This window comes from Spinacia oleracea, chromosome 3 (genome assembly GCF_020520425.1).
Source record: "Spinacia oleracea cultivar Varoflay chromosome 3, BTI_SOV_V1, whole genome shotgun sequence".
In the NCBI taxonomy this organism is placed as follows: Eukaryota; Viridiplantae; Streptophyta; class Magnoliopsida; order Caryophyllales; family Amaranthaceae; genus Spinacia; species Spinacia oleracea.
Genome location: NC_079489.1, coordinates 2,712,690 through 2,854,671, shown reverse-complemented (window position 1 = coordinate 2,854,671; position 141,982 = coordinate 2,712,690). Strand labels below are relative to the sequence as shown.

General features: G+C 36.6%; 13 protein-coding genes and 2 long non-coding RNA genes across 20 annotated transcripts; 5 read left to right on the top strand and 10 right to left on the bottom strand.

Moving 5' to 3' along the window:
- Positions 1-2,042: 2,042 nt before the first annotated feature.
- Positions 2,043-7,746, bottom strand: LOC110784158 (eukaryotic translation initiation factor 3 subunit C). The gene is made up of 4 exons (XM_021988585.2): positions 7,529-7,746; positions 6,390-6,457; positions 4,509-6,302; positions 2,043-3,193 (listed from the first exon to the last, which is right to left on the bottom strand). The coding sequence occupies exons 2-4, from the start codon at positions 6,411-6,413 to the stop codon at positions 2,255-2,257; spliced, it is 2,757 nt and encodes a 918-aa protein (XP_021844277.1). The 5' UTR covers positions 6,414-6,457; positions 7,529-7,746; the 3' UTR covers positions 2,043-2,254.
- Positions 7,747-15,167: 7,421 nt separating this feature from the next.
- Positions 15,168-28,059, bottom strand: LOC110784194 (receptor-like protein EIX1). Its single transcript, XM_056841243.1, has 2 exons — positions 27,864-28,059; positions 15,168-17,608 (listed from the first exon to the last, which is right to left on the bottom strand). Exons 1-2 carry the CDS (start codon positions 28,057-28,059, stop codon positions 15,168-15,170), a joined length of 2,637 nt encoding a protein of 878 aa, XP_056697221.1.
- A 4,749-nt stretch (positions 28,060-32,808) lies between these two features.
- On the bottom strand, positions 32,809-39,977 carry LOC110784160 (receptor-like protein EIX2). 4 transcript variants are annotated; one of them, XR_002532265.2, is made up of 6 exons: positions 39,653-39,977; positions 39,456-39,498; positions 39,292-39,347; positions 33,843-33,978; positions 33,383-33,466; positions 32,809-33,245 (listed from the first exon to the last, which is right to left on the bottom strand). XR_002532265.2 is itself a non-coding variant. In XM_021988587.2 (4 exons), the coding sequence occupies exon 4, from the start codon at positions 36,679-36,681 to the stop codon at positions 34,279-34,281; it is 2,403 nt and encodes an 800-aa protein (XP_021844279.2). In that variant the 5' UTR covers positions 36,682-36,874; positions 39,292-39,347; positions 39,456-39,533; positions 39,653-39,976; the 3' UTR covers positions 34,067-34,278. The 4 variants fall into 4 exon arrangements, 3 of the variants coding, with proteins under 3 accessions (XP_021844279.2, XP_021844278.2, XP_056694306.1); XM_021988587.2 differs by lacking the exons at positions 32,809-33,245; positions 33,383-33,466; positions 33,843-33,978 and adding an exon at positions 34,067-36,874 and having other exon boundaries at positions 39,456-39,533; positions 39,653-39,976; XM_021988586.2 differs by lacking the exons at positions 32,809-33,245; positions 33,383-33,466; positions 33,843-33,978 and adding an exon at positions 34,067-36,874 and having other exon boundaries at positions 39,653-39,976.
- Positions 39,978-42,760: 2,783 nt separating this feature from the next.
- LOC110784078 (uncharacterized) lies at positions 42,761-44,590 on the top strand. The gene is made up of 2 exons (XR_002532258.2): positions 42,761-43,022; positions 44,165-44,590. It is a non-coding gene; the product is annotated as an uncharacterized lncRNA (long non-coding RNA).
- Positions 44,591-44,830: 240 nt separating this feature from the next.
- On the bottom strand, positions 44,831-48,797 carry LOC110784162 (probable prolyl 4-hydroxylase 12). The gene is made up of 7 exons (XM_021988591.2): positions 48,506-48,797; positions 47,793-47,891; positions 47,564-47,621; positions 47,067-47,153; positions 46,924-46,981; positions 46,652-46,824; positions 44,831-45,645 (listed from the first exon to the last, which is right to left on the bottom strand). Exons 1-7 carry the CDS (start codon positions 48,574-48,576, stop codon positions 45,283-45,285), a joined length of 909 nt encoding a protein of 302 aa, XP_021844283.1. The 5' UTR covers positions 48,577-48,797; the 3' UTR covers positions 44,831-45,282.
- A 1,724-nt stretch (positions 48,798-50,521) lies between these two features.
- Positions 50,522-55,931, bottom strand: LOC110784163 (uncharacterized). Of its 2 annotated transcripts, none has more exons than XM_021988592.2 (6): positions 55,756-55,931; positions 54,433-55,234; positions 53,374-53,432; positions 53,077-53,205; positions 52,475-52,610; positions 50,522-51,261 (listed from the first exon to the last, which is right to left on the bottom strand). In XM_021988592.2, exons 2-6 carry the CDS (start codon positions 55,135-55,137, stop codon positions 50,932-50,934), a joined length of 1,359 nt encoding a protein of 452 aa, XP_021844284.2. In that variant the 5' UTR covers positions 55,138-55,234; positions 55,756-55,931; the 3' UTR covers positions 50,522-50,931. The 2 variants fall into 2 exon arrangements, with proteins under 2 accessions (XP_021844284.2, XP_021844285.2); XM_021988593.2 differs by having other exon boundaries at positions 54,433-55,143.
- A 677-nt stretch (positions 55,932-56,608) lies between these two features.
- Positions 56,609-64,810, bottom strand: LOC110784164 (uncharacterized). Of its 2 annotated transcripts, none has more exons than XM_021988595.2 (10): positions 64,251-64,810; positions 63,391-63,477; positions 62,445-63,187; positions 60,634-60,722; positions 60,441-60,544; positions 60,228-60,327; positions 59,146-59,221; positions 58,940-59,054; positions 58,016-58,547; positions 56,609-57,376 (listed from the first exon to the last, which is right to left on the bottom strand). In XM_021988595.2, exons 1-10 carry the CDS (start codon positions 64,576-64,578, stop codon positions 56,911-56,913), a joined length of 2,640 nt encoding a protein of 879 aa, XP_021844287.1. In that variant the 5' UTR covers positions 64,579-64,810; the 3' UTR covers positions 56,609-56,910. The 2 variants fall into 2 exon arrangements, with proteins under 2 accessions (XP_021844287.1, XP_021844288.1); XM_021988596.2 differs by having other exon boundaries at positions 63,391-63,488; positions 64,251-64,390.
- A 1,342-nt stretch (positions 64,811-66,152) lies between these two features.
- Positions 66,153-77,237, bottom strand: LOC110784165 (cleavage and polyadenylation specificity factor subunit 2). The gene is made up of 18 exons (XM_021988597.2): positions 76,935-77,237; positions 74,703-74,871; positions 74,017-74,113; positions 73,531-73,657; positions 73,317-73,432; positions 72,779-72,873; positions 72,538-72,689; positions 72,205-72,262; positions 72,018-72,125; positions 71,383-71,629; positions 70,997-71,178; positions 69,809-69,901; positions 69,193-69,291; positions 68,925-69,056; positions 68,798-68,842; positions 67,551-67,721; positions 67,380-67,454; positions 66,153-66,458 (listed from the first exon to the last, which is right to left on the bottom strand). The coding sequence occupies exons 1-18, from the start codon at positions 77,081-77,083 to the stop codon at positions 66,357-66,359; spliced, it is 2,217 nt and encodes a 738-aa protein (XP_021844289.1). The 5' UTR covers positions 77,084-77,237; the 3' UTR covers positions 66,153-66,356.
- A 1,664-nt stretch (positions 77,238-78,901) lies between these two features.
- On the top strand, positions 78,902-82,220 carry LOC110784166 ((+)-borneol dehydrogenase 2). The gene is made up of 2 exons (XM_021988598.2): positions 78,902-79,060; positions 81,210-82,220. The coding sequence occupies exons 1-2, from the start codon at positions 78,999-79,001 to the stop codon at positions 82,006-82,008; spliced, it is 861 nt and encodes a 286-aa protein (XP_021844290.2). The 5' UTR covers positions 78,902-78,998; the 3' UTR covers positions 82,009-82,220.
- A 126-nt stretch (positions 82,221-82,346) lies between these two features.
- LOC110784079 ((+)-borneol dehydrogenase 2-like) lies at positions 82,347-86,652 on the top strand. The gene is made up of 3 exons (XM_021988478.2): positions 82,347-83,819; positions 84,623-84,894; positions 85,961-86,652. The coding sequence occupies exons 1-3, from the start codon at positions 83,755-83,757 to the stop codon at positions 86,488-86,490; spliced, it is 867 nt and encodes a 288-aa protein (XP_021844170.1). The 5' UTR covers positions 82,347-83,754; the 3' UTR covers positions 86,491-86,652.
- A 738-nt stretch (positions 86,653-87,390) lies between these two features.
- On the bottom strand, positions 87,391-92,228 carry LOC110784196 (caffeic acid 3-O-methyltransferase-like). Its single transcript, XM_056841242.1, has 3 exons — positions 91,709-92,228; positions 89,496-89,560; positions 87,391-87,894 (listed from the first exon to the last, which is right to left on the bottom strand). Exons 1-3 carry the CDS (start codon positions 92,121-92,123, stop codon positions 87,589-87,591), a joined length of 786 nt encoding a protein of 261 aa, XP_056697220.1. The 5' UTR covers positions 92,124-92,228; the 3' UTR covers positions 87,391-87,588.
- A 967-nt stretch (positions 92,229-93,195) lies between these two features.
- LOC110784167 (signal peptide peptidase-like 1) lies at positions 93,196-98,119 on the bottom strand. Its single transcript, XM_021988599.2, has 4 exons — positions 97,983-98,119; positions 95,850-96,790; positions 94,465-94,665; positions 93,196-93,486 (listed from the first exon to the last, which is right to left on the bottom strand). Exons 2-4 carry the CDS (start codon positions 96,645-96,647, stop codon positions 93,370-93,372), a joined length of 1,116 nt encoding a protein of 371 aa, XP_021844291.1. The 5' UTR covers positions 96,648-96,790; positions 97,983-98,119; the 3' UTR covers positions 93,196-93,369.
- A 3,648-nt stretch (positions 98,120-101,767) lies between these two features.
- LOC110784170 (pectin acetylesterase 9-like) lies at positions 101,768-114,003 on the top strand. The gene is made up of 11 exons (XM_021988602.2): positions 101,768-102,100; positions 102,290-102,372; positions 106,233-106,362; positions 111,069-111,148; positions 111,399-111,485; positions 111,628-111,752; positions 112,239-112,356; positions 112,446-112,523; positions 112,604-112,709; positions 112,910-113,058; positions 113,681-114,003. Exons 1-11 carry the CDS (start codon positions 101,947-101,949, stop codon positions 113,837-113,839), a joined length of 1,269 nt encoding a protein of 422 aa, XP_021844294.1. The 5' UTR covers positions 101,768-101,946; the 3' UTR covers positions 113,840-114,003.
- On the bottom strand, positions 110,979-112,337 carry LOC130469263 (uncharacterized). The gene is made up of 2 exons (XR_008929693.1): positions 112,197-112,337; positions 110,979-111,211 (listed from the first exon to the last, which is right to left on the bottom strand). It is a non-coding gene; the product is annotated as an uncharacterized lncRNA (long non-coding RNA).
- A 7,633-nt stretch (positions 114,004-121,636) lies between the features above and the next one.
- LOC110784168 (pectin acetylesterase 9) lies at positions 121,637-132,679 on the top strand. Its single transcript, XM_021988601.2, has 11 exons — positions 121,637-121,982; positions 122,174-122,256; positions 125,983-126,112; positions 129,765-129,844; positions 130,206-130,292; positions 130,513-130,637; positions 130,958-131,075; positions 131,165-131,242; positions 131,321-131,426; positions 131,582-131,730; positions 132,362-132,679. Exons 1-11 carry the CDS (start codon positions 121,829-121,831, stop codon positions 132,518-132,520), a joined length of 1,269 nt encoding a protein of 422 aa, XP_021844293.1. The 5' UTR covers positions 121,637-121,828; the 3' UTR covers positions 132,521-132,679.
- The last annotated feature ends 9,303 nt before the right edge of the window (positions 132,680-141,982 follow it).

Here is a 141,982-nt window from a genome sequence, read left to right as displayed (position 1 = left end):
AATAGGTTAAATTGAGTGAAATTAGATTTAGGCATGAAAACACGGACCGATACGTTTCGTCATTTTACTTGAGGTCGATTAAAGGTGATATTGGGTTTAGGGAGTGCATGTCCACACCTTTTTCCAAATTTGGGGCCCTGCCTGTCGCGCAATCATGTGTAGGATCGATCAATCCACGTTATATTCGGGTGATGAGTCATTCAGTTTTGGTACAATTCTGATTGGAGCAAATGTATTGGTCCGGGTTATATTTGGGTGATTACTAATGATCTAATGGTTTTGATTCCCCTGAAGTCCTGGATGATAAATGTAAAAATATATTCCGATCATTATTAATAAAACGCACACGAAGTGCATAAAGTAATCGGTATACGCTCCTCTCTTTTTTAGGAAATATTTGATTCTATTTGTTTTTAGTATAACTTGATTTACTTCCCTTGTTAGTTGTTACCTTCAAATCATGATTCTGTTATCCATATCTAATTAATACCCTAGTTTTCATTACTATCTTAATTACTCAATACAGAACACATTTTTTGGAAAATGTTTGGATGACCCTAAGGGTTAGCAACCTTTAGGATACATATAACATAAAATAATACTCCGTATATAAATATAATTAATTAGAGAGAAAAAAAAATGTTTTAAAGTAAAGTTTTAATGTATTTATAACCAATTAAAATTAAACATTTAAATAATTATCAATCTTTAGAGTCACTTTATCATTGTCTACAAATTTTCACCAAACTCATACGCCAATACTTTCTCCGGCCAATCGGCCATCATCCTATAATTAGAAGAGCAAATTTTATGCGCTTGGGTGCATGGCCATGCAAGGTTATTTCTTTGCTCATTTGAGAGGAGTGCACAAATGTTCAGAAATTGAGTAAAAAAATTACTTTTAACCACAAAATCGGCATGAAGGTGTGTTCGGCAGTAGCGTTTGAGGTAGCGGGTAGCGTTTTGATTTAGTCTAAGACGATACTTGTACAATATGTGAGTGTTTGGCAAGGTAACAGTTTAGGTAGCGTTTATCGGTAGAGGTAGCGTCACTTTATCATTGTCAAACGTTTGAGGTAACAGGTAGCTTTTGACAAATTTATAATAAAGTTTTAAAAAATATTCTACCTTTTATTTTATTTTAGAATATCAACTGCTACTTTTACCCAACACACATTCAATTATCCGCTACTTTGACAGCTAACCGTTACCCGCTACCCGCTACTCAATCGCTAACCGCTATCCACTACCGCTGATTTTGCCGAACAGGTCGATGACATAAGAATATATTGAGTATTTGCAAAACATTGCATTTAGGGAAAACTACTTCTTTCAATGGTGTAAGTTGGTCTTAACCCCGTAAGAGTTTATTAGGCAGGGCGTTTTTAGAAAAATGCGGGCGTCAAATAAAAACCCTCAAAAAAAAAAACATGTACTACGTATTTCCTTAGAGGGAAACGTTACAATAATCCATATTTTTAAAACTTTCTTAGATGATGAACGTTATAGCTCCAAATGACAGGGAACGAATTCTCCAAATGAGTAACAAAAGTAGTTAACGTCCCCATACCAACAAAGATGGGTGGCCCAACCCAACCCGGCACGGATAAATCCCGATCCAGCCCAGGCAAGAAAAAAGCATAGTCCAGCACAAACACGAAGTCGTGAGCCACATTTTTTTGAAAAATTCCCGTTACAACTGACAAAGCACACTAAATTTAATAAAATTATACTAAAGCACAACAACCGGCGCGACCCAATCCAACAAGATACAGAATGTGATGGGCATCAGCCGGGCTCACTTAGGCCCACAACCCATGGACTCAGCCCGAAGCCCAACACGTAGGTAGAGCACTTCACACTTCACAGGCACTACAACATCCCCATAGTCCCATACCAACGATATCTCATGTACGAGGAATGCCACTTTCAAACCATAGCCCGAGATGGGCAAATCGAGTCTTACGACGCGTTGCAGTTAACCACACAAACTGCTCAATTATACAGCTTGTTACGAACCCAATACAGGAAAACACAAGATCTGAATCTAAGTGTCCAATAATTAAGACAAAATCCAACATCATAATGTAGAACAAAATACGGCGTTCAAAAAACTCGCAAAGCTTATAAAAGTTATAACTAATTTCAATTAGTTTAAGTAATAACCAAAACTTCTACCAAGAAAACAACTTAACTTACTTTTGAGTACCTTTGGGGGGCAAAATTGTTCAGATAACTTGTGTATTATTATAGATCAACGGGCCCCACGATTAAGGCTGACCATACGGGCAGAAGAATCATTGTGTTGTCCACGGGCACGTCCATAAGAGCCGCCACCGCCGCCTCCTCCTCTCGAATGACCACCATACCCACCACCGGAAAACTGTCCAGGATTCATACTCTTCCCACCATACCCAGAACGGCCACCTGACCTTCCTTGGTTATATGAATTATCGTGCCACCTTCCACCACCACCACCACCACCGGTGGAGGTTACTTGAGCATAATCCGGCCCGTCTCTCCTCCTGAGAGGCAAACCATCCAACGAACCACCACCCAACTTAGCTTCCATAGCTCGCTCGTTATTCTCAGCAAAGAAAGACAGCTTCTCGGTCAATTGGAAAGCAAGAGCCTGCAATCTAGTGTGCTCAACCTCATGGAAGATGATGCACTGTGTAGGCTGATCCCACGAAGCACGTAGCTCCTCATTAACCATCATCTTGCTCACAATGCTGTGTATCTCGGGATCAGAGAGCTCAAACATCTTAGACAGCTGATCAACACTAAGAGAACTGTAGGAAACCGCGTAAGTAAACAGGTATGTTCTTAAAGCGGCTTCTTTGATCTTGGATTTCAGCATTTCAAAAACACTCTCCTTGTTTTTCAGAAGCTTCCACACGTCCAAGGATGTGATGACATCATAGGCCTTTTGAAAGTCTCCTTGAGTGAGTCCTCTGGTGGCAGCCATGGCATGATCCCGGACGTTTTCGGGTGGGCCCCGCAGTGTTTGCCTCTCACTAGCTTCTAGAAGTCTCCGGAACGTCTTGCTTATGATCCTGCGCTGTGAATCAAAGGTGTTGGCAGCCATATAGGGAACCTCTAACAGCATGGCACAGGTCAGATGAACTGCTTCCAAGAGTTCCAAATTGATGTGCATGTGGTATGGCATCTGCTGTCTTCTTTCTTTCATTTCCTGATATAAAAAAAAAAAAAAAAAAAAAAAAAGAGTAAAATCACCAGTAAGGTTCATAAACGAGTAAAGATGGTAAACATATGTTAATTCAGAGTGATGTAAACCCTAAAAAAACCATGAATGCAGACACATAAAAGTAGTTTAAACCCCTGCATATTAGCCAAGTGAATACAAGTTACAATTATGAAAATAATGCTTAAATGACAAGAACTCAAAGTGTTGAAAAACCATGATCAGAAACACTCAAAAATAATTTAAACCCCAGTAGCCCGGTATCTACAAACTATTTTTGTGCTCAAATTCAAATAGGTATTATGACATCTTGGAGGCTCAAATTCACCATATCAGATTTTTTTTAAAAAAATTCGTGGGGTAAAACACCACATCTGGTTTGGTGTCCTCCATGGATGATTGATGAAGAAACAAGGGAGAAAGAGAAATAAAAAGTAAGAAAAATTCTCGGTTGAAGACTTGAAGTACCGGTGATAATAGTAATTGAAGTAAGGAAAGAGAAAGTATTGAAGAAGATGAAGAGGCTGACAAAAGTTTCTTTTTTTATTGATTTCTTTGAGTGAAAAGTTACAGCTGTTTTGTTTTATATTTATTTCTAAAAGTTACAGCTGTTTTGTTACTTATGTCTTTGAGTTACACCTGTTATTTACAAGATGATTTTTCTTTATTTACTGGACCAGTGAGGCAGTGAACCCTTACCTTTTATTAATTTTTTAGTATTTTTTTTTATTAACCTTGAACTATTATATTTAGGCATGGATGTTTAATTTCGTTAAATTCTTGGTTTTTTTTTTTTTTTTTGCCAAATGCATGCCGTACCCGTTCTTTGAAATTTTAATTTTGCATTTTTCTGTCCCCATACCTGTCCCCATTCTCGTTTCCGTGCAACATAACACAAGAAGGTCTGATGAGTTAGATTTAACAAAATGAGTTCCATAAGTACACTGAGGAAGGTTATATAAAACAGTATACCAAACGTCAAACCCAACAAGAACTAATTTACCAAATTTCATTGAGACAGATCTAGACATCAAACTGAATAAGTGAATGCAGTGAATATGGTAATAAAGTACTCCTAACAAAAAATCCTATCAGAAAGGTCAACACTTTGCTAAAAATGTTACAGAAATATCAAATCAACCACTGCATACAGGAGGGATTACGGATAACAGTCGCACATATGTACAAACAAACTGAATCAGTGAATGCAGTGAATATGGTAATAAAGTACTCCTAACAAACAAAAATCTATATCAGAAAGGTAAAAACTTTGCTAAAAATGTTACAGAAAGATCAAACATACCTGTTCAGGAGTCTTCTCATGGTAACGACTTTGAGAGAAACCTTGTGCAAGTAGCTCTCTCACCCTTCCAGCTGAATATAATTCAGAAAGGCAACTGTGTCCTTCAGAAGTCAGACCAATCCTAAAAGCACAGAGACCAAGCTGAGCCATAGCTCTATTGAATAATATCTGGGTTGATATATCCATATGTTGAATTGTGTCTTGTAAATGGCTCATCAGCAACAAGTCACGAGCAATTGGAAATTCATCCATAATGGCATGGTGGTAAATATCACATAGCATAGCACGAGCTTTTGTTCTCTCATCTCCAAATTGGTAAATGAGAGAAACTAAGCTATCCATCAATGCCCTGCAACGCTCTGGAAATGTAGATTTCCGGGGCACGAGCTCAGGAGTTACTACAAACAAAGGCGGCCCCCTACCTAGACCAGCATCCTTGAATTCCTCACCTGCAGCTTCATCATTTCCCTCTTCTGATTGTTCAGCCAGTTTCCTCATTGCATCATAAACTTCTTGAGGCTTATAGTATACGAATTCAACACGTTTCAGGGCTATCTTTGAAGCGGCCTTCAGGTTTCCACTCTTCTCCAAGTACTCTTGCACGTTTTGTGCAAGGACCAAAAACAAAGGCTCATCCCTAAGTCTTTCAACGAACTCACGCGTATAAGGATCAATACACTGCAAACTCTTGAAAAACTCAACATCTATCCTCTCAAGAAAGGCTACCAAGTTTCCCCATACTCGAATGGTACCCTTATGGTCAGGACCCTTTTGGGTTTCATTTTCTTCAGGTTCAACTGAATCATCCACCAGAATGTTCGGATACTGAGTGAGAATATCAAGTATAACAAACATATTCTGAACACATTTCTTCCACACATTAATTGGCATGTGTCCACTGAGACTAGGATTAATATCAAACTGGGCAGAAACAACACTGAAAAGGATTTCCAACTTCTGAGCCGGTGTCTTTGCAATCCTAGTCAAGAAGGTGAGCCGCTCAACAAGCTCGACTTTTCCAGTTCCCTTCTTACCACGACCAGCAACAATTTCTTTGACTTTCTTGTCAACTGTATCCCACGTGATCTCACTAGGGTTTTTCAATAATTTAATATCTATAAGCCTGTTGTTTTTCCCTGGAGTCTGCCAACCACCAATATTCTCAACATCATCCTCAACATCATCCCCCTCCCCTTTGTCATCCTCCTTATCAGTGTCTTCATCTTCACCCTCAGACTCAGTAAACTCAGTACCAGACGAATCATCCCCTTCGTCCTTTTCATCTTCAGACTCAGGATTCTCCCTGAATTTGGTGATCATATCTTCATATTGCTTATTGTTCTTCTTTAGATTCTGCTTCATTTTATTCAGTGCTTTTGCATTACTGGTGCTCATCTTTTTCTTAGCCTCCTTATTTGACAATGTCTCATTCAGAAAATCCTCCAACAATACAAGGGCCTTTATATAGACGTTGGGAACCTTACCAGTCTCTGCAACACGCATAACTTTTTCAAGTTGTTTATTGATCTTATCATAGCTCTCTTGTAGGCTTACCCAGTCATTGATCTTAATAGCATTCTTCATCTGCTCAACAGTAGCAGTCATCTCCTGGAAACGCTTATCCTTACCAGGAATAATAACTCGCTTGTGGTCGTCTGAATCGTCACTGTCATTACCATTATCCTCTTTATACCTGTCACCAGGTCCATATTTAGCTTTAGCACCAGCTTCATCAGCAACAGGCTCATCAACGTCATCATAATCACTCTCCTCCTCCTCGGTGTCACTGTTACCCTGCAGAAAAGGAAAAGACAAAGCCAAGTTTTACTTGATGGACTGTAAATTGAATGAATATTGAGTTTACATTGGTCGAATACAAACCTGGTCCCAAAAACGTGAACTCATATTTCTTCTTGAAGACTATTTCAACAACTTCGACTTTTCTCAATCTAAAAAGCAAAGGAAACGGAAGGTCAGTTTAAGAAGTCAACTCAATAACTATGAGCAGAAACTTTGCAAAATCATACAAGTCACAAGGAAACATCAGATGATTCAATTCCCGAAAATTCAGATACATAACCATAAAAGATCATCAGACACGTACAAAACAAAGGAAAAAGAATAACTCAGAAACTAACCACAACCTTCATCTTCCATATTCGCATCATCAAGACACTAGCAATTACGACTGCTCGCTAAATCGACTAAATACAAATTAAAGAAACTAGGGTATGTGTTTTCCTGTAACTACAAATTAGTCAATAGACTATGGCCAAAAGAGGAAGATAACCAAAGCAAATACCATAAGATATTCCTAGTGACATCTGATTCGCAACACCCAAAACTTACATAAACACTAAACAAACTGCTAAACCCCACAAATAACTTCTCATGATTTCGACAGACTAATCCAGAAATAACTATTATCGTTCTACACCCTTTCCCCCTTAACTCAGCTCGCCGACAACAGAATCTGAAGGTGAATAAATGATTGCAATATGAAAGATAAAGAGACATTGGGGTACGAAGCACGAACTCATCAGCCACAAACCTTCCCAATTTCCACAAAATCACTCACTAAATCAAGTAGAAACCAACTTTTTACCTATGGTCTAGTGTTCAATTGCACTAATTCTGCAGAAAACAGAAAATCTTCTCACTTTTAATCCCACAAAAGCATTAAATCAACAAATACACAACAATCAGGCAAAAAATACTACCAAAGCAATTCAGATTCTAGTCCACGAGTCACGTTAGGGTTATTTTAGGGCGGTTTAACCTAATTTCAGCGTGAACCCAAAGCTAATTGATTTAACCCATCATCCAAAAATCAAAACACCGAAAAATTACATATAAAGATCAAAACTTTACAGATTAAACAACAGCACAAACAATCTACGACTGTAAATAAACTTAAAAATTGAAAATTAGAGCAGAAACAGATAGCAAAAACGAGATTTGAAACCCAGAAAGAACAATTAGAGAAAAAGAGTGAAACCCTAGAATTGAAGAGTGGTTACCGGAAAAGGCAGACGGCGAAGAAAAGTGGCGGTGTTTGAATGGATCTGCGATTGAGGAAGCGACGAACAGAAAGGCAGAGGGGGTAATAGGCGTTGGGAGTGAGGAGAGAGAAAGAGTGAGACCCTAAGATAGAGGAAGAGGAGGCAGCTAAAAGGTGAAGGAGGGTTCGGATTTGGAGAATTGGGGTTTAGGGAGACGATAGTCCGATACTGGATTGTAATTGGATAGCCCAAAACAAAATTTTAAATATATATTTTTTTTAGAAAAAAAAATTACTTCCTTGCCATAAATATTTTTCCATATTTTTACCGTTCTCAAAGGATCTCTTTATTTCAATTTATTTTACTTTATTTTGACTTATTTAAGTAAAATAACTTTTTTTCAAATAATTTAATACACAAATAATTTTTTTTTCAACAAGTAAAGCTCTATTTTGCATTTCTGCTCGAATTATTTATATTTATTTCAGAAAAAATAAGTTAAGATAAGTTCGCCAGTTCAGTTAATTTCAGAAAAAGAAAAAAAAAATCTGTACATTTTCACACATAAATAAGTTTATTTCATACAAAAGATTTTTTTACAGATAAAATAACTTCAGATAAGTTAAGCTAAATTCAGATAATTGAGATAAGTTAAGCTAAATTCAGATAATTGAGATAAGTTAAGATAATATAAGTTCAAACAAAACAAGTCAAATAACGCAACCTAAATTTAAACGAATTTAGTTAAGTTCAACTAAGTTAATTTCCTCTCTTCTCTCTCCTCTCACCGCTTTCTATGTCGCTTCAATTTCAACCACCACCTTATCATCGCCAGCGAGGAGTATATGTGTTGGTTCTCTAATTGCTCTTTTTTAGTTTCTTTAAGTGTTTTTTAAGCTACATCGTCATAGTTCTTGTTGTATTCTTCAATCGTCATAGTTCTTGTTGTATTTGTCTGTTTGGTCAGGGTGTTGGCCCTCTCTTGTGTGGCGGAGGGAAACTAGTATGGTTATAATCCTAAGGTTGTTGTTTATGGTGTTTCCTTAGGAGGTTATTTGATGGACGTTCTGGTTAATAGGTTTAGTGTGAGGAAGAGATTTTCGTCTGCATACAGAGTTACTGTCCTTGTGGTTTCTTTTGTTAGTTAATTTGTTGGTGATGATAATGTTTGTCATAGCTGTTAATCTGTGTCTTGAAGGAGGCTTCCCATCTTTAATGTTTGGGGTCAACAAAGCCTTCCAATTTCTTGTTATCTCCACGGTGGAGTTTTGAGAAGAGAACCTGCATTCAATTGCAAGACTTCTCATGGTAGAGTCACCAAGTAAAGTTTCTATGTCAGTAGTGTTCCAAGACTTCTCGATTGTCGTTTTGTATCTCGATCTCTAGGAGTGCAGTGGTGTCATATGTCGGTTGTTCAATTAGGGTGTATTCTTTGTCAGGGGTTTTCTTCACTTCTCATCATCTTCCATCTTCAAGGTGCTTCAAGGTTTATGCAATGTTAAGGTCCATATGCGCGCAATGTCAAGGTCCATTTACCAGTGTCATAGTTCCAACATCGACATTCTTACACTTTCCTGCAATGAGTGTGACTTATGGGTTCAACGGTTGATGTGTGTCTCACTTGGTTTTCCAGGCTCCGAGCCACTGTCTCAATGCATTCTATGAAGGAAATAATGCCCTTGGTCCAAGTATGCATTCTATGTTAAGTCTAATAAATGCGGTTCAGTATTAATTGACAAGTTAATAATTCAGTGAGATCAAGTGAGCTGAATGCCTAGCTAGAGGCCGCTTCAGTTCAAGTGGAATTAATGATATTAATCCACAGCTTACTCTTGACTGAACCCGTAGGGTCACACAAATAGTACGTGAACGGATCAAGTATCTAATGGCATTAGATACTCTATCTATGAATATTCGGAACCGACGGATCTTGGTTTCAGTGGGAGCTAAGATCGTCACAGGCAAGAAATGAATACTCCGGAAACGATGATATTGCCGGAAACGGAAATATGGATCGTATCGGAAATATAAATATTATCCAAGTCGTAGATGTTGCCGGAAACGGAAACATGGTACGTATCGGAAAATATTATCGGAAATGGAAATATTGCCAGAATCGGAAATATTGCCGGAAACGGAAATATTGTCAGAATCGGAAATATTACCGGAATCGGAAAATAATTCCGGAAACGGAAATATTAAATATTTGTTCGAAACGGAAATTAATTCCGGAATCGGAAATATTAAATATTGTTCGTATCGGAAATGAATTCCGGAATCGGAAAATTTAATCGGAAGCGCATCGTACGAATAAGCATCGGACGAGGCCTGCCGGACGAGGCCCAGCACGAAGCCAGGCCATCGCCCAGCAAGCCAAGCGCGCCGCACAAACAGCAAGGCCAGGCCCAGCAGGCTGCGCGCAGCGCGCACAGCGCGCACAGCGCGCACAGCGCGCGCAGCGCGCAGCGCGCGCGGACGCTGAGTGGGCTGCTGCTCGCGCGCACGCATGAGGCCCATCGTGGCTGTCGTGCGTGTGTGTGCAAGTGTTTGTGTTCGTGCACGTTTCCTAAAACATGCAGAGTTCGGTTAATGATTAAATTCCTAATTCTATTTGATAAATTAATTAAATTAGAGTTCTTGTAGGATTCTAGGTTTGATTAATTTGTATCTGAATAGGATTTCGATTCCCTTTCCATACCGCTATAAATATGAGGCTAGGGCTCACAATTTATAACACAAGTTTCAAAGTATTCAAAGTGAGTTTTTGAGAGAAAAATTCAGTCACACATTTGCCTATAAAGTGCCGAAAATAATAGTACCTTAAGGGCGATTCTAGTTGGTCAATCTTAAGGCGGATCCGGACGTGCTGTGGACTATCTACGGAGGGACGACACTTGGAGTCCTAAAGACTTGTTCTTGTTCGGTTCGGGCGCAACTAGGGAAGGTACGCAACAAAGAGTATGCATCTATTCTATGCTAAATGATTATGTGTAAATAATATGTTTTCCTGGGTTTATGGTTTTTCCGCATGATTTATGAATTGTCATATGTATCATAACCTAACATTCTAGTCTCCTTGTCCCGTTGATTGCCTATGTTTGTCTGTTTTTATTTAGTGCTATAGGGTAATAGGGGTGTTCCCTAGTTGTATTTTATTTTCTCTTAGTATATAGGTTGTAATTTGATCTTCGATAAACGTACTCTTTGTCAAAAAAATAAAAATACAAAAATAATTACAACACTTTCGCAAAGCGGACAATTATCTTCTAGTGGCAAGTGCAATAATTTATTATTGAAATTACAATTTCGCGCTATTTTTTTTTCTTTACTTTTGTTTAACCTACTACACTGTGGAGATCAAAAGGTCAAAATTCCATTGTTTTCTCATTTACTTAATCCTCGTACCCGTATCTATGTTGCAACTATTCTTTGTTGGAGAATGGAGGAAACATGTATGATGTGATATCCTCTATTTAAATAAGTTGACATAAGTACTTATAAGCGAAAATCGGATTAATAGAACACATTCTTATTTTGTTTGAATTTTGTTAAACTTGCGTGTCACAATTATTACAAAGTATGTTTGAACTGATTTTGTCGAATTAACTCAAAATAAGCTAAATAGTATAAATTTTAAAACGAAATATAAAAACCCTCTTATACACATAACAACTTGCTATTGATGGAATAACTTTTTTTTCCCTTAGGAAAAGTTTGTCCTTTCTTTATGGTAATCTTTTATAGAGGACCTCATTCATATGGGCTAAATTTGAAAGCATCACAAAATTACAAGATACATCAAACCCCATAACATTTAAGGTGCACCCGATAACTCAGGTATACATACGTCCGTATACCTCTCATACTTTCTCCTCACATAACATTATCCCCTACGCGTGTATATCATCACGTCGGGAGAAAATGTAGAAGAGACTACCAATGAGCAAAAGAAGTATCTTTAGATGCATGGATGCGCGGTACACCCAGTTACACTAAATAACTTTTAATCAACCCCACCGTATGTTGGACTTTTTTAGACTTTTAGTTATAGAATCTGATTCTCCAAGAAAAGAAATGGATGGGAAATATTTAGACAGCTTTGATTCACCACACTCAATCCGAATAATAAGATTCCAAAGCTCACACTTGAAGAAGACTCTTTGAACATATATAACACATATGCATAGAGTAGTTCACATAAATGTTTGGAAAAACTTGTATGATTTTGTAACTATATTACGTATTTACGTCTATGTATTCGTCGTTAACGATCTTAAAAGCACGTACTCCTAAATATTTCATGCACCCAGATACACGATGCACCCAAGAGTATATTTATATCCATTAATGATCCTCATCACATTTTTTTCCCTCACATATCAATTTTTCAAGTATCTCACACGAAATACTTATTTTATCCCGTGAAAATGTGTCACGAATACAAAATATCACAATAAACCAAATTTTGGATGAATTCATTTTCAATTAATACCTTTTCATTTAAATTTGAGAATAAAAAAGGGTTGATCAACCCTGAAACCAATCAATACACAAATAAATAAATAATTTCCCAACCACAAAAATAACAAATATAATTTCTTTAACATAATTAAATTGACACTTCTAATTTTCCTACTGCACAACATTAAGTTCTAACAACTAACAAGTGTTATACAAAGAACAAAACAAAGAGCACCGTACGAACCGAAAATTATGCGATATTCTATAATAAGTATAGAGAACGCCTAGAGAAGTAACTCAACGCCACATCAGCAATGTTATTGTTGTGGTATCACCATACTAGAATCCACTAGTGGTAGATGTGATCAAAATTCGGGCCGGGTCGGGCTTCAACACAAAAATTCATGTCCAAACCCATAAATTTTGTGCGGGTTTTGCGGGCTGAATCAGGCTTCGATCCGAGCATGGATTTTGATCTAAAATATGAAACCAGCGCATTTTCGGGCCGGGTCGGACCAACGGGCCGGGCTAGTTGATCAGGTCTGTCTAGTAGTAGTGAGAATACCAAAGGGGTCGGAACCAGTGAGAACCAACAGTAGAATGATAAGAGATCATGAGTAGAAGCAAAACCAACACCAAAGCAACACCCCAAGGAGAACCCCCAACACGGTGGAACGAGTCGTGCTCGGGCTTAGGAATCCGAACCCAATACCAACCCCGGGCCGAAGAAGACGGGTCGTTCGGGTTATAATTGGTACGCATGACGAAGAAGATCAAAGCAGGAAGAACAAAAAAGATTAGCTTCAAACTAAAGAAAGCACGATGAAGGGATTCTTTGTAAGGGAAATAAGTAGACAAGTAAAGGTAAAATACAACGATACCAAACAAAGAAATTAATGGCAAAGGAGGAGAGTTTAAGGAAGACATAGTACGACTTCTCCAACTTGGTTTCAACTCAATTGGAATACTACTACTACTACTAATATTATCATTATTATTATTATTATTATTATTATTATTATTTATTATTATTATTCTGTATTGTTTCAACTTCCATTTATTTGTGGTTTGATTTGATCGAATGTGGGGAAAAAGAGGTATATGCACTGGCAAAATTAAAGTTTATGTTGATGTGTATTTTATTTTATTTTATATTCAAAGTTTTTGCTTTTTATTTTGGTATAAATTCTTTCAATCTGGGTTTTTTTAATTTGATTCTATCCTTTAACCGCTTTGTGATTTTTTTTGGCACATATTATGGTTTACAACTTGTTCAAGAATTGATGCCCAAATACATGTAGAATTGACACATATTTTGTGTTTTTTGTTCGTGTGTGTATATGTAGATTCTTGGTCTTGTCTTTTATTAGCCCTGATTGAAAATTTGAAAGTTATTGAACCGATCGGACTTAATTGATTGTTACTTTACTAAATTAATTTATAGACTTGATTAAAACGTGATTGTTTTGTAACTTATCTAAACTTAGACTTAATACTTATTTTTTGGGTGTTGTTATTTAAAATGAATATTTTTTCCATATTTTTACCGTTCTCTAAAGATATATTTGTTTCAATTATTTACAGCAAAAATAAGTTTTTTAAAACAATTTAATACACAAATATATTCTTTTTCTTTTTCCAGCAAAAGTAAGGATATCAGGATATGTTCTGCTTGATTTACTTTTACTTATTATTTCAGAAAAAAAAAAGTTAAGTTCAATTAACTTTTACTTTCACCGGTTCAGTTAAGTTAAGATAAATTCACTGAACTGTCACGAGGATAGTGTCATTGCGTGAGAGCAAGAATGGTGTTGCAGACTCGTACCAAATGTACCGATAATCTCTGTAAGAAAGACATCCAAGGCACAACCTACTTGAAAAACTGCAAGTAGCATACCTTTGTACAATGAGGTCAATATTGCAGATTGAAGAGTTCATCCATGCAGCATACATTCTGGTAGTGAGGAAACACCTTTTGTCCTGAAAAATTTGAGATTTATGTTAGTAGAAAGAAACCTATAAATCAACTTACACCAAAATTATATCCTGAAAGCTAAGACTGAATACTTTAACAAAGTTCGGCCTGATATCCAAAATTTAACTTCATGTTTTTAATCGTGACATCCACTATTTTCACTAGTGGAAACGAAGGAAAACCAGAAATTCTAATTAACATGATGTCTGTAGAAAGGAAAACCAAGTACTAAACAAAATATTATAGCAGCTGAAGCTCAAAGATACTGATAAATGACAGTAGTTGGCCTCTTTAAGTTACACTTGTTTTATAATGTTTAAGCTGCAAAGTAAATTAAGAAACCACAGCCAGAAATCCTTGAGCAAAGGCAACCTCACCTGTACAAAAGTTATCCCACAACTTACTCGGGAAACTAACCTATAAATTTTGCACATAAAAAAAGATCATAAAAGAGTACAAGGCCTTACCAAAACTGAAAATGTCGCTGCAAAGAAGTGAATGCAGAAGCACAAACACCCTGATATTCATTTTCTTTGAGTAGATTCAGTAATAAACCCATCAACTGTGTGAAAGCACTCTGACATAAAATATTTTCAAACCAGATTCCGGAGGGAAAACTCTTTGATATCACCAACCAGAGAAGGATTATACCATAAGGTGTATCATGAATACTTGGTACTATAAGATATGATGATAAGATGATTCAATCAATTGAACAGAGATGGAAGTAATCAAATTATAATTGACAAAAAATTACACTAAAGACTGACGTAGTTGGCACCTGGCAGCAGTAGCATGCAAGAGCGCCAGAGCGGAGTGAACAAAAGGGATCCAACGGCATGTTGCTATCTAACCTCTATATTCGTAGTTGTCTAACCTCTGACAAAGAAGATTCCACTTCAATCGCTTATGGTCCCTGCCAGTTAGAAATAGCTCATAAGCAACTGGAACCACCACAGCGTAACAGAGAACAGAGGAAGTACAATTTAATTAGGTTTTAAAAGAAGAGAATTTCGCAGCTATTTATATCGGAGTGCTGCATCCCCGTAAAATATACTTCATTAATACAGAAAAAAGAAAATACAAAGGTAGCATATTTGGTGTACAATAGCAAAGAAAAACCAAGTTTGATAAATATCATACAAACGGCCTTGCTTATTCTTGAGCCTAGCCATCCTAACGACAATGGCCACATACAACAAATATATCACACAAACAACCTTATTTATTCTTGAGCTTGGCCATCCTGACAACAATAGCCACATACAACCAGTCTTGTGCATCTTCAACACGCCTAAAGAAAGTATACCTCCAACTCTTTTTCAGCAGTAAAGTTCCAACAACACACCAAAACCCGGTAGCAAATCCTGACATCACAACCAGGTAGAACCACATTGTCTCATGCTTGTCCTCACTTTCTTCATCTTCGTTATTTTGGTCTCCCGATGAACCATTTGGTGAGTCATTATTGCTTTGGCATTTCTTGGAAAGTGGGTATCCACAAAGATGTGGATTATCTATGTACGAAGAGTTGGTGAATGTTTGCAACTGCCTTCCAGTTGGGATTGGACCAGAAAGATTGTTGTATGATAAGTCAAGGAATCCCAACGGATATATTACACCCATGCTTGTCGGGATTGTGCCCTGGAGTTTATTCCTTGATAAATCGAGAGATTCCAAGGATTGCAAACCACCTATACTCGCAGGGATATGTCCTGATAATTGATTGTATGATAAGTTGAGACCAAGCAGAGAAGAGAGATTTGTGATCTCCTCGGGAATGCTACCAATTAGTTTGTTGCATGAAAGGTCTATGTTCACCATGTACCCCAAGGTGCTTGTATATTCACACTCAATTCCTTTGATAACCTCATTGACATTGTTCTTGTCACTAAAGTCAAGAAGATAATTTATAGACTCATTACGCGAATTCATCTCTGTGAGGTTGCTCAGACAGGAAGGAATGCTTCCAGTTAAATAATTATGGCCAAGGTCTAAGACTTGAAGCCTAGACAATGAGCACAACTGTCCAGGGATAAAACCTTTGAGTTTATTATTTCTCAGCCGAAGTATTCGCAAGCCTGGAATATTTATTCCAGTAATGAATGTTGGTATCTCACCTGAGAGATTATTTTCGCCAACATCCAAAATATCCAGACCTGAGAGGTTAGCTAAGCAAGAAGGGACCTGTCCACTCAACATATTGTCATTTAAGTGCAGATATGAAAGGTTACTATTGAAGCAAGGAATATCTCCTGAGAGCTTGTTGAATGAAAGACTTACAAAGTGAAGGTTGTAAAGGTCACGTAAACAATGTGGTATTGTCCCTGATATCCTATTCCTTTGAAGGTCTAGAAGATGCAAGGATGTAAAATGACACATAGAATTTGGGATTGAACCATTTATCTTGTTATTAGATAGGATGAGTGTACCCAGATTAGGCATTTCATGATATAAATATTCAAGAAATTGCCCTGAAATAAAATTATTAGAGAGATTTATTATATCAGCATGATAATTGACCGTATTTCTACCTCTCGTATTAGTCAGATATTGGCAAGATAATGAATTATTATAGAGATACAAACTTACAAAGTTTCCGGGAAAGGTCGGACATCCAGTAATTTGGTTGTCAGAAAGATCCACGAAAGTAAGTGATTGCATCTTATGGAACCATTTTGGCAATGCACCATGAATTCCAGCATCAGACAATCTCAAATAAGTCAGACTCTTTTGTGTTTTGAGCCACAGAGGGAATGGACCATTGATCATGCAGGTGCTGGCAGTGAATAATTGAAGTTGGAAGGGAGGCACCCAATCAGAAGATATCTTAAGACTTAGGAAGGTTTTATTAATATCCAGATATGTCAAGTTATGTAGATTGCGTACAAGGTTCCAAAAATCTCCTCCTTCAACACTAGTGAAAGCAGCTTCTCCTAAGCCCAAGTGTACAAGGCCTTTAAGTTCACCCAGCCAAAGTGGGATTTCCGGTCCAAAATTAGTTCTAAAAAGGTCAAGGGATTCAAGGGAGGTCAAGTTTTGTATAAAAGATGGAATTTCTCCCTCCAAATTATTATAACTGAGATCTAATATACGGATAGATGGTGGATGTGAAGCACTTGATGAATTCTTCAAGTGATGACGGCTTACTAGGCTACAGTTAGACAAATCCAAGAATCTTAAAAAAGGAAGTGGCCCAATAAGTGAATCTAACCAGTTATTGACCTGACTTAAATCCGTACCTCTTAAATTTAGGTGACGCAATTGCCGAAGATTCGAAGCCCATTTCAAACTATCTGTAAATAAGTTGGTTTCGTATGATTTTAGATCGAGGACTTGCAAGTTAGTGAGATTACCAAGCTCGTTAGGAACTTTTCCAGAAAAGGAACAATATGAGAGGTTGAGATACCTAAGTTGGTTCATTGAACCTATGAATTGTGGGATCTTGCTAAAATTGAAGTAGTTGGCGCTTACATCAAGATACTCAAGATGTTTCAACTCTAACAAATATACCAAAGACGACTCCATCTTTCTAGCTTCAAACAAGTTATCGTTGCCAGCGTAATCATCGCGCTCTATGTAATTTGCATGGAGACGGAGTTCGGAGACGTGGCCGGTAGTAGGATTACACTTAACCCTACTCCAGCTGCAGCAATCCTCACCTTCCCAAGAAGATGAAACAAGTTTGTCAAGGAAGGTAACACTGCTCTTGAAGTCGAGCAGTGCCTTCCTTTCGCCTTCCTTTCAGCAGGGTAGTGATAACTCTTATTTTCCCCCTCTTAGTCTCTCTCCTAATCCACCTCATCATCACTCTTAATAAGAGTTAGGTACCAAAAAATACAAGAAATACACTAACTCTTATACATCAACTCTTAGATAACTTTATCATATTTTTAATTTTATTTTTGTAATAAAAATGCCAAAAGGCAAACACAATACCAATCAACATTCCACCTCACCCCCTCTTAATTTCTAAGAGCTACCTCTTATTTAGAGGATGTCACCATCAATCTCTAAATAAGAGTGGGCTAAGAGCTACCCCAATTTTATTAAGAGCTAACTCTAAAACTTTCTCTCTCCTTAAGAGTGGGCTAAGAGTCCCTTAATATTGATGCTTTAGAGCATCAATTATAAGGGTCACTCTTATTTACCCACTCTTAATCTCTCTCTTCATCCACCTCATCACCATCTCTTAATAAGAGTTATCTATCAAAAACCCCAAGAAATAACTATCTCTTATTTACTCCCTCTTAAACACCTTTTACATGTATTTATTTTTATTTTTTTTAACAAAAAGTCCAAAACAAGTATAATATTTTCACAATAATCCACCTCACCCCCCTCTTATTTCTAAGAGTTACCTCTTATTTAGAGGATGTCTTAATCAACCTCTAAATAAGAAGTAGCTAAGAGTTAGCTCTTTTTTGTTAAGAGCTAACTCTTAAAATTTCCCTCTCTTTAAGAGTGGGCTAAGAGTGCACTATAATTGATGCTCTTACACCCCAACTTCAGCAAGTGGCTGTTGTTGGTGTACGTGCTGCAACTACCCAGCTCGCTTTATAGTTTCCGTAAACAAAACAAAGAGGAGAATAGTAAGCAGACAATTGATTTGGAAATTCCCCATTTCCGGGTAAGCTTTGTTTTCAGTTTGGAGATGTTTTGTGTGAGTTGCAAAATGATACTACCCTTAATCTGACTTTATAGCCATTCAATGTTCAATCATTTTAAAATGTTTTGACTTTTATATACTACTACAGTATTTTATTCAAGCAAAAATTGAGGAAATTTTGGAAGTCAAGCAAAAATGTGACAAGCCTGCAAGCCAAGGAAATAACTTCTCCAAGTCCAACCAAGCAATGAACGTTAGCATGTCAAAGTCTATTGAATTATACAGCTCCTAATCAGACTTTATGTCTAATAAACCTCTCACTCTCACAGTGGGGTCGGGGGGAGAAAGAACATTTTTTTTTAATATGCCTAATAAATCTTTTTCGTGGTAGCTCTTGTAAGTTTAGGATTATTTTGATAAGATAATATTTAGGCAAGGCCCCACAGAGGAGACCTTGACTTGGAATAATCAAAGGTTTTAATTTGAATAACTTGTGCATGTTTGCTAATCTTTTGAGAAATTAGACAACAAACATATATAGGCTGAAAAGATAGAAAAATCTGTGTGCGACACACATGTATAACGTCCAAAGAGTTTCTTCGTATCAATCACGGAGTAGAAATTTTAAGTCTACTCCACACCCACTTGACAATTACATGTACCTTGCTAATGGGTTCATGGATTAGATGTAAAGATAAAATATGGATGTGTAAAGATAGACTTGGACTCCAAATATATGTAGTTTTTCTAGATAGCCTAGTCTCTACTCTCTATAAGTCATTTTAGAGAAGGTACCAAAGCTTCCAAATTAACAGACCAAATCAATCAGTCAGGCATAGTGAAGCATTGTGATAATGAAGCAGAAGAGGGAACTCGGGAAACTTACTGCGTTATTAGTACTCCTCCATCATCAGGAATATCCTATGAAACGCTGTCGTTTGAAATTGAACTGGCAAGAATTTCAATTGAATCCAACAAACAATAATTATTACGAATTTTGAAATTAAAGATCGTAATGTAGAAATACTAATTACCAAATGAAGAATTGAGATTACTTGATCTGCGGAATAGTATGTTCTTCATCTACTCTTTGTTTTTCTGCGTCGATAAAACGATAATCAAAATCAGAAACCCTAGAAATATCTTCTTAACAAAAAATAAAAAATAAACCGAGTTTACTTGATTGATATAAGCTCAATTAGCAAATTTAAGCAGAAAAATATGATCAATTAGTGTAATCCAAGGGGAATTTGTTTACCGTTTCTGAATTACTTCTTCTTCAAGTCTTCAACGCCATTAAAATGCACCTAATGTGGTGATATCAACTCCAATGAAGCCCTCAATTTTCCATCGCAAAGACTAATCGACACTTTTGGTTGCCTTACACAGGTGATCGGAGGTTAAATTAAGATGTACATTTCAGATTTTAATCAGCATTTTCATGAAATCGGAGAGAGAATTTAGACAATTTCATGTAATTGGAGTGAGAATTTAGATGTTTATCCGTAATCTAGGGTTAGGATTTGACCGGAATTCCAAGATTGAAATAAGAGAGACGTATTAGAGTTGTGATCATAAGTTTAACGACGGCGACGATGACTGTTTTTAGTGTTTAGGCGGCGAATGTTTGGCGGTAAAATAGACGGCAAGTGGGAATGAGATTTTAAAAAATAGAAGAGCATAATTGAACTATTGGAATACTAGGTGAAATAATTATATCGTTAGTCGTACCTCGTACGTACCATCTTGGAAAATCGTCTCCAATTCTTGCCGAAGCTTTGACACTTCGTAACGGTCTTTTGTTAGCCATTAAAGGTGATAACTAATTAATTATTAATTTTTTACACGAGAAAGCATTGTGTCCTTAGAAGATTAGATTGCTAATGGATTATTAATTTTTTACACGAGAAAGCATTGTGTCCTTAGAAAATTTGATTGCTAATGGATTATTAATTTTTTACACGAGAAAGCATTGTGTCCTTAGAAGATTCGATTGCTAATGGATAATGTCAAGCATCTATTGAATCAATTTGAGGAAGTTTCCTCTCATCACATATATCTAGAAGTTAACTGCGCGGCAGATTATGTTGCATCCGTAGGTCATCACATTCCGACACACCAAGATATTAATCCTTATATAGACAATGAATTTCTTGTTTTATTTCTTTAGATAAGTCAGACTACAATATTTATAGAAAACTATCCTAATTTTTGTGTACTTTTCCTTTAAAAAAACAAAGTTGATTTATTGGAGTAATAGGTGAAATCATTTTGATGGAAAAATTATTACAACTTGATTGAAACAAAGGGTATAAGTGTATAACCAAAGGTCTACCAATAAGGCTATCATGTTCGACTTAATTAAAAAAAGCTAAAGTAATTTCAGATAATACTTCGTATAAAGTAAGAGATTTCAGATAATTTCACAAACAAATACATTAATTTAGACAATAAGTTTTGTTTGGGCTCCCAATTGATTCTCAATTGGGCCACTAAGTCCAAAGCCCAATGGCTCTAAACAAACAGCATCAAACCTACCAATGGCTAGTCAGCCATCCATCAAGGCCCAAGGCCCAAAAGCAATAAATGACCTATGGGCATTTATTATGCAAACACTATAAATAGACCGCCAAGGCTCACACCTCAAGGTACGTCCAATTTATCGCCTTAAGACTACTCTTCTAGAGAACTTCTCTCTAGAATCCGAGCATCGTTCTTACTTAGGCATCGGAGGGGCTTTCCTCGGAAACACCCCCGAGGCTAGTGACTTTGCTCTTGTGCAGGTGAATTCGGACTCTACCCATTCAAACAAGCAAGATCTTCAACACATACAAAAGGGCCTTCATTCGAAGCCCATTGTTTCCATATTTACAACACCGGAACAATTTGGCGCCGTCTGTGGGGAAGAACACTTCAAAGCCTTTGAAAGACATCAACCACCTCTTTCCGCGAAAATGGTTAATGATGTTGTTAACAACAATGACGACGATATGATGGTGCGGTCAGATTCAGAATCTGACCAAGAGGAGCACCCTCAATCGATGGCGAGGTCACAGCCAAGCAGAGCTACGACCGCCACAAACGCAGGACCTCCGATTCCAACTAGGGAAGAGCTCACTGCGGCCATGACCATCATGCAAAACTTCCTCTTCAATGAGAAGCAGCAAGGATTGGCAAAGGACCGCAGAGAAGAGAGGAGGACCAGGCGAAGGCTGAACGAGCCACCCAGTGTAGAAGTGTCCAGACCCGAACGAGAACTCCTTCCCTTGACAGGTACACACTTGACATCGAGGTGGATGGAAAGCACGTGGGACACCCAAAAAAGGGCACAACAGCAACCAGATTGGTTTGCGAGACCATCGCCTACTCCAACAGCTCTCCAAAGCGAATCGACTACTCGTAACACTCGGATCCGAAGCTCGGTGCTCAGCAGGTTGAGGCCCTCGGTCCACTCAAGGTTAAGACCTTCGATCCATACGAGACTCGGGGTAGGTGAGTCAAGCAGATCTGGCGAACGACCCGAGGTCAGTAGCCGAGAAAGAAGAAGAGACAGGAGGCATGATCGAACCCCTAGCCCCCTTCGTACGCCCGAACGTTCTAATCACAGAACCTCGGCAAACGAAGGCATCAGGGCTAGACTCGGGAAAAGAATCATGACTCCCACGTCATCCCCTTTCTCGGACGAGCTGATCATGGAAGAAATACCGAAGGTAAGACTGCCAGCGCACCTAACCTACAGCGGAATCACAGATCCGAGGGATCATGTCATCTCCTACGAGCAGCAAATGTTCTTGAGTCCCTACTCCGAAGCATGTTGGTGTAAATATTTCCCAACCACGCTAACCGGAGTGGCGGGAGAGTGGTTCAGATCGCTGCCGAAGGGATCGATCAAGAGCTGGAAAAAGCTGAAAAAGAGATTCTGCACACAGTTCGTGAGCAACAATCGCCCCGAGCGAACCACAGCAGAACTGACCTCAATCCAACAAGAAAGAGATGAAAGTCTAAGAGAATTCATGGCCAGATTCATGAAGGAATCAACAAACATACCAAACTTGCAGCCAGACGTGGCCATCTTCGCTTTGAAACACGCGCTCCAGGAAGGGAAGTTCCGTGACGAACTCTAAATGAAGAACCCCTCCAGAATAGCTGACGTGCTCCAAATGGCCGATGCGTTCATCAGAACCGAAGAGTTCAACAAGGCCGCTGCAAGATTGAAAGGATCGTCGGATCCGAGAGACACAAAGAATACCCAGAGCAAGCCCGAGGGCAGCTCAAGGAAGGGGAAGGAGAAAGTAGGAGCTAGAGAGATGAGCCCGAAGAAAGACGGGAGAAGGGGTGAACTTCAACCCAAATACACTAACTACACTCCACTTGCTCTGCCCCGAAAAGAGATCTTTAGCCTCAACAGAAATGATGAAAAGTGGAAACTACCGGGGAAGCTCAAGTCCAACCCAGCTCGGAGAAACAAGAACAAGTGGTGCGAGTTTCACGATGACTTCGGTCACCACACCGAAGAATGCAACTCGCTGAAAGACAACATTGAGGACCTCGTTCGCCGAGGCTACCTGAAACAGTACTTGTTAGACCGAAGGGAGGAAAAAGAAAAGGCCGCCAGTGGCAAACAACATGAGCAACCCCAGAAGAGGGTCTACGAAGCAACAGGACACAAGAAAAACGACATCCTGGTGGTGTTCGGGGGGCAGAAGTCTGGCCAGGCCAGCAAGAAGCACCTAAGAGCCCTCTCCCATCGGGTCAACTTCAGCGCGGTGGGAGACAACCAGCCACACCCCCCGAACATGACCTTCACTGCTGATGATTGTTTCGGAGTCCAGTACAAACATGACGATCCCCTAGTCATTTCCATGGACCTCAATAACCACAACGTACATCGGGTGTTAGTCGACGGAGGAAGTGCCGTCAATATCATCTTCAGAAACTGCTTCGAACAGCTGATTCTCGAAGAATCAGAGGAAGCACTAACGAAAGTCAGTTATCCTCTGATCGGATTCAACGGATCCGCAGCTATCCCCCGAGGAAAGATCACCCTGCCAGTCACGGTGGGTGAAGGCCAAGCAGCAAAAACCCTTCGGGACGAATTTTTGGTGATGGATTGCGATTCCGTATACAACGTAATCATGGGAAGAACCATGATCCACAAGATGCAAGCAGTCCCCTCCACATACCATCAGCTGATGATATACGTTTCGGACGCAGGGTTCGCCGAGCGAATCAGAGGCGATCAAGAGGTCGCAAGAAGAACCTGCCACACTGCCGTCCGAAAACCAAAGCTAGCCACCTACCAGAGGCTAGTTGATCACGTCTTCGCCGACCAGAAAGGGAGGAATGTGGAGGTCTATGTGGATGACTCCATCGTAAAAAGCATCAAGGAGGAAGACCATGTCAAAGACTTGGCAGAGACCTTCGGAAATCTGCGGAAATACAGCATGAAGCTGAACCCAAAAAAGTGCGTCTTCGGGGTGAAGTCAGGGAAGTTCCTCGGATTCATGGTGAGCGAAAGAGGAATTGATGCGAACCCAGACAAAGTCCAAGCGGCATTGGATTTACGCGAGCCGAAGACCAAGAGAGATGTGCAGAGGCTAACCGGCAGGTTAGCCGCACTAACAAGGTTCATATCAAAAGCCTCGGACAAGGGAGCCCCCTTCTTCAAAGCACTGAAACCAAAGAACCTCCCCGGGGGAGAAGCAGAACCAGTCAAGAAAAAGGGGGTCCCGAGGAAAGTGGATCCCGAACTGATATGGGAACAGGAGCAAAAAGAAGCTTTTCAACAACTCAGAGCCCACCTAGCTCAACTGCCGACACTGGCCAGACCAAAGGAGGGGGAAACCCTGTACCTATATGTCGCAGTTAGCCCTGGAACCGTCAGCGCAGTGCTTCTTCGAGAAGAAGAAAAGAAGCAACAGCCAATCTACTTCACCAGCCGAACACTCACAGGGGCCGAAACCCGGTACCCGCTCATCGAGAAAGTCGCATATGCAGTAGTGGTAGCTGCACGAAAACTGAGGCCATACTTCGACTCCCACCAGATCACAGTGCTAACTGACCAACCGCTCGAGAAAGTACTCGACAAAATAGAGAGGTCAGGAAGATTGGCTGCCTGGGCCTTCGAACTATCAGAGTTCGGCATCAAATATCAGCCGAGGACAGCAATCAAAGCACAAGCGTTGGCCGACTTCTTGGCCGAATGCTCATACCAAGAAATGCTGGATGACACGAAAAGCACTTGGGAGGTCTTCACTGACGGATCTTCCACAGTAAACGGCTCAGGAGCAGGAGTTGTACTAATTCCCCCGACGGGGAAAAGCATAGAGTATGCATTGAAGTTCGGCTTCAAAGCAACTAACAACGAGGCCGAATATGAGGCCGCAATCGCAGGGATAGAACTTTGCTTATCCCTGGAAGCCGAGCATGTTCGCCTCAAAACTGATTCCCAGCTTGTAGCCAACCAGATCCGAGGGGAGTATGAGGCCAAATGGCCCAGCATGACAGCTTACTTAGCAAAAATTAAGTCCTTAACGTCAAAGTTAAGATCCTTTGAAGTCATTCTCATCCCCCGAGGACAAAACACGCAAGCAGATGCACTGTCAAAACTCGCAAGCTCAACACTCATCGACCTAAACAGGTCGGTCCACGTGGAAGTTCACCAAGAGAGAAGCATTGACTTGCTACCCACCACAGTATGCAGCTTACGTACCGAACCCAGCTGGATGGACGCAGTAGTTGCATACAAAGAAAGGGGAGAACTTCCCGAGAATAAGCTGCAGGCAAGAAAACTGAAAAGATTCAACAAGTGGTTCATCATCAGCGCTGAAGGAGAGCTCATGAGGAAATCATTCTCCGCTCCGCTGCTAAAATGTGTGGGTCCAACAGACGCTGACTACATCCTAAGGGAAATCCACCTCGGGATATGCGGAAACCACATCGGAGGCAGGACATTGGCACATAAAGCCCTTCGGGCTGGGTACTGGTGGCCCACTATGGTTTCCGAGGCAAAGCAGATGGCAAGGAAATGCGAGAAATGCCAAAAGTTCGCACCAGCCATCCATCAACCAGCTCAAACCCTACAATCAACACTGTATCCCTTACCATTCGCACAGTGGGGGTTAGACATCATTGGTCCCTTCCCCTCAGCGACGAACCAGAAGAAGTGGTTGATTGTAGGAGTCGACTATTTTAGCAAATGGATCGAAGCCGAAGCTGTCTCCTCCATCACCGAACCTCAGGTCCGCAAGTTCATATGGCAGAACATCATCACAAGGTTCGGCATACCAAGACTGATGATCTTCGACCACGGGAAACAGTTCGACAACACCCCGTTGCAAAAGTGGTGCAAACAGTTCGGCATACACCTAGCTTACTCGGCAGTCTGTCACCCACAAAGCAACGGACAAGCCGAAGCTGCTAACAAACTCATCCTCAATGCACTCAAGAAAAGAGTCGAGGATGACAAAAACAAGTGGTTAGAAGAGCTACCCGGAACGCTATGGTCCCTTCGGACCACTGAGAAAGAAGCTACCGGGCAAACACCGTTCCACCTTGTATATGGATCCGAAGCTGTAATCCCTGTGGAAATCGGAACAGAAAGCCTGAGGATCCAGGCATACAACAGGTATGATGGGCTCCAAGGAGAAAGCAACAACCAACTTCTGTCTGAAGCTCTCGATCTACTGGACGAAGCTCGGAACGATGCAAGGACACTCAACGCAGCCTATTTGCAGAGGGTCAACAAGCATTATAACCGAAGAGTCAACGCCAGACCCCTAAAAGTCGGTGATCTAGTGCTCAGAAACGCCGCCTCGGTTCAGAAAGGACGGATCCATGGCAAACTCTCAGCCACTTGGGAAGGACCATACATCATCCATTCCGAAAAGAGGCCAGGCACGTTTATGCTGAAACAGTTAGATGGAACAATTTTGAAGAACCATTGGAATACCGATGTTCTCAAAAAATATTTTGTATGATCTCTGTCTGTAGACCAAGTAAGTTGTTTAATGAGAAGAGGAAAGCCATTGGCACCATGTGTTTCATTAAACTTATCTCTATATTTATTGTCCCCTTATATATATATGCAGCCTCGGATCTGATCAATCCGAGACTAAAAACAGGTCGACTTTGCCCATTCCTTGATAAAATGCAAGAAATGACCAAATCATACACTTCAGGGAATCGTCCAGAATCCTCGGATTCGCGATAACCAAATAAAACTTGTTCGCCACAAACAGTCGCTCGAATCAAGTTATAAAACTCCGGCTCAGATCCACGGATCGCCGAAGGCATAACTAAGAGGCAGACTAGCGATCTCTTGCCCAGGTTTCCGAACCACAAGAGATCGGAAGAACAATCCAAACCTCTGAGCAGATCGACGGATTTGAAGAGTCTGGAAACTAAAGAGTCTCTTAGCAGATCTACGGATTTGAAGAACTCGCAAAACTAAAGAGTCTCTTAGCAGATCTACGGATTTGAAGAACTCGCAAAACTAAAGAGTCTCTTAGCAGATCTACGGATTTGAAGAACTCGCAAAATTAAAGAGTCTCTTAGCAGATCTACGGATTTGAAGAACTCGCAAAACTAAAGAGTCTCTTAGCAGATCTACGGATTTGAAGAACTCGCAAAGTTAAAGAGTCTCTCAACAGATCTACGGATTTAAAGAGCTCGCAAGATCAAAAGGTTTTTAGCAAGTCTACAGAGAAGAGGAGCTCGAAATATCTACGGATTCAAAGACCTAAAATTGCGAAAGTACAAAGTTGAAAAGAAGCAGCCAAGTAACAAACATTCATTTTTTATTCAATATTTGGGGGGAGTACAAATACATTGAAAACCTCAAAAATTGAAAACAAAATGAAACAGTTAAAATCGGCAGCCATCAACAGACAATACCGGCCTACCGAAGTACTAAAGAAAACAAAAAGAAATGAGTACAACGCAGCGCCGAGGCAAAAGGGGGAAAAGCAAGCACATATTCGGAAGTCCTCAACTGGAACCGACCGACTCTGAAGAAGACGACTGCCCGAATCCCTAACTCTTGGGAGTCTCAGGAGCGGCCCCTAGGGGAGCATCCTTCGAAGAACCCCCAACAGTAGTATCACCCTCGGAAGTTGCCTTCTGGGCCCGAGCCTCTGCAAGAGCAGCTTGGCGTTCAGCTTCAGCTTCATCTCGATCAGCTTGGCATTCCACCAAGTGGTCCTCGGCCTGCATCCATAGGGGAACTTTCTCGTTCCAAGGGAAGTGAGGCATGTGCTTCGCAAACATGCGCCGAGCACCCAGGATGCCGTTCCAGTACTGCTCTCTACACTGATCAGCAGTGTAGAGGTCGACTCGCTCCTGCTCCAACTTCCGAATATAGTCATCCTTTTCCCGAAGCTTCAGCCGAAGGACAGGCACCTTATCAGCTTGCTGCTGGATCAGCTCCCGATGCTGGACAAAATGGCAAAGCCTCAACTCTGCCTCTTTATGCTCCTTATCGGCCGCTTCAAATTTAGACTTCATCTCCTGGAAGAGTCTATCTTTTTCCTCAAGTTCGCTAGCGAACTTAGCGGCCATATCCTTCTTTTCCTCAGCAAAGGAAGCGATCTTCTCAGCATCCTCTTCAACTCGGAAGATGAGCTGGCCAACCTCGGCCCCAATCTTCTCAGCAGACTCTCTAGCCTCGCGACTATACTGAAGGTATAGCTGCTTGACTTCCGTAAGCTCGGAGAGGAGTTGCCCAGCCTTCTGGTCCAAAATGGGAATATCACGAGCATAAGCCTCACGATATTTCCTCAATTGTTTCTCCTCAACCGAGCTACACTCGGAAGCGAACGAGGACCAGAAAACAGCCTGGGAACGAAAGAAAGATGAGCAAAAATAGGAAAAGCATAAAACAAAAACACAACTCAAAGAGAAAAATCTAGCAATTACCTCGTTCAGATAGTACTGGGCCATCATCGCCGGATTTCTCTCTTCAGCCCCAGGAACCCTCCACTGCGGGTTAGCACGAAGCAGATTCTCCCTAGCAGCTTCGGGGCCCACCAAGGATCCCACGTGAGCCAAGGGGTCCTCTCCCAAAATCGGAGCCCTGGCATACCGAGCCATCGCCTCCCTTACTTCTTCGGGGATCCTTTTTAGCGGAACATCCGAACAGGGATCAGCATGGATCAGCCTATCCAGGGCCGAGGTAGAAGTAGAACCCAAAGTTGAGTGGCGCCTCTTCCTCGTCAGACCTTGCTCGGGCTGCTCCTCCTCACCAGCAGAGGGAACCTCCTTCTGAACCTCGGGAACCGCAGCTTCGGGGCCCGAGAGATCTACCATCTCCTTGTCTGGACTCTTCTCTCTCTCGAAAGGAAGATCAGCAGACTCCTTCTTCTCCTCAGCTACCTCAGGGACATCCGAACCAGGAACAAAATCGGCTTCAATCGCCTCCATCACCTCGGTGATATCCTGGATTTCGATCCCCAAAGCAGCAGATGGCTTCAGAGGAGAGGGGATGATATCTTCCTCGATCAGCGGCTGGTCCACGGGCGGCGGTTCTGCAACCACCACACTCTTTAACTTCTGCCCTGGCAAGGGCATGAAGTGAAGAAGATTCTTAGGAGGAGGCATGACTTCCGAAACCGCTTCCTACACAGCAAGCGTTCAAAGATCAGTTTCGGAAAAAGGGAGAACGGGCTACAAAAAAAAAAAAAAAAAAAAAGAGTGCTGAGAACTCCAAGGCAGAACAAATACCTTCTCCGAGGGCTGAGAAGCCTTTGCTTTCTTCGGATGCGTGGAAGGCCTCAAAAGAGTGCTACCCTTCCTTTTGCGTTGATCCTAAAAAGGGGAGACCAAGGGTCAACAAATATAAAAGAAGTAGAAGGAAGAAATAGAGAAAAAAAAAGCGTGAAGTACCCGGTTCCTAGATAAAGAGATATCTATCCGAGCCGGAGATGAAACCGAAGGAACGGCACGCGGCACAGCGTCAGTCCCAGGACCCTAAAAAGATGGTCCAGGACCAAGACGTTAGCCGACGGCCAACCGAAAAGAAGAAGACAAACAGAAAATCGAGCCTATAAATGAACACTCACCGGGTCCGAAGTTGTCTTCAACACAGGAAGCACAACCTTCACAGGAACAGCTTCAACAGAGGAGGCAGAATCCCACGGATCAGCTCGAACTTCGGATATCCGAGCAACCCCCGAAGGAGACAACACGTAATCCTTCAGGCGAGGATTACGAGGGTTATCTTTTCCGAACTTGTACTCGGGAGCCGGGTCGTGAATAGTCTTCAAATCCAAAGAAATGCCCAACTTCTTAGGATCAATGCAGCTAAAGCCGTACTCTGCAAAAACAAAGCACAAAATATGTCAGCAAAACGAAGCAGGAAAGAGAAGGACAAACTCACTGAAAAAACGGTCTCAGCCGAAAGACACCTACCCCTGTCAAAAATCCTGCTGAGACCGGCAACAGCAAGAATGTCCTCCCGCAAAATGTAATTGAGATTCGGGAGCCAGCTAGACGGCAGTCGATAGTTATCCTCTTGAGCCAAGAACCACTGGAGGAGGTCCACATAGTGGCGATGATTCCGATCTGGAGCTGCCACACCCCTCATATCAGGATCAGGAGCCACGAACCACTTCGGAGGACGATAAAAGTTGGGATGCTTCGGATCCGTCGGCACACGAACGAGCAACCACTCCGTCTTCCAATTGTGGTCGGAGCTAAGGTAAGGGTACGCCGTGATGTAGTTCGGCTCCCCCCTCTTTCGGGACTTCTTGTTGACAATGGTCCACCAACCATACCCATCACCCTTGGAAGCATGGTTGAGAACCAGATCGTGAAGATCCCGAAAAATAGCGACAGAACAAGGGAAATTGACGAAGTCACACACCCATCTAAATCCGATTATGTGCCTCATAGATTTGGGTGTGAGCTGGGCCAAACTAATGTTGTACGACACCAAAAGCTCGGATACGAACGGATCCAAAGGAAAGCGGAGACCATTCTCCAAATGATGAGTGTACACGGAAATGAACCCCCTCGGTGGATGAGTCACCCGAGGACGCTCTTGTTCAGGAAGCTCGCACCAGTACCCCAAGGCATGCTGAATTCCGCATAGCTCCTCGGCCTTCCGATGATAATTCCCCAACTTCGCTTCCACCAACCAGTCACCGCTGACCGATTTCTCCAACGGACCGTCGATCTTGGTGGTCTCGTGCAAAATTGAGGCATACCTGCCCTTCGGATCAGCTTCCGTCCAGTGAACTGGAAACTCGGGGTAACGACGACGAGCACCCGAAAAGCCAGCTCTCTCACCAGAGGTTGCGCGTTCAGACACGCCAGACCCACCAACTACATCGTCTTCGGAAGCATCCCAACCAATCGAACGCTTCTCCAACGGCCTCGCCGAAGGCCGACCCCTCGAAGTTTTCGGTAACCTCCCCGAAGGCACGTTCTCCCTCTCACTAGAGGAGCCAACGACGAACTTGCTTTTGCCCCTATTCTTTGCCATGGTCGCGAAATCTCGATCTAGGGTTTAGACTGAGGGGTAGAAGGAAGAACGAAGAAAAAAGGAGAACTCAGAAACAAATTACCTTTTTCCGAAGCGGAATTCGCCGATAAAACGAACAACACAAGTTCCCGAAGTCTAAAGTTGGCCGAATTTCGTAGATCTGAAGAAACAAATTGCACTGCGATCGCCGGAATTTAGAGAGAGAATGGGTTTGAAAGAAGGAGTAAAAAGTTCGAAAAGAGCAAAGCACCCAGTATTTATAGAAAAGAAAAGGGGCGCATCAACTTCCTCAACCCACGATCTCCACGACACAATACAACTCCCAACACTTGTCATCAATGCAAATCATCCCTTTTCAAAAAAGAGAGGGAACTTTCGGACTTCTGACAGCTGGAAACCCACCCATTTAATTCTAAATGGACCGGGTCTGGGGGGGCATGTTGTTTGGGCTCCCAATTGATTCTCAATTGGGCCACTAAGTCCAAAGCCCAATGGCTCTAAACAAACAGCATCAAACCTACCAATGGCTAGTCAGCCATCCATCAAGGCCCAAGGCCCAAAAGCAATAAATGACCTATGGGCATTTATTATGCAAACACTATAAATAGGCCGCCAAGGCTCACACCTCAAGGTACGTCCAATTTATCGCCTTAAGACTACTCTTCTAGAGAACTTCTCTCTAGAATCCGAGCATCGTTCTTACTTAGGCATCGGAGGGGCTTTCCTCGGAAACACCCCCGAGGCTAGTGACTTTGCTCTTGTGCAGGTGAATTCGGACTCTACCCATTCAAACAAGCAAGATCTTCAACACATACAAAAGGGCCTTCATTCGAAGCCCATTGTTTCCATATTTACAACACCGGAACAAGTTTTTATTAGATTAATTAAATTAAGATAAGTTCAAAATGGCGTTTCAATAAAATTAAAGAAAGAAGTTCAAAATGAAAAATATATCTGAAGTGACAAAACAATAGAATAGATGCCTTTGAGTCTTGAGTGCACGGCATAAACTCCAAATCACTACGATCATGCATGCCTTAGAGATGGTTTTTAGTCTTAGAGTATGGTACTATGATTGTACGATGTTAGAATATGTCTTACAACGATTAAGTCTCCTTTTGAACAACCCAACACAGGTATATGTCATGAGTTAGAGTTATCTTTCCAAATCGATCTAGAGATCAAATAGTTCTTTATTAAAATATTAAGATTTTTCTACCTTTTTTGTAACATGTATAATAGGTTATAAAATCTAACTATTTTAGTTTCCAAATATATTCATGACACATAAGCGTGCCATGTCACTATTGTGACACGACTTAAAGGTCGCATGTTGCGACCTTTATCATTTTCGTTATTTATAAACTCTTTATGTCGTAATCTAATTGTATTTTATAACACGTATTCCTCAAAATCAATAAGTTATAAAAATATTTTTACATTGTTTAGTCTCCATAAGTCATACAGAAAAGGGAGGTCATTCTTTAACTAGTTGGATAACCCCCAAACTCTCCCTATTACTACCTCCGTTTCACAATACTTGCATCATTTCTTTTTTCACGTATTCCAACACGCTTCTTTGAACATTAATATCTTTAATTGCGTGTAATTAAAAATTATAAAAACTTGATATTTGGAATCCTCGCATTGATACGAATTTAACAATATCTCACTTGACTGTTTATTCTTACATAATGTGAAAGAATGATTGTCAAAGTTTGTTAATGAATAGTGTCCAAATGAAAAACGATGCATCTATTGCGGAACGAAGGTAGTACTCAATATCTATTCTCAATAAGCCGAATAAGTTGATCAAATCAACTTCACTGGAATACAACAAATCAACATGCCAATATTCAATAACAATTCCACTTTCAAATATCAGCAACATTCAATAAATAAGAGACTAATTAAGCATCCCAAAATATTTGAGGGAGCTGTTTATGAACATCAATCTTTTGAGAGCTCTGCTACTGTTACAGCGCACACGGTACCTTCTTCTTCCCTGCTTTTCTTGCAACTACAACGAATCAAGAATTCGAGAGCTCCTTTCTTAATGACCAAAATGGCACGCGCATATCCAAATTTAATACTACGTAGGAGGTTGTTCATAGAAGAAAAAAGAACAAGTATATGCTATGCTGTTAAAACAATACCACACTAAGTTCTGATTGCAGGATCAGCACCCTGTTTCTTCTTGAGTCTTCCCCTATGTGAAGTTGTGAACAAGTGTATATGTAGTGAGTAGCAAACTTTAACATAGTTGGCTAGCCATATTTTGGAAAATAGTTTAAACTTTGGAAAAAGAATAATGAAACCTTAATTAGGAAACATTACATAACTAACCTGCTCAAGAGACTTCTACCCCAAGGTGGCGACAAGCTATAGACATACACGAACATCCTAAAACCTGTGCCACGAGCAAGCTACCTGCATAGAAAATGTCTTTAACAACAATCAAAGATGAATAAATATGCCTATGTATATCCAACAAAGAACTTTTTTCTTGTTTATTACCATACTAACAGAGGACTGCAACTTATGTTATAAGAGAAAAGAATTTGCAGCCATATTATGTCAGAGTGCTGCATCACCGTACATTATACTTCATCAATAGAGAAAAAAGTAAATACAAAGGTACCACACTTGGTGTACAATAGGAAGGGGAGAACCGAGTTGGATAAATGTCATACAATAAATATATGCTACTATACTACCTTATTTATTCTTTAGCTTAGCTATCCTAACAACAATGGCCACATACAACCAGTCTTGCGCATTTTCAACACGCCTAAAGAAAGCATACCTACAACTCTTCCATTTCAGCAGCAAAGTTCCTACAACACACCAAAACCCGGGTAGCAAATCCTGACATCACGACCACATCGCCTCATGCATATCCTCGTCTTCTCCATCTTGGTTGCCTTGATCTCCTGAACCATCTGGGGAATCATTATATATGTTTGATTATTTCATTCAAGAGTAGAAAATTAAGTTACAACTTCTAATATCTGTTGACAAAAACAAAAATGGCAGCAAATAAATCACTTGGGGTGCTGCAGCCCAGTAGTCATTTTATTTAATAGAAGGCCAAAAGGAAATTACAGGATTTACAGACATACCATACTTGGTGTACACACATCACGAAAACAAAACCAAGTTGGAAAAATACTTTACTGAATTTAACCATTTTTACACAATTACACATACAACAACGCCCACATACACCCCGGGATATATTATCATATGAAGCGTCTCATAAGCTTAGGAACTCGAACAACAACGGCCACATACAACCAATCCTGGACAAATTCAACACGCCTAAAAAAAGCATGCCTCCAACTCTTGTTCAAGAACAGAGTCCCAACAACACACCAAAACCCGGTAGCAAATCCTGACATCACAACCAGGTAGAACCACATTGTCTCATGCTTGTCCTCACTTTCTTCATCTTCGTTGTTTTGAGCCCCTGACGAACCATTGGTTGAGTCGTGGTTGCTTTTGCATTTCTTGGAAAGTGGGTCTCCGCAGAGATATGGATTGCCTGCGTAACTCAAAGGGTCATTGAGGGTTTGCAACTGGTTTCCGGTTGGGATTTGACCAGAAAGATTGTTGTAGGACAAGTCAAGGAATTCCAAGGGAGAAATTGCACCCAAGCTTGTTGGGATTGTGCCATGGAGTTTGTTCCTTGATAAATCAAGAGATTCCAAGGATTTTAAACCACCTATGCTACCAGGGATGTGTCCTGACAATTGATTGTAAGATAAATTCAGACCAACCAACGAAGGTAGATTTGTGATTTTTTCAGGAATGCTACCAATTAGTTTGTTGCATGAAAGGTCGATGTTCACCATGAACCCTATGGTCTTTGTATATTCACGATCAGTTCCTTTGATAATCTCATTGACGTCGGCCATCCTATTAAAGCCAAATACAGATGGATGACGCAAATTCATCTCTGTAAGGTTGCTGAGGCAGGAAGGGATGATTCCAGTTAAATAATTGTGGCCAAGGTCCAAGATTTGAAGCTTAGACAATGAGCACAACTGCTCAGGGATACTACCTTCGAGTTTATTATTTCTCAGCCGAAGTATTTGCAAGCCTGGAACATTTACTCTAGTAATGAATGTTGGTATCTCACCTGAGAGGTTATTTTCACCAACATCCAAAACTTCAAGATTTGAGAGGTTAGCTAAGCAAGAAGGAATTCGTCCACTCAACATATTGTCACTTAAACTAACAAAATCCAGAGATGAAAAACTCCACCCAACATGTGCGACTCTGAAGCAAGGGATATCCCCTGACAGATTGTTGAAGGCGAGATCAACAAATTGAAGGTCCGAAGATTCACCCAAACAACGTGGAATTGTCCCTGACAGCCTATTCTTGCGAAGCATTAGATAACTCAACAATGTAAACTGACACATAGACTTTGGGATTGAACCATTTATCTGGTTATTAGATAGGTCGAGTAAAGCCACATTAGGCATTTCATGATATAAATGTTCAAGAAATTGCCCTGAAATAAAATTATCGGACAGCTTAACAAATGTACCAGCATGATAATTGATCTTAGTTCTACGACTCGTATTCATCATATATTGGCAAGATAATGAATTATTAAAGAGATAAAAACTTACAAAGTTGATGGGAAATATGAGACATCCAGTAATTTGGTTGTTACCAAGATACACGTCAGTAAGTGATTGCATTTCATGGAACCATTTTGGCAACGGCCCATGAATCCCAGCATTAGACAATGCCAAATAACTCAGACTCTTTTGTGTTTTGAGCCACTGAGGGAATGGACCATTGATTCTGCAGGTTCTAGCAGAGAATGTTTGAAGTTGGAAGGGAGGCACCCAATCAGAAGAGAAGTTAAGAGTTAGGAAGGTTCGACTAATATCCAGATATGTCAAGTTATGTAGATTGCTTACAACGCTCCAAATATCTCCTCCTTCAACACTAGTGAAACCAGCGTCTCCTAAATCCAAGTGTACAAGGCTTTTATGTTCACCTAGCCAAAGTGGGATTTGGGTTCCAAAATTATTAAGTGAAAGGTCAAGGTATTCAAGGGAGGTCAAGTTTTGAATAAAAGATGGAATTTTCCCCTCCAAATTGTTTGAATTGAGAACTAATTTACGGATAGATATTGGATGTGAAGCAATGGATAAATTCTTCAAGTTCAACTGGGTGGTTAGTAAGCTACACAAAGATAAATCCAAGACTCTTACAAAAGGAAGTGGCTCAATAAGTGAATCTATCAAGTTATTGACCTGACTTAAATTCATACCTCCTAAACCTAGGTGACGCAATTGCCGAAGATTAGAAACCCATTTCAAACTATGTGTAAATAAATGGTGTTCATAATCAGTGATAACAATTGATAGATCGAGGACTTGCAAGTTAGTGAGATTACCAAGTTCATCAGGAACTTTTCCACAAAGGGAAGGCATCATATATGAGAGGTTGAGATACCTGAGTTGCTTCATTGAACCCATGAATTTCGGTATCTTGCTATAACTGAAGTTGTTGATGCTTACATCGAGATGCTCAAGATGATTCAACTCCAACAAATATACCAAAGATGACTCTATGTTTCTAGCTTCAAACAAGTATATGTAGAGACTTGTGTAAATATTCATTGAGTAATTTCCATGGAGACGGAGTTCGACAACGTGGCCAGTAGTAGGATTACACTTAACCCTACGCCAGCTGCAGCAATCCTCGCCTTCCCAAGAAGATGAAACAAATTGGTCATAGAAGGTAACACTGCTCTTGAAGTCGAGCAGTGCCTTCCTTTCAGCAGGCTTACACCCCAACTTCAGCAAATGACTGCTGTTGGAGTACATGCCACAACCACACAACTTCATATTATCAATAAAAAAAACAAAAAAGAGAATAATAGTAAGCAAATAATAGATTTGCAATTTACCCATTTTTTTTTTGCTAGATTATTTTTTTGTGAAGAAAAATTATACAGCTCCTAGTCAGACTTTATAGACAACCTTTCACTCTCACCGTGTAGGGTGGGGGGAGAAAGAACATGTTTTTATTTTTAATATGCCTAATAAATATCTTTTCGTGGTAGCTCTTGTAAGTTGGCCCTCCATCATATTGTTTAGGATTATTTTGTTAAGATTATATTTTGGCAAGTGTTTGATATTAGGATAGTTTCCTAATGGTAGTATGTTAGAGCAACTCCAATGATTAGTTACAACTTACAAGGTGGTGTAGCTAAATTTGTCACATCAATTTTTTGTTACAATGGTTTTAAACTACAATGATTCGCAATTGGTAGTTAAACTACAATAACTTGTAGCTCCAACTTTTTTTAATATACAATTTATTTATTTTACTTTTTCCACGTTTTTTTTTTCTTCAGCTACCTCCTCAAAAGAACTACAATATCTTGATACTTAGCAGCTGATTACATAATTTTTGTACCAACGGTTGGCTACCCACAAATATATTTTATTGTTCTGAAATAGATGCAACGTTTATAAACGTAAATTCCGTACAAACAGTTGTCTAACCGCTCATAAACGTATACCCAATGCTATAAATTCTATATATAATCTCTATATAAAGGAAGGCTACTGGTCTTATAAGTTGGTCATTTATCCTATATTTCTTCAATATGTGTCAGCTCACATACATAAACTAAGTACAGAGTAACATAGTAAACTCATGGTACAGAATAACTATATTTCATGAGAAGTTCTCATGAAATACTTATTTTCCTATATACTCAACAAACCAGCATTTTGTACTTCTCATGAAACTGAAAAAATAAATCTGCATTTACAACTTACAAGAGCATCAATAAACAAGCTCTAATTAAGTCGACAGACTACATAGGAGAAAATGAGCAAAGGTTTCTTTCCAAGTCAATATAATGTCACTTTTGTGAGATCTTTTGACAAGTCTAATAGATGCTTAATTGTTGTCCAAGCATATTGAAGGTTATCAACTCATGACCATTTTAGCCAAAGAGTTTCTCCGTATGAAGCACGGCCACAGGCCCACAGGTAGAAAAATAGAGTCTTCTTCTGATTGTATTTATTCTTCAATAAAATGTTTATTCTACTTTCTATATACATAAATCACGGTCAAGTCCCCATCATCAAGTTGCATGCATTGTCTTCTTCAACCCTTGTTAATTTGAATATTCAACGTGGTGCCCAAGATTTTTAAGGCAAAGAGAACAGTAATATACAGTTATTTATTATTATTATTTCTCTTTGCATTTTATTATTAACAAACCGAGTTAATATTTGGGGAAAGTCAAATATTAACCAACCTAATAACATTTTACAAAATAATATTTGTTTTTATTTAGTAGTAGAAGATGATGGTCAATGTAAGATAAGTTAATTTTTAGTGTCAAAAGTCAAAATAGTGCAACTATTTAGAAACATATGTATTATGAGTTTATCACCCGTCGTATGTACATAATTATTTATAATCTTATCCTCTCTAATATTATTGAAATTTATGTGGAAAATTAATCCTATCCAACTTTTTTCTGTAACACTTGGCTCAGAAAAAATGAGGGAGTTTTGGAAATTGGAAGTCAAGCAGCCAAGCAGGTCAAGCAAAAATGGGAGGGACAAGCCAAGAAAATAACCTTACAAAGCCCAGCCAAACGACGAACGTACATTACTCGCAAAGTTTCTTAGAGTTCAACAATAAAAACAACTCCTCCCCAGTTATAATATCCTAGAATAGCATGTAGTTCCTCTATCATGTATGGTTGGTTTTTCTACTTGTACGTTTAATATCAAAAGGCCTACCTCACAGAGGAGACCTTGACTTGGAATAATGAAAGGTTTTAATTTGAATGACTTGTGGATGTCTGCTAATCTCTTGAGAAACTATACAGGCTGAAAAGACAGAAAAAATCAATGTGCAACAAACACAAAATGGCCAAAGAGTTTCTCCATCAATCATGGGGTGGAAAATTTGAGTGAAATCCAGACCCACAAGACAATTACATGTACCTTGCTAATAGGTTCATGGATTAGATGTAGAGTTAAAATATGGATGTGTAAAGATAGACTTGGTCTCCAGAAAGATTTTGACGTACTAAACAAGTTAGAAATGTATACCTAGTTTTTCTAGATAGCCTAATCTCTACTCCGTATAAGTCATTTTAGAGAAGGTACCAAAGCTTCCAAATTAACAGACCAAATCAGTCAGGCATAGTGAATCATTGTGATAATGAAGCAGAAGAGGGAACTCGGGAAACTTACTGCGTTACTAGTACTCCTCCATCATCTCCTATGAAACGCTGTCGTTTGAAATTGAACTGGCAAGAATTTCAATTGAATCCAGCAAACAACAATTATCACAAATTTTAAAATTAAAGATCGCAATGTAGAAATACTAATTACTAAAATGAATAATTGAAGATTACTTGATCTACAGAATAGCATGTTCTTCGTCTTCTCTTTGTTTTTCTGCGTCGATAAAACGATAATCAAAATCGGAAACCCTAGAAATATTTTGTTAAGAAAAAAAGGGAAAAAAAAACTGAATTACTTCTTTTTCAATTGAGCAAATTTAAGCAGAAAAATATGATCAATTGGTGTAATCCAAGGGGAATTTGCTTACCGTTTCTGAATTGCTTCTTCTTCAAGTCTTCAACGCCATTAAATTGCAGCTAATGAAGTCCTCAATTTTCCATCTCAAAGACTAATCGATACTTTTTGTTGCCTTAAACAAGTGATCGGAGGTTAGAGATGTATATTTTCATATTTTAATCAGCATTTTCACGAAATTGGAGTGAGAATTTAGACGAGTTCATGTTATTGGAGTGAGAATTTAGGTTTCTAGGGTTAGGATTTGATCGGAATTGAACAGAAGTTTAACCACCGCGACGATGAGTGTTTTTAGTGTTTAGGGCTTTAGGCGGTGAATGTTTGGCGGTAAAATAGACTGCATCACGGCTTGCTATTTTAGGGTTATTTGGTACATGAAAATGAGAATTTGTTTAATTTTTTAATTTTTTTGTGTTAGCACTCGGTTCATTCTTAGAGCTAATTCGGATTCGGGACAAGTGGAAATAAGAATTTGTAGATGAATTAAATATTACGGAGTACAACTTGATTAAATAAATGGAATCATTATCTACATACAAATAAAGCTATTTTGATCCATTTATTTACAATAATTTCAAATAATATAAAATACGGATATTTCATGAAATGCCCTCGAGTTTTTCCATAATTCATTAAACGCCCATCAAGTTTCAATAATTCATAAAATACCCCTCACAATTCGTACAAATACCCAACATACCCTTACTAATAACGGACCGTTAGTCTGCCGTTAGCCAAGTTTTCTATTCACCCAAATGCCCCTATTCTGAAACTTATTTCACCAAATGCCCCTATTGTGAAACTTATTTCACCAAATGCCCCAAACTTAAGTATAGCTATTTTGATGTTTCAGCGACTAGTTTTTGTGTTTGAAAGGTAGCTATTGGTCACGGTTGACTATAAAAGCCCCTTTGCTGAATGTATCTTGTAAGTTAGATGTTATTTTGATTTGCTTTGCTAATTTCATAAGATTTTTGTCATGAGTTTTCTTTCAAAATCATCATCCAAACCCAATGAGTCCACATGTACTAGAGTACCTACCAATTTTTGTTATTGTGGTAGGAAATTTGTCATTCGAAGCTTTGATACAACACTCAATCCACAAAGGTTGTACTACAAGTGTGATCCTTGAAACAATCTGAGATGGTGAAAGGGAGTAGTTGAGCAAAAAAACAAGGGGCAACAACACGAAGGACAATGCGGGGGAAGCTTAGGCGAAGGAGAAAGTATTGAAAACAGGCGAAACAGTAAGATGCAAGAAGAATTGAAGCAAATGAAGAAGAAGCTAAAACAACAACAAAAAGTAGTCAAAGTTGTAATACAAATGGGGATATTGATGTTTGTAATTTTACTGTTTGTAATCATGAAGTAAACACAAGTAATGAGAAACAAATTCACATTTCATAAATAATTGATGTTGCATAATCTGCACAAAATACCAAACTGGGAAGCATTTCTGTTTTTAGCTTCACTTACAAAACATCTTTGCACCAACTACATTTAATGTTATTTTCTACTCAATGAATATGTGCAAGATCAAAACAGATGTGCAAAAACTACCCCAAAAAGCATTAACAGCTATCCAGAAGAGCTTGTGGAACACCACTTCAACCTCCATTCCTACCACAATAACAAAATTTGTTAGGTACCCTAATATATGTGGACTCATTGGGTGTGGAAGATGATTTTGAAAGAAAACTCATGACACAAATCTTATGAAATTAGCAAAGTAAAGTAAAATAACATCTAAAATACAAGAACCATTCAGCAAAGGGGTTTTTATAGCCAACCATGACCAAGAACCACTTTTCAAACACAAAAACTAGCTGTCGGAACATCAGAATAGCTATATTTAAATTTGGGGCATTTGGTAAAATAAGTTTCCTACTAGGGGCATTTGGTGAAATAAGTTTCAGAATAGGGGCATTTGGGTGAATTGGAAACTTGGCTAACGGCGGACTAACGGCCCGTTATTAGTAAGGGTATGTTGGGTATTTGTACGAATTGTGAGGGGTATTTTATGAATTATTGAAACTTGATGGGCGTTTGGTGAATTATGGCAAAACTCGAGTGCATTTCATGAAATTTCCGTATAAAATAAGGGGTTTTAGACTCTTTAGTGACAAGCTTGGGGTTAAAGGAAGAGTCTTTATGCAAGATTAAAGGCTTGTAAAATTTTAATGTATATTTGTGTTTGCAATGGCCGTAAGCAAAATGTCAAAGACTAGTTGTTGTCATGTAATGTAGTTTTGTTCGTCCTACAATTTATATCTTAAGATATTTGTTAAATTGTTATTCACTTGAAAGTTGTCAAATAGGGTATATGGTCGTTTTGGTTATTATTTTATCGGATTATAGTTTATACTGTATTGTATATTATCAACGAATCAAATGCGTAAAAATTTGTTCGGATGATTTATAGTGTTATGGGATTATGGCCGAGGTGCGCCAAGACCTATTGACTTTCGAGTGCTCTAGCAATGTCATTTGTCTAGTAGTCCATGTCTATATGAAGGATGTTAAACATCAAGTGCCTTGTATTCAAATTAAATACAAGATATTTAAATTCAACAATTTTTAGTACCAAAACAGAATATATTAGTACTAATAACACAAATGACACGTATTGACCTATAAGTGTTTCTTACTCTCTTAGCAATGTATTGATATACAAATACTACACTAATCTCAATCCAAGCATCAAATTAATGGGTAACAATACGACTATACGAATCACTTGTGTCCTTATGGGCACAAACTACTTAAGACTTAAGCTCTATTCTATATTTCTATTAAACTTCTTTTGTATGAACTTATATTATCTGAACTTAACTAACTTCAAGTGAACTTGTTTTATCCACAAATTCTTATTTACAATGGGTGTACAATAAATATTGTACACCAAAGTAAAAGTTAACTCAAAATGCTTAAAAGTTAAGCTTATATATGTAAAAGTTATGTATTTTTTAGTGATAAATTTTTTAATTTTAGTAAAACTTATTTCTTTAAAATGACAAATAATGTATAAAATTAATCATTTAATCCTTTAAAATGTTTATCTATCAATTTTTTTTATTACTAATATAAAAGTTAATCAAAACTAGGTTAAAGTTACAAAATATTGAGTAAAAGTTATCTTGGTGTACAATAAATTTATTGTACACCTAGTGCGCACAAGACCTTTTGTATTTTATCTGGAAAAAATTCTTTTTTATCTGAAAATAAACTTACACCAAAACCCCAAAGGAAATATTTAACTGATTATCGGGGTTGCCGACTGAAGAAAATTACCAAGAATACCAACCACCAGCTACTCAGTCGTCGGCGGCGGAGGCAGAGGCAGAGGCGGAGACGGAGGGCAAAGGCTTTTGATTTCTAATTTGGTAAGGAAGTTGTAAATTACTCCAATTTATATTCCATAGATTTATTTTTCATGCTCATCAATTACATAATGAACAAATTATCCAGAACTGAATGAAATGATGGATGAAATCGATTAAAGATAAAACTAGTCCAGAACTGAATTAAACGATGAATGGAATCAATTTATTGTGCAGACCTTCATAAATTTGAAAGGAATTATCAGGTTTTTAGGTCATGAAAATCTGGTGAAATTCAATGGGTATATTTCAAAAGGTGTAAAAGGAGATAAAAAGAACAACACTCTGGATATGAATGAACTGGATATGAATGAACTGGGAATGAGAGTTGTTGGGGGTTAAAGATGGATGAACAATTTATCCAGAACTGAAAATGATGGATGAAAATCGACTAAAGATAAAACTAGTACAGAACTGAATTAAAAGATGGATTGAATCAATTTCTTGTGCAGACCTTCATAATTTGGTAAGGAATTAGGTTTTTAGGTCATGAAAATCTAGTGAATTTCAATGGCAAAAGGTGTAAAAGGAGGTAAAGAAAACACTACTCTGGATAAGAATGAGGGTGAATCAGGGACCACGATACGGGGCGTTTGGTATGCGGGAATGAGAGTTGTTGGGGTTAGAGGGGGTGGGATGAGGATTGAGAATCGGTTGTTGGGAATTTGTAAAAATGTGGCTGGTTACTCGGCCGTCTAGTTATTGGGGTAGTATCTATGATTCGAGTAATGGGGAGGGTACCTCGTTAGCCAGTAGCGAAGCTACATTGGATTATCTATGATTCGAGTAATGGGGAGGGTACCTCGTTAGCCAGTAGCGAAGCTACATTGGATCATGGGTGGTCCACTAACACCCCCAAATAAAAACAAAAACTATAGAAACTTGTTGTTCTTGCCAATTTTCCCCCGCTTTACACTATAATTTTGCTGATTGACGACACCCTAACTTTAAAATCCTGGCTCCGCCTCTGGCAGTAGCATTAGTTCATTCAACTGTTAGTTCATCTTGGTGTGTGAATTGAAATGGAAAGTTACAAGTTTTGCATATTGTGGTTGATTATTTGGTGTATAGATATAACATAGAGTGTCTAAGATCATGTTGAGTGTGTATGAACTAGTATGATCAAATGAGGTTTCATGTTATAGTAGGGATTGTGCAAAATGGATCAGAATTTCTCGAGTGTTGCTTCGAAGAAGATTATGTCACCGTGTGATGTCGAGGCTTTGAAGAAATGCTTACAGGAAAACAAAGGCGATTATGTAAAGTGCCAAGCACAAATTGAAGCGTTCAAGTCTTCGTGTTCTATCAAGAAACAGGATTCTTCTTCGAGTATTAACAACAGATAAAGCAGAACATTCTTGCTTTCAGAATTCAGATGTTAAACTATGTATTCTTAGATGTGGCAAACCTCTTGACTCGTAGAAGTTTGTTCTATTTGTTTCTGTACTTGTTCACAGATTTTGATTGGAACTCTGTAATGCTCTTACCTTATATCAGCTGATTTCCTGTAATAAGAATCTGTTTCAAATAATTAACTCCTTCAGAATTACAGTTTTAGTTTCAAGCTCAAATCATTGGCATTTTCATTGGTGATTTCTCGATTTCTGCCATTTGCAATGTAATGAGACCTGTCCAACGGGTCGGTCGGGTCGGATTATAAAAAAATAACTTTCGGATTCGGGTTAATCGGACCGGTAACTTTTAGGTTTGGGTTTACGAATGTTTGTTCAATACAAGTACTTTCAAGTTCGAATCGACCCAACGGGTTGAGAGATTTTAAAACGCATACTTTATATTTTGGATAATAAATATACGTAATATCATATTCAAATTCAACCATTAAATGATGTATAATTCAAATCAATATCATAGTACACCAGACAATACCACAATAGTAACAACAAAATGTTTAATGTGCTTAAAGTTCCTCACAATCTCATTTATTACTATAAGTACAACGATTTTTAATCAGTCAGGTCAAAAGCGGGTTCGGTCGGGTTTTTGACCCATCACTTTTCGTGTAGTTCGGGTTCAGATAAAATCAAGCTACTGGTCACAAGATTTTGATTATAACCCAGTATATTCGGGCCGCGTTTCGGGTCGGGTCGATTTTTGATAGGTCTAAATGTAATACAAAGATGTACACCAGGGGTTTCAGCACTCAAATAGCTGCTATTTTAAAGAAGGGGAAAACAACAATCTTAAACCTAAACCAGCTTTGCACTAAATCCTGCTAAAAGCTGCTTGAAAATGTTTCACTGCATCAGCAAACATGACAACTCTTTCTACAGGTCCCATAATAATCAGGAGAACCAACCATGAACGTTGGATTCGTTTGACATTCACCAAGCGCAGCCCATTGCAGGCAATTTTCATCTTCATCGCTGCAATCACTGTTTTCCGATTCAGGTGGAGTATTTCCCTTCCTTATTGATCGGATATGAAAGAATTTGGTGGCACACCACATTTCACCCTGAATAACGGGATCTCTCTCGTGGTGGCTGCTCTTGTCTGGTGATGAACTGGGGCGGACATTGAAGAACAGAACGGCGTTCCCTTTGATAGGTTTAAGCAAATTGTTATTGCTAGTAGACCACACTCTGTTCTTCAGTCGAGATGTTTTTAGCTGCAAATTTTAACAAGAAGGTGACTGATAGGCTAACATATTGTTGATAAAGATACCATATGTAATTTCCTAAAAAAAAGGGAAAGGAAAATAAAATAAAAAGCAGCACAAAGTTCTGCAACTTGTGTAGAACAACAACAACCAAGCCTTAGACTCAAAATGATTGGGGTTGGCTAACATGAACCATCACAAGGAACCGTTTGCGGAACGTGAAATAATAAAAGGTTATGTTTGGCTAACATGAACCGTCATTAGGAACTGACTGTGGAACGTGAAGTAATAAAAGGTTATGTTAAAAATCTGATTAAGACCAGATTCTTAATCTCATTAAGGTGATGTTTGATTGATACGGAGTATGAAATACCATGGGAAGTATAACTTCCTAAGAAGTGGAAGATTATAGGTTTGTTTAGTTGACAAAAACATGAGAATTCACACTTCCTACAAAATCGAGGAAGTTGCTTACCGGTTCCCCTAGGTAAGTGGAACTTCCAATGGGATTTTACTTCCCATGTTTAACCAAATAATATCACCTACTTCCAAGGAAATGCTTATACATGGGAAAAGCTTCTTCCTAGGAAATTCTACTTCCCACAATCAACCAAACGACCCCTAAGAACAGTTCCGCAACTTGTATGTGACTGGAAAAATCGCATTAAGACCAGATGCTTAAGCTCATTACAGAGTTCATATAGGTGGTACTGAATTGACAGTTACGTATTAGTAGATAATTTCAGTAATGCCTCATGAATCATACCTCTAACGAGCTAAACAGAATCATATAAGGACTATATAAAGCGATTGCACAATAAAGCGTACTAGCTAATCTCAGTTTGTGTGACATCAAACAACTTATTTCTATAGTCTCATAATGATAATTGCAGATTTGGAGACAACAAAAACAATTTTTCTTTGCAGAGGGAAAAAGAACATTAGAATCAGACTGGAAAAAAATCCGTCTAGGTCAATAGAAACATAAAGGTGTTCATGAGAATATCATTCTTACCTGTGATTCGGGAAAGGAGATCTCACCACCCCGAGAAACATCCGAAAGAAATAAAATGACAGTTGCCATCAAAGGTTCAGTAACTTGCCAGGCAGATTGATTCCCAAAATAGTCATATTTCTGTTTCGATTCTTCATTCCCATAATGCAGAACTTGTAATGACCTGCTATTCTCTGTTAACAGAACGAAGTAGAGTAGATTAGAATAGTAACTTAGTAAGGTACCTTTATATTATAAGTTTCAGATCGAAACACTTGAATAAGAGAGAATACCTAGAGGAAGAAGAGTCCATGCTGAAACTTTTTCCTCTATTCTTGCAACTACTTCATCCTAGAAAAGAATAAAAATAGTAAGAGATTTGCCATGTATTTCATCACACTAATTGCAGAAGAGAAAACAAATCACTTTCGCTTACTTTCACATCTAGAGTGACTAATGATCTTGCATTCTCTCCTTGGGTGTTACTAACCACAGAGTTAGTACCTTCTTTCTGTCCATGTGCCTAGTAAAAAAGAAACAAAAGACATTAGGATTAAATCGAGCACTGTTTAATACTCCCTCATTCCTAAATAAGTGTCCACTATTCTATTTCGGGCGTTCCCTAATAAGTGTCCACTTTCTATTCTTGGACATACATGATACATTTTTCCCGCTTTTTCATAAATCATGATTCTTTTTTCTTACACATGCTACACTTTTCCCACTTTTCCATCCTCACATCCACTTTTATTTGTACTTTATCAATAAACAATTATCTACTTTATCCCTTCCCAGAAAAAAACACTCTCAATGTTGTTTTTCTTACATACTTTTCAGTTTTTTAAATTACCGTGAATTCTCTCAGAGTGGACCCTTATTTAGGAACGAAGGGAGTAATTGTTAAATGTGAATCGGAGATGAAAGGAGAATTACCAAAGAGATGAGATGGTTACATTCCTCTTCAGAGATAAAACCTCTATAAACAAAGACCCTGTGCCCATTCAAAAACTTCCAATCAAAACTCGAGTACAGAAAAGGTATATGCAATACGAAGAATCTACGCATACACCATGCGTTACAGGAATTACTACAATGCCAGAACTGTATTCTAGCAACAGAAGTTTAAAGCAATTTAACAACACTTCGCGTCAAAATACCTGACCTCGGTTGCCAAGACAGCTGGACAACCCTTGATGGATCTATCCTGCCTGAATGTATAAGTTTTTCCTGGTTTCCTTCTTTATTTCCTGATTCCTTTTGTCTGTTATTGAACAACAAAAGCACAATTCTTTGACCATTCAGAAACAATTACACACGAAAATCCACGAAATAACCGATAACAAAGGCAAGTAATACTATGTTCTATAAACAAAACCAGGAGTAACAAACTGACAATGAAGGAAAATTTGCCAACAATTACCTTTTAGTTTACCAATTTTGCAAACAACTAACAATAAATCAATAAATTTGAACTTAATTGATGCATTCCCCTTCCTTGTGATTAGCACAAAATTCAACTTTAATCTTCTAGCAGGATTCCCCAATAACAATGAAAAATGCATCACTTCAATTTTTTACAGCATTATCAGCTCATCAACCATTCTAGTCAATATATAAAACCCAATCAATCAAATAATCAGTACACTGCTATAAAACCCTTACAAATTAAAATAATCAATCATACTTTGATAAATAACAAGAATTTAATCAATTAGTGAGCTAATAAACTGCAAAAGATGCATCAAATTGCAATTAAACAGAACACCCAGATCAAATACAGTAAATCATCGCAAAATCAAACGAAATTTGCTGATACCCACTAATTGAAACAACCAAATACAGCTCAAATTTAGTCAATAAATTAAAATTACTTACATTTCAGCTGAAGAACTCGAGAAAGAATTCATAGAAGCGAAAAAGAGAAGAATTTGAAGAAGCGATGCCATTATCTTTGTCAATACAATCAAAAGATGAGAGAGTAAAAGAGAGAATTATTTGATTGAACGGATTAAATATGAGAAATATTGGGCTTTGGTTTAATTTGATTGATGCTTTGAATTGGTTTAATCATGTAAATGACATGAATTGAGCGAGTTCTTGAGTTCGGGGAATGGGGAGTGTGGATGGTGTGAGCGTGAGTGTGCAAATCAGCCGTATCAGCCCTCCTTTGAAATGTACTGGTAAAACAATTACTACAATTTTTTTTAAGAAATTATTTTTAAAAAAAAAAAAAACTACGCATAAATGGACAATTAAAATGGGCATTGGGCCGGGTCGGGTGGGGCGAGGCACGGCATGCGTTAGCACGAAAAAAACTCAGCCCGACACGGATACGAAGTCGACGACTGCAGGTCGGGCGCAAGGAGCATTTTTGGGAAAAAATACGACACAACATGACAAATCACGTTAAATTGAGTGAAATTAAGCTTAACCACAACGTCTCGATCCAGTATGAGGGCGTGGGCCTTGTGTAGCCCACACTTTTAAAATTCTCGGCACGACCCGACCCTGCTCGTAAAAGTGGGCTTTCCGTGGATAGGGCCGTTCAGGCCAAAGGCACGTAAGCTTGGCCCAGAGCCCTGCCCGCCCCGACCTACAACCATATTTATGGACAATGTGGTTCCCAAATTCATTTTCATAGTCTCATTTCATATCGGGTTAAAAGTAAAATTCTTAATAGTTAAACTATTAAGGAGCATTAAGTAGACATTTTCCCCCCTTTTTGGATCAACGCTCCTCTCTCTCGCTCCTCTCTCTCCCCTTTTTCTCTCTTCTCTCTCATCTTTTAGGGTTTCAGTTTTCTTTGCCGTTTAGGCCGGAAATAGTCTAATTTCTTCGGAAATTAGACTATTTCCGACCCTTATTCTTGTTTTTTCATTGTTTTCTCTTTATGTATTGTCTTGTTTTGTTTTTTCCGTTATTTTGTTCCCAATTTATTCTTGGGTTTGTTCCCAATTTATTTGGGTTTTTCCTAGAGTTTTCTAGGTTCTTGATTCTCATCCATGGATGAGAATTTTTTTAGGGTTTTTAGGGTTTTAATAATTGGGAAGGAGATTTGGATTCATACAGGTTTAGGGTTTATCATCAACTCGTCAACCAGAACAATTCGTGCGCATATTGCGAAGGGCTCTACTTGGAAAGATGCGAAAACATCGAAAATCACTGCTCGCGTTAAGCTAGAAGCGGTGGAGTACGAGATGTGCTTTAGGATGCAGAATAGTAATTGTTTTGATTGTAACAGTTATGTATTTTCTTTGAATCTGTGGTATGCAGATCTATTTTATTATTGTAGATGCCGTATGGCTGATTATTAATGAAATTGTTCTTCCCAGTCAAAAAAAAAAAAGAAAAAGTAGACATTTCCATTTTTAGCTTTCAACAGGTAAAAGATCAACACCATTCTCCTTTCTCTTCATTTTCTTATCCGAAATCTAGGCAGTCAATAAGCTATACTACTCCATTAAAGATCGAAGAACAAGCAAAACTTACACACAATGACACAATTGAAGATTGTAATTAATCATGATCACATCAAAAGTCTGTAATGTATAAATTTCAGATGTTTAATCTTCTTGACAATCTATCAAATCTACACTTCCAAATATTACACAAAACGACTGGAAATTACATTAAAATACTACCGAAAAAATGCATCTATACTTCCTCCTAACAGGTGACTGTTTCTGCAATCAAACATGGCTTTCAGGAGTCAGGGCTCTCCTCCTTTGCTTCTATCAGTTCGCATTTGATAACACGCCAACTTTCAGATATGTTCACCTTTCTTCACTGATTTGCTTATACCTGCTCAATCTTTTCCATTTACTGACATTTTGACATATACATGGGGAAATCCAGATATTAACAAACAGAGAAATGCAGCAGTCTTGGTCATATCTACAAAAGTTTAAAACTTTATTGAGCAAAATCCCTGAAGGCTGAAGAAACAAATGGTAAAAAATAGAAAGAATAACTTATACCATACAATTTACACCATGATAGTTACCATACAATTTACAAATCTGCAGAATTCTGGGACCCCAGACTATCAACGGGAATGGACGCTTTTGAGCATTCACCAATTGCCATAAAGGTGAGAATTTCAGCAGATGCGTCATTCACAAGGTTGATCAAGATCAAGTTCGACAGGCTCATAACTTGACGAAAGCAGCCATTCAACTGGGAATTCGTGTGGCGCAACATCCTTTGGAGCCAGATTAGATTTGTTTTTTTTTTTTTTGTTTTTTTTCCTTTTTCGGTAAGTTTTAGCCGATGTCAAAAGAAGAAGAAGATAGTTCTACCTACTAAGAGACTTTCTTTGGGATGAGATGACCAGTTTCATCTTTGTCGAAGAGGCGTGCTACTAAGTCCTCCCAGCTTTCCTTCTGTTTGTTTCCTTTAGAAGATTCCCCAGAAGATGTCCCTAAGAAAGATCCGTCTGAATGTTCACTTTCGTCATCAAAATCCTCAAAAGTTCCATATTCAGAAGGAGCAAATGCATGAGGTACGGATAATGTGACAGCCCTCTGTAGTGCTGCTTTGTGTTCCTGACTATGTTCTCTGACTAACGTCTCCTGCCTCTCCATCTTTTGCTTTACTGGGATTTCCATTGCGTCATCTTTATCTTGCATCAACTGGTTTCAGGGGAAGTGGGGTAAAAAACTAAAAATCAATAGATAGAAGCGGATTTATTTCATAATCCACAGTTACTCTGAAGGACTCGAACTCTAATACGAAGTACAGTTCAGTTTAGTTCAGGAGCATTAAGTTCAATTCAGCTCAGTTCAGTTTAGTTTAGTACTTTAGTTTAGTTCAAGTTCATCTCTAAAGAACTGGGCCTAAATAGTCCAAAAGGAATCCCCCAGTGTAATGAAACAAAGTTACAGAGTATATGATATACAAATCAAGATTAAGTCTTTGTTCTTTCACCGGTAAAGAGTAGGTTTCAGGAAAAATCTACAATCATAGACGGGCCAATCAGTTCAGATGAAGGGAAAATAGGTTCAGATGCTAATAAAGCAATAAGTTCAGATAATTTCAGATAAATTCATATCAGGACTAACAAGTTCATATAACGGTTTTTCAGGTGAAATAGCATTATGATTCTCGAGAGGCCAGATTTCTCTAAAACTAGTATAGAAAGAGTAGAATACTCTCAAGGTAGGAATTGCAGCTACTGGCCTACTGCAGCAGAGCTCTGTCTCGATTGTACAGAAAAAGGTAGCATTTTTTTTGGGTGTCTTCTAAACTTATTGTTCGTCTGCACTTAGAATAAAGAAAGGGAAGCTATGGAGCATAAATGGAAGGAGCAGGGGTGGGAAATGTGCGATTAGTTGCAGTAACAAGTTTCCAACTCTTTTAACAACTCATTTCAGTTTGAAAGTAGATTAGCAAGATAAACTAAAATAAGCATAAGTCACAATAACAGGTTATTCTTCTAAAGCTCAGTATTCAGTACAAAGGACACACACGCATGACTATAAATCATACCAGAACAGGTACCGCAAATCTCAATAGTAGAGACTAGAGAGTGGAGAGAGCCAAATAATTTCAGCCAAAGTGTACAGAATCCCCAATTATGTTTTATGATTTATGTTTTACGATTTATATCTACCCGTGGATACCGTTTTGAGTCCTTCAAGTGGATAATATAACAAAGACCAACCAAAAACTAGGAAGTATGCACACCGAGTGTTATACTTTATCATGGGGACATGAGTTAGACCACTTTGGATAATCATATTCTTGCAAGAATCACTTAATCCCTCGCATAACTAAAGGATTATAGAACGGACTTTTTTTGGTCAAAAATTTGTCTGCGAAAGCTGTAAGGAGATGGTGCCTAACCTCCAATGCTCTTTTGGCTTCCCGCTCTATCCAAACGATAGCATGGTCAGAAGTCGCATTACAAGAAAGAACAATGTGCTCAAACCTTCCATCTACAGGTACTGCTGTCCTAACAACTGGAGGGAACCTTCCACACCTGACATACAGAGAGTGAACACCAAATCATGTCATCCGAAATCAAAGTTAAAAGATTAAGGTTCCATGCCACATTCGTCAATTAGTACCATATTGATAATTGAATACTCCCTCCGTATTTAATTAAAAGATACACTTTGACCAACACGTAGTTTTAGGAGAGTGAGTTGAATTTATTAAAATATAAGATGAAAGTGGGATAGTGAGTGAATTATTTATTGTAGTAAAAAGATGATGCGAGGAAGTGTGGGGACCACAAGAAGGAGAAAAATAATAATATAATTGGATGTGGGGACTATGACATGCCGAAAACGGAAAGTATATCTTTTAATTAAATACGGCCAATTATAGAAAGTGTATCTTTTAATTAAATGCGGAGGGAGTATTTAAAGGTGATGATTAGTTAAGCGAAAATTTCATGGTAATTGCAGTTTTATAAAAAGTCAATATGGGCCTGTGATACTTACCTGAATAGTTTCCTCTCAACAATGTGATACAGACGACCAGGTGCATACAACCTCCTTGGATCTCTGATCTTCTTTTCCTCTGATATGCATGTATCCCTCATGCACCTTAGGCATAGCAAGCATGGTAAACTGTGGAACGGAAGTGAAGGAGAAATGTAATTGAATGAGAAAAAGGTACATAGGCTGTTTTCTCGGGTAAATAACATTACCTAAAAAGTGAAGGATCTATTATGCTACAAAATCTAAGTGATAACTTATCTAATTTGGAACTATCCATTAGGCACAGAAATATGTTACCAGAAAAGTGATTTGAATATGTCTTCTAGAGGCGTTGCTGTTCTTGGCAAGAAGTCATCCTGGTATACACAGAAACAATTGTTAAGAACATCTGTTATATACAGTACAAGGTAAAGAAAGGGCAGCGGGAAAATTTTAAAAGCAGAATATGCCCATAATATCTGAAGTTCTGAGCATGGACTATGCAACCATTACACGTATACATACAATACATACAAGAATTGTGTTTTCTGTTGTGTAAACGTCACGGGGAATCCTTTTTTTTAATACCGGAACAACAAAGATATGCAGAAGAGGCAATCTACCAAAAGCTCATGGCATGAAATAGAATGCAAGAACTACAAAATAAAAGATTTACCAATCATCCTTTTTCAGCCTATCTTAAATATCAAATATAAGTGCTATCGGGAATATGTTTTCTGCCAACTTAATTCTGTGAACCTCTTCTTCCGAGTGATTTACCTTTAGGGGAACTCTCATGCTCACCATTTTGAAATAGATTACTAAGTTACCTTCTTCAACAAACACATTATGTCCTCTGTAAGTCACATGCATACTCTTCTATTGTCCTGTTGCTATTTTATCCTGTTCTTATCATATTTCAGATTGTCGGTACTGCAACTGTGACAGTCCATAGAAAGCTAGCTATTTGTTCAGACCTCTGTAGCATGTTAATTGAGCTAATTGCTACAGTCTATTTCATGTATTACTCAAAAGAAATCACCATATTAAACAGCTGGCTCATATTCAAGGAAGTTGACAGAACAAAACAGAGAAGTCAAGAGACTCCCAAAAGTTTTAGGATGCTGAAGCAGCTTCTCCTATTTCATTTATGCTTAATATGGTAAATAGTATTTTGATCAACATACATGACCTATAAAAATGTTGATCCTGAAACAAAAGTGCAAGAACAGGTTCTATTTAATACTTTATGGAATTCTAATTTGACTAATTCATCATATCAGAAAATTTAATGGGTTCTGGTAAACAAAATGCCACTTAAAAACAAAATTTCCAACATTCTGATAACAGAAAGATAAGTTAGCACTGATAACTTACCTGAAGCACAACAGAGTTGATGACATCCGCATATCTCACGGCAAGATTTAATGAAACACTCCTAGCAGGTGCAATTGCATAACCTCTAATCTTTTTCCTGTCAATGTTTCCCAATTTTTCCCGGTTATGCACAGCAACCATTGTCAAAAGTGCTGCAACACCCGACCCAAGGGAATGTCCAGCAAAAGTCAATGTATAATCTGGATACTTTTCTATAAGCTCTCTCAACAAATCCCCCTCTTTTTCCAACACCCAAACAGCAGCCCTAAATAAACCATTATGCACATAACCTCCATCGAATTTCTTTTTCCCCAACTTATTATCCAAAAGAACAGCATAATCACTCTCCTTAGCCATGTTTAACCCCCTAAAAGCAAGAACTATATCAGCATGATCATGATCAAGATACACTATATAAGGAGGCGCTTGTTTTTGTGTATGTTTGTATGTTCTCTTAGTTACTAGACAATCCGAGTTCATTCCATAACCGCCAGGTGGCGCGTAGAGAGGGTTTCGAAGATCATCTTCGTAAACAGCAAGAATGTACCGACATAATCGAGGTACGGGCTCAAATTCCTCAGCAGTAGCAATCCCCCAATCTTCACTGTCGTGGCCAGCCGTGTGTAGACAACGTTTCCAGGCCCAACGAGTGCAGGGTATGCAGTATACACACTCAATAAGAGGTAAACCGCAGAGGATCGACATCGTCCTCTATAGTATAAGATAGTTTAGCATAGAACAATAGTTGAGATGGTTTCAGCTAGGGATTTGGGAAAAATTGGTAGGCACCAAACATGAACTCCTGAATATAGGATAATTCAACAAATCAAACCAAGTAAGCAAGCTCAAAGCTCAAAAGGGTGTAATGTAATGAATTCTAAGGGGAAACCCCACCAGTAAAAAGGGATTAAAACCAAATTATTGCAAAACCAACAGAAAAGGAAATCTCATAAAGTGGGAATCTGCAAGAAAGATCACAAATAAGGGAGATTGATCTATTTATATTAACATGATCATCCACATAATGTAAAAGTGAGAATATTCATCCAAAATTCAACCCTTCTTTTGCATCTACAACGGTGTTTCTACACCAAAACCCATCAACAAATAAAAACCCAATATCCAAAATCAAAATTTGATGGTTTAATATGAGAAATGTAATTAATTTTTTCAGATTATAACCCAGTATCTCAGATGAAGAATTGGTAAAAAGATTTGCTTCAAAATTGCACTCTAAGTTAAGTAAGAAACATAGACATGTGCTAAATTTAGAGTAAAAAATGGAAAAATTAAAGTACAACTAAATCATGAGAAGGTTGCTACCTGAAATAGTCAACGAGGGATTTGGGTTTTCTTCAAAATCTGTCAATCTGAGTTGTAGATTTAGTGGGTTGCTCTAATTTTGTCGAGTACAATGATTGGAGTTCCGGTGGCCCGGCGTCTCCATTGTTAATCAATTCCGATTGATGATGGCTGCTTCTTCAACCAGAAAAAACACGTGACACTGTCCTTTTTTCTGTTATTTTTATTTTTATTTCTCTTTTTTAATTTTTTTATTTCTCTTTTTTTATTTTTTTTATTTTGCGAATAAGCCACAAGAGCAATAGCTTGTCCGATTTATACTAAAATGTTACGCATTGAAAAATGACAAGTTTTTCAAATATGTCTAGTTTCATAAGTTTATTCAATATACCGTTTATGTCAGCAATAAAATGGGTCTTTTTTTTGTACGAGTCATCACAAAATGGCTAATTCAATCAAGAAAATGGGTTCTCATCTTTGTGAAAAGTCACTCGTCGAGCGTTCAAGGGCATTGTGAATCGTTGTGTATTGCAATGTTGTCCACATTGCCAAAATTATCTTACCAACGACGAAAATGTCATTGCAAAAAATGTTTTTGAAAACGAAGGTTGTTAATGCAACGTCATTGCTAAAAGTAAAACCCGTTGGTTTTTTGCGAGCCATAGGACAAAATTATTTTTATAAATTTGTGTTAATGTCAACAATACATTTGGAATTTTATGAAAAAGGGTATAATTCGAGAATTTCAACGGTCTACTAACATTTTAGCAGGAAATCGATCCAATATTTTAGAGTTATACACAAAATACACTTGCACAAGTGTACAACTATATTGTACAATTTGACCACTATTGACAACATTTTCTTGTATTCATGAAAATAAAAACTCCTGTCTCCTAAATACAAGCAAATGGATTATTTCAGGACCTTTTAAGATGTTTTCAATTCTCACAACTTCACAAGTCTTTAAAGGTCAAGCATTATTACAAATACAACTCCTCATGTACAATTCGGGGCGTACCGTGTACATAACTCAATGGGGGAAATACCCGATGAAAATCCAACGCGAAAACAGCGTATAAACAATGATACAAGTATTATTACAACACAACTCCGAAGTAAGCTTACCCAAAAACCAGTCGAAACAACTAAGCCTACAAAGAGAAGAGATCACAATCATGTCTTGAACTTTTGTGTCAGTTTCTCTACACCTTCCTTAACTGTTGTACCAAAACCCGTTGCATTTTGCTGCAGTTCTTGAACAGATCCACCTACTTTTGCAACAGCAACGTCTCTGAATTCTGTTGTTTGTTTCCCTGCACTGGAAAACCATTCCTTGATTGCTGTAATTAGTGACTGAATCTTTTGGATAATCTGGTTAATTATCTCCTTGAATTTCCCACTAACTTCGCTTGCCATAACCTTGAGTTTGTCCATTAAAGTTTCAGCCCTTTCAGTAGTTTCTTCTACTGATAGCTTTTTACCTACATTGGTCCATGTGACATCAGCTGAAGCCTCCTCCTCACCGCGGAGGTCGTCGTCAACCATCACTTTTAGGCCTTTTCTCTCCCACCGGTCTCTAGCCTCCTCTAGTGCTTTCGCGTGCCCTTGTACTCTTTTTGCCTCGTCCTCGGCCCATGCCCTGGATGAAAAAAACGACATGTTAATGAGGAAATTTGACAGATTGACAAATAATATTGTGTCTAGGGTAAAGGAGATGATTAAAATTCGGGCCGGGCCAGGTTTTAAGTACTTTTAACACACAAACTCATACCCAACCCCATAAATTTGGTGCGGGCTTTTCAACCCGAAACCGGCTTTTTTGGGCCAGGCTCGGACTTTGGTCTAAAAATGCATATTTGAGGCTGCCCAAACCTGCACTTTTTCGGGCCGGGTCGGGCCACCAGATAGGGTTATACTTGATCCGGTCTAGTCTGGGGTTAGCTCAAGCATAGCATATGTACCGGGCCATGGAAAGGGCCTTTCGCTCGACCTCCAACTCATATTGCAACCGGGTACACGAGGAGTTGAAAATGAATATTGTGTCTGGGGTAGAGCCGTAGTGGTGATCAAAATTCGGGTTGGGCCGGGCTTTAACACACAAACTCATGCCCAACCCCATAAATTTGGTATGGGCATTTCGGGCCGAAACCACCTTTTTAAGGTCAGGGTCGGACTTTGGTCTAAAAATGCGTATGTGAGGCTGCCCAAACCCATCCCAGTGGGTCGGCTATATTTGATCAGGTCTAGTCTGGGGTTAACTCAAGAAAAGTATATTTACCGGGCCATGGAAAGGGCCTTTCGCTCGACCTCCAGCTCATATTGCAACCTGGTAATTGCTCGGTTTTCGTCTTCAGTCTCTTTCTTGAGTTTTTCCATCTGTTCCTTCTCATATGATATCTCGGCCTTATTGCTCATGACACTTTGCCACTGCTCTTCTAGCTCATGTCTCAATTTCGAAAGTACTTCCATCTCTGATTCTACAGTAGCCCGTTCCTTCATTAGGACAATATTTTTTTCTTCTCTCTCTGCTCTAAGCTTTTCCACTTCTTGCATTGCTTCTTCAGCCATTTTCTGTACTGCATCAATTTTTTCTCTTTCCATCAGAAGCTCCATCTCAAAATTCGCATTTATATCCTTTTCGACTTCTGCCATCAATGCATTATGGGTAGCAACTGCTTTCTCAGCAATAGACTCTGCTTCAATACGAGCAATCTCTTCGCTTACTGCATCAACAGCCTCGCCTGTTGCAAGAGCAATTGCAGCTTGGCCTTTCGTGACTGGCTTATCTGGCTGGAAAAGTCTTGTGTACCCTGCAAATTTAATGTTAACAACCCCATCAAACATCAAGCTAAAAGATACTCACAATTGAGAGAAACTAGGCCTAATCATCATCATGAGCCCGGCCTGAAAAATAGCAGGGTCTGGGCAGAAATTTTAGGCCCATTACCCGGTTTTTTAAATTTTTTGGGTGGGGTTTGGCCGCAACTCAAAATTGAATTTTCAGTTACAAATTTGGCCCGGGCCGAAAGCCCGCTGTCTTTGGCCCGAAATAACGGGGTTTGGACAAAAAATTTCGACCCGGAGTTTGGCCCGGCCCGACCTAGTGGGTGGAATTTTTAAGATGCGGCCCGAACCCGGCCCGTGATTTGATCAGGTCTAAGAGAGACATATACTTATTCCTTGGTACAGGATTGAGACTGACCAAATGCAAGTGCCACAATCCCTGGCTCTGCTGCAGATAGGTCAGCCACAAGTGCAGGACATGCATCAGGGTCAATTCTGTCAATGTCTATGAAGCCAGAAAGTTGGTGCAAGGCCTATTGGAAAATGAAAACGGCATAAGTCGTTTAGTTAAAAATCTACTAATATTTTTGCCAATCATAGGAAATCCATTATCAAATTCTTAACCTTTCTGTCAGCTTCTGGCAGTTGCCTCTTTTCCAGGGCCATCTTCCAGGTCACTAGATCTTGACGAGATAAAGGGCTGCAGAGAGTAATAAAGCAAAATATAAACCCGAGGTCAGTTAAAGAAGTGAGTGAAGTGGATACCAATATCCAAAGTATGGGGATTTTTTATTTGTCGACTCTTGTACAGACAAGAAGTTCAAAACACGTATGGAAAAACAAAAACAGATGAGAAAGAGAAAAGGTCCACATGATTTAACAACTACATATATCCCGCCTAAACCAATAACTAGTATAGACAAGCAACGACAACATTTCTGAAATAGTAAATTAGAGGAGGTTATAACACAAGTAAAACTGTATAATCAACAGTCATCCATTCTTACAAATTTAGCTACAAGTGCCAAATTTTCTTGGACTAGTTTATTTTGAACCAAATTTAGTGTTTTTAAGTGAAGGAAATGGAATCAATTAACTATTTCCATTATCTAATGTTTGGTATGAGAGGAGTGGTAACACAATCCATTTTCTAAGTGTAACAATTACCACCATTTGTTACCTCTCCCTACCCTATGGTAACAACACTCTTACCCTCCTCAATCCCCAATTGGTTATAAGTGATTCATTTCCTAACGTATACCAAACAACTAATATTGGTAATAGCTAACACTACCCTTTCCCATTCTTATTTATTTCCTTTCCATTTTCTTTCCTAAGTTTAACCAAACATGCCATAAACTTCTAGATACATTGTTCTGGGGTTGACATCACCAAAATTCTAGATACGCATGTAACCGATACTAAGCGCAACTCTAAAAGCTTAAAAAGTACGAAGTACATCAGTCCTAGAGTCACCACTCACAAATCACAATAACAAAAATTTCTATGCAGGGTTTTCTTTTAAGCAAGTTTTAGATGGGCACACCATCTAATCACTGGCCCCAAATATTTATAGCCTTATAGGGTCCATCTCGACCTCTATTAATAGCAAAGGTCAAGTACATGATCAATCAAGTAGCAAACACACGACAGTTAACTCTCAAAAGCTTGCTTATACATCACTTAGTATCGAATGGAAGAATCACCTATTAGGATGGAAGTAGAAGGAACCTATATCTTCATCAGGAGAAGACATCATATCACGTCTTGAAAGCTTGCTAGATATAAGTCCAGCTTCTGCCAAACCTGGAACACAGAATTTGTTAGTACAAAGTATATATAGTATAATACTCCGTAAAGCACATTAAACCCAATAAATCAAATCTTGTATTGACATATCACATAACATTAGTATTTACCTTGGATAAATGAGAAGTCGGGATCTTCAGGTGTGATGTCATCAAATGCCAGCTCAGTAGCATTTTCTATGTACATAGCTGGATAGACTTTCAAGATCAAGTTTCTGAAATGGAAAAATGTAACTCGTTTACCACATATGAACTGTGCATATTAGATTTAACAAAGAGAGAGATTTGAAAATCCCATGCATACCGTGAAAGAGTACTACTTGCAGAAACTAACCAACGAGCATATTCACGACGAGTGCAGAGATCGCCTGGTTGAGCATCACTCTCGATTACCTGAAATCGATGAGGAAATATGTCAAGAGACACAAAAGTTCAGAACATGGTAGAGGAAACTCAAACAAAAAAAACAGAACAGAAAGAAGCATTAAGTTTAACAATGTTCCATATCGAAAATCAAAATCCATTTTATAACTCAATCACTGTTTAATATGCCACTTGCCCATCAATTTTGAAATAAAGACCGCAATCGCCGTACAAAGGAGGACTGCCTCACTAGAAGATCAATGTCAAAGAAAACCACACTGTATAGTCCGAATGTTGAAGACTTTGATTCACAGGAAGTTCCAAATTTCAAAACAAAAGATCATCCCTCAGGGTTTCAGTGACAAAAGGTAGAAAAAGATAGAATGCAGAGAAAGAAACCATAGTTTTCAAGGATGTCATAAACTCATAACCAAGATGTTCGAGTTTGTGAGTAGATTTAATACTCTATACAGAGTACAAAAAGATATAGGCCAAAATTATAGAAAAGTACCTTTCTCCAGCTTGTAAATCAATATTTAAAAGCATATTCTAAACTGGGGAAAAAAGATTACCCTAAACTTGTCAATCAGTTTTGTACTGCTGCTTTTTGTGATTGATGATACAGCTCATGCCTCAAGGGAATCGCACATGCTTCTTTGGAAGCCAAGTTCAGTGTGACAGGAAGGGGAAGGAAGTAGATACATCTGTGATCTGTTCATATCTGCTAACATACGACCCCTTTCTTCCTCAAATATTCAAGTGTTACACAGCATCCCAACTTATATGTCTAACATGTGTTCTTCTTGGAAGCACAATAACATGGCACTTCTGGTGCACCTCTTAGTGTGGTTGTCCAGAAAGCATGGGTGTTGTATCAAGTGAACTCGGCTGGGGAACGAATAGAGAAGGAAGACATGGTTGGTGTGAAGATCTAAAAGGTAATTCAGGGGAGGAGGTTGATGGGGCATGGAAAACTAACAGAAAAAGAGGACGGAAAGAAGCAACTGGCTGAGCTAAATGATGAAATAGCAACATGGTTGAGAAAAAGGGGGTGATCATATAAACAATGCTATGATTGGTTTAATGGCCTAGGAGCAAAGGCAAAGACTACAGGAAAATAATGGTGGTAGACTGGTAGATGAGTCTGAACAGGTGTTGAAGAATCCCTCACATGCCAAGGTAAAAACAAGATTTATATTTCTTGATATCCTAAGCTTTGATTTTGATGTTTATATTCCTCCAAAAGTTTTAAAAGAAGATACTTTGTATTGAGGAAGCCCACAGAATGGCAGTCATTCCCAGGAGTTGTGGTGCTATATGGCAATATCACAAACCACTTTCTAACATACAATTCTATTATTAAACGGTAGGAGGATTATCTCAATATTTCAAATGACTTTCTCACAAGTGATGCTATCATTGAACAGCAGGATGCTTATTAAAGCAGAAATAATCCATTTATGTTGTTATTTACTGATATAGCTATTACTCCAATGTTTGGTATATTATGCCCTAATACTAGGAAATCCACACCACTAAGTTTCATCAAATCACAATCATACAAAATAGTCATACACCAAACAATAGCTGTACTGACAAGTTACAGAAACCCAATAATTTTTTTAAAGTTGGAACTAGGGAGTAACTGCGCATTTCATAGGATGGTCTAGGTAACAACAATTTTACATACCATAGAGGAGGTGAGCAGGATATATGAAGATCACGACTCAAAGAAATGTAATAGAAGCATACCTTTAATACTTGCAGTGCCATCAAAGCTTGTGACTGGGTTTGATCAGCAACTGCAGGAACCAAAACCTTTCCAGGAGGCACCTGAAGGGCAGCAGAAAGTAGCGTTGGTGCAGGGATTCCACGAGAGACAAAGACAGAAGGTTTCTGCACTTCATCTTCTTCCTTACTTGCAACTGATGTAACCACTGGCTTATCAACTATGGGGACACTATCAGTTTCTGTAGCTGCAATAGTAGCTGAACTATCAACATTTTGAAGGTTGATAGGTAAAACAACACTAGAAGATGGTTCAAGTCCAGTATCGGAGGCGTCTATTTGACCAGCTTCAGCACTGTTTGGCACAGCATCAAGTTGATCATCTGTTTCATTCATCACAATGGTACTCATTGTATCAATGAAGCTAGAAGCCACATAGGAGTCTTCTACATTTTCTGGTTGAGAAAAATCAGGTGAGATTGGAATCGTATCAGGACTGTTTACATCAGGCGATGCAGAATCGGTTTGTACTTGTTCTAGAGGAGAAGCATCAAGACCAATTGGTGTGGAATTTTCATTGACATATGATGAATCTTCATTAGTATCATCATTAACAAGTACCGTTTGACTACCATTTTGTGGGTTACTTTCATCATGAACATTCAACTTTCCATCATTTATATTTCCTTCCTCCCCAATAACCTCCTCTTCAGAAGAGAGTAATACTTCTTGCTGTTCCGTAATAGGCTTCATCACTGGCATGGACCCTGCAATGACCAGTTTAGCAGAAATAATTATCTAATTCAACATCGATGCAACTTTGGAAACAATGTGTTATTTAATGTGAAGGCAATTATAATGGAACATCATTGGAACACAGGAATAAGAAAATGGAGAAAATTAAGGGGCCTTTTTCTAACAAATATAACATGTCTTAAACACGAGGTTTACAAAGAAGAGTGCTACTCACTTGAGCTGCTTCTCTTGCCAATTGCAATTGCTGCAGATGTAATTCCGGCAACAAGTAGAACACCAGCGAGCCCTACTCCCAGAATTCCTGAAATCCAACTACTTCAAGATCATTACAGTGATTTTAAAAGAAGCAATAAACACAAACAGAGCAGCCAATATGTGAAAAGGAAATGACAATCCTGTAATGAGACTCAGCTGTTACATGGGGCGACTCGGCATCCTCATTCCAATTATCAAAACCCATTTAAAAACTCAAAAACCGTTTCAAAAGTGAATATCGTTTCATCAAATCCGACAACATTTCCCATTAGGATCTCCAACACGATTCCTCTTTCAAAGAAAATAAACAAAGTTCATCCAACTATTAATTAACACTCCACCTTTCTCTTGCTCCTTAAGAATTAGCTCAATCGACAACAGTTCAGGAATTTGTGTCAAACAAAATGTTGAATTACCACATTTCACAACACCGACATGATTAGATTAGATTATGTAGACTATGAACCCACCAATTCCTCAATAAGCTCTCCCATTTTTTCAATCTGGATCAAAAGTGACCAACTATATTGAGTAGCTATTGCAAGTTCTGAACCATATGCACAGTTACAGCTTAAATTAAGCACAATCATTCAACAGTTACTAGCATTTTGCAACACAGTAATTCCTGCTTAGCCTAATTCAATTAACCAAAACTACAGCATCAAATAACCAATAAATCTCAATTAAACCCATAATCCAAAAGGAGCAGAAGAACAAAATTTTCACCTACAATCCCATAAATTAAAAAGAAATTTAGAAAAACACTTAAAATCCAGTAAGAATCATAATTCAAAAATAGCAAAAGAACAAAATTTTCACCTCCAATCCCATTTTTCTTCCCAGAATCACTAGAAGAGTCGGAATTTCCAAACCAATCAGACAAAGCAGCATCAACAGCAGAAGGTTTCAAATTATTCCAAGAATCTCCGGAACGACGCCGTTCCGATTCATCACTACTGCTACTGCTCTTGGCCTCATCTTGTGCAACACAATGAACTCGGAGATGATGGCGGCGGATATTACCAGGGTTGGAACCTCGAAAAGCTTTGATAAACAACAATGGCGTCTGAGATTTCCTGAACTTGAAGTTGAATTGAAGCTGATAAGACCAAGTAGTTGATGATGATGATGTTGTTAGTAAACTCATTTCTGAAATCCCAGAAACAATTAACCCAGAAATTGAAAAAAGGGGGGAAATTTGTGAATTTGTAGAGGGATTGTTTGGAAAAGTGGGACTTTTGTTTGAAATTATTGGGAAGATGTTCGAAAGTGTGATATTCTTCGCGATTTTTGAGGGGTTGTTGTGAGAAAATTTAGGAGTGGAGAGAGGATGAAAATGGTGATGTGATCATCAAATAATGTTATCTGAATAAAGTGAATATTTTTTTTGAGGTGAATTCGAATTTTTATTTTATGGAAATAAAACAAGAATATCTTTATTCCACATTTACTATCACTTGGACCGGCACACTATAGCATCATTTTACCAATAAAAATTTATACTTTCTATTTGTAAAAATATAGAAAGTTAAATTATGAAAGTTAAATTAATCCAACAATATTTTACCTAATAACGATTTTGCTTGGGTATTTCAAGTTACCTCGAAGATGGTATGAGCGTCCCGGCCTTTCTGAATCTTGACTTCGGGTCGTGTGCAGTCCTGCAAGATGAACTTTGGACCATCGGAGTTGAACTCGAGACGGGCTTTCGGCGCCCAAGTTAATATATAAATAATGTATATTTAAAATATTTAGGAAAAAGAGTATACAGGGAAATAGATCTTCTTTGATGAGAGTTTTGACATCTCTTCCTTTTTATCTCTAAAGAAGGTATTTATAGTAGTAATATTGGGTGCAGAAAGTGTAAGTGGACTTTTCTGGACATATGAGGCTCTTTTATGGTCCAGTTATTATCTTGGATTTATGTGAAATGTGGTTAATTTAGAGCTTTAGGCCAAAATGAGCAAGTTCATTTTGGCACGTGTCGCTCTCTAAATCTCATGTCCACTTTCATTTAAAAAATGAGAAATATAATTTACATAAGATTCTTGTGACCTCCAGTTTCAACACTAAGGTATTTCAAATAAATCATATTTTAACTTAAACTTTTAAAACAATATTCAATTAAACAAACATTATAAAAATTCATTCACAAATTATTTTGATGTCTACTTTTTCTTTCGAGAAACTTTGCGTATAATTTTATCTGCATTACAAAATTTTATTTTCTTATATATATTCGCATGCATCACCTCCATATAAAACTAATACTACACACTTGAAGAAACCGAGCCCATACCCGAACCTTTAATTTGATTTGAACCAAAATAAATAAACATTTACGGAGTAATATGTTGCTAATTTGCTACGCCAAGATCATTAGTGTCTCTAAATTGGGCATTAGCTGAAGTTACAAGCCAAACAAATTCTTCGAGCTAGGGTTCCTGATGTTAGTAACCTGAATTGTAACAGCCTTCTCTGAAATGCTCTGATACAAGATATACTTCCTCCGTTTTTTAATACTCGCAACGTTTGGACTTTTGCCACTATTCATATAATCTACTTTGACTATTCGTAGTGTTTTTTATATAAGATAAAACATAGTCATGTGAAATCTTGTTAGATTCGTCTCAATGTATATTTTCAAAATATCAACTTTTTATAATTTTTGCATAAAGATAATTTAAGATATAAATAATCAAAGTTGTGCATTGGCATGCGTGAAACTAACAAACGTTGCGAGTATTAAAAGACGGAGAAAGTATTACATTGTACAAAGAAGATCTGTTCAGTCCAAAACTAAAGAAATGAAGATAACTAAGTACAAGATTTGATTAATTGCAAATAACTAAGTACAAGATTTGATTACGGAGCCAGAAATGCATAGAATTATGTAACAGTATATCCAGAATACATCAACAAAAATCAGAGCAAATAGAATTGTGAATAAAGATAATCCCTAATCTTATAATATTCCTCTGATAGAGGGCCTTCGATAACTATTTGCTGATTTCCAGCTACACCACTCTGCAAGGTAGATTAGATGAAAGGTATCAGTTTACATGATTCTTCTATTCATCCAAGAGTTATTATAGTTAAGAATTAAGACTCAAGGTTAGACTAACGGAAAATTATATATCGATAACTGTTATTTGCGAATAGGGCAAATAACATGGCATTTTTGTAATTAAATCGGTAGGAAAACTAAATAAAAAGGCGGAAATAAAAAAAGAAACAAAAAAAGTAACACAAATTCTTACTTACAATGGGTGTACAATAAATATTGTACACCGGAATAAAAGTTAACTCAAAATGCTTAAAAGTTAAGCATATATATGTAAAAGTTATCTATTTTTCAGTGATAAATTTTTTCATTTTAGTAAAACTTATTTCTTCAGACTAACTAATAATGTATAAAATTAATCATTTAACCCTTTAAAATATTTATCTATTAATTTTTTTTTACTAATATAAAAGTTAATCAAAACTAGGTTAAAGTTACAAAAAAAAGGATTAAAGTTATCTTGGTGTACAATAAATTTATTGTACACCTTGTGCGCACAAGACCTTTTGAAAAAGTAAATTAAATGAATAATAACATGACATTTTCGTAATTAAATGTAGGAAAACTAAATAAAAGGTGGAAATAAAAAAAGAAACAAAAAAAGTGAATTAAATGAATAGTAACATGGCATTTTCGTAATTAAATCAGTAGGAAAACTAAATAAAAGTTGGACATAAAAAAAGAAACGAAAAAAGTGATTTAAATGAATAAAATTTGAGGTTAACAGAATATAATTTAAAGTTAACTGAATAAAACGAGAGCTAAAATTGAAGTTAAATGTATATCTTGAAAGTCTATTTATTTACGATTTTACCATGTGATTTGTACTACTCATCGATAACAGTTAATGATTTAGAATCACCCCTAAACTAAACTAGACTAACCTTTTGGGTCGGGTCTCCAACTTTACGTAAGGTAACAAACTCGCCACACCGCAAGGCACCTCCAGAAAATTCTGCCTGGAAATTGTGTAGGATTTTTTGTTAAGACTTCCATGTCAAAAAAAATGCATCATCTACGAAGGTAATCAAGAGTCGAGAGAGAAAGAACGTTACCTGGATGCCTTTACTAGCTAAAAACTGCTTGAAATCTGCCATTTTAATGTCACCAACCAGAACTGACTTGTGGGTTGGGGCTTGAGTTGATGAGAGTGGGAGCAACGAAAGCATCCCACCTTCAGGTTGGCCAACTTCGGCATCAACCCAAGCAATTTCGTAATCTCCAAGCTGTCGGATTTAGTTTAGGCGCATTGTAAGAGGACAAATAAGATGAAGATTAAGGAAAAATCAATTCTAGTTGACGCTAGCATATGACAATTGACAGATCGGAACTATAAACGAGAGCCTAACATAGACATGTCATTTTATCAAAGAATGATGCTTCAGTAAGCTAACCGTCATTTGACTAAGAAGTACTCCCTCCGTCCCTAAAAGATTGCCCCATTTGACTTTTCACGGTCTCCAAGACACGACTTAAAACGTAAATAACTCTATGTCTACGCGCGTAAAATTTATAAAAAGTTGATATTCCAAAAATGTATAACGAAACAAATCTTACAAGAACCCAAATGACTATATTGTTTCTTATAGGCTAATGGGAATTCATGGTCAAAGTTTTCAAAGTTTGACCCAAAAAATTGCAATAGGGCAATCTTTTAGGGACGGAGGGCAATCAAAGTTTTCAAAGTTTGACCCAAAAAGTTTGACCCTCATATATTCTGCTGAACGTCGTTCTTGCCAAGGTTGTATATCTTTTTTTCAAGCGACTCAAGTCCAAACCGTTTGGACCTCTTAGGGGTTCTAACCACGGAGCGCGCAAATCCCAAAACCTCACCTTGTCTATAAAATAGTCGGCATTTGTAACTTGGGCAGCCAATAAAGCAATAGCCCAATTTCTTTCTTTTCCTGTTCAGAGATTAACTGGTACGGAAGGAACATCAATATAAGAAGGGTAATAAGAGGATCCCATCTCACAAGGAAACCCCAACTATTGAGGAAGTTTACCCAGAAGAAAACGAGAATGGGGGTAATAAGAATCGAACCCCTAACCTCATAGTAGCTAAGAGGTGGAAGCTGACGAGGACTACCGTTGAGCTCCAACTTGATTTTCATATTATGCTATATAAACTTTCAACTCGTCCATATTAGATATTACTCATAACGGGGATGAAGATAGATGATTAAGCTGTGGCTTACATCTCTTTTAGACCAGGACAAAAGATTTTTGAGAAAAGAAGTAGAAGCAATTCGTGCACATCTCACAGTTAAATAACCATCATGTATGACTTTTAATAACAACTTACCTTCTTAAACAGAACATTGCTCATCAACTTTTCCGATAGTTGCACCTGTAAAAGGGACAAATTTGAAAGAATGTAAACCTACCGATCACATAAAACGTCATATAAAACTACGTTCTGCAGTCCATACCTTGTAAGCGCATAGATCAGAAGTGACATCAATTGTTTCTTCAATTTGAGGAGCATAAACATGTGGACAAACATTCTTAGAGCAATGTTGCTTCAAGTGCTCAGTAGCCTCAGCTGATCCATGCACCAAAACCTGAAAGGAATAAGAAAGATTCAGACAGTGTTGATTATTTCAATTTCCAAAACAAAAGGTTACGCAATATATATGAATAAATTTCGTGGCTTTATCAAATGCTGAATTTATGGATAAGGTAGTAAATTGTTCATACAAGCTTTAAAGGAGCCACGTGAGCCAGAATGGACTTAATTGATCGGCCATCAGAGCGACCCTCATAATCCATGTAGACCAGTGAACACTTCACTTGCACCTGAGACAGGAAGAATGATAGCATCAACATCAACTACAATTCTCAGAACATAGAGATTAGTGACACGCAGAGCCATTCACAAAGTTCAAATAACTTTCATTGTGTTGTTCTCTTTCCCTCACCCTTTTGTTTCAGGTTGAGGTTAAGAGTAAGCCAAAGAAATTTGCATCTATATGCTCCAAATTATTTCAATGAAAACCAAACATACCGAACAATAAAGGCAAAATAAACTTATAGACCAAAAGGTGAAAAACACAATTAAGAGTTTTGGGGTAAAAGAATATCAAATGAGATACAAAACTGAGTCAACCTTGAGAACTTCATTGTTCTGGGAAAGTGGGTAAAAGAATCCTGAATACAAGCACCTAATCCAGGTCTTACAACAAACTATTGGACAGCTATTATAAAATGAGAGATTAACATCACTCATTATCACGATGGCATCTTGACATATACATACTTCGAGAAAACCTAAAGTAGGAAGGGAAGGGGGGGTGGATAAAGAGTTAAGACTTACAGTCAGTTCAGTGGATACAACTTTGGAAGGAGTAGTATCAAGCATTAGGCTAGCGGAGCCCTCATCAAGTTTTCCATTGAGATCCCCACCGCCCTACAAAAAATATAAGCAGTGTAGAATTTTTATCATCTACTAATATTATACGAAATTAAACACTTGGCAGAAAATTCTATAACTCCAAATAAACACAGAGACAAACGGTTAAGCACATGATAAACTAATAAACTCCCTTCTAGCTTAAGCGGTTTGAAAGAGAGCAACTGTTGCAAAAAAGGATGAAACATCATCAGGATTAACAATTTAACAGAACTTTAAGTCACCAAGATCCATCAAACTTCCAAATCCCAATTTCAAGAAAAAACACAACTTTGCGACAAGAATGGATCGGTATTCTGGAATGGCTGGAGGGGATGGAATACGCTTAATTGATTGATCAACTATTTGACATGAGTCCAGTAATGCATACTAAAATAATCAATAACCTGCATTTTCTGTCTAGTCACCAAACCCTCTGTTTCTTTCTCTCCATTAGCTGAACTAGATTAATATCCATCCTCGCCCTAATAGTTTGTTAACTAATCAACCTAAGAATGATAGCTAAAAACCTAGGTTCCTGAGATTTACATTCATAAGATTTATGGTCGCAAGACTCTCAACCACATATGTGCAGTTCCAATTCTAAAGCAAAGATATTCTATTAACAGTGACACAGAGAATATTCTATAAATATATGGGAAACTTCTTCAGGCACGACAAAAAAATCTTCCAAGCATTTTATCATGGTATAACTTAAGTTGTACTGAGTACACCGAACATACACAGCATATACCGTATAAAACATCTGAAGGTCCCGGAATCAATGCCAACAAACATCAGTCACAGATTCACAATGGGTAAGCACGATAGTAGTAACCATGGTAGGCTTAGTAAGATCCGCCCTTCAGTATCATGGAATATCTGTATTTCTTTAAAATGAAATAGAAGATTATTTGGGAACCCAAGGAAAAGCTCATTTAGAGTTAACGACAACAAAATTTCCAAACTCGGGGAACTTCTTAATTCAGGAAAGAAAGCCACTATGTCTCAGAAATATTCAGACCAGCATTGAGGCTTACATATTGTGGTAGATGACACAAAAACAATACAACAATAGATCCGATTACCAGTTTTTTTATTAAGAAACCCTACCTGTAAGAATGATAGCTCCATATTATCTTCCTTGATCATATAATCATCAGGGTTGATGACTTCACCAAAATCATCCCAAGCAGCAGAATTTTCGAAAGAAGGAAACATTGGGGCTACACTAGTTGCAGGTAAAACGAATCCATCAATCAAAACGTCCTTATGCCCACCAACAGATGTCCCAACTGCTCAAAATTACCAACAAGATAAGAATCAGCCCAATATCTAGCAATCGTAAATCAGAGAGAGATCCCCCCCCCCCCTCCCCAACACAAACTAGGCTATGGAAGATGCAGAGTACAAACAAATGTAGCAGCAAAAGTACTAATTAACATACTTCACAATAGGGTATCTGACATAAACACGTAGAAACTTGAAATTTGACATACCATCTGATAAAGCATGGGTTTCACGAGTATCAATCTCCATTTGATCACCTAAATTAGGATCAGATTGTGATATCTTCACTTCTTCCTCTTTGATTTGACTGGCTTTTAAAGCTTCTTCCTTTTTCCGGTTTTGCTCTTCTTCATATGCTGCTAACTCCTCTCCTACTAAAGGCACTCTTTTCGATAACGTGATTTTAACAGCTTTTGGAGGAGGATCTGCCTGCAGCATTCGAGCTAATGTGCCGAACTACATATCAAGAAAACCAACTCAGCATGCAGGGACATTCACGTTACTCCGCATTTCTAAACTAAATCAGAATGAAAGAAAAAAAATTGCCAGAGTAGATCGAAGCAAGTCAAAATTCACTATTTGCATGCATAGCCTTGATTTTCGAGAACGTTAATTGGAAGCAAATTATCATTAATCCAGAAGTTTAAACTCATTTACCATCACCAAACCCACAAGATAGATAGAAGGTTCAACCTAGTGCTTGCAAAATAAGAAGAAATTAAAGTACAAGGGAATTTGTCAGTTATAATCACTCAACAAGAAATTTCTAGCAACTTCAGCAGTGTTTTTCCTGTCCATAAAGGTGTTTAGCAGTGTCAATAGATCAGACAAGACAAAAAGTTACCTGCCCTCTTTCGGTGAAAAGGACAAGATTCTTGGGATCAGTTGCCCACTCAGAAAATATGTCATGGGAGAAACCTGCTTCAAGACTTCCCATGGAAGACAGAACAATCTGCACAACAGGTACAGTTTATTAGAGATAAAGTAAGAAAAGAAGTAACCAACTACATATACTCTGCATAGCAACCTACCTTTGGACCTTCAGGAAGTTTCTCCAGTTCACCCTTATTGATCAAAAGCGAGACATGCCTTCAAGTGTTTGTAGAAATGCCTAGTAAGCGATTATCCATATATAAATAATTTAATTTTACACAGGCCAATTACAGAATTGATTTTGATAGAAAAGAAAGCAAAACATTTAGGTAAAGAAAAACAGTCCACCCTTTAAAACTTTGGTATGCACTTATGCTTCATCAGCTAGATAGAACATATAGAACATATACAACAAAACCATATTGATGATGCCAATAAGAAATAGACAATTCGAGTAGCATGGAAATACATGGGAAAGCAGAGACATTTACCTCAGAAGAAAAGCATTATCACGTGTGTGTTCAAAGGATTTTGCTATTGAATCATTCATCCACTCCAAGAAACTTTTCACATAGTCTATTGTACTTGAGGAAACATATGTGAGGAAGAATATTGGATAAGTCAAATGGTGCTGAGCCCAGTGCTGCAGTTTCCAATGCGATAATAACATCAGTTACTTGACACCAATCCTAAAAGGAAAAAAAGACTACACCATTGGAGTTTTTGACATACCTGTTCCAGTATTAAAATAAGTTCCAGTACTCGTCCAGCTGTATCAACCGGAAGTAATACCTTTCCATCACTTCTGAGTGTTTTCACAATGGCATCTAAATAAGTAAGAAGTGCAAAAGTAAGATATAGTTTCAATTGTGTGCTATTATGATTTTGTTATCTGCATGAGAGAACGTATAAACTGTTTAATATCAAAGTCCCAAGAAAATTCAACAACATGCAGAGGAGGGAAGGACGTAAACACGAGATGACATTCACTAATGTCAAAAATACACTGTTCTTTCCTTCATTAGGAGTTTGCAGCTTACAGCTTACTGATGAGGAAAATGAGTTCATAACAAGATGAATACAAGTCAACAACCAGTGGTCCTAACTCCTTACTAAGCTTAGCGATATGATTCACTTCAATATGCCAGAAATGTAAATGAATTTGTATATGTATGTATGTAGTTATGTATACATGTAAATACGTATACAAGCATCACAGTTATGTATAGAGAAGGGGAGAGGGCAAGAAGGAAGAACAAAAGAAAATTACCTAAGAATTCATGATCCCTTTGGCGTCTTGGAGGTTGATTATTCAATGCATTGTAAGCATCTGTTATTAGCACAGCAGGGCGTACAAACGATTCAAGAACTGTTCCATTTAAATGCCTGATAGCCAGTTGTATAAGTCAATAGCCTAATTATAAGTAAATCCCATAAACCAGAGTAAAATATGAAGCTCAACACTTCAACAGCACAAAACAAACCTTTCCTTGCGATGATTGAAGTCTACAGCATATATGATATCCTCCCCATCCTTGGTTATCTTCCACACCGTTCCTCCAAGTAGATGCCCAGACACATGTGGAGCAATAACAATACCTTCACCTTTTTCTAGAATGCAGAACAATATCAAAATCAAAAGTCAATGAGCAGTATGAGACTACATCCTACAAAATTTGATACATCATTTCCAACTCGTTCCATCATTGACTTTATACAACTAGATAGTTTGCAACCATCAAAATTAGTAGGTAAAGTAGAATTTAACAGCTAATACTGAGCCAAAAGCCAGAAAAGTTTCGGAAAAAGAAAGTTTAAACAAGGCTTTATGGGTCAATCAGGATTTTATTATCCAGTTAGCCACCAACATCAAATTCTCATCTGCACCTAGTATAGACATACATCACTAGTTCCTTCTAAAGAATTTATCTCCACCGTGATGTGAGAAGATGCAATGAAGTGGCACTAACCAGACAGATGATGGTTCTGGGAATAAGTCAGTCGTGTCACATTTTGGAAAGCAGCATCAATGTCATCCAGTGTAAACAAGTCAAACTCTGACACTTGCTGCAGATAGATCAACAAGAATTAGGGAAATTTTACATAGCACAGTTCAATAAAGATTGCGAAAATTAGCAAGAAGACATCACATTATATAGTATGTGAATTTGTTTTCTTTCAAAGTTTCAACAAGAAACATGACTACATGAGGGCATACTATAAAGTTCCATATAAAACACTTTTCATTCTCTTACTTCACTACTCATTAATCATACAGCCTTTTATCAGCACAGGTGGATGCTTGGCTGAGAAGTTCTGAATCATAACCAAGTATTTGCTAAAGTTTGATTATAATACGGAATTCCAAATATTAGAATGTGACTGCTAACATGATCAGAAGGAGAAAGTTTGTCCCATCATTCGATCACATAAAAAATGGTTCGCCCGTAATTTGGAAAACTCGTAAACAGAGATGCCCCAAAAAAGCACCAGCTCAATTCGTTCAACGTCAATAGAATAGCCAACAATTTGGAAAGTTATAACAAGAACTAGTTTTCTTCTCAAACGTCTAAAACTTCCCTAAAATGATATTAGTAATGATAATTGGAGAGAGTGGGAGTGAAAGAAGGAGATAAACTTGGCAAAGAGATAGTACCTTGCGTGAAAGATAGTGATCATACATAGTTAGAAGACCTAGTCTGTAGACTGGCTCTGTTGCATACACTGGTGCGGACATCCCAAATTGCTTCATTGCATAAGGCAAAGCACCAAGATGCAATGTATCAGGATATGATAGGAGAACAGCATCAACAGTAGAAGCCACCCTGCATTACACATGATAGTGATAAATTTGTTGTATGACTGCTAATAAGGTCACGGGATGAAAGTTTTTATTTGTTAGTTCTGAATCTCTACCGACCAGTGTCTCCCTCTCTCTTACCCTATAATCCTACACCCCGAAAAGGAGGCAAAAAAGTATGTCTTGCAACGAGATAAACAAGGAAAAAGGAAAATATGATAAAGCAAAGAAACAAAAGCATCCACATTGACATGATTCATTTAGTTCCCATAAGCCATAACAATTTCATAAAAATCATGAAGACAAAAAAGAAGTAGAATTTTTACTGTGATAGTGTGATATAGCAACATATATATTTAAAATTGTCACATACTTACATTACAGACCAACTTTGATAACCCGATATTTGAATGAAAGGAAACTGCAGAAACAGCAGATACTGTAAACTGTCTAAAGTCGAAACTAGGAAACTGGCTAAACCTTGAGGCTTAAACTGCAGTTTTCCAGGGTAATGCCTCTTCAAACTTTCCCAATTAGAAGAAAAATAACTTTCCAGCACTCAAAGCATTATGCAAGCATACATCTAAAAGAACCGTCCTCCACCGCCAAATTTAACATCCTGAAAAACTGACACCCTACACCCTGCACTAAACATCTTAACCACTAAATTGATATGCTTAAGTAGTTAGAACTGAAGGTTTCTGTTAACAGGAAGATTGATAAAATCTAGAAAGATGAACTACATTTGATGGCAGAGATATGTGTTTCAGCAAAGTTTATCAAGATCTTTGTATGCTGCCAGAAACATGATAAACTGCCAGAAAAGATTGAAAGGGCTTCATCTGCTTCTTAAATTACACAAATTGGGCAAGACTCAGGCAAAGCAATATGCACACGGCACGCCTGTCAATCCCATGGAAACTCTCAATGCCACAGCAAAAAAAAATTCTCATGCTTAAAACAGATAATGCTAGGATGCTTAAGCATGTATTTTAGGTTAAAGACTAAGTCATTATCAGGATCAGACCTAGTAAGAGGGGGGTTCCAAACTTGTGAGCTAAAAGAGCTAGGTCGATAGGCTTTTGCTAAAAGCCACTCCCTCCATCTAAAAATAATATGAGTAGCCATATTGCCCCCATCACCTAACAACTAAGGTTAAACATGATTCCCGCAAAATACTATAATGAAATTCGAGCATCTTCTCCAATTATTTGCAGAAAGCTACTACATTATTTAGCATCCAAATATAATTAAAATGTGCTTTCATTTATGTAAACGGAGAGAACACCAATGTGCTCCAAACCCACAAATGCCAATACCCAACATTCGTATTCGTAATTACGAAGGTCGTTCCCAGATTCGCAAGCAACAACTTAAACATGAAAGCCCACAAATCCTAATCCTTTGATACACTAAAAAGAACGAACGTACCCTCTTTCGAATCGATTTTCCCAATCAAATACATACGAACATTCTTATTTCAGTCTTCCATTTCAAAGTAGTGCTAACAGAGCTAACACGTTACATGTTGCCCAAATATATTCATCAATCTAGCACAACCCCACTAAATACGACAAAGGAGGAACTGTTATGAACCGAATTTAAACAATTTAGCATCCCATTATACTTAAAATATGGTTTCATTTATGTGAAGGGAAGAGGACCTAAATGTGCTCCAAACTCACAAATGCGAATACCCAACATTCATAAATCATAATCACAAAGGTCGTCCCCAGATACGGAAGCAACAACTTAAACATGTGATCCCACAAATCATAACCCTTCAATACACTTAAACGAACGATTGTACCCTCTTTTGAATCGAATTTCCCAATCAAATACATAAGAACATTAATTCAATCTTCCACTCCAAAGTAGAGCTAACACGTTACTAATTGCTCAAGTACATTCATCAATCTAGCACAACCCCACTAAATACGATAAAGGGGGAACTGATACGACCCGAAATTAAACAAAATGCAGCCATTTTTTCATAGGTCAAGTCATTTTAAAGCAAAATTGATATTAAATATTAATTATGAAATTCAATTAAGAAAAATTGAAATGGGGAGAAGAAAGAAAGCGTACCGAGATAGAGGTAGAAGAAGGGAGGGGTCAAAGTGGTCATTCCAGCCGCAATCAATGAGGAAGTTGAAGCCATCAATGGAGACCAAGTATGACAGTGGGTTCTCGTTGTACACACCGCAAAGTGGCGTCACCTGCACCGATGTTCCCATCTCTCTCTCTCTTCTTTCTCTCTCCTCTCTTTCTCTCTCAGTTGGGAATGGCAGTGTGAAGCTGAAGCTTGGGAGGGAGAATGGGGGAGGGAAGTTTTTGCGTTTTCTGGAATTCAGAGAAAAAGGGGATTTTAGAGGGTTTTAGCAAGACAACCACGTACGGCGTCGTTTTGGTACATTTTTATTCTGGTTTTTTTTTTCTATTTGGGTGTTGGATAAAGATGGGTTTGGGCCGTGGGCCTTTCCAAGTACATGTGTCTTGAGGATCATTAAGCCCAACCCACTAGAAACGTGTCGTGTCGAGATTCTCGAAAGGATGTTCAAGCACGGCCTAAGCCTACGTGTAACATATTGTGTTGAGTGCTTAAGCATAAATTTACATTATTTAGTGTCGGGTTCTGTCGTGCTTCTCTAAAGAAATGTGGTTCATATCCAACCTATATTGAGGGAATTAGACCTGATCAAACAGCGGGTCGGACCGGGTTCGGGCCGGGTTTGGGCATAAAAATCAGCCCGCAATGTAGAGCCGGGCCGGGCAAAATTTCGGGCCAAAATTTTTTCCCAACCCCGCTATTTTCGGGCCTAAAATATCGGGCCGGGCCAAATTTATAACTAAAAAGTGTATTTTTGTGTTTCCCAAACCCGCCCAAAAAATTAAAATTTTCGGGTCGGGTCGGGCCAAATTCTGCACAAACTCGCAAAATTTTCGGGCGGGTCGGGCTCGTCTTAATCAGGTATAGAGGGAATGATCGAGTATAAGAAAGAATCTGAAAAACCTCTACGCTAAAAATGAAATTGGGTGTAAATTTACAAAACTTTATAGAACGAACGGAAATGAAAGACATAATATCAATAAGAATAGTGATAGCAAAACTTAATAGAATGTACGAAGTAGCATTAGTATCTATCGATGAAGAAGTGAAGTAAGGCGTGGATTCTATGGTTTATATTTGTTCTATTCACCACATCAAAAATAAAATAAGTGACATTTGGTTGCACTTGATAAGTTATGTTTTCTTGTATTTGTAATTTCTATGCATTTTAATTTCTTAGAAATAAGTGTTTTTGTTTAGTTGAGCATACAAAGTTATAATTTTCAGGGGGGGACTAAGTAAACAGTTTCCCTCATTTTGAGAGAACCTTTTATGATTATGTCAACCAAATAACATATGTGCTCTTTCTTCGTAAAAAACGAGACTTTCCATGAACCGTACTTGGTAATATAAATTAGACCATTTCTTTTAGTATTCCATATATCATTAATTATGTATTACACCTTTTTAAAAAGAAAATGATATACGAAGTAGTATATAGCAGGAAGCCAGCAAGGGTTACATATAAAAGTATTGCATTATATCAAACGTTAATTACATCGATTGACACGTGATTTTATCATGTATTTCTAATTTTTTTATTGTCAATTATCAAAATCAATATGTATTACACCTTTTTAAAAAGAAAATGATATAGGAAGTAGTAATGTAGTACGGAGTATATAGCAGTAAGCCAATAAGGGTTACATATAAAAGTATTACATTATATCAAACGTTAATTACATCAATCGACACGTGATTTTTTGTCATATATTCCTAATTTTTTATTGTTAATTTACAAAACCAAATTAATTACTTATAGGTGTAGGTTAGATATGACCATTATTTAGTTCATAGTTCAATCTAAATCCTAAAACTGACCGTATTACCGAACAAGCTCGCTTATATCTGAATTTAGTCAAATTTTGATAGACTAGACCAATCGTTGACACTCAAAAACGACGAGAAAACGAAAGACGCCGACCCACGTGTACGACATGCCAACATGTGCTTTTCGTAAGATATACGCTGCAAATTTCAAAAGATGAACACACTTGACTTTGTGTCTGAGTGAGAGTGAGTGAGAAGAGAAAATTCACAAAATGAGCTCTAAATCCATGGAAACAGCCAACAACTCCGTCAATTCCTCTCCACCAAGCCAAAGGTAATCGATTAATCGTCTAATTTCAACTTAATTTCATCACTAATTCGTTCGTAGTTCCTGCTAATTTACTCAATTAATTCAAGTTTGAATGTTTGATGATGATGATGATGATGAACTGTAAATAAGGTTTGCATAGATTAACTCTAAATCGAGTTGCTTTTAATTAATTACTTCCAATTTGTGTGGTTTCCCGAATTTCAATCATAAAAGTTGTGGCTTAACTGATGTACAAGGGTTTCGGGTTGATTTAACTGTTGCGAGTTCTATTGTGTTCTGGGGTACACCTAGATTGCATTGAATGCTATACTTATTTGTTTCTCTTGCTAGTGTTAGATTGGATTGAACATCAGATGATTAAAAACCATGTTAATATGTTATCGCAATCACTCACTTGAATATTTTTTAATGTTTTTTTCAATTCTGATTCTATTTATATAGATGTAGTCAGAAACTTGCATTGGGTATTCTTCTGTTAATTCGGTAATTTGTGTGAATTGTTCTCAATTCTGATTCCAAATTCCCTCCGTCCTAGAAATGCTAGTCGAGTTGATACTGTAATTTGAATTAGTATGATCAATCGGGGGAGTATGCTATTAGAAATCTGCATAAGTTCTCGATCCTGAATTAGTAGTTGCGTTGATGGTGTAATTTGAGCTAGTAATATGATCAATCCGGAGGGATATGCCATTAGAAATCTGCATAAGTTCTCGATCCTAGAACTACTAGTCGTGTTGATAGTGTAACTTGAACTAGTAATGCGATCAATCGGGAGGGAGTATGCTATTAGAAATCTGCATAAGTTCTACGTCCTAAAACTACTAGTCGCGTTAATGGTGTCACTTGAACTAGTAATGTGATCAATCCGAAGGGAGTATGCTATTATAAATCTGCATAAGTTGTATTTGGCTGAAGAAATCAGAATGTCACAGTTATTTCTAGCATCTGGTGTCAATTGCTGCTACCCAGCCATGTTCTTGTTGAATGAACAAGTCATTTTTTAATGCTATACTCAGCTTTTAGAAGCATTATCTTCTGATATTCTATGGAAATAGAAGATTCCAAGAAACAAATCTGTGAATGCAATGCATTGAAGTCTGGAGATATCACAAACTCTTCCTTTTGTTTTGTTGAGATGAGGTCGGTGGGTGGGTGGGGCGGGGAAGGGGGGGGGGGGGGGTTGAATTTGTGGACCATTTCTATTAAACCATATGATTGAGTGTAAAAATGACCTACCAGAAGTAGCTTTGCATATTGGATTATGGTTCAACTGGAAACAACTTCTTTATCTTTGCAGGGGAAAGGCTAGTTACATCTGGTCCTCTTTACGGCTTTACCTAATTACCTCTCAATCTCTCATATAGAGTAAGGCTACTTACATCTGGTCCCCTTTATGGCTTTACCTCTCATATAGAGTAAGGCTACTTACATCTGGTCCCCTTAACGGCATTACCTCTCATATAGTGCAAGGCTACTTACACCTGGTCCCCTTTACGGCTTTAGCTTTATCTCTCATACAGAGCAGGGGCTTCTTTAGAAATACTGGGTTGACATTGTTGTTCCAAAATCTTTAGTACAGAGTAAGCTCAATAGATCAAACCCTGATAAAGACCCAAGTGGCTTTTGGTATTGGGTCTTCAAAAGCATATCCCTCATTTACATAGGCGGTTCTTGGGGTGTGCGCGGTGAGCGATGGCACAGGGCCCCAAATTTCAGATATAATATAATTAGTTTCCTAAGTGTCAACAAAAACAAAACTGAAGTAGTGGTTAAGGTGTTGTTATGTAATACCCAAGATTATAGGTTCAGTTCTTAACAATTCTTTCTTTTTTTTGAATTGAATAAGGGTCTCATTTTGAGAAATTGCACAGGGCGTCATAATTATAACGTCATCGTATCCCTTCATTTATTCGGGTACTATAATTTCCACATTTTAGTAGCAAGATTTGGTAAAGATGGGAAAAATTTTCTTTTGACATGTTTCATGTCATAGTGTGTTGGACTCCCTGTTTGCTTTACTGAGTATATTGGTGTTTTATTAGCTTTTTATGTTGAAAACAGATCAAAAAGATCTAGTGCCTTACATTGGATATGCTTGTGTAATTGATTTTATCTGTTTCATACCACGTCACTCACGCGTTTATTTCTCCAGGTTATTGGGAAAAGTGGCATTAGTAACCGGAGGAGCCACCGGAATAGGAGAGAGCATCGTCCGTGTATTCCACAACCACGGCGCAAAAGTTTGTTTTGTAGATATAAATGATAACGCTGGTCAACGCCTCTCTGATTCCCTTTCCAGTGACTCAAACATCTGTTTCATTCACTGTGATGTTAGTAAAGAAGATGATGTTCGGCATGCTGTTGACTTCACAGTAGAAAAATTTGGTGCCCTTGATATTATGGTGAACAATGCAGGGATTTCAGGTTCTCCTTTCAGCGACATCCGCAATGTGGACCTATCTGATTTCGAGAAGATATTCGACACAAATGTGAAGGGAGTTTTTCTGGGGATGAAGCATGCTGCTCGAATAATGATCCCGTCAAAAAAAGGCTCCATAATTTCCATGTCTAGTGTTACGAGCATTATAGCGGGCGCGGGCCCACATGCATACACAGGGTCCAAACACGCTGTTTTGGGCTTAACAAAGAGCGTGGCAGCTGAACTTGGACTTCACGGGATACGGGTCAATTGCGTTTCTCCCTACGTGGTTGCGACAAATTTGTCCGTGGCACATTTGCCCGAGGAAGAAAGGACGGAAGACGCTCTAGCTGGTGTCCGGGATTTCAGTGCAAGGAACGCGAATATGCAAGGGGTGGAGTTGACTGCTGATGATGTGGCGAATTGTGTGCTGTTTTTGGCGAGTGACGAGGCGAGGTATGTAAGTGGGGATAATCTTGTGGTTGATGGAGGGTTTGCAGTTTCGAATCATTCCCTAAGAGTCTTCAGATGATTAATGTGATTGTTCATTAAACTTCTTAATTGGAGTGATTGGTAATTTAATTGATGATTCAAATGGTGTTTTATGAAATCGGAGTGATTTTATTTCTGGTTTCCCACCTCTTTGTTGATGCTTCATGTTGTGTTAGTGATCTAGCATAACAAATTGTTCAGAATGACATTGTTTAAATATGAGTGATGCACAGAGCTTGGTTTTATAATCGATTTTTATGGTGGTAGTTGAAATTTGGAGTACATGTTTTGTTTGTTGTGTATCCCATGTGTTATTCATTTCTCTAGCAAATTAGCCATTCTTTGTACACTTAAAAAGACTCTTAATGGTGAAGTACACTTCCAAATCTAGAGGAAGGACCACCTATGTTACTCGAACTCAGACACCCATGTCGGACACAGGTATATCTAAGTGTCCGACTCGGCTATTTTGTGAAAGTTTCATGGTTTTGGTAATGAAGTGTCCAGTGTCCATACCCACGTCCGAATGTCGAGAATCCGACACGAGTACTTTTTGTAAAATAACTAGTCCAAGTAACATAGAGGGCTATTATAAACATTTTGATTGAAAACTAGGAAGTTGGCCTATAGCATCGTCTCTCAAATGCATATTCTGCGCAATGACATTCGGGTCGAGTTATGCTTGGATTGATGTATGTCATTTGCTACCTTGTTCCTTGTTAACATAGAAACCTTATAAAACTATGCGAGGAAAGATCGAAAGAGGCTCTTCGGTCGTATGCTTCAGAACTCTATCGAAAGAGGTTATATCGAGGGGTTGTGGCGATAGCGTACATATACAGTTTAACCTGAATTTAGTGTAGACCAAGTCCATTTAAGATATAATAATCAAAAGCTTTAGCAAAAGGAACATAATACTGAAATAATGATGTAGTAGTGGTTGCTTGCCCACCAAAGATTGACCAATGACCATCTTGGTCAATGGTCATTCACTATTGGTAAGTTTTTAAGTCAACTATGGCAAATTTGCCAAAAAGGACTTTTTATAACTCAAATTTTGCAAGAAAGGACCTTATATAATTTTTTTTGTGAAAACACACCTTAAAGTAATTTTTTTTGCGAGAAAGGACCTAAGGAAAGTTTCTAGCATTGACTGAGCTTTTCCGGCCATTAACTTGCACGTGAGCAGCACGTGTGGCTTACGTTAGCTAAAGACAATGATTTTCCCGACTCTTGAATTTTCAAACTTGATTTTATTTCGGTTTTTTTTTTTCAACTTTAGGTTTTAAAGCTTAGAATTTTGGAGGAAAATTGGGTGTGATAAGCAAAATAATGCCACACGTGCTTCTCACGTGCAAGTCAATGGCCGGAAAAGCTCAGTCAATGCCGGAAATTTACTTTTGGTTGTCTTTCGCAAAAAAAAATTACATTAACGTGTGATTTCACAAAAAATAAATTATATAAGGTCATTTCTCGCAAAAAAATTTACATTAAGGTGTTATTTCACAAAAAAAATTATATAAGGTCCTTTCTCGCAAAATTTGGGTTATAAAAGGTCCTTTTTAACAAATTTGCCTTTTTGGAAATTTTGAGCAAACCATTCAGAATTCAAGTTCAGTCAAATTGTGAATTTCAATGAGAACAGAGACCAATCCTTGACACTTTAGAAAGACGCCACGTGTACATCATGCCAGCATGGGTTTTTCGTAAGATGAAAGCTGCAAACTCCAAAGGATGAACAAACTGAGATAAATCAGTGAGTGAGTGAAACAGAGAATATCAGAAAATGACTTCAGATAAATCAATGGAAGCAACCAACAATTCAATCAATTCTCCTCCATCAACCCAAAGGTAATCGATTATTTATCTGATTTTTTGAATTTAATGTAATCACTAATTATGTTATTGAGTTTGAACGAGCTTTTAATTTTTCTAGTTCGAGGTGAGCTCGTTTAGCAAAATACTTGTTCAGGATCGGCTTGAGTTTGCTGGTTTGTATTTCGAGTTCGAGCTTTAAACGAGTTTTAACGAACGAGCTTTGTAATTACTACGTAGTTCTCTGTTTTATGAAGATAAAAGAGAAATTTAAATAGATACTCCGTAAAAAAAAGAAAAATTACAATTGTAGTGGATAATATTAAGATTTTTAGGGAACTTTCATTTTTTTGTTCGTGAACACTTACAACTTACAAGTCTAACATGATTGTGTTTGAGTAAAACACGTTCGTTTAATAAACATCCCTTAAATATTTGTTCGAGCTCGTTCGATCATTTTCTCGATGAACGAGCTTGTTCGCTAGTTTTTCACGAATATATTGGCTCATTTGCACACTTACCTACCATGTACATCATATAATTAATTATAAGATTTATAGGGAAATATATAGTTTTTGTATTATTTTATTAAAATATACGAGCTATTAACGAGTTATATATAAACGAGGCATTCACGAATACTTACTGGTCAAACACGTTTGTGTTCGAGTAAATCTAGTTCGTTTAGAAAACGAGCCATCGGTATTTGCTCGAACTTGTACATTTTTTCAATAAACAAGCTTTGATCGAGCTTGTTTGCTAGTTGATCACGAATATATTGGCTCATTTACACCCTTACCAAGTTACCAACCATGTCACTAACGTGTTTATTTCTCCAGGTTATCGGGAAAAGTGGCACTAGTAACCGGAGGAGCCACCGGAATAGGGGAAAGCATCGTGCGAGTACTCCACAGTCATGGTGCAAAAGTATGTTTTGTAGACATAAACAATGAGGCCGGTAAACACCTCTCTGATTCCCTCGAAGGTGATTCGAAGATCCGTTTCATACACTGTGATGTTAGTAAAGAAGACGATGTTCGTCGTGCTGTCGACTTCACAGTAGAAAAATTTGGCACCCTTGATATTATGGTCAACAATGCAGGGATTGCAGGTAAGTGTATACGCGGTCCGATTTGGTATATAACCCACACCAAAATATAATATGGTTTGACGTTTTTTTTTACCAAACCAAATCGTATTATGGCTCCGTTTGGTAGGGCGTAAAACGTTTTTATGGAAAACGATTTTCCCATTTTCAATCATTTTACGTTGTTTGGTTGGGTAAGGGATGAAAAAAAAAAATCCATGACTCCCTCCAAGGTGGAAAACCTTTTTCCATTTGAAAGGGAGGGAAACCACTTTTCCTTCTTTCTTCCCCTCAATCTTCACCATGTTCTCCCATTTTCCTTTAAGGTACCAAACAAAGGAAAACTAGATTGAAATTGTGTTTTCCCTTGAAAAATATTTTCCATGAAAAATCATTTTACAATAAAAACGTTTTACGCCTTACCAAACGGAGCCTATATATCAAACCAGACCAAACCAAACCGTATATAGAACGTTTTGGTGCAGTTTGATTTGCGGTTTAGCTTTTTAAAGGTCTTTCGATGTTACTTTTCTTAACAAAAATTGTTTGTAGTATAAGTATACTTGAGAATTTCAATATATACTAAAAAAAAAATCATGTAAATAAGTTCGCAATGAAGTATTATTTTTACCTTTGTAAGCTTATTTTTAATATAAAAAAAATTTGTCGTAAAACAGTTTATTACTGTTTGCGGTTTGCTTCGGTTTGGGAAATCAAACCAAGACATAAATCACGATTTGAAAAGAAAAAAAATCACAAACCAAATTGTAATTATGAAACCGAAAATCAAACCAAACCAACCCCGTTCGGTATCACTGTCAGTTTTCAATTTTCAATTTTTTGGTTTTATAAGTCATATTATTTAGATTGAATTATTAACTTAAAAAATAGTCATACCTATTGTAAACATGTTAATTTTGAAAACTGACAACAAAAAAATTGGAAACTATTTTTTTATACTTTTCATATTTTGATTTTTAGTTTTGTAAAAAAACAAAAAACAAAAAACAAAAAACGATATCGAACTAAATACAGTTTGGTTTACGATTTGGTGTAGTTCAAACCAAACTCTGAACAATCCTAATTGCAGGTCCTCCCTGCAACGATATTCGTAACGTGAAACTCTCCGATTTCGAGAAGACGTTAGACGTAAACGTGAAGGGTGTTTTCCTGGGGATGAAACATGCTGCTAGAGTAATGATCCCATCAAAAACAAAAGGCTCCATAATCTCAATCTCAAGTGTTGCGAGCATTGTAGGGGGCGTAGGCCCGCACGCGTACACCGGGTCGAAACACGCTGTTTCGGGCTTAACAAAGAGCGTGGCGGGTGAGCTCGGGTTGTACGGGATACGGGTCAATTGCGTGTCTCCCTACGCGGTTGCAACGAGCATGACCGTGGCGCATTTGCCCGAGGAAGAGAGGACCGAGGAAGCGTTGGCCGGTGTTCGGGCCTTCGGGGCCGAAAACGCGAATATGAAAGGGGTGGTGTTGAGTGTTGAGGATGTTGCGAATTGTGTGTTGTTTTTGGCGAGTGATGAGGCGAGGTATGTAAGTGGGGATAATCTTGTGGTTGATGGAGGGTTTGCAGTTGTGAATCACTCCCTAAAAGTGTTCAGATGATTTATGTCGTTTCTTCTGTTCTCTAATAGTTGCAACGTTTTGACTTTCAATTCTTCTGGAATATGTAGTTTCAGAATATTTGATTGTTCATTACACTTCTTATTGAAGTGATTAATAACTTAGTTGATGATTCAAATAGTGCACGCATGGTTATAAAATCAGGGTAATGGTATTTCTGGATTGAAGAACAAGGGTCCGTGTACTATATGTCTATATGTCTCAAGTTCGAATTCTCTCTCGTTTATTTGTGATTTCTTTTTTGATACGTACGAGGGGATAGGCCCAACAAAAAAATTAAGAAAAAACCAAGTATGATCGAGTGAGTAACTGGTTGTGGCCATGCCACTCGAACAAAGTCTTTATGAAATAACTAGTTGTGGGCCCTTGTGGCAATGCAACTCAAACTAAGTCTTCATGAAGTAACTAGACATGCCCCATGTACGACATATCTCAAGTTCGAATTTTCCTTCGTCTATTTATTTGTATGTTTTTAATGTCTTGTGCATGCCTTCAAATCGGTTCACACATAACCTAAGGTCGCAAACAAATATTTGGTAAAAAAAATATCAAGAGCTTAGAATTTGATAACAAACGCATTTATCTAGGAGAATATATGGATGTATTGTTTCACATTTGAATAATAGTATGATCGATTATTGTTTCACATTTGAATAATAGTATGATCGATTATCTATATGACCCTCGCCTCCAGGGGTGAGGCTTTATGTTGGACAAAGTACGTCATGGCCCCCTGAAATTCTAAATTTCGCTATTAATAAAATGCCATAAAGTTCGTATTAAATAGCCTCCTTCGAGCCCCTTTAATGATCTAGTATGACTTCGTCTATACCGCCGTCGTCCAGAAATTGACCATAGATTGAATTAAGAAGCACAAAAGTCAAAAGGAATACAACAATAATATTCCAACTATTTTTGATGCAAGATTGCTTCAATTGTACAAAGTTATTACATTCTTATCACACAAAGTTGTCAACTTCTAAGAAAAAAGGCACAAGTGTACAACACAAACGTGCAATGTTTGCGACGTATTTATTTTTATTAAATCGTCAACTTATACTTGAATTCATTAATAAAAAGTCATACTGGCATTTTCAGGAATTCCATGACCCAAGTATCACAAGCAAAACAAACGAAACGAAACGTTTCGAATCCAGCTTGTTTCCCCAAGGCCTCGTACTCGTGTTTGGTCCTTGTTCTACCGCCGGGGAAGGTTAACATGATCGCGTCGAAAATGAAGCCCGTATGAGCTTGATAAGTGGTTTGATCAAGTTCATCCGATACAACATGCTCACAAATTATTACTTTACCATCTTCTGGTAAAGCTTCATGGCAATTCTTCAGCAATTTAATACATTTTTCATCATTTCCTGTAAAAAAGGTCCACTAAAGGAAGGGGGGAAAAAACTTAATTTAGGATATGTTCTGTTTACATTATTTCCACTATTTCAGATAAGATAAATTTAGGAAAATTAATGGAGTATACGCTTACACGAGTATAATACTATAATACCTAAAATACCAAGTTCAGGAAAGTTCAGTTAAGTTTTATATAAGACAAGTTCCGAAAAAGTACGATTTACCCAAGTATAAGCTATACTAATATATTAAAAGGCGTTGAGAAAAACGTATATGTGCCACGTAATACTCTTCCTTTTGCGTTACATCATGCACTCATCATATGATATTTCATATCATAGACAACCAAAAATCAATACATATGATGAGTTTCGAACTCAAGACCTCGAGTGTGGATGATAACTCTCATTACCATCTTAACCAACAACCAATTGTGGTTTCTCCTTTCATATTAACTTATAAATGAATGTTAACATGAAGTCTAAAACAACTAAATGTTTATGTGACTTTTTATTTTCTATTCACTATTTTGGGGGAAAAAAAATTAAAGAATTAGGACAACCATGGATAAACATGACGTCATCAGTCTCATAAGCATCAACTACATATTATATTTTGGTGTTTATTAATTTGAAGATTCCACTAGAAAACAAATTATACAAATTGGAAAATGATGTAATTGAAAAATTATTTCTTATGATAAACGACGTAGTGTGTTTGTGCTGTTGACGAACTTGCATGATGGGTGTTTTTCATTTTATGGTATACATGTATTTTAAAAATATTGAGCTCGAGAAAAAACTAAAATTTTAACTATTCAATGTAGCAATCGGGGCATCGCCCGAGCTACACACTAGTTTATACCTAAAATAAGTTCTAATAAGTTAATAAGCCAGTATAAGTTTAGTTAATTTCAGATAAAATCTGATGTAATGAGTTAAAAAAAAAGTGAAAATCGAGTAAATAGGACACGCCTTTAGTATGCATAATATGTAATGCATGATTACTAATTAACAAGTGACTATATGCAGTTATTGTTAATATTCAACAAAATATTAGTCATATGCTCTGTTCTTTTCACTTTATTCTTATTGCCTATTAGACCAGACAAGAAAAATCATACCAGATCAAGAACATACCATACCACAAAAAACAAAAAACACTCACAAAGAACATTCTGACCAAATCAGACCAGACTATAAAAAGTAAAAAAAAATACTAACAAAAAACATTCATACCAGATGTGATCAGACCATACCATACCATCAGTGGCGTATCCAGGATTTTTACTTTGGGTATGCAATTATGAAGTCCAAAAATTAATGGTTGTTTTTAAGTTCTCAAAAAGTACTACAGAGAGGAATAAAGAGTAAAAAGAAAATTAAAATCAATTTATGCTTATAGTTGGGTTCGAACACGGATCACTTGGGCCATAAGTATAGAATATCACCTTTAACCATCAAACCAAATTAATTCTATGATGCATAACTGCTTCAAAATATGTTTAACCTGATGCAATCATGGTATGCAGGTGCACACCCTTGGTGTATGCTAGTTCCACCTCTGCATACCATATCATACTAGAAATTAAAAAACAGATCAGACCAGGTGAAGAGAACAGAGCACACCTTCATGAAGATAGCGTCACCCTTTGGGACACTGACATACATGTCTCCTCCAACATGTTCAACCCCTGCATGTACATAGTAGCTAGATATCATATTATGGCCCATAGTCCACGGATTGTGTACTAGTATGTCACGTTACCATATGACATGAGGCAAATCAAAATCTACAAGTATGTCACGTTACCATATGACATGAGGCAAATCAAAATATATATATATAAAGGAGGCATATTTGCTGAAATATTAAAGCGCCTCCTAGGATTACTAATGGTTTCGGCCAATGAAAAATAAGATTTCTAATTTATTTTTGAATTAAAAAAATCGAGTGCACGTAGATAATTAATTAGGTGCCACATAGATATTTAAATTAATTAAATAATTACTAATATATACAATTCCATCTAAAATCTAACGCTCTAATAATTAAAAAATAAATCTAAAATAAAATTCATCCATAATAAAATACGGAGTAGTAATGTAAAATAAAATTAAATCCAAAATCAAACATTAATCCAATATTAGAGCGCCACGTAGGAAGTCTAATGGTTTCGGTCAATGAAAAATAAGACTTCAAAATTATTTTTGAATTAAAAAGCCGAATACCACGTAGATAAATAATTAGGTGCCACGTAAATATTTTATTATTTAATTATTAATATTTCTTATATACAATTTCATCCAAAATCAAACACTATAATAATTAAAAATTAAATTTAAAATTAAATTAAATCCAAAATTTTTAAAAAAAAATCCAATCTAATCTAATATATAAAATATAACAGTTGATAAATAGGAATTTTATTTTAACGTAATAATTTAATAAAAACCGAGCATCGCACGGGCTAAAATCTAGTAATAATAAGGTCTGATCAACCGATGAAAGTAAATGAGTAAATAGCACACAAGTGATATACAGATTGTAACGTTTTTGGAACCGTTTTTGGGCTGAGAACAACCACCATTTGTTTTATGGGCTTTGACAACACAACATGACGATTGTTTTGTACGCAACAAGTGTTTTATGGACTGAGAATAAATACTCCACTTGTGACTTGTTCAATACTTCCTCCCACGTTTAATCCTAGTAACGTTTGAACATTTAACATTATCTACATATTCCACTTTGATTATTATTGGTTATTTATATGTAAGATAAAATATAGTATTGTGGAATTTTGTTAGATTCGTCTCAAATGTGTATTTTCAAAATATCAATTTTTTATAATTTTTAATTGAAGGGATTTAAAGATATTAATAATCAAAGTTGTGCATTGGCATGCATAAATATTACAAACGTTACGAGTAAAAATGAATGGAGGAAGTATATTATAATATCAATGAGATATACGTCTACTGGTTAAGATTGAAGGTTTGTGATTGCGTACAATAAGTCTCATGATTTTCACATCCCTTAGATAATTTATATTTCCTTTTTGATTTAATATTCAATATAAATATCACGGTTTTTTATACTGTAGATCAGTAATAAATATCCCGTACACTAACCCAAATACAAAGTAATCTATACTAATATATTAAAAGGCGTTTATAAGAACGTATATGTAGCAAGGATTGAACACTAGACCTCTTGAATTAAAAGTTATTGTTCTTACCATCTTAGCTAGCCACAATGATGTCATATCTTTCTATTTAAATAATAAATACAACCTTTTTAAAATGAATAATGATGAATTAAAGGGAAAAAAAAAACAAAAGGTAATTAATTACTTAACTTATAAATGTACAATTCTTCTCTTCTCAACTTAAGCTTAAAAAATAAAAAAAAACTTAGGGTAATGGAGTGTAATTATGAGTGCGGAAGGGGGAAACATTGACAAGAGTATAATAATCAACTAATCATGAAGAAGAGAACTCGACTTTATTTTGATTTTCGGATATGGGAAGGAAGTTTGTTGATCGGCCACTGATCTTGCATGGAAATCAGATAATAGCACCACATACGCACATATTTAAAATAAGTAAATCGGACTAAAAGTAAAACCCGGAGCAACGCCCGGGCCACAAACTAGTGATTAATAATTAAAAGTTAATTTCCTCAAAAAAATAATTAAAAGTTAAGAAGTCCCATCACCATGTACCTCTACTATTATAACCACTACTAATTAAAAAGTCTCATCGTAATAATATTAAATTACTAAATTACCCTTGTCCATAAAAGATTATACAACTCAATCACAGAGAAAGTCTCACTTACCAAGAATCCATCATAACCTTATCGTACATGAAGTTGGCAAAAGCAGTATACGAACTTCCACCACCATTCTTAGCCAAGAACTGGCAAACAGGCCCAAGCCCATAGACCCTTTCGGGCTGACCACTAGGCCCATCACGGTAAGAGAAAGTGAGGATAGTAAAGTTAGCCAAGAGGCGGAGCAAACGGTCTAACACCACCGCGGCATCAGGGTTCGCGGTGGCTAATTGGGCGGCGATCTCCGCCGGAGAAAGTTGGGCCTCTGGGCCCACATCATTGATGATGTCAATAATGTTCAACTCAAGCACAGCTTTGAAGGCCATAGATGGTACATGGCTAGTAGCCAAGCACATGGCCATAGAAAGGGCCTCTTCCTCAGTAGTTGGGCTTTTTTGTGTAAAATTACTGCCCATCATTTTTTTCTTTTCTTTTTTGGAGTGAAATACAAGTAATAAAGGGAGAATTTGGGATTTTGAAAGATATGTGAGAAATTATATTGGGCACTAACTAACCAAACAACATTTACGTGTCATTGTAAATATATTATGTCAATTTGGTCACCTATCTTTTTTGTATTTAATACTTCAAAATCAAATAAAAAGTACATTTGTCTTAAACATCAAACAACTTATTACATATTTCAACGGTTATACTCCGCGTCATGTTTATCGGGAATCTAACTGTCTACGGACTATGTTGCAGTCATTGGTCACCATATTCATACTTATCAAGATGCTGACCTTTATCCATATCTTAATAAATGTGATATGACCTTTCTGGGAATAAAAAAAACCTCAACTGGGAGGGATATTGCCCATCGAGGTACACATACAAACTCCCACGGGAGATTAGTCTACTCACCAAAGGCGGTGGGAACTACTCGTAGTAGAAGAAAAAAAGATATGGACCTTTTATTGATATCAAATTTGATTAATATTGTACTAAATTAGGTCTCATGTACGTATGAATGCGATTTCGAGATATAACGGGAGACCATATTTAAGTGAGCATGGGTTAATAATCGTGCATGGTTCTTTCAACTACAATCTCAGTGTGTATACTGTATAGTGTAACAGACACTAACCACCATTGGCCCAACCAGATGTAGAATGGGCTTTGCATGGTCGGGTCCGTCAAGACCTTCGGCCCGCCCCAAAACCATCTTTAATCAAGATACTCATTTTTTAAGGAGGGAAAGCAACTAGCTATATATTCATTAGAAACGAAGAATTATACCTGATTAAAACGCTGGCTAGGACAGGTTCGGGCCGGGACCTTAAAACCACCCTATGGTCGGGTCGGGTCAAGATTAGGCCGACCGTGTCGCAAAAAACCCACATTGGGGCCAAAATGACGGACTTTCGGGCCTGACCAAATTTATACCTAATGAACATTTAGCTAGTTGGGCCTGAAAAATAGGCCTAAAAATTATTTCCAAAACCCGCTAATTTTCAGGTCGGTTAGGGCCGGGCTCAAATTGGTCAGGTCTACGGAGAATTCATTCAACAATTTCATTGATGATAGATAAACAATCCTTCTCCATACAAGTAGACGGTACATGTTCCTTATAAACTACTAAAATGGAAGCTTTGCTACCCCAAAGTATCTTTACATTTACCACCCTGAATTTGAACCATACCATTTTCGATCGGATTCGAGTAATCACACTTCAATTGAATGAACTTTTTCGTTCAAATTTGGTAATGAACCTTCCCATAGCTCAATCAGATCATTCCTTAGCCATGAAACTACAATTATTGGACCTAAAGTTGAAGGGACCTGTATCAACCAAAAAGAAAGATAATCAGAAGGGTATAAATCGTTTAAGCTGCCTCGATATCATATTGCCTGCTTAAAGTCTAAAACATTCAGCACCCGGGTTCTCAATGCATCTCGTTCAAAAAGAGAGAATCGTGAATTAAAATCACATTATTCACGCACAATATGTACTAACGACACCAAATTATTATTATTATTTTCATGATAATTCTAATAAACACGTCAGAAAAAATTAGAAAGAAGTTGTTGACTTTTTTTTAGGCATGGTCCACGATAAATTTAGTGTATACAAGGCCCATTTAAGAATTAGTGAATGAGGTAATTATCAAAATTATTCAATCCATCGCAGTCACCTCCCCACAGCGGCACAGCCTTCATTTTTCAAGAGAAGATACTGGTTTAAACTTAATAATGAAGGAATCTCAACTAACAAACACGAAAAGATGCCAAGACTTACAGATAAGCTTCCTAATTCTTACCAAATAGAGACTAGGATATGCAATCTGATCCCTATATGTATATATTTGACGAGTTTATAAGAATAAGATACTCGTATTTCAGATATACTGTAGTAATGTATGAACTCCATAATCAATTGAAAATTCAATCAGACCATATGAAACATCACTTAATCAGAAACAAGCATTAATGAACCTGTAATAGCAAGTTTACCAACGAGAAAAACATCTCTTTCTAATAAGTAATCACATGGATTCACATCAACCATTCCAAATTTTCACATATTCCACCAACTGCTGTATGCTATGTTACCCGGACTACTGTCCGACACGCCTATTTTGTGAAAAAGTTGCTTGATTTTGGTCCAAAATGAAGTGTCCATATCCATGTCAGAGGTCGAGGATCTGACACGGGTGTTTGAGGTAAAATGAAGAGTCTAGGTAACAGAGGTTGTATGCCCGTATGCTAGAATCCTTACAATAACACTATAAAAATATAAATAAGATTTGAACATCTTACCAGGTACAAAAGTGCTGGCTGTGGCGAATGAGTCAAAATTCCAGCAGCCAAAGCCGTAACAAGGCCGACAGCATATCCACAAGTTGCGTACCATATATACTTGTGCCCGCGAGAGGATGCAAATTCTAATGGTTTGACTACATCTCTGCTCTTTCTGTGATCAAAGCTGAAAACTAATGCTAAAAGCATGGCAGGGATAGCCTGAAAATCAAAAACATTCAGAAACAGATTTAAGTACACAGATTTAAGTACACTGACGAAGAAAGATGAAGACAATCAGAACATTTGACTACCAGTTGAGTAAACGGCAAGTAAAAGATACTGTGAATTCATGCGACTATGGTGCATGTATCCTGAAATTTGTCTAACAACATTTCCTATGACATCTCTAATCATAATGTTAAGTAGATGTATGCTGTTTTATATGTAAATAGACAAGAACAAATAAGCCTTGCATGAATCAGCTATTTAACTTGGTAGTCGGCGGACTCAGCCCCAAGTAGACATAATTTTGAATATACTGGCATCACATACATCTCTGGTATGAGAAGTGCCTGGTATTGTTACCTGGACTCTTCATTTTACCTCAAATACCCATGTCAGATCCTCGACAACCGGACATGGGTATGGACGATTCGACACTTCATTTTGGACCAAAATTGTGCAATTATTTCACAAAATAGTCGTGTCGGAAATTTGGACACGTACCCGTGTCCGATATGGTTATCCGAGTAACATAGCTGGTATGTCTGACTTCCTCAGCAGAGGATTTTGTTACAAAAGGACTGCAAGTGAGATTCTTTCAAGTGCAACGGTTACTAACAACAGAAAAGACTTAACCTTCAAGAACACAAAGTTGATGGCTCCCCTCTGTTACCTTGACTCTTCATTTTATATCAAATACCCGTGTCGGATCCTCGACACTCGGACATGGGTGTGGGCACTTGGACACTTAATTTTGGACCACAATCATGAAATTTTTTCACAAAATAGTCGTGTTGGACACTTGGACACGTACCTGTGTCCGACATGGGTATGTGAGTCCAGGTAACATAGAATTGGCACTTCAATGCACAAAGCCCTGATGCATGCCAAAGCTTAAATGGGGTAACTATCAAGTACAAAAGACACTCTTGCTCAATGATATTGTGATGAGCTAGCACGTAGGCTTTCCATCCGTAAGAAGAAATGATTAGGAAAGTAAAAGAACAGTGCGTATGATTGATCATGACCTACCACCAGCAACAAGCAGATGTTCTATTATTTCAAAATCAAAGCATTTCAAGTATAAGCAACATTAAATTAACTCGAGAATCAAGACTGAATATAACACGCCAACCACTTAATCATTGAGATATATAGTAAAAATTGCGAAAATGCCATACCATGTCTCCTAGTCCGAGCATCATGAAGTCTGCTGCATGTTCTCCTGGAATGACTCCACCTAGCAAATTCCTAGGGAAAACAATCTTCACCGGTAGCTCCAATTTCTTAGTAATCAATTGCAAACCAGGAAGACTCAACCTATTTGCTACTGTATGAACGGGATTAGATGCTTGCTGAGTTGCTACAGAAACCATAACATTCGCACCAAAGAATCTCTCTGAGTAGAAAACCCAAAAGATGTCGTACATAAACAAACACGCAAGGAGCATCGCACATACTTTAATGTTTGGAAGCCGCACGTGACTTACAAACGCGATACAGATGGAGATTCCTAACAAGTTGTTCAATATCCAGTGTCCAGAAACAAGCCAAGCTGCCACAATGCAAACACATACAACCAATAGGAGCCCTTGAATCCTGGTGATTGACTTGGAACAACACCGTGATACAAACGGGTCAGATAACCCTAGTTGTGACTTCACGCGATTGGTGTACGGTGATAGACAAAAGAAAAGAGAGGAAACAGAGGCAATTGCTGTAAAAGCAGTCAAGACTTGTGACACGGAAGAAAACAAGTAAAACATCATGATTAAGCTGAAAGAGCTCATTATTGGGATCATTAGTGCTTGTGACTTGTCCAAGGTAATTGATGCTTCAGACAAGTCATGATTACGCTCCATTTCTTTCCCATAATTTAGAGCCCGAAGAGCAGATCCAAATGTCACGGCAACTGCGGTTATTATGAGAGTAATCGGAGCAGGTTCTAACAAATACAGAAGCTTCCACAAAGATTCCATCGCTAACTCCGCATGCAAATCCCTTTGAACAAATCTATCAAAAGTTAACTCCACTAACCTAAAAACCTCGTACTATTCAGATAAGTTTACTGCCAAAGCTGCATCTCTCTCCGGTATAATCTGCACCAGAGAAATTATGCAACCTGAAACAATTCAGAAAAGGAAAAATCAGATCAATTCCAGCCAAATAGTACGACTAGGAGTTAGAGGTTCAGAAATGAAGCCAAACACTGAGTAAAACTCGATACACTCTTTCCCGAAAAAACTCCAGAACCCCTACTTTTGGAATGAGTAAGCAAGAGAACTACCAAAACGACCTATGAATCAAAACAAGCAATACTCCACAATATTCTCTAAAACACTTAATCCCTTGCTTGTAATCAATGATACTATGAGAGAGCAAACAAGCGAATCGTGCTTATATAACTATAACTAGTTCAACTCAAGCAACCTAGGGGCTACCTGGCTATTAAAACAAGCAATACTCCACAAATTCTTTAAACTTAATCCCTGCGCATAATCAATGATACTATGAGAGAGCAAACAAGCGAATCGTGTCATTATAATCATAACTAGTTCAACTCAAGCAACCTAGGGGATACCTGCTACGGTCATTCGAGCTCCATGATTATCCATTAACCATTATAAAGTTGCATTTTTGTAGTTAATTCATCAACAATCACAAAATAAAGTTTCATTCTTGTAGTTGATTCATCAATTTATCATGAATAATCATTTTTCAACCGTTTCAGTAAACAATCAATTCGAACTTTTTCATTTACCCCAATTTGATTTTAACTATGTGCTGCTAAATACTACATTGAATCAAACATTGCAACTTTGCAATAGGAGAATTCAACCAATTTTCTAGATTCTCACTGAATTGCCACTGTGCAACAAGAAATATCAAAACCCTAGCAAATTGAAAAGCAGATATGATCAGTAAAAGCATTACTTGCAACATACCCATAAATCAATTTCATCAATTACTTTCTAAATTAATCAATTTTTCAACCAATTTTCCAGATTCTCATTGAATTGACACTGTGCAACAAGAAATATCAAAACCCTAGCAAATTGAAAAGCAGCTATAATCAGTAAAAGCATTACTTGCAACATACCCATAAATCAATTTCACCGATTACTTTCTAAATTAATCAGAAGAAACCCAAATTTGTTCATCTAAGAATTCAAAATTAAACCAACAAAAAAAATACCCAGATCAAAATTATCAAATTAGATGGGATCTTTAAGTAATAACAAAAAAAACTATAATAATTTAATTAGAAAAGTTGAAGATATGATGAAATTCAAGGGCTTAGAATCTGGACTTACCTTGGACTTGAAGGAGATTGAGGAGAAAGTGCGAAAAAGACTTGCTATTCTGGGGAGACTGACAAAAATAGTACTCGTCAGAATTTTATACATTTTGCTATTTGGTCCTTTTTTTATCTTATATTTTCAGAATTTTGGGACAGAATTATTTGCCTAATAGCCCAATATGGTTCGTATTTTAGGTTTGGGCTTGGGTTGAAGTTGGTTTCGCCATGCCAGGTTTGGATAGGGATAAAGATGGCCGTGGGCCGGGCTGTTCGGGCTTTGGGTCGAGGGGATAAACGGACAGGGCCATGTCAAACACACTCTGCATCATGCCGAACCGAAAAGTTCAAACCAGGGCCCAGTCCCACGGGATATCGTGATGGGTCGGGCCGTCGTGGTTAAGCCTAATTTAACTACATTAGCGTGTTTTGTTGTGTCGGGTCGAGTCGTGACGTGCCTTGTCGTGCTTTTTTCAAAAAAAATGTGGCGCACGACTTTGTGCTCGTGACGGACCATGCTTATTTGGTGCTCGTTCAGGGCCGGGCTTTCTCGTGTCGAGTCGGATCTCAGTCCGGTCTCGACCTACAGCCATCTTTAGATAGGGATGTTAAAACTGACCCGATGCGACTGGCATCCGACAAAAAGCGAAGTGACCCGAAACAAAAAAGCTACACACATTCAATCTCATGAGCACAATAATCCTGCACAAAACACTTTCCGGTAATACCCCGGACAGATTATACCCGATCCGTAACCGGCCGATTTCCCGATTTGATAACCCTATATTTGGATTTGTGTCAAATTTTATGAATTGAACTTATTCGAACTTATTTATAGAAAAATTAAGCAAAAAATAGTACTTTTTTTCTTCCAAAAGAGGTAAGTATAGTGATTTGAGTCTAAGAGAAAGAGATTAAACTATTAAAGAGAGTACAACGAAATTGCATCAAAACCTCGAATTACCTCGTCCTCGTTCCTTGACCCTACTTTTAATTAATAAACAAACCCTTAATCATCCCCAATCGAATATGTTAATTGTACATGATTACATGAATAAGAAAATACCCAAATTTAACATAAAGTAAGTACAATTAACGTCACTCAATTTTCCTCGAGCTGAAAACATGACTAACAATCTAATGTAAATAGTTCTTTCACAAAAATATTCATCAATTTTCTTACACCCTATATCTCTTCGATGTTCTTGTTTTCTATCTTCTATTTTATATAGGAAGGATTAAGGTTTTTGGTGTTCATCTACAATGTCTATATTGCTTTTTCCCCGATATTTTATTTAATTAAAAAAATATCACATATATCTTGCCCAAATTAAGTAAACAAGTCAAGAATTGTGTAAATATCTTGTCCAAATCAAGCATCATGGAAGAAATCAATTGCATTATGGAAGGAAATTAACCAAATCAAGTATAAATCAAGGAATGAAATTAGAATATACAAAGTAAATACATCTACTAGCTATTTAAAATGGTCAAACCTCTAATTTATCTGCTTTTTTTTTTCTTCAAACCTCTCATGACGAAAAACACATTAAAACACCAACGTTTTACAATTTTTACTCAGAAAAATGATACTTACGTTTTAATTAAGTCGCGTCTTATAGACATCAAACAGTAAATAAGTCAAATAGAGCATACATAAAACAATGGAGGCAATATCATTTACGGAGTAAAAACACAATCTATACCTAGTCTATTACTATATACTAAAAGAGACACTAGGAATGACACGAGTCATTTCCTGGTGCGATTTTTTCCCGCCAAAATATTTTTTATTTTTTTACTTTAAAATAAATAAATTACATTACGTTTTTTTAGGAAACTAAGATAAAATTATATTTTAATTACCATAGATGTGTACTGCATAATATATTATTGGAGGAAAACTAAATCAATATTATTTTTTCCTTTATGATATAATTTTATTTATGTATTATTATAACTTTTTAATCTGATAAGAAATATTGATAAATGAACTTCTAATGTTAGTCTACTATTAATAATATAATACATGGTAACTGGTAAGTAAGAAAGTTAATTAAAATAATAATACATGGTAACTAGACTAACATATAAGTTTATTTATCAAGATTTTACGCAATTCAAATTATGTTGCATTTGACTAACTCGGTTATGCTCGGGTCTTTTCAAAAATTAGTCTTGAGTCATTCGGGTTTGGTTAACGTTGTTAGATCGTTCTACATACAAGTAAACGACTATATTTTTTAACTTTGTATAGTAATATGCAAATTTAGTTCATTTGAATATATTTTTTACACAACTTTAAATTTATACTTTTTCATATATCCTTTTTACTTTCATGTTTTCCTAATATCACATGTCTTTTAGTTACTATTAAAATAATAAATTGTTTTAGTAGTAACCGTGCCGCCGTGCGTTGCACGGGCCCTAAACTAGTATTTAAAAAAGAAAATCATATTCATAGATAGATAACACATATCATACCCCATCTTCATCCACAATTTATTTTTTCTTTCAATTTTTGTTCTTTGTTATACAAATTATTTTACAGCTTCAACACCTCTTCCACTTTAACGTTATCATTCAACATCAATTCACCAGTCAATTCTTATATGTATTCAACCTCTTTCACTCTATCTCCCTCTTTAACACTAAATATTCGTTCACCATTTAATTTTAAATACTTTTTCAAATCTTAAATTTCACCTATTTTATATGAATCATATTACTTCTAAAATCACAAGCCCTCATTAAAAATTAACACTTTAAAAGATAACTTAACAACCACGTACTACATAATTGCCCCGTTCATTATACGGGCTCCAAAGCTAGTTTACAATTCCTCCATTTTTATATAGTTGAAACAATTCCCTAAAATGGAAATGTCACAATAGCTGCAACACACCTAAAATTGAAATATTTTTTACCCAAAGTTATAATTTTACACCTAAGATTAAATAAGTAATGTGATTAAAGTGGTTGTGCCCCACTTAAATATCACTTTTTAAGTACCGTGTAGAGTTCCCTCGAAAAAAAAAGGTACCGTGTAGAGAGATATGTTATACGAAGTATATAAGACTTATAACTATATAGAAACAGAGAAAGTATTTAATTAGACAGACAAAACCACAGCTTAACATAAACCCACAACCTAGGTTGCTCCAAAACGGATACGGACACAATACGGGTATGGAGATACGCCATCTTAAAAATGACGGACACGGGGACACGGAAAATAATAATATTAAAATAATATAATATATCAAAGAAAATTAAAATCATTAATAAAATAATATGCAAAAAGTAATTAAATTTATTAACGACATTCAAATAAGAAAATAGAACTATAGTACATAAAATGACACGATAATCTTCTCCTCTCACATCCCTCATTTTTTATCTTCCCTTGTGAAATATTAATTAATATTGAAATATGTGTTCAAGACGTGCCCATCGTGTATCCGGTCTTGTGTCGTGTCCTATTTTTCAAAAAAATTCGAACACGTGATTTTGCGTGTCGGACACATATTTTCGCGTGTCCAAGACGTGTCGGTGTCCAATACGTGTCGAACACGGGACACGACAGCGACAGCCCAATGACGTGTCCGTGCTTCCCAGCCCACAACACCGTGCTCAAATCATCTACCCCAAAAGAAGTCGACACTGTAAAAAATAAAAGTAAAAGTTACTGTAGTAGTACCAATCATTCTCACACCATTCAGAATCTTGGGTCCCACATTTTACTTTCCCTCTTTCTCTCTCTTCAGTCCCTATATAAACAGCTATACTGTACCATTTCATTTCATCTCCTTCCTTCCACCTTTTCATCTTCTACCTCGTCAACTTTTTAAATTTTGACGGAATTTGATTTGATTTTATAAAAAAATTGATTTAATAAAAATTTGATTTGTACCACGTACATACACGTACATTAATTTTTTTGAAGAAATATTGTTTGTGCGGTGCACGTTAGCAGGAAGATGGTGGTGGTGGTGGTGGTGGTGAAGTTTAGCGTGGTTGTACTATTGTTGCTAATGTGCGCGCCGTGGTGTGCGTATTCACTGGTGGTGCCGTATCGGCTTCAGGTGGGTATGACATTGGTGAAGAATTCTACGGCCGAAGCTCTCGGAGCATGTAAGTTTTAATTTTTTGAGAACAATATTTGTAATTTAATTACGCAATTAACTACCCTTTTTTTTGTTATTTATTTTGATTATTAATCCAGTTTTAATTTTAATTTTTTTTTAAAATTGTGTAATTGCACGGGTATTATGCTGGGTTTTTGATTAAAATGGTTGGGGAAATTGATTTTTGTGGATGAAGATTGCTTGGATGGGAGTTTACCTGGATATCATTTCAGTAAAGGATTCGGTTCTGGAGCACGCAACTGGCTTTTGCAATTTGAGGTACGTAACTCCGTTTAAAAAGATCTTTACACTTACTATTTGTACATACTCAGTTTTAGTGCTTGATCGTTAATATATCCAACTCTATATGGCAAAAAACTATAAAAAGTTGTTATTTATAAAATACACGTTGAAACGAATCTAAGAAAATATCTCACGATAATTTTTAATAGGTATAATAGTGAGACTTTATGGTCAAAATTTTGATTATTGGACACATTTTTCAAAGCGTAAAAAACTTAATAATGAAACAGATGTAGTACTACGTATAATGTTAATCTGCCCGCATATTTAAGATATATCTGGATGCATCGTGTAACCTTTCACGTTTTTTACATGTGTATATCGTATAAGAAAAAAAAATGTGAGAATGACCATCGATAGACATAAAAATATCATTTAGTACACCGTATGACGGATAATTTTTTACTAATCTACAAGCTTAAAAATTAAAATAGTTAAATTTCCATTAATGGGTCATAATTAAAAACTAATATTTGACTTAATATACATTAGTTGAATAGTGATTCTTACTAATATGGCAATATCTAACTTCCTATAGACTCCTAAAAAAATACGGCAAAAAAAGTAGAACTTTTTTGAAATTCATGTAAAAAGAGTTTTGCACTGATGTTTTTTTTAGTATTTAGTACAGAGTATGTCAATATCAATAACGTAAGTGACTCTTATTAGTGTGTAATCCGTAGATAATAATCAATACGGAGTATTAAAAAGAGTTATTTACGTCTATTTTGATCGGAAATCACTTTTGACATAGATTTATTGGAGTCCATATTAAACATTGCAAGTAGACAGATTCTTTGCTTTCTCTGTCTTTTTTTTTTTCAATTGTGTTCTTTCTCAAACTTTTTGCAGTTTTGGGGTAAATATAATTAATCTGCAACATTCTCAAAAGAATTTATTATTATTATTATTATTATTATTATTATTATTATTATTATTATTATTATTATTATTATTATTATTCCCTTAATTGGCTTTAATGTCTGAACAAAAATGCAAAAGAAATGACAAAAAGAACATCGAGTAGTTAAACCAGTCGTCGCATGCCCACTAGTCACAAGTGTAATGTCCATAATTTCCGAAGGCCACGGCTTTAGTATTGCTAATTTAAGTTATTTATGCTTCCCTAATTTGGACATTTTCAGCTCCAAATGCTAAGGAGTTTTTATTTTGGGTTCTTGACTATATCAAATGAAAATTATGCCATAATTTTAGGAAAATGTACAAGCACTATATTAAGGGACGGAAATCTGTTATTGAAACTAGTTTTTGAGCCCGTTCAAAGAACGGGCGATTGTGTAGTGGTTACTCTGTATTTAGTTTATCTTTTTAAGTTCAAATTTTATTGAGCTTGTCATTTTAGATAGAATATATGATTAAATGGAGGTAAATTTTAAAAGTTGAATTAATACATAAATTAAATAGTGTATTAATATTGAGTGTTAATCGGAAAGATGGAGTGGAAAATGTTGAATGAATAGATTGGTGAATTGATGTTGTATGAGGAAGATGGAGTGAAAGAATTGATTGGAGTTGTATAATATATCAAACAACAAAGAAAAACTAAAATAAAAATCAAATTGATGGAGAAAAGAATGGATGACACGTGTCATCTAATCAAATGTGTTGACACATGTCATCTAATAAATTGTGGTTTTCCTTTTTATAGACTAGGTATAGATGGTAAAATAGGAAGTATGCATAGTCTAGAAGATCTTACTAGCAATGTAAATCAAACCATCTTTAATCTTATTAGCAACGTAAGTAGGAGGCAGTATGACATAAATGTGTTGAACGGGTTACTGCCATCTGTTTTTTTTTTATTTGTTTCATGAATCGAAGCGACATAGAGCTGAATCTCATTGGATCGTCGCAGTGCCATCTTTATTTATACTATTTTAGCAGTAACTATCTTTTTCATAGTGAATGAAATTATAGACTACTCCCTCTATTCAATAATGATATTCCAGTTTAAAAATCTGACATCATTTACAGTTGGCGAGAATCTTTTAAATTATTCTTAATATATAATGATTAACTCAGACTCGAAAAAGAGTCAAAGTTTTCAATAGACCTTAAACGAACCTACCTCAACACCACGGCACGACCGACCATGCCCTACCCTTCGAAGAAAAATATGTTTAGACACTACCACAATATCACTAATGATATGATCAATTAAGTTGTACTATCTCCGTTTCTGAAAGTTCTTTACGCTTTGGAAAATGTGTCAAAAGTATGAAAACTTTGACCATAAATACTCACAATTATATACGGAGTACATCAAAACGTTAGATGTAAGATCTTGTTAGATTGGTATCGATACGTATTTTCAGAATATCAACTTTTTATAATTTTTTCACATACGAAATTGTATACTTCCTCCATTCTTTATTAAATGACACAATTTTTTTGTCACGTTTGCCAATGCAATATTTCAACAATTAATATCTTTTATTATCAATGGCTAAAAATTATAAAAATTTGATATTATAAAACTATAGGATGAGACGATTATAACAAGACCCCACATGACTATATTTTTTGTTAAGTATAAATCACAATTGATGGTCAAAGTATATTATATGAATAGTGCCAAAAGTACAATTGTGTCATTTAAATAAGAATGGAGGAAGTATATTAGTAGTTAAATATTGCATTGGAGTCCGTGCAAATAGTAACTGTAAAGAACTTTATGAAACGCAGTAATACTATGGATAAGATTTATGCATCATACAAGCTATATCTAAAATGGGAGGTCTTAGCTTGAAGTATAATTCAATGAATTGAGTTGTATAATTGCTTTAATTTGTGTGTTAATGGCTCTAAATAACCAATTCAATCTAGCTTGTCGACCTAAGTTTTTTTTTTTAACACAAACCGTCGACATACATTAATTAATTAATTGATCCAAAGTAAGTTGCGTCTTCTAGCTGATTTAGTTTTCATGGAATTATTGTGACATTTATGCGTCATTTTCATGCAAAGTCACGTAGACAAATAAGGCCATAAAAGCTATGCCAGTTGATATTCATGTTGAAAATAAGCTTGTCGACTTGTCTATGCCTAATTGACTATACAATGTGTAACTAATTAATAAAAATCTAACAATTAATTATAATTATCTACGTTGTATGAACAAAGCCACTTTCTTAGGCCCGTTTTGTGACTTGTGAGTTTCCAACTTTTGATTCATACATCTGAAAGTGATGTGATTTAGGAGGAATCGCGAACTTAGAATTAGTCATATCTATAAGCTATGTTGATTTTGACATCCGACAACAGGAAATTAGAAATTACTTTTTGCGATTTTCATATTGTTGTTTTTATTTTTCTAAATATCAGAAAGTCGGAAAATTGGAAACAAAAAAACGATATTGGTGAGATCGATTGAAAGTCGGAAAATTGAAAACAAAAAACGATATTGGTGAGATCGATTGATGTTGCTTTCTTGACAATTCGATAATTACTTTTTATGAATGTCAACTTAATTAACTGTTAGATGCATTGTGTGCAATACTTCTATAACTTGTACGTATATAAGGTAACTTTTAAGCATTTTACGTTAACTTTAACTTCGGTGTACAATATTTATCGTACACCCCATGTAAATAAGAATTTGTGTACCTTTTTTGAAATTATATGAATTTGTATTTAATTATCTGATCTTATTTTTGCCGAAATGAGTCAAAATAAGTTGAAAAAAAACGGACACTAAGAGTAGGGATTCAAATAATTGAAGTTTGGTGAAGTAAGCTTTGACAATGGAGATGATTTTGTACATTTCATATGATGATTATGTAAATGATCATTTTTTTTTAATTTTTTTTTGGTAGGGTGGTGGGTGGTGCAATGATGTAGAATCATGCTTGGCGAGGGCGAACACACAACGTGGATCCACAAACTTAATGACTAAAGTCGAAACCTTTAATGGGATCCTAAGCAACAATGAATCCTTCAACCCAGGTTCGTTTTTCTTTCTATTTGTTGCTTGCTTTCTAAGGTACGATATGCTAAGTTTTGTTATGCACTTTTAGTTAATGTTTGTTCCATGGAACCATATATATGAAGTGTAGTGTGGCTCGGTCACAAAGTCAGGTCCGGTTCGGTCCGGTCCAGTCCACCCAACCGAGCTGACCCTTTGGCCATCACTATAGCTCGAGAGCTACTCATATACTTTGAAACTCGTTGAGGATAATGGACCTGGCTGACAATTAGATGTTAGTTGTTAGCTGTTTTAACTAACTGTTAGTTGTTTATATTAATTGGTTTGACTAACTAGTTGAATTAGTTGCTTGTCTAAAGTATTTGGTAAATAAGTTGTTAGTTGTTTAATGTGTAAAATAAACATTAAGAACATTGATATAACGAGAGGTAGTTTGGTAAGGGTTGTAATCATTTTCGACATTATAGGATAACGTTCTCGTTTTACACTAACTTATTCAAACTTCTAATGCAAACAACTCATATATTAAGGCTTTTCAAAAGTAAAATTTTCATACCAACTAGTTGAATTCGTTGCTTGTTTAAAGTATTTGGTAAATAAGTTGTTAGTTGTTTAATGTGTAAAATGAACATTAAGAACATTGGTATAATGAGAGGTAGTTTGGTAAGGGTTGTAATAATTTTCGACATTATAGGATAAAGTTCTCATTTCACACCAACTCAGGTTTGTCTTGGTATGGGTTGCTCACTTTGTCTCTTAACCACACATATTGGGGGTTCAAATCCCACACATGTGGGAATGAATATAGATCATTGGTTAGAGCACGTGGGGCGAGACAGATAGTCACTGCTGTTGGCGATGGACACCTTGATTATACACCAAAAAAAACTTATTCAAACCTCTAATGCAAAAGCTCCTACATTGAGCTTTGTTAAAATTAGTTTTTTCTGATAGAATACATAATTTGTAATTAATGTAAATTAATTATTTTTGTAATTTTGTAATTTCTAGAATAGCCTTAGCTAAACCCTAACCTAGCTATGTATATATTCTGAGAAAATTAATGAGAAAGCACGGCAAATATTTCTCACATTTTCATCTCAAATCTCTCTTCCAAACATCTCTAATTCTTAACCAAACACTGTATTAGTTTTTCAAAATGGTCATATCTCTAATCACTTCAACATAGTTTATTTCTCCAAATCTCTCATAACCAAACACCCTAAAAAGCTACTTAGGAAAGCAACTCAAGTAAAAATTACAAGCACGACAAAGGGGGTGGCCAAATAGCCAATTGGCCATGTCGATACATACTTGCTAAGTTGCTAGACATGACAGACTGGAAATTTGTCCATTTTTAACTAACACCACGTGCAAACAAAGCTGCCATCTGTTTTTTTTTTTTTTTTTTTTTTTCTTTTACCTTACGTGAATATAACTACTCCCTCCGTCCTGGAATACTCGACCCGGTTTGACCGGCACAAAGTTTAAGGGACTTGAATTGACTTATTTAATTTAATAGTTAGTAGTTGATAGTGAGGTATTATTTTAATGTAGTTAGTAGGAAATGTGTAAAGGGGTGGGGTTGGGGGAGAGTAGGGGTTGAATTTTTAATTATTTTTATATGGGGTAGGGGGTAGGTGAGTTAATAGGGGTGGAGTGAGAAATAATATAATATTGTTAGAATATTTCCATTTTTAGAAACAGGTCAAGTATTAAGGAACGGCCCGATAAGGAAAACCGGTCAAGTATTCCGGGACGGAGGGAGTATCTGATTGGTTTTGGCGGGAGAAATCCTCTCCATTTCCTAAAAAAAATTTATGGTCCATTTCTTAAATTAACTTTGTGAATGAATAAAAAACAAAAAATAGGGATTGTTTTGGGAGTTTTTACTAGCTTATGCGTTATCGTCTTAATATAAGAAATGGAGATGATTCTAACATGGTTTAAGCAGTTCTAAACACGCATTGACTCTAATTTATCATTTTCGAGGATGATCCATTTCTTAAATCAACGTTGTGAATACATTAAAGGGAAAATAAAGGGGTGTGGAATTTTTCCACTGGCTTATATGTCGTCATCTAAGATAGAAAATGGAAAAAGGAAACAGAGAGGATCATAACGCGGGTGAAGCAGCTCTAGGCATTGCCTTTTGGCATAGACCAGGACTGCCAAAAAATGAAAAAATGACACGATCCAACCGATTTCTGACAAAAATCGAAATGACCCGGAAAAAAAAATCACACATTCAATCCGCATAAGCACAATGACCTCGAACAACTATATTATCCAATTATACCCGACCATAATAGTCCGATGACCCGATTTAACACCTTTTGCCATAGACCATGATTGATGTCCATTTGCTTTGTGTTGGATTTGTGGGTGCTCCAAAGTCCAAAATCTAGTTACTCTTATGTCGTACATCTTAGGTCGGCCAGAAGTTTTGTGTGTGTCACATATGTTCACCACGTTATTTGTTTTGTGACTTTTGTCCATTAGCTTATTATCTTAATTAGCTTTGTTTTACATTTAGATATTTTTTTTAAAATAATAAATTGAGAAAGAGAGTGGCAATATGAGTATTGAATAGTACGTAGTGCTTCTTTTGTTCCGGAAATATCGCACTATTTTGCTTTTTATATTAGTTACACTATAACTTTGGCTATTTTTTGTAATTCGTACGTAAGAAAATTGCTAAGAAGGATCATGTTAGATTCGTATCGATACACATCTTCTAAATGTATATATATATTTTTTTATAATTTTACTTGGACACGATATGAGATAATGGGTTAGAGGACTAAAAGTCAACCATGATACGATATTTTCGGAACGGGAAAAGTATATGACTGTATGAGTGTTTGAGAAGTAAACATGTAAATTCAAAAGCTTTATAGTAATTGTATGTTACAAACTACCTTTGAAGTTAATGGTAAAAAAAAAAAAAAAAATCTATTGTTTAGAATGCCTTATACACTTATACAGTTATACTCACCTGATTTTCACTTCCTTTTTATTTATTTTTTGTGATATTTGGGACCTACTAAGGCCATGTTCGGTAAAATTAGCGGTAGCGGGTAGCAGGTAGCGGTTGAGTAGCGGGTAACGGTGTAGCGGTGAATGGTAGCGGGTAACGGTTAGCTGTCAAAGTAGCGGCTAATTGTTATGTGTGTTCGGTAAAAGTAGCGGTTGATATTTTAAAATAAAATAAAAGGTAGAATATATTTTAAAACTTTATTATAAATTTGTCAAAAGCTACCCGCTACCTTAAAAGCTACTAATTTTAACGTTTGACAAAAGCTACCCAAACGCTACCTCTACCGCTAACCGCTACCTAAACCGCTACCTTGCCAAACACTCACAAATTTTACAAGTAGCGTTTTGACTAGGTCAAAACGCTACCCGCTACCTCAAACGCTACTGCCGAACACGCCCTAATACATCAATTTTCAGTTCTCTTTTAGTAGTTAGAATGTCACACAACTTGAATTTCTTCACGAAAGTTAGCCAACAACTTACACTTTACAGCCATTTTTTAGGGACATTCCCACAATCTGAAAATTTCTGTCCTGGTCTAATGGTCTATATTGTCTATACTATCTCCATTTCCATATTTCAGTGATTGAACACCTAACCCTAAGAGAGTAGATTGTTTTGTATGGCTGTTTTCTCTTTATATTTTACCTTGGGTATGTTCTGCCTTATGTTTGCAACTTTTGACTGTAAAAAAAAACATGGTTTAAACTTAACCTCAAATTAACTCAACTTGCATTGTAATCCTTTCTGATTATGTATGTATGTCTGTCTGCCTTCCTCTGAAGTCTGAAGTCTGAAGTCATAGCTAAAGAAGTAAAGTCCCTCAGCAAAATGGCTGCTAAAAATCTTTATGCAAACAATCTGAATAGCTAGGATGAATTAAAGATGGCTGTGGTCCACCAGCCTGAGGCCCAACCCGGCACGGAAAAAGCCGGCCCGACACGAGCACAAATTCGAGGGCTTGGGCCGCATTTTTGGAAAAAGCACGACACGACACGACTCGACTCGACCCGACACGACAAGCACGCTAAATTTAGTAAAATAAGGCCCAGACACAATAACCCGGCCCGTGGATATGGGGCCATGTTTTGAACTTTTCGGTCCAAACCGGCCCGGTCCGATATAATACGGGCTTGCCACGGACCTGGCCCGACCCGCCCCACAACTATCTTTAGTCCAGGGAATGTTGTATGCCAAAGTTATCCTCAGACAGCTTGTATCTTTACCTTACTTAGAGCATGAATAAGGGGAGTCTCTTAGATGACTCTTAAGGAGAGAGAAAAAATAAGAGCTAGCTCTCAGGTGTGTAATAGGAGTCTCTAATTTGGAGATTGTAAAAGAAATTTCTGAAATAAGAGCTAGCTCTTATAAATAAGAGCTAGGGTCACATCATTGCTTTTGTATAAAAATAAAATAAAAAAAGAGGGTAAGTGAGTATAAGAGCTAGTATTAAGAGTTGGTCCATTTCCACAATTTTTGGGAGGGGCTCTTATTTAGAGTAGAAGCTTATGTGGACATAGGAGAGACTAAGAGTCACCAAAATAAGAGTCTCCCCTTATTGATGCTCTTATGACTTGAAAGTTGAAAAGCAAAGATGTAGAAGTTTATCTGAGACATATATGCCTGGTTTTTTTTTGAGATTCTGATACAAAATATGATTCATAATTTGTCATCTCATTCATAACAGACTTCTACAACTGGAACCGCGTTATGCTTAGATACTGTGATGGAGCTTCCTTTGCTGGTGATTCCACATTTGACAATGGGGTAAAACAAACTTCTCATTTAGTCCTGAGTTTCCCTTATCTGTGTATCTTTTCCAGATCAGTTCTGTGCAGATTTCACAGTAAAATCAGTTCTGTGAAGATTTCATAGTTAGATCAGTTCTGTGCAGATTTCACAGTTAGATCAGTTATGTGCAGATTTCGCAAGTTAGATCAGTTCTGTGCAGATTTCACAGTTAAAAACATTTTCTGATATTTTCTGATCAGTTCTATGTATGTTAACAATTGGACAGACCTCATTCATGTACTTCAGAGGTCAAAAAATTTGGCAGGCAATGCTTCTTGATCTTCTTCCCAAAGGGTTGGCCCGCGCAGAGAAGGTGAATTCCTATGACAAAACTCTGAGTTTAACTGTAAAAATCTTCTTAACAGCTAGCAAAATCATAGGCAGATTTCTGTGTTTAACTGTAAAAAAAATTCTTAATTAGCACCTAACGAAAATCATATGATAAAATTTTGCAGGCTTTCCTTTCTGGTTGCTCGGCAGGGGGTTTAGCCGTGTTCCTCCATTGTGACAACTTCTCTAAGTTTCTACCAAGGAATGCTACTGTCAAATGTTTGAGTGATGCTGGTTTTTTCTTGGACGTGTGAGTCCTCTTTTATCCTAATGTCCTACAGAGTATTCGCCAGGCTGTGTTCTGTTCACTTATTTTCACATATTTCAATACACATAAGTTCAGTTAGTTCATATAAGTTCAGATAAGATAAGTTCAGGAAAAATAAGGATTGACCAAGTACAATTTATAACTTAGGCTCTGTTTTGTTCACCTTATTTCCACTTATTTCAGGCAAAATAAGTTCAGATAAGATAAGTTTAGATAAAATAAGGGTTGACCAAATACAATTTATAACTAAAATTAGTTTTGATAAGTTCTAATAAGTTCAGTTAAGTTTCATACAAGATAAGTCCTGGAAAATTAAGTAAATAGAACGCACCAAGTTTTGATAAGTTCTAATAAGTTCAGTTAAGATAAGATTAGATAAGATAAGTATAAATCAGGTGAATAGAATGCACCCTTATTTTTCCCTACCTCATGTTTTCCGAATTCTGATCTTTGTCCTTCTTCTTGCAGAAAAGATGTATCCATGAATGAAACAATTAGAACCTTTTACCACGATGTCGTTACTCTTCAAGGAGTAGAGCAGAATCTTGACCAGAACTGCACCAGTTCTCTAACCGATCCAAAGCTAGTATGATTATACTTACAGACTGCTTGAAATATTTCACATTATATAATCTGTTATTCTGGTTCTGATCTTGGTTTACTGTTTTGGTTCAGTGTTTTTTCCCACAACATAACCTAGGTTTCATCAAGAATCCCATGTTCATCTTAAACTCTGCATACGATATGTGGCAGGTAGTATCGCGTGTTTCTTAAATATATTAAACTTGTATATACTTGAGAATATTTCTAAGGTGTTAGTTACCTTTTCGCAGTTCTATTACATCTTGGTACCGTCTCTGGCTGACCCGAGAAAAGAATGGAAGTACTGCAAGTATAATATATCAGCCTGCACTGAAAGTCAAATGAAGATACTACAAGGTTTGATAATATAGTTCCTTAAATAGTTTCAGGCAAAATCATGCACCTGAAATTTCTGAAAACCTGTGTTTTATGAGCAAAATCATGCACCTGAAATTTTTGAACTTGTGTTTTATCAGCAAAATCATGCCCCTGAAATTTCTGAACCTGTGTTTTATCAGCAAAATCATGCACCTGAAATTTCTGAACCTGTATTTCAGATTTTCGACTGGCAATGCTAGAGGCTTCATACTCTTTCTATAAACATTCAACAAGCGGAGGGATGTTTATAAATTCGTGTTTTGCACATAGTCAGAGTGATCAACAGGAAACTTGGTTCGCTGCAGACTCCCCTATTGTGCACAACAAGGTACTCCAACACTCTTTTCTTCAATTAGTACTCCCTCCGTTCCTGAAAGTTTTTCCCGTTTCCAGAATTGACGTTCCTTTTTGTTCTTCCCATTGTAAATCTTTTTCCTTTTTCGGTAAATTTTTTTCTCAAAAATACCCTCATTCCACAATTTCATTTTCTACCGTATCCTACCTTCATTTCATTCACCTACCAAATTATTCTCATTGATTTTCCCATCCACCTTATTTAATCCATTCACGCCCCCCCCCCCCCCCCCCCCAATTCATTCACCCACCTTATTTTATGATTTTTTTAATAAAATATCTCCCTTTTCTTTCTTCTTTATTCATTTCTCACTCTTTCATTTATTCTAAAAGTAAAATCTTCTAACTTTAATTATTACTCTTACACCCAATCATACCAAGATTTCACTTTTACTTAATTCCTTCTCTGATTCCAACTGGGATGAACATAAAGGAAACGGAGGGAGTAAATTATTTCACTATAAGAACAGCATCTTTGTTTGTTTGTTGAGATTGTGGATCGCGCTGTATTTCCTAATGCTGTTGCTTAGACTATAAGTTTGACATGTTTGTGTTTGTTTTGCTCAGTTAGTAATTACAGTTTGTTTATCCTGCAGACCATTGCAGAAGTTGTGGGTAACTGGTATTTTGAAAGAAATGAGACAAAGTTGATCGATGATCCATATCCTTGCAATTCTTCCTGTCATAATACAATACCGCCACCAGGGTATATTATAACTCAGGAAAATATCCTAGGACTTCAGAAAAAATTATAGGTGAAGATAATATAACACAATTCGATTTATAGTAGTTTGCTTTGCTCAAATTTTGCTGATACAGAAAGATGAAAGTATTTTTTCGGGGTGTACAAATTCCTGTAAGATAAATTAATTTTGTACACAGATTTATAAGATATTCAATCACAATTCTTCTTTTCCAATCTTTTTTGTACATTTAAACCAGATTTATGTCTGTTTGTTATTAGATGTGTTATTTGACTGATTTTACATCCTTTTTACATACAATAATGTTAAATAAGGATTATATGAATCTGTAATAACGGAAACATGACATTTTAAACATGATTTACTTATATTAAGAAAGATAAAACTCTATCATTAGTACATGACAGATGACACTAATCACTATGACAGTCACGAGTTCTACTTCCCATACCAATGTGAGATATAAACTGACCAGCAGATTAAGAGCTAAGATGAACAATACCAAGTATAGAGTCCCAACTAGGATAAATAATACATTGAATAAAAAACTTTGCAATAGGAGAATTCAACCAAATTTCTAGATTCTCATTGAATTGACACTGTGCAACAAGATATATCAAAACCCTAGCAAATTAAAAAGCAGCTATGATCAGTAAAAGCATTACTTGCGTCATACCCATAAATCAATTTCATCAATTACTTTCTAAATTAATCAGAAGAAACCCAAATTTGTTCATCTAAGAATTCAAAATTAAACCAACAAAAAAATACCCAGATCAAACGACAAAATTAGATGGGATCCTTAAGTAATAACAAAAAATTAATAATAATTTATTTAGAAAAGTTGAAGATATGATAAAATTCAGGGGCTTGGAATCTGGACTTACCTTGGACTTGAAGGAGATTGAGGAGAAAGTGCGAAAAGACTTGCTATTCTGGGGAGACTGACAAAAATAGTACTCGTCAAAATTTTATACATTTTGCTATTTGGTCCTTTTTTTTTGTCTTATATTTTCAGAATTTTGGGACAGGATTATTTACCCAATAGCCCAATAGCCCAATATGGTTCGTATTTTAGGTTTGGGCTTGAGTTGAAGTTAGGCTTCACCATGCAGGTTTGGATAGGTGTGTCAAAAACTAACCCGATTCAATCGATTTCTGACAAAAATCGAAGAGATCTGGAAAAAAAATTCACACATTCAATCCACATAAGCACAATAACCTCGTACAATTACGTTATCCGATGATACCCGAACCGATTATATTCGACCTGTAACCGCCCGATGACTCGTTTGACACCCCTAGGTTTGGATATGGTTGTCAAAACTGACTTGATCCGGCCGACTTCCGACAAAAATGAAAGTGACCTGGAAAAGAACTTCACCCATTTAATCTCATGAGCTATTCTGCACAAAACATTATCCAATTATACTATACTCGATCTGTAACCGATTGATTACCCTATTTGACATCCCCATTTGAATTGGTGTTGAATTTTCTGAATTGAACATATTTAAACTTATTTAAAGAAAGATTAAGCAGAAAGTACTCTTTTTTGTTTCCAGTAGTACAATAATTTGAGTCTAAGAGAAAGAGAAAGAGATTGAAGATTACAACGAAATTGCATCAAAACCTCGAGTTACCTTGTCCTCATTCCTTGACCCTACTTTTAATTAAGGAGACTTGATAAATGTAGTTTATGACTTTACGAGGCTCCTAAAATTTGTCTTAAAATATAATGTAAATAGTTCTTTCAATAGCCTCGAATACAACTTTACCTAAAGCTTCCTACAACCTATATCTCTTACAAAAAGTTTATATGCACAAGTTGTACAATAAATTTATTGTACATCAACATAACTTTTATTCAGTTTTCTCTAACTTTTACCCATTTTTTTTTAACTTTTATATTATTAAAAAAAGTTAATAGATAAATATCTTAAAGTGTTAAATGATAAATATTATGCATTATTAGTGATTTTGAAAAAATATTTTTTATTAAAATGAAAAAATTTATCAATAAAAAATACATAACTTTTACATATATAAGGGTAACTTTAAGCATTTTACGTCAACTTTAACATCGGTGTACAATATTTATTGCTTTTTTCCCGTTATTTTATTTAATTAAAAAAATAAACCATTGCAAAAAAACATATCACGTATATCTTTCCCAAATTAAGTAAACAAGTCAAGAATTATGTAAATATCTTATCCAAATCAAGCATCATGGGAGCAAATCAATTGTATTATGGAAGGAAATGAACCAAATCAAGCATAAATCAAGGAATGAAATTAGAATCTACAAAGTAAAAGATTGAAAAATATCATCAAGGAAAACAAATTTGGTAAACAATTGCCAAACAAATTATTACATATAAAAAATCATTGCTACAAAAGTGAAGTATAAATTTACAATCACAAGTCACAACTAAACACCATTACAAAGAAAAACTATGTACATATTCTTTCGCGCATTGCCGGATTCTGTCACCCATTTATACTATACCGAAATCATGTTAGTTCCTATCTCTATCTCATACGTAGTAGTGTAGTACTCCGTAGTAATTTGCAAATTATTTAACAATCATTGTGCAACTTTTAAGTTTGAAATTGTATTCATTATAGTTCAAACATGCAAAAATAAAAAATAAAATAAAAAATGAACTAGTATATTGAACCAATTGCAAATTATTTTAATCATGTTTATGTTATTTGATTCATTAGTATATTTATGTGCTAAACAAACTTCACAAAATTGAGTTAATGCCAACTTTTTCTTTAATGATGAATGAAAACATTTGCGAACAAATAATGAAATAATGCATCAAAATATCGTTATACCCCGTATTTTGGGCTCGAAATCTTGTACTATAGTAGTAATACCAAATATTGGGTTAGAATTTTAGAAACTTAGAATTTTGCCAAGATGTGAAAGTGAGAGAGGAGGCGACAGTCACGGGACGACCTTAGGCGGGCCTAACAAAAACAAATGAACCTAAAGTTTCTTACACTTTGTTCACCTTCAAATATTTACCCAATTAGACTGAGGGCCTGTGTACAATAGGTCTCAGGTTCGAATTCCCCGCCCCCATTTGTAATTTATATTGCCCTTGTGGCTCATTTGCACTAAAAAATAAATAAATTACCCAATTAGTTTAATTACCCACCTAATTACTTTTATCAAACACCACCTTATTACTCCTTTCGTCCCATAGTATTTTACCTTGTAACCTTGTTGTATCTTTACAGGGTCAAATTTTAAAAAAGATGACCATTAATTCTCACCAACCTATAAGAAATACCGTATTCCGTAATAATAGTATGTGGAGTCTTGTAAGACCCGATTCAATGTACGAAGTACTTCCTCCGTTTTTTAATACTCGCAACGTCTGGACTTTTGCCACTATTCATATAATCTACTTTGACTATTCTTAGTGTTTTTTATACAAGATAAAACATAGTCATGTGGAATCTTGTTAGATTCGTCTCAATATGTATTCTCAAAATATCAACTTTTTATATTTTTTGCATAAAGAGAATTTAAGATATAAATGATCAAAATTGTGCATTGACATGCGTGAAACTAACAAACATTGCGAGTATTAAAAGACGGAGGAAGTATATTCTTAAGTCTTGTTTGGTTACCCAATTCAATATTATAAGACTTATGAATGTACGAAGTATATTCTTAAGTATTGTTTCACTTCCTACAATCTTTTTTTTCTCCAAGGCTCCCATGACCAAAAGCACATTAAAACACCAACGTTTTATAATTTTTACTGGGATAAATTTGAGAGACTTACGTTTTAATTAAGTCGCGTCTTATAAACATTAAACAGTAAATAAGTCAAATAGAGCATATATAAAAATAACAGAGGCAATATCAATCATATACGGAGTAAAAGCACAATCTATCTATACCTAGTATTTAAAAAAGAAAACCATAGATGATTAGATAACACATGTCATACCCCATCTCCATCCATATTTTTTTTCCTTTGTTATACAAATTATTTTACAAGTTCAACACCTTTTCCACTTTAACGTTATCATTCAACATCAATTCACCAGTCAATTCTTATATTGTTATATGTATTCAACCTTTTTCACTTTATCTCCCTCTTTAACACTAAATATTAATTCACCATTTAATTTTGTACGAAAGTACGGAGTATACTTTTTCAACTTTTAAATTTTACCTTTATATGAATCATATTCCTACTAAATTCACAAGCGCTATAATTGCCCTGTTCATTAAACGGGCTCAAAAACTAATTTATACTTCATCCGTTCATTTTTACTCGCAACATTTGTCACTTTCACGCATGTCAATGCACAACTTTGATAATTACTATCTTTAATTCACTTTAAGAAAAAATTAAAAAAAAAAATATTTTGAAAATACATATTAAGACAAATCTAACAAGATCTCACATGATTATGTTTTAACTTACGTATAAATCACCAACATTAGTCAAAATATAATATATGAATCTTGTAGAAATCACAAACGTCGTAAGTATTAAAAATCGGAAGAAGTATTTAATTAGGGGATTTTTAAACGACGCCCGCATTTTCCTAAAAACGCCTGTATTTAGTGTTTAAAAATACGATTTTGCCCTTTTAATGTTTACCCCAATAATAATAATAAATAAATAAATAAATAATAATAATAATCATTATTATTATTATTATTATTATTATTATTATTATTATAATAATAGCAATGATAACTATAACAATAATGACAAAAAAGTTCTTAAAGAAAACAAAAATAAATGAAAGATACCAACGCCACTAAGAGCATATACAACCTTGACAGTAGCTTTCGGTCAAGTAGGTGTTGACAGTACAAAAATGATACAATGTTGACAATGAACTCCTGTCAAGTTGGGTTGATACTTGACTGTGGTCACATATGTGCCCCCATGTCAAGTTCTTTTGTAGAATGGAAGAAATAACTAACCAGTAATTATAAACAGATTTATCAATATTTATTGTTGAATAGAAAAATTAATTTAGTTAATTTAAACACAAATTCTTATTTACAATGGGTGTACAATAAATATTGTACACCAAAGTAAAAGTTAACTCAAAATGCTTAAAAGTTAAGCTTATATATGTAAAAGTTATGTATTTTTTAATGATAAATTTTTTAATTTTAGTAAAACTTATTTATTTAAAATGACAAATAATGTATAAAATTACTCATTTAACCCTTTAAAATGTTTATCTATCAACTTTTTTATTACTAATATAAAAGTTAATCAAAACTAGGTTAAAGTTACAAAAATTGGGTAAAAGTTATCTTGGTGTACAATAAATTTATTGTACACCTAGTGCGCACAAGACCAATTGAAAGTTCCGCCATAATTTCTTCTTCCATCGTTTTTTAAGTTTCCCAACATCCATGGTTACAAATTTGAAGAAGATGAAGGTATAGAGTAAATTCCTTAATTTAGCCATGGTTACAATTTGAAGAAGATGAAGGTACAGAGTTTGAAAAAAAAGATGAAAAGAAGACAAAATAATAAAAAAAACAAATTAAATAATTGTTGGATAAATTAAAAAGTAATCTAATTAAAGTTTGGAGGCTTCAATTTGGAATTTTTGAGTAGGATTCCATACATGGGTTGCTCTTGTTTTGGGGGAAGAAGATGAACAAGTGAAAAAAATAAAAGGGGAGAGAGAGTACCGTGGAAAGATGTGGGTAATAAAGGTGGGTAATGAGTTTTATGAAGTTAATTAGGAAAAGATTATATATTTTTATATATATAAAGTAGGTGAGAGAAAATAGTAGTCTAGAGTCAAGATTGTAGAAAAAAAATAGAGGTTAAAGTATGAGTTATTTCAAGTTAGTGGGAGATGATGTGGAAGAAGAAGATGATGAGAGAGAAATTATATTATTACACTTGACCGAGAGTCAAGGATGCACATGGTCTAACAATGCAACAAGCAGCGAAGAACATCTCAGAGCGACCCTCGATCTCTCTCTCTCTCTATTTCGGTATTTTAGTGAGTTCTGATTTTAGGCGCATTAATGGCGATGGTAGAAAAATCAATCAGTGGATTTGCCTATTTGGTATTTTTGATTTTTTTTTTATGAACCGACGCGCACAGAAATGGTGTCGTTGACACGGCGGCAGCGCAAAGAGATTGCGCCAGCGACACGGAGGTCGCGCACAAGATCTGCGCGGTCGGAGTGTGGCCGGCGCAGTCCCTGTGCGCGGAAACCCTGTCGACGACGCTACCCCTGTGCGCGGTGGTTTTATATAAAAAAAAATTATGTCAGTGGTGCGATCCATTGTAGCTGTTGTTTTCTTAGTTCATCTTGCAGTAATTGGAATAGTGATATTCACATTAGTTGATATTCACATTAGTTTTCATTTGTCATTTTGAGTTTTCAACATGAATCTCTGTTTGGTGCATATTTCCATTTGAAAGTCTCTTAATGTTACGGAACAAAGTTTATGTGTATCAGGAGCTATTTGTGCAAGAGTCCAATGAAAACTTCGTGTTTTCTTTGATTTAAAAACAAACTAGTTTTTGGGCCCGGGCGATGCCCCGGGTTACTACATTAACAACATTCACATTTAGTTATATATATATATTTTGCAATGATAACATGAAACATGTAATAGCTTAGTGGTAAAAGCTCTATTGTTTAAACTCAAGGTCAGTGGTTCAAACCTTACGCTAATCATGTTTGACATTTTTTTTAATGTATATGCAGATTACATGGAGCGAATGACCCATAAACAGAGCGCCACATGTCACGTATGCTTTCTTATAGACGCCTTTTAATATATAGTACTAGTGTGTGGCCCGGGCGTTGCTCCGGATTTTATCTTAATGGGGTTTAGTTTTTGTAAATATGTGTCCGTATAGGTGGTGTCATTAACGGATTGCGGTGGTGGTGCGAGATCAACAACCGATAAACAACCTTACAATCTATGCCTCATATCCGAAAAAAATATTTTTTAAAAAAAGTTGATTCCTTTTCGTCGTGGTTAGTTTGATTATTATACCTACATCAATGTTTCTCTCTTCTGCACTAATAATTACGAAGTACACTGTATTCCCACAAGTTTTTAAAGCATAAGATGGAAAGGGATCGGAAGAATTTGTACATCTATAAGTTCAATAATTTATTCCCTTTTGTTTTTTCGAATTCATTTTTATTTAATTTATAACTATTCATTTAAAAAGATTATATTTTGTATTTACATGGAAATATATAACATACATTGTATCTAGCTGAGATGGTAAGAATAGTAACTTTTAATTCATGAGGTGCGGTGTTCGAACCTTGCTACATGCTTTTTGGTTGTCAATGACATGTCATGATGCTTGTTAATAGTGACGTGGCGTAATAAGGAGAGACCTACGTGACACATATACGTTCTTATAAACGCCTTTTAATATATTAGTATAGATAGTTTGATTTGAATAAATATTAACCATCATTTAACCATAACTTTAAAAATAAATAATTTATTGTTTGTTTTTAAAATTTCAATTATCATTGTTATTGTTATGGGATATAATTTTATAAGGGTGAATTTGACTTTTGCATTAAAAATGAGGCGATATTAGCGTATGCGGGCGTTGAATAGCGATACAATTTAAGTATACAGTCAAAACCACAGGTTAACAGAAACCCACAACACCCTACTCAAATCATCTACCCCAAAAGAAGTCGACACTGTAAAAAATAAAAGTAAAAGTTACTGTAGTAGTACCAATCATTCTCACACCATTCAGAATCTTGGGTCCCACATTTTACTTTCCCTCTTTCTCTCTCTTCAGTCCCTATATAAACAGCTATACTGTACCATTTCATTTCATCTCCTTCCTTCCACCTTTTCATCTTCTACCTCGTCAACTTTTTAAATTTTGAAGGAATTTGATTTTATTTAATAAAAAAAATTGATTTAATAAAAACGTGAGTTAGCTAGCTTACCAGTTACCACGTACATACACGTACATTAATTTTTTTGAAGAAATATTGTTTGTGCGGTGCACGTTAGCAGGAAGATGGTGGTGGTGGTGGTGGTGGTGAAGTTTAGCGTGGTTGTACTATTGTTGCTAATGTGCGCGCCGTGGTGTGCGTATTCACTGGTGGTGCCGTATCGGCTTCAGGTGGGTATGACATTGGTGAAGAATTCTACGGCCAAAGCTCTCGGAGCATGTAAGTCGTAATTTTTTGAGAACAATATTTTGTAAATTAATTAATTACGCAATTAACTACCCTTTTTTGTTATTTATTTTGATTATTAATCCAGTTTTAATTTTAATTTTTTTTAAAATTGTGTAATTGCACGGGTATTATGCTGGGTTTTTGATAAAAATGGTTGGGGAAATTGATTTTTGTGGATGAAGATTGCTTGGACGGGAGTTTACCTGGATATCATTTCAGTAAAGGATTCGGTTCTGGAGCACGCAACTGGCTTTTGCAATTTGAGGTACGTAATTTCATACTACTCCGTATAATGTTAATTTACCCGCACATATAAGATGTATTCGGATGTATGGTGTCGTGTAACCTTTTATATTTTTTTATAGAAGTATGATATAAGGAGAAAATATGAGAATGGTCATCAATGGGCATACAAATATCATTTGGTTATCGATGCTGCTAATCCGTGTTTTGCTTTTATTGGGTTTACTTTTTGTAATATTGTGTCTATTTTCAAATGATTGTAATTCCTCCGTCTTTTAATATTCGTAACGTTCCTTAGTTTTACGCATGTCAATGCATAACTTTGATCATTTATATCTAAAATTCTTTTTATGCAAAAATTATAAAAAGTTGATATTTGAGACGAATCTAACAAGATCCCACATGACTATGTTTTATCTTATATAAAAAACACTAAGAATAGGTAAAGTAGATTATATGAATAGTGGCAAAAGTCCAAATGTTGCGAGAAAGTGAAACTTTTAATCCATGAGGTTTGGTGTTTGATCGTTGATACATGTTTTTTCGGTTGTCAATAACATATTAACATACCATGGTGCTTCTCAGTGTGACGTGGGGGTATCGGGACATATATACGCTTTTATAAACGTCTTTTAACATATTAGTTTAGATTTCAGTTAAATTACTCATAATTAGGAATCGATATTTGACTTAACATACACTAGTTGAAAAGTGATTCTTACTAATATATCAATGTCTAACTTTCTATAGGTTCACATAGGAAAAAAAAATACACTCTTTGAAATTTCCGTGGAAAGAGTTCTTACCGCTGCCATGTAAGTGACTCTTATTAGTACGGACTACGGAGTACTAATCAGTGGAGTAATATATTGGTAAACAATAATCAGTAATTAAAAGAGTCATTTATCCCATAACTCCATATTAAACATTACAAGTAAATAGATTCTTTGCTTTATCTGTCTTTTTTTTTTCATCGTGTTCTTTCTCAAACTTTTTGCAGTTTTGGGTAAATTAATTAATCTGCAACATTCTCAAAAGAATTTATTATTATTATTATTATTATTATTCCCTTAATTGGCTTTAATGTCGAACAAAAATGCAAAAGAAATGACAAAAAGAACATCATGTAGTTAAACCAGTCGTCGCATGCCCACTAGTCACTTGTGTAATGTCCATAATTTCCGAAGGTCACGGCTTTAGAATTGCTAATTAAAGTTATTTATGCCTCACTAATTTGGACATTTTCAGCTCCAAGTGCTAATGAGTTTTTATTTTGTGTCTTGACTATATCAAATAAAAAAATACCATAATATAAGGAAAATGTACAAGCATTATATTAAGGGACGGAGATCTGTTATTGAAATGGTAAAATAGGAAGTATGTAACCAATTGTCTGTTGGTTTAGTGTGATTGAGGCTGAACTTGGTAGGGAGGACCCCGTTTTCGAACTCACGCAACAACAATTGGGAGGGGACTGAAACCTATCCACTTAGATTTCACCCTGAATTCGTATTAGCCCTAAGGGTGAACCGAGTGATTAAAAAAAAAGAAAAAAAAAGTATGTATGGTCTAGAAGATCTTACTAGCAACGTAAATTAAACCATCTTTAATCTTATTAGCAACGTAATTAGGAGGCAATATGACATAAATGTGTTGACACGGGTCACTGCCATATATCTTTATTTTTTTGATTTGTTTCACGAATCGAAGCGATATAAAGCTGAATCTCAGTGAATCGATTCGTGACAGTGCCATCTTAATTCATACTATTTTAGCAGTAACTATCTTTTTCATAGTAAATGACATTATAGACTACTCCCTCTGTTCAATAATGATATTCCAGTCATTATTTACAATTGGCGAGAATCTTTTAATTTACTTTTAATATATAATAATTAACTCAGACTCGAAAAAGAGTCAAAGTTCAATAGACCTTAAACGTACCTACCTCAACCGCTCAACGCCACAACACGGCCGACCATGCCCTACCCTTCAAAGAAGAATATGTTTAGACGCTACCACAATATCACTAATGATATGATCAATTAAGTAGTACTAATGGATAAGATTTATGCATCATGCAAGCTATATCTAAAATGGGAGGTCTTAGCTTGAAGTATAATTCAATGAATAGAATTGTATAATTGCTTTAATTTGTGTGATAAATAAGGCTCTAAATAACCAATTTAATCTAGCTTGTGGACCCGTCACCATTGGTCCAAAGTGAATTTTTTTTTTAACATAAACCGTCGACATCAAAAAAAAAGTTGATAGTTTTTCTTCTTGCCATATCTACCGAGAAACTAATCGCGCAACAGATTATGTTGTTGCTATAGGTCATCATATTCAGACCCATCAAGATATTGATCTATATATAAATAGTAAATTTTCCTACTTTATATTTTTAGATAAGTTAGGATATAGTCTTGGGAAAAGACTATCTTAACTTTTATTATATATTTATATTGAAAAAAAAACACACACAAACCGTCGACATACATTAATTAATTAATTAATTAGTTGATCCAAAGTAAGTTGCGTTTTCATGGAATTATTGTGACATTTATGCGTCATTTTCATGCGAAGTCACGTAGACAAATAAGGCCATAAAAGGCTATGCCATTTGATATTTCATTATTTATGTTGAAAATAAGGTTGTCTACTTGTCTATGCCTAATTGCCTATATAAAGTGTAACTTATTAATAAAAATCTAACAATTAATTATAGCTATATCTACGTTGTATGAACAAAGCCACTTTCTTAGGCCCGTTTTGTGACTTGTGAGTTTCCAACTTTTGATTCATACATCTGAAAGTGATGTGATTTAGGAGGAATCGTGAACTTAGAATTAGTCATATCTATAAGCTATATTGATTTTGACATCCAATAACAGGAAATTAGAAATTACTTTTTGCGATTTTTGTATTGTTGTTTTTATTTTTCTAAATATCAGAAAGTCGGAAAATTGGAAACAAAAAAACGATATTGGTGAGATCGATTGAAAGTCGGAAAATTGGAAACAAAAAACGATATTGGTGAGATCGATTGATGTTGCTTTCTTGACAATTCGATGATTACTTTTTATGAATGTCAACTTAATTAACTGGTAGATGCATTGTGTGCAATACTTCTATAATTGTACGAACCCAAAAAATGAAAAGAAACTTTAACTTTGTAGTAAGACTCTTTTTGGCTCAACCGGACTTATATTAACTTTTTTTAAAGGGGTGATGATAATTTAGTTATCGCAATGTTACGTGTTGGAGTTTAATTGGTGCATATAGTGCAACGTAGGTTATGCGTTATCAAAATATTTTTACTATCAATGTAATATTTTTACTATAAAAATAGGTAAGTAAGGTAGTCGATATAAAGAATGAAACAAATTAGAATATTAAGATTTTCCTACGTTTTTTTGAAACATGAATAATATGTTATATAAGTTAAATATTTTAGTTTTCAATTTAAATCATGACACATAAGCATGTCATGTCATCAGTGTGATACGGCTTGAAGGTCACATGTTGCGACCTTTATCATTTTCATTTTTCAAGTTATATGAATTTGTATTAATTTATCTGAACTTATTTTTGCTGAAATAAGTCAAAATAAGTTGAAAAAAACAGACCCTGATTAAGAGTAGTGCTTCAAATAATTGAAGTTTGGTGAAGTAAGCTTTGACAATGGAGATGATTTTGTACATTTCATATGATGATTATGTAAATGATCAATTTCTTTTTTTGGTAGGGTGGTGGGTGGTGCAATGATGTAGAATCATGCTTGGCGAGGGCGAACACACGTCGTGGATCCACAAACTTAATGACTAAAGTCGAAACCTTTAATGGGATCCTAAGCAACAATGAATCCTTCAACCCAGGTTCGTTTTTCTTTTATTTGTTGCTTGCTTTCTAAGGTACGATATGCTAAGTTTTGTTATGCACTTTTAGTTAATGTTTGTTCCATGGAACCATATATATGAAGTATAATGTGGCTCGGTCATAAAGTCAGGTCCGGTTCAGTCCGGTCCGGTCCACCCAACCGAGCTGACCCTTTGGCCATCACTATAGCTCGAGAGCTACTCATATACTTTGAATCTCGTTGAGGATAATGGACCTGGTTGACAACTAGATGTTAGTCGTTAGCTGTTTTGACTAACTGTTAGCTGTTTATATTAGTTGGTTTGACTAACTAGTTAAATTAATTACTTGTCTAAAGTATTCCGTATTTGGTAAATTAGTTGTTTTATGTGTAAAATGAACTTTAAGAACATTGATATAATGAGAGATAGTTTGGTAAAGATTGTAATAATTTTCGACATTATAGGATAAAATTCTCATTTTACACCAACTTATTCAAACCTCTAACCAGGTTTGTCTTGGCATGGGTTGCTCACTTTGTCTCTTAACAACACAGGCTGAGGGTTCAATCCCAACCTTTAGGAATGAAAATAGATAATTGGTCAGTCTTTTACCCTTAATTAGAGCACGTGGGGAGAGAGAGATAGTCACTACTGTCGGCGGTGAACACCTTAATTATACACCAAAAAAAACTTATTCAAACCTCTAATACAAAAAACTCTTATATTGAGCTTTTTCAAAATAATCTTTTCATACAAAACTCTATTCCAAAACCTCTCAAGTCTCAATCAGACACTATCGTTAATTTCTTATAATCAAAATCTCTAATTCACCTTAAAAAACCCTTTTTTCTCCAAACACTCAAATAGCCAAGGAAAGCAACTTAAGTAAAAATTAGCTCTAGTAAAAAGCTAGCTAGGAAAGCAACTTAAGTAAAAATTACAAGCACGACAAAGGGGGTGGCCAATTGGCCATGTCGATACATACTTGCTAGACATGACAGACTGGAAATTTGTCCATTTTTAACTAACACCATGTGCAAACAAAGCTGCCATCTTCTTTTTAACTTTTTTTTTTTACTGTACGTGATATAACTATCTGATTGGTTTTGGCGGGAGAAATCTTTTCCATTTCCTAAAAAAATTTCCTAAAAAAATTTATGGTCCATTTCTTAAATTAACTTTGTGAATGAGTAAAAAACAGAAAATACGGATTGTTTTGGGATTTTTTACTAGCTTATGTGTTATCGTCTTTAAGATAGGAAATGGAGATGATTCTAACATGGTTTAAGCAGCTCTAAGCATGCATTGACTCTAATGTTACTGAGTAACCCTATAACGGAGGAGATTTTCTTCATTTTCTAAACGAAGGATGGTCCATTTCTTAAATCAACGTTGTAAATACATTGAAGGGAAAATAAAGGGGTGTGGAATTTTTCCACTGGCTTATATGTCGTCATCTAAGATAGAAAATGGAAAAAGGAAACAGAGAGGATCATAACGCGGGTGAAGCAGCTCTAGGCATTGCCTTTTGGCATAGACCAGGACTGCCAAAAAATGAAAAAATGACACGATCCAACCGATTTCTGACAAAAATCGAAATGACCCGGAAAAAAAAATCACACATTCAATCCGCATAAGCACAATGACCTCGAACAACTATATTATCCGATTATACCCGACCATAATAGTCCGATGACCCGATTTAACACCTTTTGCCATAGACCATGATTGATGTCCATTTACTTTGTGTTGGATTTGTGGGTGCTCCAAAGTCCAAAATCTAGTTACTCTTATGTCGTACATCTTAGGTCGGCCAGAAGTTTTGTGTGTGTCACATATGTTCACCACGTTATTTGTTTTGTGACTTTTGTCCATTAGCTTATTATCTTAATTAGCTTTGTTTTACATTTAGATATTTTTTTTAAATAATAAATTGAGAAAGAGAGTGGCAATATGAGTATTGAATAGTACGTAGTACTTTCTTCGTTTCGGAAATATCGCAATATTTTATTTTTTACACTATTTACACTACAACTTTGGCCATTTTTTGTAATTCGTACGTAAAAAATTTGTCAAGAAGAGTCATGTTAGATTCGTATCGATATATATCTTCTAATTTTTTTTATATAATTTTACTTGGACAAGATTTGAGATATTAAGAGTCAAAATAATGGGTTAGAGGATTAAAAGTCAACCATGGTGCGATATTTTCGGAACGGGAGAAGTATATGACTGTATGAGTGTTTGAGAAGTAAACATGTAAATTCAAAAGCTTTATGGTAAAAAGAAAATAAAAAAAAATCTATTGTTTAGAATGCCTTATACACTTATAGAGTTATAGTTATGCTCACCTAATTTTCACTTCCTTTTTATTTATTTTTTGTGATATTTGGGACCTACTAATACATCAATTTCCAGTTCTCTTTTAGTAGAATGTCACACAACTTGAATTTCTTCACGAAAGTTAGCCAACAACTTACACTTTACAGCCATATTTTTAGGGACATTCCCACAATCTGAAAATTTGTGTCCTGGTCTAAGGTCTATAGTCTATACTATCTCCATTTCCATATTTCAGTGATTGAACACCTAACCCTACAACCAAGAGAGTAGATTGTTTTGTATGGCTGTTTTCTCTTTATTTTTGACCTTGGGTATGTTCTGCCTTATGTTTGCAACTTTTGACTGTAAAAAAACCATGGTTTAAACTTAACCTCATTTTATCAAAAAAAAAAAAAAACTTAACCTCAAATTAACTCAACTTGCATTGTAATCCTTTCTAATTATGTATGTCTGTCTGTCTGCCTTCCTCTGAAGTCTGAAGTCATAGCTAAAGAAGTAAAGTCCCTCAGCAAAATGCCTGCTAAAAATCTTTATGCAAACAATCTGACTAGCTAGGGTGAATTAAAGATGGCTGTGGTCCATCGGTCCGAGGCCCAACCTGACACGAAAAAAACCCGGCCCGACACGAGCATGAATTCGTGGGCCGTAGGCCAGGCCAGGGCCGAATTTATGGAAAAAGCATGAAACGACTCGACCCGACATGACAAGCATGCTAAAATTAGTAAAATAAGGCTTATGCACGACTAAAGATGGTTGTGGGCCGGGTCAGCCCGAGCACAAAAAACCCGGCCCGAACACGAAGTCGTGGGCCTTAATATTTTGGAAAAGCACGACCCGGCACGACAAAGCACGCTAAACTTAGTAAAATTAGCTTTTGGCACACGGCCCAACACGGAAGCCCGTGGGCGCGAGCCGAGTTTTGAACTTTTCATCCCGACCCGGAATGATACAATGCGGGCCTACCGTGGGCTCTGACCGAAGCCCCGCTGGCCCGACCCACGACCATCCTTAGGCATGACGGCCTAGCCCGGCACCAAGCCCGTGGGTATGGGGCCATGTTTTGAACTTTTCGGTCCGAACCGGCCCAGTTCGATACAATACGGGCCTGTCACGGACCTGGCCCGGCCCTCGTCCCGACCTGCCCCACGTCTATCTTTAGTCCAGTGAATGTTGTATGCCAAAGTTATTCTCAGACAACTTGTATCTTTACCTCACTTAATCACTTATGACTTGAAACTTGAAAGCAAAGATGTAGAAGTTTATCTGGTTTATTTTTGAGATTCTGATACAAAATATGCTTCATAATTTGTCATCTCATTCATAACAGACTTCTACAACTGGAACCGCGTTAAGCTTAGATACTGTGATGGAGCTTCCTTTGCTGGTGATTCCACATTTGACAATGGGGTAAAACAAACTTCTCATTTAGTCCTGAGTTTCCCTTATCTGTGTATCTTTTCCAGATCAGTTCTGTGCAGATTTCACAGTAAGATTAGTTCTGTGCAGATTTCACAGTTAGATCAGTTCTGTGCAGATTTCACAGTTAGATCAGTTCTGTGCAGATTTCACAGTTAGATCAGTTCTGTGCAGATTTCACAGTTAGATCAGTTCTGTGCAGATTTCACAGTTAGATCAGTTCTGTGCAGATTTCACAGTTAGATCAGTTCTGTGAAGATTTCACAGTTAGATCAGTTCTGTGCAGATTTCACAGTTAAAAACATTTTCTGATAGTTTCTGATCAGTTCTATGTATGTTAACAATTGGACAGACCTCATTCATGTACTTCAGAGGACAAAAAATTTGGCAAGCAATGCTTCTTGATCTTCTTCCCAAAGGGTTGGCAAGGGCAGAAAAGGTAAAAATCTTCTTAACTGTAAAATCATAGGCAGATTTCTGTGATAAAATTCTGCAACTGTAAAAAAATTACAGAACTCTGAGTTTAACTGTAAAAATCTTCTTAACAACTAGCAAAATCACAGGCAGATATCTGTGGCAAAATTCTGCAAGTAACTGTAAAAAAAAATTCTTAATTAACGCCTAACGAAAATCATATGCATATCACTCGTACTTTGCAGGCTTTGCTTTCTGGTTGCTCGGCAGGGGGTTTAGCTGTGTTCCTCCATTGTGACAATTTCTCTAAGTTTCTACCAAGGAATGCTACTGTCAAATGTTTGAGTGATGCTGGTTTTTTCTTGGACGTGTGAGTCCTCTTTTATCCCCGTGTCCTGCTGTGTTTTGTTCACCTTATTTTCACTTATTTCAATAAAAATAAGTTCAGATAAGATAAGTTAAATTCAGTTAAGTTCGTACAAGTTCAGATAAGATAAGTTTAGGAAAAATAAGTGTTGAACAAGTACAATTTATAACTAAAATAAGTTTTGATAAGTTCAGACAAGTTCAGTTAAGTTCAGATAAGATAAGTTCAGAAAAAATAAGTGAAAATCAGGTGAATAGAAACGCACCATTATTTTCCCCTACCTTATGTTTTCCGAATTCTGATCTTTGTCCTTCTTCTTGCAGAAAAGATGTAGCCATGCATGAAACAATTAGAACCTTGTACCACGATGTCGTTACTCTTCAAGGAGTAGAGCAGAATCTTGACCAGAACTGCACCAGTTCTCTAATCGACCCAAAGCTAGTATGATTATACTTACAAACTGCTTGAAATATTTCACATTATATCATCTGTTATTCTGGTTCTGATCTTGGTTTACTGTTTTGGTTCAGTGTTTTTTCCCACAACATAACCTAGGTTTCATCAAGAATCCCATGTTCATCTTAAACTCTGCATACGATATGTGGCAGGTAGTATCGCGTGTTTCTTAAAGACATTAAAATTGTATACTTGAGAATATTTCTAAGGTGTTAGTTACCTTTTGGCAGTTCCATAACATCTTGGTACCGTCTCTGGCTGACCCGAGAAAAGAATGGAAGTACTGCAAGTATAATATATCAGCCTGCACTGAAAGTCAAATGAAGATACTACAAGGTTTGACAATATAGTTCCTTAAATAGTTTCAGGCAAAATCATGCACCTGAATTCTGAAAACCTGTGTTTTATCAGCAACTCATGCACCTGAAATTTTTGAACCTGTGTTTTATCAGCAAAATCATGCACCTGAAATTTCTGAACCTGTGTTTCAGATTTTCGACTGGCAATGCTAGAGGATTCATACTCTTTCTATAAACATTCAACAAGCGGAGGGATGTTTATAAATTCGTGTTTTGCACATTGTCAGAGTGAGCAACAGGAAACTTGGCTCGCTGCAGACTCCCCTATTGTGCACAACAAGGTACTCCAACACTCTTTTCTTCAATTAGTATTCCCCCGTTCCTGAAAGTTTTTCCCGTTTCCAGAATTGACGTTCCTTTTTGTTCTTCCCATTGTGAATTTTTTTGGTTTTCCAAAATACCCTCATTCTATAATTTTACTTTCTACCATATCCTATATTTATTTCATTCACCTACAAAATTATTCCCATTGATTTTCCCATTCACCTTATTTAATTCATTCACACCCCCCAATTCATTCACCCACCTTATTTTATGATTTTTTTAATAAAATATCTCTCTCTCTTTTTTTTAATAAAATATCTCTCTTTTCTTTCTTTCTTTATTCATTTCTCTCTTTCATTTATTCTAAAAGTAAAATCTTCTAACTTTAATCAGTACTTTTACACCCAGTCATACCAAGATTCCATTTTTACTTAATTCCCTCCCCGATTCCAAACTAGGAAGAACATAAAGGAAACAGAGGGAGTACATTGTTTCACTATAATAGCAGCATCTTTGTTTGTTGAGATTGATTCATGCTGTATATACCAAGGATCGCGCTGTATTTCCTAATGCTGTTGCTTAGACTATAAGTTGACATGTTTGTGTTTGTTTTGCTTAGTTAGTAATTACAGTTTGTTTATCCTGCAGACCATTGCAAAAGTTGTGGGTAACTGGTATTTTGAAAGAAATGAGACAAAGTTGATCGATGATCCATATCCTTGCAATTCTTCCTGTCATAATACAATACCGCCAGCAGGGTATATTATAACTCAGGAAAATATCCTAGGACTTCAGAGAAAATTATAGGTGAAGATAATAGAACACAATTCGATTTATAGTAGCTTGCTCAAATTTTGCTGATACAGAAAGATGAAAGTATTTTTTCGGTGTACACATTCCTGTAAGATAAATTAATTTTGTACACAGATTTATAAGATATATTCAATCACAATTCTTCTTTTCCAATCTTTTTTGTACATTTTAACCAGATTTATGTCTGTTTGTTATTAGATGGGTCATTTGACTGATTTTATATCCTTTTTACATACAATAATGTTAAATAAGGAGTATATGAATCTGTAGTAACGGAAACATGACATATTTAAAACTTGATTGACTTATATTAAGAAAGATAAAACTCTATCAATAGCACATGACAGATGACACTAATCACTATGACAGTCAGGAGTTCTACTTCCCGTACCAATTTGAGATATAAACTGACCATCAGATTATGAGTTTATGGACTGAATTAAGATGAACTATAGCAAGTATAGAGTCCCAATTAGTTGAACAAACATTCAGGCTTCAAGATACTAGTATTATTTTTATTGGTATACAGTCTCAGTCAGTGATTATAGGAGGAAAAGACTAAGGAAAAAACATGATTAACAGTCTAATACTCAGTCTTTTCAGGAACCAGTATATTAAAACCGAAATGGGCTGCATTTTTCCTGTCATTCCTATCTTATCAGGGTCAGATTTATAAACCATAAACGCAGCTGCAATATTAAAGGAAGAAAATGTTTTTGCAAAACATGAAAATTAGAAACTTATTATTGAATTCCAAAACGTAATATTTGCTACTTCATTACACAAATCAATCATCAGTTTCAGTTTGAACATAAAACCAGTATGCCCGAGAAAAGTATACCTGCTTAGCCATAAGCTTTGAGTCTTTGACCCATGAGTTTGAATGATTATCACTCGACTGAAGTGTTAAGACAGCGATGCTGACAATCAATTGAATCATTTTGGAGACGTCCCTTACTTGATGCAGTGATATAATAACCCATGAACACAATCTCACAATTCAAGGAACTCTTTTCAAGCTTGAATAACAGCTCACACACCTCATGTTCCCTCCATAGTATTTCTTCTTTTTTTGTATAAACGTCTGCTCCTGTCCATCCGCCAAACTCAACAAACACGCTTCAAAGCATTTCCATTCTCTAGAATATATTTTAGGATTGCTAACTCATTTTCGTACCCCGGAAGCCATTTATTTGCACTTTGTTGAGCTTCTTCATCAAACAAGTGGGTACAGAATCTACAATATCCCAATATATTACAGCAGATCATTCCAGCCACTAAAGTACCCCAAATTCATCTCAATGTCAATCTCAATCTCAATCTCAAGGTGGGTCAAATTATGAAAGATTGGCAGTGCCGTGCAATCTAAACCACTAAAGGCGCTAAATACAGGTCCTTCAATTCGAAGGGACCTAACACTAACCACGGCTAGAACAAGCTGTGATGAGTGTGATGAGTGCGGGTACAAATGATTTACACCTGTAGGCTTCCATAAGTCAATATATATGTCAATATATGCATTGACAAGTCGAGTTGGGTGCTTGACAAACTGGCAAATTACTGCATCTACAGGATTTAGGACAAAAAGGTGCTCTAAATTGGGTGCATCAATCACAACTCTATAAGCTGCATTACTACATTCAATAGTTAAAGACTTGATATTCGATCCCGATATATCGGCACGGCATATCTCATCTGTCCTCTCAGGCAGCAATGTTAGAGCTAAATCCTGCAAATGTGGGGAATACTTACAAAGACTGGCCATTAATTGACCTTGCAAAGTAGAGAGAGACATGAAGCTTTGTCAAATTAGGAAGACATATAATCCCACTTTCTGGTAATTTAAAGAGCAAATTGGGGGGCAATTCAATACGTACTAGAGAAGGGGTTTCAAGAATACAACTAGGAAGCAAAATAGTTTGTGGAAGGACCATATCATCGACAATTATCTCAATTTCTTCTACCTTACGATCGCACATTTGACCAATACAGTAGTTCAGAAGAGGCACTATATTGGAGGTGTATTTGTACTAACCCGAACGGAAATAATCCGGCAAAGAAAAACGGAAGCTGCGGATTATCGGCGAAGAGAGCTGCCGGAAAATGAGTTGGAAAGTGAAGTAGAATTTGGGGAAAATGTCGTCGCAGGAAAGGCTTTCCCTCCGCTGGTTGTCGAAGGAGAGGCGAGTGACTTGTGTCCAGAGGTGGCGCCAACGGCGGGACAAGACGGAGGTGGAGGCGGCGGTATTGATTGGGATAAGAGAGAATATCGGCGATGAGATAGTCCGGCAGTTCGCTGATTCGATCTTCACTGTTCTCCATTCTGGGAAATTAGGGTTTAGATGCGCAAATTCCTCGTTTTCTCTCTGTTTCGCCGGCGGGAGACTGGCCGGAACTTCAGCTAGAGGTGTGGTCAGTGAATATGGAGAGTATTCTTTTTCTTTTAGGGTTTTTTTTTGAAGGTACGAAAAATAGGTTAGGTTAATATTAATCTAATATTGTAATTAGTTTCAGGTTTGGGATATTGTTAGATATTTATTTAGGATATGTATTAGCCTATTAGGTTATTATATTTTTATTTTACTAGTTATATTTTAGGGATAGATTTGTTAGTATATTGGTTTATCCTAAATTGTACGGTTAGGAAATTGGGGTACATAAATATGAATTTATCCTGAGCTTGAGCATGGTTGGGAGAAACGCATGTGTGATTAATTGTATTGTTAAAACGTTTTTTTATTAATAATACTAGTTGGGTTGATTTGGCACTAATTTTCCCTCAAAAAAAAATAATACTCCCTCCGTCCCGAAATACTTGACCTGTTTTCCTTATCGGGTCGTCCCTTAATACTTGACATGTTTCTAAAAATGAAAATATTCTAACAATATTATATTATTTTCTCACTCCATCCCTATTAACCCACCTACCCCTACTTAACCTAAGAAATACTTCGTGGACTGTAACACCCCGACAATTCCCTTTTTCTAAAACAACCCTTTTATAAATATAACTATAGAGAATTATTAAGGCATTATCGCCCGTGTGAAAACGTACGGCTTATTCAAAATTTTGCAGCGGAAAACATAAAACTAACTTTTAGGTTCATAAATAATCGATTACATACTAAGTCCAAAACCAATTAACGGAAATAAGGAAATACGAATAGTACGACAACTTTCAAATATAAGTTAACAACCCAAATCACTTAATAAAACAAATATAACTACAAGCTCTCTAATCCCGATCCCAATGATGCATCATCTTCAAACCTGTAGATGGGCAACGCTTATTGATCCTTAGAGACTGCTCACCAAAGTTGGGTCATCACAGGATCAATAAGGCATAGCCATGATCAACACGCACAAACAAAGCACGTAATCAGCAAAGCTGAGTACTACATACTAAAACAATAATAATCCTAACATGATACTATTAAACATAATTAAGGGCAGACAAAGCATGATAATCTGACGACCATACTTAACTAGACTAGGCTAGACTGGACTAGACTTTTATAACAATAATATTATTTTAATTGAAATAGGCAATGGACCGAGTTTTCTAGCTAGGCGAGGTACGGGCGCGACTCCGTAACCTCAGTGACCTGCGATATCGAGGAACGTTTGACTGAAAATAGGACGCGGTGATCAATCCGGTCCGAATGAAAGGCCATGGGCTACCACCATGAACCCCAACTCCTGTTTGTCCGTCACTTTAGACGTGCACAGTCTAAAGCTATTGCTACTTAGTTTCACTTTACATGATTTACAGATTGACACCCTGTTATGACTCAACAATCACATAAGGCATGCAACTCACATTTATTTATAACTGTTTTTATCTTGGAATTGAGTAAGTGACCACAAAGGCATCAAACAAGACTCATTCCAATTAACTCCAATCTTTTCTTTAATACTGATCAACCCCTGAATATGGGTATAAGGTTTCAACTTACTAAATAAGGTCCTCCGCCCTCATAAAGTAGTGAAAAGCTAAAAAGGGAACAACAATTAACTGATCTGAATTATATACTAAATAATCTAGTGTTCCCAATCAAACATGTTTGCATCAATCTTCCATACTAACATGTTATAATCCTCAAAATGCAATAAAGGTTTAATATGTTCATCCAACAGTATCAAACATGCAATTTCAACCTGACTAAGTTCATCAACAACATCAACATAACCAAGTTCATCAATAATTCAACATGGTTTCAACAATTAGCACACATTCCAAGCACACAGGTATGTACGTACCTTGTGTAAACAAACTGATAGACCACTTTAACACTTTTAAAAGTCGCCTACAGATAATTCTCCGCCTAAAACAATCAACAAAGATACCCAATCAACTTCTAATCATTCACTACAATAATAGAGCACTCTAAATACATCCTAAACATATTTAGGATATTCCCTAACATTAAAACTTGAACATTTGATTTCCTAGCATCATAATTATTGAATCAATGATTGAAATTCGTTGAAAACTCTTCAAAGCATCATACTTTAAATTTCCAGCAACATAAACTAATTTCAAACTATTCCAAAACATAATTAACATGTTTGAAATCATAAAACAATAACTTTAATAATTAATAAACATCCTACCATGATTTAAAATCATTAAAATTTAAAATGTCCGCTTTAATTAATTCAAATTCTCGTTTCAATCAATTTATGAAATCTGAAAAATTAATAAATCGATTACGAAATATTAAAATCTGAAGTTCATGCATAAGTCATAAAATTCATAAATTTAGTTAAATCAAATATAACTTAAATTAATAATATATAATTCAACATTTAATTTAATTAAATTAGGGTTCAAGAAATAACCCAATAAAGAAGGAGATAAGTGTTGGCCGGCGGACAAGGGCGGCGGCGGCAGGCAGGGAGGCGCGGCCACGGAGGCTGGACACCGCAGAGGTTCGCGGCGACGCTGGTTGTTTGCGAAAGAAGGAAGCCAGCAACAAGCAAAAGGCGAAAAAGAGAAGGGACGAACGAGAGGGAGAGGGAAGGGCGATGCTCGCCGGCGGCAGGGCGGCGCGACGGAGGAACTGGGCGATGGTGCGGCGACTTTGGTGGCTGTGCAAGAAAATAGAACATTAAGGAGGAGAGAACAACGAAGTAACGTGAGAGGAAGAACAAAAGGAAAAACGAGTGAGAGAAGGAGGAGGAGACTACCCGACAGCGGCAGGCGGCGGCGAGGGACGCCGGAGGTCGTGCCGGTGACCGGTGGTGGTGGCGGCGTGAGCACAACAAGCAAGGGAGGCTTGATAGTTTTTTTTTTCCACGTGAATGTTGAGAGAGAGAGAAGGGTTTGATTTCTTGTTTTTGTTTTTACGTGAAGTTGGAGCAAGTGAAAAGAGTGGTGAGTTTATTTGTTTTGGGCTTCACCTATTTGGGCTAGGATTAAGATTTATTTTTAGAACTTGAATCCAAAACCGATTATGATTGTTTTCCAATTTCGAACTTGTTTTCGTAATTCAAATACTTTTCAACATAAAATTCTAAAATCATTTTAATTTCATAAATCGTTGAAATATTTAAAACGATAAAAATAAATATTCGTTAATTACATATTTATTACTAAAATTCATAAATTCTATTTAAATATAAATAATATACGTTAAAATATATTTAATAAAATTTATTAATTTACGGGGGATTACAATCTACCCCTCTTAAAAGAAGTTTCGTCCCGAAACTTGACACGAAAATTCCCACATTTTCCCAAAAGATTTTAACTTATTTTTACTAGAGGAGTACTTGTGCCACCTATGTGCACTCTTTTGCCAACTCAAAGATGTTTGTGTTACTCATGAACACCCTTTTCTTATGCGGAGAATCTATTTTCTTTACATCAACATGTATAAGTTATAAAAATGGGCATAAAATGCATAAAATCACCATAAAAACAGGTAAAAAGCGCGAATTTCTATCGCATTCTACCCCTCTTAAAGAAAACGAGTTACGCCCTCGTAACTTATCCCATGGAATAACTTTGGATAGTTTTCCTTCAACTAATTATGTTCCCAATACAACATTTTCACCAAAATCATTCCAGCAAGTGGACTTCTACACTTCTTTCCATGCAATTCCTCAAAATGTGACATCGTAATGCTCGCATGGTAACTATTGATGAACGGAAATTCAATTAAATCTAAATGATCTCCCAACTTCTCTTCAAGGTCAATAGTACATGCTCTAAACATATCTCCCATGGTTTGATTAGTGCTCTCAGGCTGACCATCGGTTCCAGGGTGGAAAGCAGTATCATTTTCAATGTTGTCCCCAAGATTCAACTGGACCTTATTGCCAAAATTTCAGACTTTTGTTCTCGGTAAGGATCTTACATGTTGCCCTATAAAGGTAATGTCTCCAAATATTCGTAGATAACACCATAACAGTTAACTCTAGGTCATGGGTTTGGTAATTAGCCTTATAAGGTTTCAATTGACGCGACATCAGCTAAATCTAGAAAGCTTCCGCACATTTCTCACTTCACTTGAAATTCTATTCCTTTTTCATCAAGTTGGTCATTGGTTTTGCTCTCTTCGAAAAGTCTTTCACAACCTCCTATAATGGTCATCTAGGCTTAGAAAACTTCAAGTATCGGACACGTTCTTTGGAGTAGGTCACTCACTCACAGCTTGAATCTTAGCGTGATCTACAGAACCTTCTTCTGTTCAACTTTTCCTTGTTACCGAACCTCATTACACTTTTCATGGGTGAATAACTTTTGGGCTTGACTCTTAGCTCTTGCATCAATTCATGTATTTCTTTTCATCTTTTCCTGACAACAATGATTTCTAACGATCCTGGACCACTCAAATCGTCTCTTAGATTTATTCCCTTACGTAACATAGTTCTCAATCAATTTAGTCCTTCACTTTTCCGTTGGTGTCACTTATACACATATGACTTCAAGATTTGTATACTTCATCTAATAAAACTAGATTCTTCCTAAGCGTCTCCAAGTAATCCTCAAGTGTTTGTCATGCTCTTTCTCATTCCTTGCATAAATAGGGATATCATCAATAACATCATAACAAACTTAATTCGGAATTCGTAGAAAATCTCATTCATCAAATCCATAATTATGGCATGTGCATTGGTTAACCCAAACGACATTACTCTAAACCCATAATGACAATAACGAGTCCTAATGAGGTCTTATAGGCCCTTATCAGCTATCCTCAATTGGTGATACTTCAAACACAATCAGTCTTCAAGAACACACTCGCCCAATTCAATTGACCCAATATGTCATCTATCCTAGGCAAGGATACTTGTTCTTGATGGTGTTTAGCTCCCTAAAATCGATGCATAATTCCATACTCTTATCTTTTCCTTAACAAACACACAGGAGCTCCCCACGGTGATGCACTAGGCCTAATACACCCCTTAACGAAACAACTCTTGCAACTGTGTCTTAATTTGCTCATTTCGAGAGGTGTCATTCTATATGGTGCTTTAGTTATAGGTGTCGGTCCGGGATTCAACTCTATTGTGAACTCAAGGGCTCTAGCTGGTGACGTACTCGCAATTTCACTCGGAACACATCAAAGAATTCATTCACCATGGGAACATCCTCGATCTTCACTCCAACTTCTTTACTCACATCTAGCACCCTTACAGAAAAATAGTTCACGCTCCTTATCATCAATTTCCTCACTTGCATTGCAGGAATAACCCCAAGGTTCTTGGACTTCTCAAAACATTCACATGAGGTCAACCTTCCCATAGGGTTCCTTAAACTTACTTTAGGAATTTCACAATCTACCTTAGCCTTGTAAAAACTTGGCCAATCCATTCCCAGAATTACATCTAGGTTTCCCATTAAACTCTATCAAGTCAGAAACGCAATCTTTTATCTTCAAAGGAAAGTTCTTAAATAACTTGGTACACCTTAAGGTTACACCAGTAGGTATACTAACAGGTAAATCAATCATTTCAAAATCTACTAACTTCAGACTCTTAATAACATATGACAAAACGAAAGAATAGGTTGCTCCCGAATCAAATAATGTTTTAACTAGCACGGAGTTAATAGAAAAAGTACCATGAACTACGTCTGCAGAATGTTCAGCTTCATTTCTAGTCATCATGAACGGTTTTCCTGGAGCCTTATTCTGGTTGTTGTTATCATTTGCAGGTTTATTATAGTTCTCTTGATTGTTTTGTGCCCCTCCAGGCTTTGAATTTTGACCTCCAGACTGGTTAAATCTCACTTGGTTCCCATCTCCATTACTATTTTGTTCCTTTCTGTGCTTAGTGAAGCACTCATACTCCCTATGCCCCCTTTTCTGACAATAGTTGCAGGTCACTAATTCTCCTTTGCAATTCTTACCAGGGTGATTATTGTTGCACCTCTTGCAGTGATACATTCTCACGGATTGACTCCTATTGTTGTGCCCCTGACTGTTTCCTCCTCGATAATTTCCATTTCCATTCCTATTCTCATTCATATTCTTTTTGAAATTCCCTTGGTTTTCCCGGACATTAAACACTTTTCTTTTCTTTCCAACAACATTTTTCTTGTCCCTTATGGACTGAAAACCATAAATATGAGCGGTTCTCTCATACACATTATCTAAAGGTGTAAGGGTTTCTCCACCTAATCCTAACTGGATCTCATCGGTCAACCCTTGCTCAAACCTCTGAGCCTTTATCTCTTCTGTGGCTACAACCTCAGGTGCAAACTCCGACAGCGCTATAAATTTGCTATAATATTCAGCGATGGTCATACTCCCCATCCCCAGGTTTATGAATTCCTGCGCTTTTCGTTTTGTTATGAAAGGAGGATAAAACTTTTCCCTCAACGCAACGACAAATGAGTCCCAATTAAATCCTTCAACAACACTTAGCCTAGTTCCATTCTCTTTCCACCATAGATCGGCCTCATCTTTTAGGTAAAGGACAGCTTGGCCTACTTTCATATTTTCAGGACAATTTACCGCCCAAAATAGTTTTTCAAACTCCCTAATCCAGTTTTCTAGGAAGGTCGGGTCTGCTTGCCCCTTGAAGTATGGTGGCTTAACTTTCGCAAACCTTTCAAACATGTCCCCTGCAGAATCGGGGCGCTCAGTTCTTTCCTGAGCTAGTTTTTCCGCCAAGAGGCGAATAGCAGCAGCTAGGTCATTATTGTTGGCCATCCTAAAGCGCGACCTGTACGTAATATATTCTATTTTACGTTCGAAAACTTCACTTAACATTATCCTAGCAATGTAATATCACACCAGCATCCAGAATTCACATACATAAACAATCATTTATGAATGATATTCGCATACATGACATTCAACTGAGAAACAAGGAACAATTTCAATCATCACGAATAATAAGGCAGAATAAAAGAAGAAAACATTCTCTTTGCGTGCCCAAAATAAACTCTTGATCCTTTGGATAATCAATGATCTAACTCTATTCCTCAAAAGAATGTTAATA

What these genes read in the sequence shown, in the direction of transcription:
- LOC110784158 (XM_021988585.2), bottom strand. Translation starts at nt 6,413, where the DNA reads ATGAGTTCACGTTTTTGGGACCAG. An exon ending in GTTCACGTTTTTGGGACCAG is followed by an intron (nt 6,303 to 6,389) that starts GTTTGTATTCGA and finishes CCTTTTCTGCAG; the next exon opens with GGTAACAGTGACACCGAGGA. An exon ending in ATGAGAAGACTCCTGAACAG is followed by an intron (nt 3,194 to 4,508) that starts GTATGTTTGATC and finishes TTTTTATATCAG; the next exon opens with GAAATGAAAGAAAGAAGACA.
- LOC110784194 (XM_056841243.1), bottom strand. Translation starts at nt 28,059, where the DNA reads ATGAAGTCTAAATTTGAAGCGGCCGATAAGGAGCATAAAGAGGCAGAG. An exon ending in CCTCTACACTGCTGATCAGT is followed by an intron (nt 17,609 to 27,863) that starts GTAGAGAGCAGT and finishes CTTCTTGGGAAG; the next exon opens with GTGAGGATTGCTGCAGCTGG.
- LOC110784160 (XM_021988587.2), bottom strand. Translation starts at nt 36,681, where the DNA reads ATGAATATTTACACAAGTCTCTACATATACTTGTTTGAAGCTAGAAAC.
- LOC110784162 (XM_021988591.2), bottom strand. Translation starts at nt 48,576, where the DNA reads ATGGCATCGCTTCTTCAAATTCTTCTCTTTTTCGCTTCTATGAATTCT. An exon ending in ATGGACTCTTCTTCCTCTAG is followed by an intron (nt 46,825 to 46,923) that starts GTATTCTCTCTT and finishes TTCTGTTAACAG; the next exon opens with AGAATAGCAGGTCATTACAA. An exon ending in TCTCCTTTCCCGAATCACAG is followed by an intron (nt 45,646 to 46,651) that starts GTAAGAATGATA and finishes TAAAATTTGCAG; the next exon opens with CTAAAAACATCTCGACTGAA.
- LOC110784163 (XM_021988592.2), bottom strand. Translation starts at nt 55,137, where the DNA reads ATGTCGATCCTCTGCGGTTTACCTCTTATTGAGTGTGTATACTGCATA. An exon ending in TCAACTCTGTTGTGCTTCAG is followed by an intron (nt 53,433 to 54,432) that starts GTAAGTTATCAG and finishes TGTGTATACCAG; the next exon opens with GATGACTTCTTGCCAAGAAC. An exon ending in ATATTCAAATCACTTTTCTG is followed by an intron (nt 53,206 to 53,373) that starts GTAACATATTTC and finishes TCCGTTCCACAG; the next exon opens with TTTACCATGCTTGCTATGCC.
- LOC110784164 (XM_021988595.2), bottom strand. Translation starts at nt 64,578, where the DNA reads ATGAGTTTACTAACAACATCATCATCATCAACTACTTGGTCTTATCAG. An exon ending in GAAGAAAAATGGGATTGGAG is followed by an intron (nt 63,478 to 64,250) that starts GTGAAAATTTTG and finishes GTTGGATTTCAG; the next exon opens with GAATTCTGGGAGTAGGGCTC. An exon ending in TGGCAAGAGAAGCAGCTCAA is followed by an intron (nt 63,188 to 63,390) that starts GTGAGTAGCACT and finishes TGGTCATTGCAG; the next exon opens with GGTCCATGCCAGTGATGAAG.
- LOC110784165 (XM_021988597.2), bottom strand. Translation starts at nt 77,083, where the DNA reads ATGGGAACATCGGTGCAGGTGACGCCACTTTGCGGTGTGTACAACGAG. An exon ending in GATAATGCTTTTCTTCTGAG is followed by an intron (nt 72,263 to 72,537) that starts GTAAATGTCTCT and finishes AAACACTTGAAG; the next exon opens with GCATGTCTCGCTTTTGATCA. An exon ending in TAGCTAGTAAAGGCATCCAG is followed by an intron (nt 67,455 to 67,550) that starts GTAACGTTCTTT and finishes CACAATTTCCAG; the next exon opens with GCAGAATTTTCTGGAGGTGC.
- LOC110784166 (XM_021988598.2), top strand. Translation starts at nt 78,999, where the DNA reads ATGAGCTCTAAATCCATGGAAACAGCCAACAACTCCGTCAATTCCTCT. An exon ending in TCCTCTCCACCAAGCCAAAG is followed by an intron (nt 79,061 to 81,209) that starts GTAATCGATTAA and finishes TTATTTCTCCAG; the next exon opens with GTTATTGGGAAAAGTGGCAT.
- LOC110784079 (XM_021988478.2), top strand. Translation starts at nt 83,755, where the DNA reads ATGACTTCAGATAAATCAATGGAAGCAACCAACAATTCAATCAATTCT. An exon ending in TCTCCTCCATCAACCCAAAG is followed by an intron (nt 83,820 to 84,622) that starts GTAATCGATTAT and finishes TTATTTCTCCAG; the next exon opens with GTTATCGGGAAAAGTGGCAC. An exon ending in CAACAATGCAGGGATTGCAG is followed by an intron (nt 84,895 to 85,960) that starts GTAAGTGTATAC and finishes TCCTAATTGCAG; the next exon opens with GTCCTCCCTGCAACGATATT.
- LOC110784196 (XM_056841242.1), bottom strand. Translation starts at nt 92,123, where the DNA reads ATGATGGGCAGTAATTTTACACAAAAAAGCCCAACTACTGAGGAAGAG. An exon ending in GGTTATGATGGATTCTTGGT is followed by an intron (nt 89,561 to 91,708) that starts AAGTGAGACTTT and finishes ATGTACATGCAG; the next exon opens with GGGTTGAACATGTTGGAGGA. An exon ending in GTGACGCTATCTTCATGAAG is followed by an intron (nt 87,895 to 89,495) that starts GTGTGCTCTGTT and finishes CCCTTCCTTTAG; the next exon opens with TGGACCTTTTTTACAGGAAA.
- LOC110784167 (XM_021988599.2), bottom strand. Translation starts at nt 96,647, where the DNA reads ATGGAATCTTTGTGGAAGCTTCTGTATTTGTTAGAACCTGCTCCGATT. An exon ending in TGCTCGGACTAGGAGACATG is followed by an intron (nt 94,666 to 95,849) that starts GTATGGCATTTT and finishes TTTGATTTTCAG; the next exon opens with GCTATCCCTGCCATGCTTTT. An exon ending in AGCCAGCACTTTTGTACCTG is followed by an intron (nt 93,487 to 94,464) that starts GTAAGATGTTCA and finishes TGGTTGATACAG; the next exon opens with GTCCCTTCAACTTTAGGTCC.
- LOC110784170 (XM_021988602.2), top strand. Translation starts at nt 101,947, where the DNA reads ATGGTGGTGGTGGTGGTGGTGGTGAAGTTTAGCGTGGTTGTACTATTG. An exon ending in GGTTGGCCCGCGCAGAGAAG is followed by an intron (nt 111,486 to 111,627) that starts GTGAATTCCTAT and finishes AAAATTTTGCAG; the next exon opens with GCTTTCCTTTCTGGTTGCTC. An exon ending in CTCTAACCGATCCAAAGCTA is followed by an intron (nt 112,357 to 112,445) that starts GTATGATTATAC and finishes GTTTTGGTTCAG; the next exon opens with TGTTTTTTCCCACAACATAA.
- LOC110784168 (XM_021988601.2), top strand. Translation starts at nt 121,829, where the DNA reads ATGGTGGTGGTGGTGGTGGTGGTGAAGTTTAGCGTGGTTGTACTATTG. An exon ending in GGTTGGCAAGGGCAGAAAAG is followed by an intron (nt 130,293 to 130,512) that starts GTAAAAATCTTC and finishes CGTACTTTGCAG; the next exon opens with GCTTTGCTTTCTGGTTGCTC. An exon ending in CCCCTATTGTGCACAACAAG is followed by an intron (nt 131,731 to 132,361) that starts GTACTCCAACAC and finishes TTTATCCTGCAG; the next exon opens with ACCATTGCAAAAGTTGTGGG.